At 43.5% G+C, this 144,179-nt stretch overlaps 6 protein-coding genes across 7 annotated transcripts; 4 read left to right on the top strand and 2 right to left on the bottom strand.

The window, feature by feature from the left end:
• Window positions 1–6,412: 6,412 nt before the first annotated feature.
• syce2 (synaptonemal complex central element protein 2) lies at window positions 6,413–16,148 on the bottom strand. Of its 2 annotated transcripts, none has more exons than XM_068020813.1 (4): window positions 16,052–16,148; window positions 14,554–14,666; window positions 10,714–10,933; window positions 6,413–6,490 (listed from the first exon to the last, which is right to left on the bottom strand). In XM_068020813.1, exons 2-4 carry the CDS (start codon window positions 14,658–14,660, stop codon window positions 6,461–6,463), a joined length of 357 nt encoding a protein of 118 aa, XP_067876914.1. In that variant the 5' UTR covers window positions 14,661–14,666; window positions 16,052–16,148; the 3' UTR covers window positions 6,413–6,460. The 2 variants fall into 2 exon arrangements, with proteins under 2 accessions (XP_067876914.1, XP_067876913.1); XM_068020812.1 differs by lacking the exon at window positions 6,413–6,490 and adding an exon at window positions 8,441–10,069.
• A 17,985-nt stretch (window positions 16,149–34,133) lies between these two features.
• LOC137355653 (neurofilament heavy polypeptide-like) lies at window positions 34,134–36,116 on the top strand. The gene has a single exon (XM_068021025.1). The coding sequence runs from the start codon at window positions 34,134–34,136 to the stop codon at window positions 36,114–36,116; it is 1,983 nt and encodes a 660-aa protein (XP_067877126.1).
• A 6,862-nt stretch (window positions 36,117–42,978) lies between these two features.
• Window positions 42,979–49,968, top strand: LOC137355704 (small integral membrane protein 44-like). Its single transcript, XM_068021150.1, has 2 exons — window positions 42,979–43,597; window positions 48,741–49,968. The coding sequence occupies exons 1-2, from the start codon at window positions 43,354–43,356 to the stop codon at window positions 48,887–48,889; spliced, it is 393 nt and encodes a 130-aa protein (XP_067877251.1). The 5' UTR covers window positions 42,979–43,353; the 3' UTR covers window positions 48,890–49,968.
• Window positions 49,969–51,269: 1,301 nt separating this feature from the next.
• On the bottom strand, window positions 51,270–78,787 carry farsa (phenylalanyl-tRNA synthetase subunit alpha). Its single transcript, XM_068021148.1, has 13 exons — window positions 78,617–78,787; window positions 76,863–77,000; window positions 76,586–76,684; window positions 71,040–71,158; window positions 68,293–68,385; window positions 67,299–67,427; window positions 65,427–65,542; window positions 62,783–62,867; window positions 61,526–61,625; window positions 59,935–60,103; window positions 58,959–59,036; window positions 57,347–57,461; window positions 51,270–52,110 (listed from the first exon to the last, which is right to left on the bottom strand). The coding sequence occupies exons 1-13, from the start codon at window positions 78,761–78,763 to the stop codon at window positions 52,005–52,007; spliced, it is 1,494 nt and encodes a 497-aa protein (XP_067877249.1). The 5' UTR covers window positions 78,764–78,787; the 3' UTR covers window positions 51,270–52,004.
• A 10,540-nt stretch (window positions 78,788–89,327) lies between these two features.
• On the top strand, window positions 89,328–106,599 carry LOC137355703 (calreticulin-like). The gene is made up of 9 exons (XM_068021149.1): window positions 89,328–89,566; window positions 95,701–95,802; window positions 97,807–98,010; window positions 100,098–100,192; window positions 101,007–101,216; window positions 101,317–101,430; window positions 102,590–102,733; window positions 103,770–103,862; window positions 105,227–106,599. Exons 1-9 carry the CDS (start codon window positions 89,479–89,481, stop codon window positions 105,419–105,421), a joined length of 1,245 nt encoding a protein of 414 aa, XP_067877250.1. The 5' UTR covers window positions 89,328–89,478; the 3' UTR covers window positions 105,422–106,599.
• A 3,578-nt stretch (window positions 106,600–110,177) lies between these two features.
• On the top strand, window positions 110,178–126,685 carry LOC137355701 (UV excision repair protein RAD23 homolog A-like). Its single transcript, XM_068021147.1, has 9 exons — window positions 110,178–110,404; window positions 114,398–114,556; window positions 115,338–115,477; window positions 116,635–116,792; window positions 117,396–117,523; window positions 118,031–118,115; window positions 119,810–119,940; window positions 121,688–121,843; window positions 125,775–126,685. Exons 1-9 carry the CDS (start codon window positions 110,339–110,341, stop codon window positions 125,886–125,888), a joined length of 1,137 nt encoding a protein of 378 aa, XP_067877248.1. The 5' UTR covers window positions 110,178–110,338; the 3' UTR covers window positions 125,889–126,685.
• The last annotated feature ends 17,494 nt before the right edge of the window (window positions 126,686–144,179 follow it).

The following is a 144,179-nucleotide window of genomic DNA, read 5'->3' as shown; positions in this document are numbered from 1 at the left end:
CAGCAGCTGCATGGGAACACCACCACCTGCAAGTTCCCCTCCAAGCCACACACCATCCCGACTTGGAACTATATCGCCGTTCCTTCACTGTCGCTGGGTCAAAATCCTGAAACTCCCTTCCTAACAGCACTGTTGATGTATCTACACGCCAAGGACTGCAGCAGTTCAAGAAGGCAGCTTACCACCACCTTCTCAAGGGCAATTAGTGACGGGCAATAAATGCTGGCCTAGCCAGTGACACCCACATCCCATGAATGAATTAAAAAAATGTACAAGGACGCAAAGTCCATTGAAGTTCAGCACTTCCCAGCCTTTCACCATTTAAGAAAGACTCTGTATTTTTATTTTTCCTACCAAAGTGGATAACCTCACATTTCTCCATATTGTATTCCATCTGCCAAATTATTACCCACTCGCTTAGCCTCTCTAAATCCCTTCGAAGCATCTATTCATCCTTCTCACAATTCACACTTCCACTTAGTTTTGTGTCAACTGCAAACTTGGAAATATTACATTTAATCCCCACATCCAAATCGTTGATATAGATTGTGAATAGCTGGGGCGCAAGCACTGATCCTTGTGGCACCCCGCTAGTCACAGCCTGCCAACCTGAAAATGTCCCATTTACTCCTACTCTTTGTTTTCTGTCCATTAACCAGTTCTCAATCCATGCCAGTATATTCCCCCTAATCCCATGTGCTCTAATTTTGTTTACTAACCTCTTGTGGGACCTAATCAAAAGCTTTCTGAAAATCTAAATATACCACATCCACCAGTTCCCCCTTTTCTATTCTGCTAGTTACATCCTCAAAAAACTCCAATACGTTAGTAAAACATGATTTCCCTTTCATAAATCCATGTTGACTCTGCCCAATCCTACTATTATTTTCTAAGTGTCCTGTAATCACAACCTTTATTATAGATTCTAGCATTTTCCCTATGACTGATATTAGACTAACAGGTCTGTAGTTCCCCGTTTTCTCTCTCCCTCCATGCTTAAATAGTGTGGTTACAATTGCCACCTTCCAATCTGCAGGAACCATTCCAGAGTCTACAGAATTGTGAAAGATGACCACCAATACATCTACTATCTCTACAGCCACCTCTTTCAACACTCTGGTATGTAGATCATCAGGTCCAGGGGATATCGACTTTAAGTTCCATTAATTTCTCTAGTACTTTTTTTTTACTAATAATATCTTGCAATTCCTCATTTCCACTAGTCCCTTAATTTTCCATTATTTCTGGCAGGTTTTTAGTATTTTCCTCCGTGAAGATAGAACAAAGTATTTTTTTTAGTTTGTCTGCCACTTACTTATTCCCCATTATAAATTGTTATCACTCAGCTTGCAATGGATCCAATTTTGATTTTGCTAATCTTTTCCTTTTTATATACCTATAGAAGCTTTTACAGTCCGTTTTTATGTTTGTCGCTAGTTTGCATTCATTTCTATTTTTCCTTTCTTAATCTTTATCTTGGTCCTCCTTTGCAGAATTCTAAAATGCTCACAATCCTCATGCTTACCATTTTTTAAGCAACGTTATACACCACTTCCTTAGATCTAATACAATCCTTGATTTCTTTCATTAGCCAAGGTTGGAATACTTTCCTTGCTGGATTTTTGTGCATTAAAGGAATGTATTTTTGTTGTGAATTATGTATTAGTTCTTTAAATATTAGCCACTGCCTGTCTACCGTCATACCTTTTAATGCAGTTCCTTGAACCACCATAGCCAATTTGCCCCTCATACCTTCTTAGTTTCCTTTGCTTAGATTCTGATTGAGCTATATCACGTCCAAACTTAATGTAAAATTCTATCATATTATGGTCACGCTTTCCTAAAGGCTCCGTTACAAGATTATTAATTATCCCGTTTTCATTGCACAATACTAGATCTAAAACAGCCCAATCTCTAGTTAGTTCCTCAATGTACTGCTCTAGAAAACCATCCCACATACATTCCAAGAATTCGTCCTCCACAGCATTAGCACTAAATTAGGTTTACCCAGTCTATATGTAGATTGAAATCCCCATGATTACTGTATTACACTTGTTACACACAGCCATAATTTCCTGATTTATGCTGTAATTTACATTATCACTGCTGTTTGGTGACCTATAAACAACTCCCACCAATGTTTTCTGCCCCTTGTGATTTCTTAGTTCTACCCAAACTGATTCTACATCTTGATCTTTAGAACTAAGATCATCTCTCACTATGCTAGGCTATGCTACCCCACCACCTTTTCCCAGCTTCCTGTCCTTCCTGAATGTCATGTACCCTTATGCCCAGCATTAGTTTCCTTGTAGTCATGTCTCTGTAATGGCTATTAGGTCATACATATGAATTTCTATTGGAGCTGACAATTCATCTGTTTTGTAAGCTCTGGCCCTATCTGCTGGCACACAGAGTTAAGTCTGCACTCAGTGTCCCTTCCTGCCATATTCTGATTGTCATTACTTTTATTGTTACCTTGATCTATTGCCTTATCATTTCCCTTTAATTTACTCAATCTTCCACTCTCTATTTAGTTTAAAGTCCTCTTTACTTCCCTAGTTATACAACTAGCTAGAACACTGGTCCCAACACGGTTCGGGTGCAGACCATCCCAACGGTACAGCCCCCACTTTCACCAGTACTGATGCCAGTGCCCCACGAACCAGAACTCACTTCTCCCACACCAGTCTTTAAGCCACGCATTCATCGCTCTAATCTTATTTATCCTATGCCAGTTTGCACATGGCTCAGGTAATAATAGAGATTACCATCTTTGAAGTTCTGCTTTTTAATTTAGTGCCTAGCTTCTCATATTCCCTATGCAGAACTTCTTTCCTAGTCCTATCAATGTCATTGGTACCTACATGGACCACGACAACTGGATCTTTTCCCTCTCACTGCAAGTTCCTCTCCAGCCCTGTGCAGATATCCTGAGCCCTGGCAACAGGCAGACAACACAGCCTTCCGGATTCATGTTCTCAGCTACAGAGAACAGTTCTATCCCCCTGACTATATTTTTGCCTACTACCACTACATTCCTTTTAACTTCCCCCACTTGAATGGCTTCCTGTACCATGGTCAAGTCTGCTCGTACACTACAACCCTCGCTCTTGTCCACACAAGCTGCAAGGACCTCAAAATTGTTGCTCAATTGCAAGGGTTGAGGCTCCTCCACTCCCACTTTCTCGATCCCCTTATCTGCCTGATTCGCATTCACACCCTCCTGTCCCTGACCACTGACCAAGTCAGACGACCCTATCCTAAGGGGTGTGACTGCCTTCTGGAACAAAGTGTCCAGAAAACCTCCCCCTCCACCCTCCCCAATGCATCGCAATGTCTGTAGCTCAGCCTCCAGCTCACTGACTCTGAGCCGAAGCTCCTCGAGCCACGGACACTTACTGCAGACGTGTTTGCCGTGGATCACACTGGCGTCCACCAGTTCCCACATACTGCAGCCACAACACATCACCTACCCTACCATCTTTATAATGTGTTAATTAATTTATTTTTCTTAATTAATTAATTTTTTTTAAATTTAGAGATACAGCACTGAAACAGGCCCTTTCGGCCCACTGAACCTGTGCGGACCATCAACCACCCATTTATACTAATCCTACATTAATCCCATATTTCCTACCACATCCCCACCATTCTCCTACCACCTACCTACACTAGGGGCAATTTACAATGTCCAATTTAACCCTTCAACCTGCAAGTCTTTGGCTGTGGGAGGAAACCGGAGCACCCGGCGGAAACCCATGCGGTCACAGGGAGAACTTGCAAACTCCGCACAGGCAGTACCCAGAACTGAACCCAGGTTGCTGGAGCTGTGAGGCTGCGGTGCTAACCACTGCGTCGCCCCAAAAATAACCCACACTACTACTAAGCCCCACTTCTAGTAAGCTTTACTATTGCTGGTAAACCTTACTACAATTAATAAAACCTTACTAATAAATCACCTGAGTCTCAGAAGATTCTTATGGTGAATATTCCAATTAATGTTCTACTAACCCAAATTAAAATTCCTTCATTTAGATAAGAGAAAACATTCGCCAACCACTTACCTTCCTTGCTGGCATGTCACACATCAATTCCTCTTTCCCCCTCGGTACCAAATTCCTACCTTCACACTCTGACTACGCCTCACTCCGGTGAAGGCTCCACACTCCGTGCACTACTCACTCTGTGCAGTTTGAAATTCTGACTGCTTTTATAGGGCCTCTGATGAGTCACTTGCTAGCTAGCTAGCCTGCTGCGGTAATTAGCACCTATTGTTTAACAAGGCTATTTAACTAACTTGAAGTTTGAAAGTTCTATGTCAAAGCCTGACTCTTAATCTAAATTGAACTTGAGAAAAACTCACCAGAACTTACCACATGAACTAAATTCCCACCTTCACACTCTGACTACGTCTCACTCCGGTGAAGTCTCCACTCTGTGCACCCCTCCCCCCAAAAAAGAGAAACAGTAATTATTGGTAATTTGTGGAGATCTGCAGAAGTGAATAATAAAGGTCCTCTTTGTAGCCATGTTGTGTTCACTTTAAGTTATTGGTATTATGTTTGACTGCTTTGTTCCCCCATCCCCCTACCCCCAGCCACTTTTGATCTGAAAATAACCTGTTACAATACTTCTCCTTCCATTTGTAAACAATGTGTGCAATTTGCAGTTGGGTGTCTCCCCCATTGGTAGCACGGATCAGAAATTCATGTGGACTGTTTGTCCAGGGAGGGTGCTGCTTCTGTGGGCCAGCGGTGATTGTTATAGTAAATGGGAGGAAAATATGTGGGCTGATGAACACAGAAGTGAAAGAACCCTGGTCTTCAAACCTAGAAATTGCTGTCAACTATAATTCTGACTGGTGATGTGAGCTCCCTGGGGAGCAGCAGCCACCCACATACATGGCACTGTGAAGGTCTACAAAAGACAATCATCCAAAAGTCCTACTGGTTATCAAGCAGTATATGAAATAACAGGATATTCTAACTCTTTACAGACTAATTCTGTTTTTATTTTCTAAATACTACATATTGTATCTTGTTGCATCTAACTGCTTCTGTTAATAAATCTATTTGTTTTAACCTGTACACATTGGTCCAATCGTATGGTACTTTCCACCTTTTGAAGGAAACAGGAGGATGTACTAGGCATGCTGTAAGTTCTCCATAGGTCAAGATTATAATTCGCGTGCAAATTAATAAGGGTGAAGCATTCAGTAGGAGACTCTGTCTGCCTATGATAACTATTTGTAATGAATAGAAAGCCTGAACAGCAACAGCCTCTCCTACTTATATGGTGAATCTGTGATTATATTGGAAAAACGGGAGTATCATCTGCCACCGATCCAAGCATGCAGCTCTGTAAAGGAGATGGCACCCATATGATAGAGTAATTTAGAAGTCTGGTTATTTCAGTGGAATATTCGTATGATTTAAGTAACGTGCATTGCAAGCTCCAAGGCACTGCATCGTGAGCTTAATTGTTACTTAGGTTGAAGTACTGGGATTATTTGCTATTGGCTGGTTATGATGAACTGTTCTCAGAGTATGTATCTTCTTGCACAAGTCAAGAATCAGTCATCACTAAATATCAAACTATAAGATGCAAAGATCCTGCTAAAATGGACCTCTCAAAACTGTTGAAGAAACTGGATAAATGTTTAGGAAGCTGCCCCTTCCTTATACAAAAGAGGTCTTACCCACTCTTGCGCAAGCAACAGGAGTATCTGGTTTTTAAGTGATCAGGACTTGGGTATAGAGGACACAATATCAAAATTCTGAGATGACATGAAACCAATCACTGTCATTGTCCAAAAGTGTCTCCACATTGCTTCCCTTTCCACTTGGGTAAAAAAAAACATTTCTATAGCACCTTTCATGACTTTAGGACATCCCCAGGTGCTTTACAACCAATGAAGCACTTTTGAAGTGTGGTCACTGTTATAGCATAGGAAACATGGGAGCCAATTTGAGCACAGCAAGCTCCCACAAACAGCAATGTGTTAATGACCAGATCATTTGCTTTTGTAATGTTGATTGAAGGTAAAATAAGGGCTTGGACACCAGGGAGAACTCCCCTACTATTCTTCTAAATAGTGCCATGGGATCTTTTACATCCACTTGACAGAGCAGATAGGGCCTTTGTTCATTATCTCATCTGAAAGATGGCACCTCCAACAGTGTAACGCTTCCTCAGTATTGCACTGGAGTGTCAGCCTAGATTTTGTGCTCTGGAGTGGAACTTGAACTCACAACCCGTGACTCAGAGGTGAGAGTGCTACCAACTGAGCCACAGCTGACACTGTGACTGTATACATACAGAAATGGCATAAACGGAATTCTTAAAAAAAACCCCAATAAACTTACCCATGAATTGCTCATGTATTGTCAGAAATGGTATCAAGAAGTTTTTTCCCCCACATAGGCCTGACAGGAGCCTGGGTTTTGATTGGAAATTTCCCCTAGGCCTTGGGTGTTGAGTTTTCCCATTCCTGTGGACAAAAATTGCGTTTTTGAAAGAGATGCGTCAATATCAGAGCTGTAGTTTTAATCTTGCTACTGTGGAACTACAGCACCCAAAGTGTCAACCCGTGAGACATACAGCCTAGGTTGGAAAGGACCAAAAGTAGATTCTGGGGAAAAAAGACTAAGGGCAAGGGGCGCAGTTGGGTCAAATTGGGGAAAGTAATGGGTTAAAAAGGGCTGCTTACCACTTTATACGTCTTTTCAAATCTGACATGGATGCCAACTATTACAATATGTTTTATCCTTTACCTGGATAAGACTGGTTTAATACATCTCAACTTTGCAACGTTGGTGATCCAACAGCAGGATTTTACATCTCAGATCAAAAAGCATAATAACTGGTGGTCTCAGATATGGATCTCTGGCAGGTCTTCCTTCTTCAACCATCAGTAACAGAATCTATGCAGCATGGCTAGTTTCCTAGGTCATGTGTGGCTCAGGGAAAAATACATAATAGAATCATTATTACATGTTGCGTTGTATCTGATCTGAAGCTGAGACCAGCTGATTGAAAGTATTACTGAATTTATTAAAGTGGTTTTGTTTTTAAAAGAACATTGCACATATTCCAAGTGATAGATCCATGAGAGTTTGCAACATGATTCTGACTCTTCGCTTGTTATTTCATGAAGAAAGAAATCATTTCATAACTGTAATTGCTTAATACAACAGACCTCTATTTCCTCCTTAGTCTGTGTGGGTCTTGCATTTCTTTCAGGCAAGGTGATGGAAAGACCATATGCTGTTGGGTCTCTGCCAATGCCACACCGAGCAAGCTTTTGTTCTGTGCCCCCATATTAATACAAGTAATAGTAGCTCAATGGTGGGAGGAATAGGGCAGTGGGGAGTTCAACGTTGCTACTGTGCTCAATACTGCAAACCACAGATCCATCCTATAGGGAGTCAGCAAGAAATGAGCTGGAGTAATCATGTCAGGAGGTGACAATGGTGTGGATACGTGTCTCAGTGGCAGCCGAGTGAGGTACAGCAGACTTCATGATAGCAAGGCTGTGGGATTTGAAAGTCAGCTGAGTCAAATGAGACACTGAGCTTGTGCAGTATTGGGCTCATTCTGAGGGAGCTACCAGATGCGGAAGGAATCATTTGCTAGGCTCTGGAGTCTTAGAGGGGGAGCTGACAGGATGGTTTTGCTGTCAGTGATATACCTGCCACTTACCTGACAAAATTATCGCACTAGTTCTCCCTCCAAGTAACTCACTAAAATCTCTTTACCAAAATTAGAGTGTATCATTATCAATATCTCATTCAATAATCAGACTGTAAGGAAGAATACCAAACACTTTCTAAACGTGGAGGGAATTCTGTTTCTACTTAAAAATAACCATTTTTATTTTTGCGGTGGATACCGAAGATACGGATCAGGTGCATAGCAGTAAGGGCTGACTTGGAAAAATAACTGAAGCTGATAATTCAAGAACATTAAATTAACTTCTGCAGAGTTACAGTTATTAACTTGGCATGTTTCTGCACTTTAAACTATGCAAATTCACACCGACCTGTCCTCGTCATTTATATAGATAGAAAACAGAAACAAACCATTAACTTGGACAGGGAACCCACTGCCTGTGGAACTGTACTAGCAATGGTGTTAGCACCTTCAGGAGAGAGTGAGAAAACAGTCAAGGACGAAAGATGAACATTACATCTGCATACATTGCTGCGTGACCACGCATAGGTACAACCTAAAGGGAAATATGGTTGTGCATTGCCTTTTCATTGCACTGTGTGAGGGAACATTGGAAAACACTCCTCTAAATCTCTTAATCTACATGCAGTCAGGCTTTGAAACACTGACTGAGTGTTGTGGCCTGTGTGCAAATTTTGACTTAACTTCAACACAAGGGCAGCTCTTAATTTTCACTTCTGCCAAAGTTGATGTATTACTGTGGATTGTTTAATATGGGATTAGATGAAAGAGGGTGGGAGGAGGCTTGTGTGGAGCATAAACACTGTACAGTAAATTCTATATAATATGCTGCCAAATACCAGTTTACTTCTGTAGTACCTAACCATTGCCACTGGATGATGCTAGCAGGTTTATAGAGTGCACACAATGATGTTCATCATTACAATGCAACAGTAAATCGGTCACGCAGTTTGCATCTGTCCTTCTGTCATATGCACAGCTAAACTGCTAGAGAACAGAATGTGACTAAATGAAAATGAAAGAGGAAAAGGTAACGTGTTAATTTGGTCTCCCATTTTATATAAGAGAGGGTATTGTTATAGAGGTCTGATGTTTTTTGCATCAAATATCTCACCTGCATGGAGACTGAACCACCAGGGTCAGATCTTGCACAATGGGTAACTCTGGTATGATACCAATAGCTAGATTCCTGAACTGATTCCATTGCTAGCACTGGGGAACAGCTGATCAAAAGTCACCCAAACCTCAGAAGCCATGCTACTGGCTGGGGGTGCAAAAATCAGTTATTTACTTCCCTTTCAGTGATCCCAGTTATGTTACTCATTACAGCACTCTGATTTCTCAGCAATAAAGAGTTCCTAACAGGACTGATTGTGAGTGTGAATGCCCAATAATCAGTCCTTTGCATAGTGTTAAAACTTGTAATATTCTAAAACATGGTTGTTTCTTTTTAATACAACCACCTTTAATATAAAGCAAACTACGCACCAAAATTTACAATCATTAGCATATACTATACAATATGTAACTTCCTTTATAATTCCCAAGTTACCACAGTGCCAGCAACTTATGGTGTGTGCGTGTGAGTGAGTGAGCGGGGTAGCTGCCACACATTTATCTACAACTCCTTGACAACATGGTTGAGGTTGGGATCAGGCTGTGCGAGAAGCGTGGCTGTGAACGTGCATTAACCATTCAACTGCACACAATGTTAACTCAACAATGCAACACCCCCTGCTTTCACATTTCACTTTTTTAATGCAACAACCTCTAACCTAAAGCAGTTTTCAAATGAGAATTTATTTTACAATTGTTAGTACAGGAAAATCTGCCAAGAAAAAACTACTGTATAATTCCACATTGAGTGCTAATTAAATATATTTGCTAGATCCAGACATCGGGGGCCTGATTTTAACTCTGTGCAAGTGGATGGGTTTTGAATGGGTTAAAATCAGGCCCTGGATCTTTGCCGATTGCATGTTCGTTTATTTTTGTGGTCCAAAGCATAACTCTACTGGATTGCAAAATAAAATCCATTAATTCATCGCAAGCCAACTGGCCACCAAGAAACCTAGAGGCAATTGTTTCTTCTTCTACCTACTACACTGAACTCTAAAAAAGGAAAAAAAAGAAAAGATGTGAATACTTATTCTGCAGAGCCCATTATGTCATAAGCTGTTACTTATACTTCTGGCTGGGTACACATGTCCTTGTAGACTGTGGCCATGGCACTGCAGGTCTGTTTAAGTTCGGACTCTAAACATCTGATCCTATCCAGGATGTTCAGCAGCTCTTGCAGCGTGTCCTCAATCAATTTGTTCTCATTGTTGTAGATTTCAAACAATCCTTCTTCTATCTTCTTAGAGAATTCTGTAACCTTAAAAATTACAAGGGTTATATCTCCTTTCCCCAATTTTCTCACCGGTTCTCACAGCCAACCCTAAAGCCTCGGGTATAGTTTCACTGGCACCAGCAGCTCTCTGGTGCCTCTCACTAACCTGGCAAGTCATCACGTGTGAATCTTGATGATGAGTAAGTGGACATCATCAAGGCCAACGCCAATTCAGATTTCATCCAAAGATCACAGGGGAACTTTCCAACACGGAAACAATAGACAATGATCTGGAGACAGAACTGGCTGATCTTTCCCCTCCCTCACCTAGGGATACCAAGGCCAACTGTAGCACCTAAGATGAGCAAACTCAGCACTGACCTGGAACTGAGCAGAGATTGTTCTACACATGTCCTAAACACAATCCCATATATAGGTAAATAATAGTGCATGGGACTCCCTTTGTTCTGCATCACAAAATTTACTGCACATGACACCCACGTGAAACAGCTGGCGAGTAATCTAGGCTGTTCTTCACAGGAGCTACAGAACTTTATGAAGAGCAAAGTCCTGTGAAAGAAATAATTATCTTGACACACAAACACATAACGTTCTTCACGCAAAAAGCTGCCTTACATAAATTATAGCTTTTCAATGTTTGGTTGGCTTCAGAAAGGATATATAATTACCTTCAAAATAAGAGTGTCTTTAAAGTTGCTCATCAACTTGTGGTCCTTTATCCTACTTTTGTTTATTTCGTTAACCAGCTGTTTTGTTCGTTCACATAGCCCATCAACACTGGAATCTGATGTTGCAAAACAGTTCGAGGGCTTGACACTGAAATCAAGTGTAGAATCCTCAACATCTGAGTTTTCCGTTACTTCATCAACTAAACCAGAGGATTCTGCTCTGTTACAGGAGAAAATATAATTACAATCATAGATCGGTAAGTGACTATATCTAAATGCACCTATATATGTAAGTCATTCATAAAATGAACTAAACCTTCCGAAACCAAATGTCCTAAACCTCCCAACCAGAGTATAAAATATGGTGGCAGCATCTGACCCTTTTAGAGGAAGGTATACGATCTTCCCTTCCAGGATTATATAAAGGTACCTCAAGCCAGACATCTTTAGTTCCTGTTCTCTGAGAGTGCAATTACAAGAAGTTTTCAAGTAACCCATGAGGCTCCCCATAAAAATAAAGGGAGAACAATTTAAGAACAGACAGTAAACCAAATAAAGAGGGACTTGCCTTGGACTGGGAGGATTGGATCATCAACCAAACTATAAACTCCAACCTATTTATGTGGTTTGACATGGTAGCCAAAATATTCAGCCAACGTGTTACGAAGAGAGAATCCTAACATCACTGGTCAAGAATCACGGGCAGAGGGAAAGGTTATAGGAGCTCAACCAACATGACTTGTTCATTACTGAGCATCTTCTATTAATGGCAATTCTCCTAGTATACCTAGTGTATGAGAGCGCGCGGCATAAATCATTGTGTTGCCGAGTTCAGGATCATCACTGCTATCATCTGCTGGTAGGATGGTCTTCTCTGGATGATTGAAATTTGAATTTTCCCTTTTTCATAGTAAAGTCCAGCTGAATGCAAACCTGAACCTCACACGGCGTCAATTTAGCACAAGCCAGTTGCAGATGCAAGGGTACATACATGATGTGACATCTGTAGCCTTAGGTCTTCACAGTGCAAGGAGGGGAAGAACTCTCTCCTGATAGAATTCTGGGTTGCCCTGTAGAAATATAGGTCACATAGAATTTGCAAACAGGCCAATCAGCCAAACGGGCCCATGCCAGTGTTTATGCTCCACATTAGCGTTCTCCCACCCTACTTCATCTAATTCTATCTGCATATCCTTCCATTCCTTTCCCACTCATGTACTTATCTAGCTTCTCCTTAAATGCAAGGTTAACACCTCCATTAAAGTACACCTATACTCTCAAGGCATATTTCCAGGCTGTATTTTGGTTATTTATCCAACCACTGAGTTAAGAAAAGGTACAGTGCATATCAAAAATGATGAATTATTATACATCAATCACCTGGTTCCTACGCACTATCATCTCAGTATTCCTGGCATTCTATTTAAACCTATAAAGAACTCCATACTCCAAATGATCAAGGGTGGGGGAGGGGTTGGGGTGCATGGGGGAATAGTAGAAGCATATAGCACATATGCAAACTTTACTTAATGTACAGCACAGCACCTGAAATAACAAACATCTTTGCAATAGGTTATGGAATATATTTTCCTCTTTATCTGAAAAATGGATTCAATGCCTCCTTATTTTACCATATTTAATGGTTGAGATCCAAAACAATGGCTGCACATTTTCTGATACACAATTTTGTTGGCAGAAATGACAGAAAGCCAGCTAATCGTGGCACGCATGTGCGAATGTCCTGGCTAACATTCCTGACGATCAAAGGAATCTGTAAGGAGATATTGATAAAATGGATAAGGTGGAGGAAAACAAAGGGATAAATGGAACCAATGCCAGTAAATGTGATGGAACAAGTCATGCTCGCTTGCCCTCTCTCCCTAGCTCTTGACCACTGATGCTTGTGATTGCCACAGTTATAGATGTGACAATTAATATATATTTTAAGTCACCTGTCATCATGAAGGTGACATGAATCATAGAATCATCATGGCTCAGAAGGATGCCATTTGGCCCATTGAGGAGTTCCTCTTTCTAAGTGGCTGAACAAGCAGCTGCCAGCGATGGAGCAGAGGGAGTAAACGGTGAGCAAATAATCCAGTGTTGGAGGAAAGGAGGGTGTATGTGGGAACGGAAAGCAATGGCAGGATGCAGCAAAGCCATGGGGAGGTTTGAAAACAAGGATGAGGATTTTGAAAATTGACACTCTGGGGTACGGAAAACCCATATTGCCAGGAAAGGACAGCGGTGATAGTGCAAGACTTAGTGCGAGTCAGGTCAGGGGTGACTGTAGTGTGGGTGAGAATGGTGGGCTGAGTGGAGGCTTGAAGCAGAGAGGGTAGCTCGGGCAGTGTTAGAAAAGTCCTATGTAGATATGGACTAGAGTTTCAACAGGGCAAAAGGAAAGATACAGGCAGAGAGGGGCAAAGTTGAAGAGGTGGGAGAAAGTCAAATTCAGGTTTGAGCAGGACAGGTATCCACTAGGCACAAGACTTTTATATTTTTTATTCGCAAATGTCTCATAATTGCTCAGTTGGAGGTTACACTGTTGCAAGGCAGATGGTGAGGTGTACATCTTTGCTGAAAGGATTTGAAAAGCATCTTGTCAAAAATATGCTCAATGAACTAAGTGTTTTTGATTGTTTCCTGGAAAATAGTGTGTTCCGAACCCACTGCCGACAGAGAAATAAGCATGTTCTCCTTCCAAAGTACAGTTACAAATAATTTGTGTATTTAACATGGAGGAACAGCTGTAAGATATCTAAGAGGCAAATATTTGTTTAATATGTGGGGGCCTTTATAGCACTATATCAGATTTATACCTGGATTATTTTTAATCAATATGGGTAGACCTCCTGCAGCTTTGTCCAAGGCAAGTCAGGCAAAATGAATTACCAAGTGTGTTAGAGAGCCTGTAGATAAAGATGCAGGCTTATGAAGCTTGTGGTAGGAGCTTGCATTTGCATATGCTTGTGTGTGTCAGAGAATGGTGATGCCCAAATAAGGAGTGTGAAACATACTTAGAAAATGTTATAAATTATAGATTTAAGCACTAGCTGTACCCAACCTTTAAAATTTTACCAAAGTAACACCAGTGTTTAATGCAAGAGCAGAACTTGCGTCTGGTTTATATCCCCTGCTCCAGGAACTTCCGCAAACCTCTCTCATAGGAATCAAATCTGGACCATGTCAATAACACACAGTGTTTGCTAACTGGGCCATCAGAACACACATGTGGGGTAGGGTTATGCAACCTTTTTCAAAAACGGTAGCATTCCAATTTAAGGTACAGTTAAGTTTCCAGTGCATTGTAAACGTCAGGGAATAAGCAGAGACTTACCTGAAACGGGTGTTTTAAAATGTCACTGATTTTCATTAACCTTTAACCCGTATTGCCAATCTTAAACAGATCCACCAAAAACAGGGAGCATGAGAGAAAAAAATCTCCTCAGGGGAAATTCACTGCCTCTGCGCTGCCTTCTAAAGAATATTTTTTTTAAAAGTAGTTAAGTTTAAAATTGGATCCCAAGCAGAGGCAATTGATCAATCACAGATTGACTGCACAATTTATGGTTACTTAAATTTTAAAAGACCCCTCTGCCGCTCATAGTTACACTGAACATCATGCATTCCTGGCATCTAGGGTTGCTTTTGTGTAAATGATGTAAAGTATGTCAGGTGTAACTCAAGCAGAAAAACTAGGCCGTGTGGCCCACAAAACTGCATAGAACCCACCCAAACAATCACTGATAGCAAAAGTTTGGATTCTCCAGCACACTGTGGGTCAGTTTAACTTTTGCTCTCTTACAAAAACAGAATAACAACTCCAGCTCTGCTCACCTTAAATCTACTTCAGCGTAGAGATTCTTCCTGCAGCCACTAATTTGTGGTGTGCTTTCATTAATGCTTCCCATCTTTTGCTCACTGTCATAATCCTTGTCAGCCATCCTGATCTAAAATAATCAGAGTTTTAACAGCTTGCTTCGGATATAATCAAAACAGACTGCTGATTCAAAAATGTTTTTTTTTTCTTCTAATTTTTCTCTCCTCAGGGCTGCAAATCCATAAGGGCCATCTACCATTTGGTGCTTCGCCAAGTCCTATTCTCAACTCTCCTGATGAAATGCCATCAACCTGAAACATTGTCCCTGTTCCTCTCTCCACAGATGCTCCTGGATCTGCTGAGTATTTCCAGTATTTTCTGTTTTTATTTCAGATTTCCAGCATCCTCAGAATTTTACCTTAGCCCTACTCTCAGCCGACATCCATACAGATCAGCAGAGGTCCATTAATCACACTCCAGCAGGAAAAGCAATCAAAGCCCAACACCTCAGATCTGAATTAGCAAGTCTGTCACAGTTTCAGGATGTAAAATTTTATATCACAGCTATGGAGAAAGGATAGGTGAGTGGGACGAATTGGATAGCTCCTTCAAAGAGCCGGCACAGGAACAATGGACCAAATGGTCTCCTTCTGCGTTGCATGATTCTATGGGACAGTGTGAGAGGAAGCACTCATAATTTGCATCTGTTTGCTTTGCAGCTCAGTTGGGCCAGTAGAAGTTTGGAACCAAGCCAGCCCTCTGTGTCTAACTCAATTTTCCTATAACTGAGCTGCTAGTTCAAGAACAAAATTAGGAAACACCTCTACACACAAAGGGTGGTAGAAATTTGGAACTCTCTTCCATAAATGGCAATTGATGCTAAATCAATTGTTAATTTTAAATCTGAGATTGATAGGTTTTTGTGAACCAGAAGTATTAAAGGACATGGGACAAAGGCAAGAAGAGATATGGGACAAAGGTGGATATATGGAGGGAGCCGTGATCTCGCTGAATTGCAGAACGGTCCAGAGGGGCTAAGTGGCCTCCTCCTCTGGAACTCTAGGCATTCCAGAGTCTGACTGATGTTTGACCAGGCCGTCTTAATGAGACCTGCAGAGGTAGAACTATCCAGGAGAGCTGGATTTTCTTCCTACCTCAGCTCCATAACTGGTAAGGTGATGCAGGCTGGGTGAGCAACCCACACTAGGAGCAGAACATAGTGCTGGGTTACCCTTGAAACAGCCTCCACCACTGGTGCAACTAGAGGAGGAAATTGGGGAGATGCATTCTCCTGCTTGGAACAGTCTAGTGGTGTGCATTGGCTGGTTTGGGCCATTTGCGCCTGCACTGACTCTCCTGACCCTTGCAAGGCAGAGCCCAGGCCCCTCTGCACTAACCCATCCTGAAGATCCATGTCATTACATTAAATCTTGATCTAAAGTTGGACATACTTTTATTCAATGCATTTATCTATAGATAACTGCCATTGCCTGACACTAAACCTTGCAGCCTTACCTTTTTAAAAAATTATATAATCTGTGCGTGCATAAGAATTTAAGAGTTTATTAGGCTGCTGCCTCCTCCCTCCGCCTGCCCAGGCCCGTTGCTAAGGGCCGCACCCGCCCGGCGACAGCCTCGGCTGCGCCAACACGCCCCGCCCCCTCACGTGACCTCGAGCACGCGCTCTCTATGACGTCAAACGCCATGCCTCCCCAGACGCGACTCATTTAAGACAGGTGCCTTTCCCGCGCTTTCTCCCCCACGTGGGTTGAGCCAAGTGGAACCCAGACCTGGAATGCAATGCCAAGTGCTATGCGATGTAAATATGGGATCCTCCCTTAATTTTTTTGCCCACTCAACCCACCTTGCAAAAAAAATTGGATGGCATCACCTGAACTCTGCAATTTGAAAAAAAAAGACTTGCATTTATATAGAGCTTGTCACTAACACAGGGCCTCCCAAAGTGCTTCACAGCCAATGAAGTATTTTTGTGGTCACTGTTGTAATACAGCAGTCAATTTTCACACAACAAGCTCCCAGCAACAGCAATGTGATCATAGCCAGATAATCTCCTTTTGTGATGTTGATTGAGGGATAAATATTGGCCAGGACACTGGGGAGAACTTCCCTGCTCTTCTTCAAAATAGTGCCACGGAATTTTTCACGTTCATCTGGGACAGCAGGCAGGTCCTCGGTCTAATGTCTCAATCAAAAGATGGTGCTTCTGATAAAGCAGAACTCCCTCAGGAATGCATTGGAGCTTCAGCCTTGATTTATGTGCTCTCGTCCTGAAGTGAGACCTTCTGATTCAGATCAAGCTACCAACCAAGCTACGGATGACATACTTTTGAAAGACTTTGTGACTCACTTGACCTATTGTGATTTCTACTTCCCACTCATTTTGCAAGGTCTGGGGTAAAACTAGTTGTAAGGAGTCACCAAGCCTCAGCCACAGGTTCTTCAATACTGCTGCTTTGCTAAAAAGCCCCGAGAAGTGCCTTTACTGCACACTGTGTCGCATCTCAACCCTTAATTTCTGGTTGCAGCTCCATCACATCTTTCCGTTGTAAATACAATTATATTTAAAAAAACATCAAACAACCTCTGATGGATCAGTGAATGAAGGTAGAATTTGGTGTGGAACCAAACCATGAAGATCAGGGAAGTTTCCACTTTGAGCCCCGCCACTTGAGACACCATTGAGGATGGGGATGTTTGTGGAGCCTCCTCCTCCTGTCAGTTGTTTAATTGTCCACCACCACTCATGACTGGATGTGGCAGGACTGCAGAGCTTAGATCCGATCCGTCAGTTGTGGGATCACTTATTCCTGTCTATTGCATGCTGCTTCTGCTCATCATCACCTTCTCAAGGGCAATTAGGGATGGGCAATAAATGCTGGCTCGTTAGTGGCACCCAAATCCTGTGAATGCATAAATCAAAAAAAGAGGATTCCACTGCACATGTCAACCTGGGACCATTTGTATTGGGGAAAATGTCAACAGTGAGGGTACTGGGGTAGCTAACAGGAAAGCGAAAGGAAATACATCTATCAGATAAAAACATGGCAATATTAGGAACTGACTGTCTCCACAACGTGGAGATGCACAGATGTGGCTCTATGAGTAATGCATCACCTTTCATAATTTACAAAGCTTCGGTTGAGTTCCACTTCAGAAAAACAGTTTCCATCCCTTCATTATGATCTGATCACTTTTTCACACTTACAGTATTAGATGCACTACAGAAATAAAAGGTGTATGATTTTTTCTCTCTCTCTCTCTCTGCCAATCGATAGTCTGTGAAGATCTTGTATCACATTGCTGGACGGAAGCTTCCAGAACAATTCTGCCTAATTGGATGTGCTGAATTCTGGAAGTGGCTGAAACTGCAGCATCGAGCCACTGGGGGAAGGAGCTATCCAGCAACAAGCACACCATCGGCAGTGAGCTGCTGTACACTCATCGCAGCAACCTGCGCCCCTTTACAGATCTAATTCAGATTGTTTTAAAAAAGAAAGACAGAAAGACATGCATTTGTATAGCGTCTTTCACAGCCTCAGGACTTCCCAAAGCACTTTACAGCCAATAAGGTTTTTTTTTTAAAAAGCGTGGTCACTGTTGTCATGTGGGAAACATGGCAGCCAATTTGCGCACAGCAAGCTCCCACAACCAGCATGTGATGTTGGTTGAGGGATAAATATTGGCCAGGACACTGGGGAGAACTCCCCTGCCCTTTTTCAAAATAGTGCCATGGGGACTTTTACATCCACCTGAGAGAGCAGACGGGGCCTCAGTTTAACGTTTCATCCAAAGGATAGCAAGTCCAATAGTGTCTTCTTCTTAGGCAGTCCTTCAGGATCGAGGATGACTTGCTTTGACTTTGGTTCACTGGGTTCTGAGATGGCTGATAAGTCCAATGTGTGATCTTCAGACTCTGCCACATGAGGGGCGAGGGGCAGGTGGTGCTAGAAGGGTCAGGTAGCTGAGTAGCTTGGAAGTTTGTGAGCTCCCTCTGATGTCTCGACTCCACCACTGCATTTTCCTGATGAACTCCCTCCAGGTTGCAATGCCATCGCGATAGAGTTTTCTCCATCTAGGACAGTCACAAACCAGGGACTCCCATGTGTCAACAGGGATGTTTGATCTCTTCAGGGGTGCTTTGAGAACATCTCTAAAGCATTTCCATTGTCCTCCTGGGAGTCTACTGCTGCGACCAAGTTCTGAGTAGAACACCTGCTTCGGCAGTCTGTGTCAGGCATGTGATCAACATGTCCCGCCCAGCGGAGGGAGTTTTGGGCGATTAGCGACCCAATGCTGGGCACATTGGCTTGGGAGAGGATGCCACTGTTGGACCGCCTTCTTGCCACCAGATTTGGAGGATCTTGTGCAGGCACCTCTGGTGGTACCTCTCCAGTGCTTTGAGGTGCCTGCTGTAGGCTGTCCAAGTCTCCGAAGCACAGGGATCACTGCTTCCCAATAAACCATGATCTTAGTCTCTGGTTTGAGATCCTGTAGCACTCCCTCAGCGCTGCACGGGAGTATCTTCCTAGAGTTTTTTTGTTCAAATCTCTGAAGTGGGACTCCTACTGCAGGTACATTTCCAAGGAAGACAGCAGACACCCACGATCGCACCCAAGTGCCCATTCTCTCCCCACGAGCTGGCACTGTAGGTTTTGACCAGCTGTTTGACCACCAAGCTCAATTCCCTCCTTACACGACCTCTACATTTCCCACTCGCCAGCAATGGATAGTGGAAATAATAGCTGATTTTACCCTCCCTAGTACATAAGGTGAAAGGCCAAACGTAACCCCCTCCAGATGCTGCCCTAGCTGACTCAGTGCAAACTCAGACCCTCTGATCCATCAAACTCAGGACCAACATTTATCCATGGATCCAAGGGGCAGTAGACCTGACTCCTTTCAATTGTTATTGGGTTTTAATCTTCTTTTAGAGTGCAGAATATAACCACTAATTCACAAACGAATTACAGCACACAATTTGGAGTGGCTTGCAAAGCAATAATACCTGGGAGGGTTACGTCATAAACTCAACAGTTTATAAGCACCATCTCCACCCTTGTCTGTGTCACTGGCTTATTGCACATAATACAAGACAATTTTATTTTGCCATTTATCTCCTAGGTATCTCCTACCCAAGCCCCTCCCCCACCCCCAAAGATGCTGACTTATAGCTGTGGTCTACTTCAATGGCCATTGATCCTCCTCCAGTGCCCCACCCCCAGCTGTTCACAAAGCCGTAAGAGGATATTTACTTCAGCATAACAGCATCTAGAAGGAAATACTGCAGATGCTGGAAATCTGAAATAAAAGCAGAAGATGTGCAAATACTCTGCTGGTCGAGCACCGTCTGGGAGAGAGAAACAGAGTTAACATTTCAGGCCGATGAGCTTTTGTCAGAGCCAGAAGAAGTTAGAGACTTAACAGTTGTTAAGAAAGTGCAGAGCCAGAATAAAAGGGGAGAAAGCAGGAAGAACAAAAGGAAAGGTTTATTTACAGGGTGAAGGGCAGGAGTGATTGAATGACAAAAGGGGTGTTGAAAGAAGGTGACAATGGGACAAGTAAATAAACAAGAAAAGTGGCTCCAGGGAAGGTGGACCATTACCAGCATCTACTGTCTGAGAAAATGGGAGCAGTGGTTATAATCTAAAGTTGTTGAAGTCAATGTTGAGGCCGGAAGACTGTAAAGTGCCTCATTGACAGGTGAAGCTCTGTTCCTCATGCTTGCATTGATCAGTCTCGAGAAAGAGAAACAGAAAAGGCTGAAAATACTCAGCAGGTCAGGCAACATCTGTGGAGAGACAGAAACAAAATTAACATTGCAGGTTAATGATCTTTCATGACTTTGCCTAACAAAATCTTTCAATCTCAATTTTCAATTGACCCTTAGCCTCAATAGATTTTGTTGGGGGAGAGAGGTCTATATTTCCACTGCCCTTTGTGTGAAGAAATGCTTCCTGTTATCACCCCTTAATAGACTATTTCTAATTCTAATCTTAAAGTTATGCCCCCTTGTTCTGGACTCTCCTACCAGAGGAAATGGTTTCCCTCTATCTGCCCCACCCACAATCTGTCAGTTTATGAATGAAATGATAGGATTGTTTGTGAGTGGCAATGGGAAAAGGCAGTGTGCAGGCATCAAGTTTCTTCCTGGCTCCAATTGAAGTTAAAGGTATGGGCTATCGATGTGAAGCTGGTTTAAAGCCAGGTAACTTAACCCCATAAAGTTTGGAATCAATTTTTCTATCTGCAGGGCTCCATTCCTGGAGCTCTTCTCCACCACAACAGAAGACAACTTCACAGAATCACAGAATTGTTACAGCACAGAAGGAGGCCATTCAGCCCATTGTGTCTGCACTGGCAGTCCGAATGAGCAATTCACTTAGTGCCAATCCCCTGCCTTCTCCCCGTAACACTGAACATTCTTCCTTTTTAGATAACTATCTAATTCCCTTTTAAATGCCTCGATTGAACCTGCTTGCACCACACTCACTGGCAGTGTATTCCGGATCCTAACCAGTCGCTGTGAGAAAAAGTTTTTCCTCATGTCACCATTGCTTCTTTTGCCAATGACCTTACATCTGTGCCCTCTCGTTCTCAATCCTTTCACGAGTGGGAACAATTTCTCCCTATCTACATTGGGAAGACCAAACGCAGATTGGGTGACTGCTTTGCTGAACACCAACGCTCAGTCCGAAAGCAAAACCCAGAGCTTCCGGTTGCTTGCCATTTCAACACTCCCCCCTGCTCTCATGCCAACATTTCTGTCTTTGACATATTGTTTGCCTTTGCTCCGTGACCTTTTGGTCAGCTATGTGGCCTGGTCCAATCTACACCTTCTCCTTTGTTATCTCTTGCCCCACCCCCACCTCACTTGCTTATAATCTGTGACTTTTCTTATATTTGTCAGTTCCGAAGAAGGGTCACTGACCCGAAACGTTAACTCTGCTTCTCTTTCCACAGATGCTGCCAGACCTGCTGAGTGATTCCAGCATTTCTTGTTTTTATTTCAGATTTCCAGCATCCGCAGTATTTTGCTTTTATTTTAGTGTTTAATTCACTGCCACTTCTCTTCCAGGGATGCCTACCTTGAAGAAGTTCTGCTCTTCTCTCCGACGGGATTTTCGTTTGTCTCTTTTACCTTGTTCACCTTCATTGTTTTCTATTTCCCTCCTGGTGTTTGATAAGGTATCTACCAAAACTCGTTTCCACAGCCACATCTCCTTCCTCAGTGACTGTCTCCGGCTCCGACTTATTCCACGTGGATTCCAACTGCAGTTTCACCCATCATGCTTTGATACCACCCAGGATCACAGGTATCTCCGAGAAATACAACGTTCCTCGGACTGCTAGTCTCGCCGCATCCTGAGATCCACACTCAGTGCTATGTGCCGCCACATGCACACACTGGACCTCTCTCTCCAGCAGCAGCGTCTCACCTTATCTCAAAGCTGTTCTACTCCGCAGTTTCATCTCATCTTACGTCTCATCCGACGCATTAACAAAAAACTTTTTTTCTTCCTTTCAGGTGTTAAGGAACGCAAGCTCCAGCAGCTGATGGGGACTAATGCCCCTCCAGATCCTCCTTCCGCTTCACTTCCCTCTGACCCCACCCCTTCTGATCTGACCCCTTGCCGTGTATTCACTATACCCTCTGACCTCCCCCTCTCTGATGATGAGCGTTCTGTACTCAGCAAAGGTCTCAGTTTTATCCCCTTACGCCCCCACCTCAATGAATTTCGCGCTCGGCATGACGTTGAGCTCTTCTTCCGTCGCCTCCGCCTCCGGGCTCACTTCTTCGACCAGGAGTCCTCCCCCCGACCAGCAGACCCATTCACCCGCCTCCAGCATTCTCCCTCTACCTGGACCCCTCCCCCTGGCCTCTTACCCGCTCTTGATCTCTTCATTGAAAACTGTCGGCGAGACATTGGTCGTCTCAATTTCTCTGTCCCCCTCACTCACTCTAACCTGTCCCCCTCTGAACTTGAGGCACTCTGTTCTCTCAGGTCTAACCCCGACATGGTCATCAAACCTGCAGACAAGGGTGGTGCTGTTGTTGTATGGCATACTGACCTCTACCTTGCAGAAGCTCAATGCCAACTCACAGACACCTCTTCCTACCTCCCTCTGGACCATGACCCCACCACCGAACATCAAGCCACCGTCCAAAGGACTGTCACTGACCTCATCTCCTCTGGAGATATTCCCTCTACAGCTTCCAACCTCATAGTCCCACAACCCCGGACAGCCCGCTTCTACCTCCTTCCCAAAATCCACAAACGGGACTGTCCCGACAGACCCATTGTGTCAGCCTGCTCCTACCCCACTGAACTTATTTCTTCCTATCTAGACTCTATCTTTTCTCCGCTGGTCCAGTCTCTTCCCACCTACATCCGTGACTCTTCTGACACCCTACGTCATTTTGACAATTTCCAGTTTCCTGGTCCCAACTGCCTCCTCTTCACTATGGACGTCCAATCGCTCTACACCTCCATCCCCCACCAGGATGGTTTGAGGGCTCTCCGCTTCTTCCTGGAACAGAGGCCCAACCAGTCTCCATCCACCATCACCTGGCTGAACTTGTTCTCACATTGAACAACTTCTCCTTCAACTCCACTCACTTCCTTCAAGTAAAAGGTGTCACTATGGGTACCCGCATGGGTCCTAGTTATGCCTGTCTTTTTGTGGGATATGTCGAGCATTCTTTGTTCCAGTCCTACTCAGGCCCCCTCCCCCAACTCTTTTTCTGGTACATTGATGACTGTATCGGTGCCGTTTCCTGCTCCCGCCCCGAGCTAGAAAGCTTTATCAACTTTGCTTCCAATTTCCACCCTTTTCTCACCTTTACATGGTCCATCTCTGACACTTCCCTTCCCTTCCTCGACTTCTCTATCTCCATCTCTGGGGATAGGTTGTCTACCAATATCCATTATAAGCCCACCGACTCCCACAGCTACCACGACTACACTTCTTCACACCCTACCTCCTGTAAGGACTCCATTCCATTCTCCCAGTTTCTCCGTCTCCGACGCATCTGCTCTGATGATGCTACCTTCCATGACGGTGCTTCTGATATGACCTCCTTTTTCCTCAACCGAGGATTTCCCCCCACTGTGGTTGACAGGGCCCTCAACTGTGTCCGACCCATTCCCCGCACCTCTGCCCTCACCCCTTCCCCTCCCTCCCAGAACCGTGACAGGGTTCCCCTTGTCCTCACTTTTCATCCCACCAGCCTCCATATCCAAAGGATCATCCTCCGCCATTTTCGCCACCTCCAGCGTGATGCCACTACCAGTCGCATCTTCCCCTCCCTTCCCCTGTCAGCATTCCGAAGGGATCATTCCCTCCGCGACACCCTGGTCCACTCCTCCATTACCCCCACCACCTCGTCCCCGTCCCAGGGCACCTTCCCCTGCAATCGCAGGAGGTGTAATACCTGCCCATTTACCTCCTCTTTCCTCACTATCCCAGGCCCCAAACACTCCTTTCAGGTGAAGCAGTGATTTACTTGTACTTCTTTCAATGTAGTATACTGTATTCGCTGCTCACAGTGTGGTCTCCTCTACATTGGGGAGACCAAGCGCAGACTGGGTGACCGCTTTGCGGAACATCTCCGCTCAGTCCGCAAGCAGGACCCTGAGCTTCCGGTTGCTTGCCATTTCAACACTCCCGCCTGCTCTCATGCTCACATCTCCGTCCTGGGATTGCTGCAGTGTTCCAGTGAACATCAACGCAAGCTCGAGGAACAGCATCTCATCTACCGATTAGGCACACTACAGCCTGCCGGACTGAACATTGAGTTCAATAATTTCAGAGCATGACAGCCCCCCATTTTACTTTCATTTTTAGTTATTTTTTCTTCCTTTTTTCTACATTCTTTTTTTACAATCTTTTTTTGCATTTATTTCATTTCATCTTAGTTTGTTCAGTTTGCTTACCCACTGTTTTTTTCAGGTTTGCACTTGCTGCTGTTCAATATTCAGTGTATTTACACCTAATCTGTACTAATGCTTTGTCTTTCAACACACCATTAACATATTGTTTGCCTTTGCTCCGTGACCTTTTGGTCAGCTATGTGGCCTGGTCCAATCTGCACCTTCTCCTTTGTTATCTTTTGCCCCACCCCCACCTCACTTGCTTATAATCTGTGACTTTTCTAATATTTGTCAGTTCCAATGAAGGGTCACTGACCCGAAACGTTAACTCTGCTTCTCTTTCCACAGATGCTGCCAGTCCTGCTGAGTGATTCCAGCATTTCTTGTTTTTATTTCTGTCTTTGGCCTCCTCCAGTGTTCCAGTGAACATCAACGCAAGCTCAAGGAGCAGCACCTGATCTTTCAATTAGGCACTTTACAGCCTTGAGGACTAAACGTTGAGTTCAACAACTTCAGAGCATGACTGGCTTTTTAAATATTTTATTTTTTAACCAAATGCCTGCTTTTCATGTAGTCAGAGTCACTCATTATTCCGCTATTAACAGTCTCTCTGGACTAATGCTTTGTCTTTCACCACAAGCATTAACACACTCTTTGCCTTTGTCCCAGGACAGCTTTGTTATTTATTCTCCCTCTGCCCTATCAAACACTTTCCCCTTTGTTCTCTTCCCCACCCTCCTCCCCTTCATATGCTTTAAACCTAATTATTTTCTAACCTTTGCCAGTTCTGATGAAAGGTCACAGATCTAGGGAGCTAGGGTGGAAGCTTAGAGCGAGAATAAACAGAGTTGTTATCTCTGGGTTGTTGCCCGTGCCATGTGATAGCGAAGCGAGGAATAGGGAGAGAGGAGTTGAACACGTGGCTGCAGGGATGGTGTAGGAGGGAGGGTTTTGGTTTCCTGGATAATTGGGGCTCTTTCTGGGGTAGGTGGGACCTCAACAAACAGGATGGTCTTCACCTGAACCAGAGGGGTACCAATATCCTGGGGGGGGGGGGGGGGGGGGAGATTTGCTAGTGCTCTTCAGGGGGGTTTAAACTAATTCAGCAGGGGAATGGGAACCTAAATTGTAGTTCCAGTGTACAGGATGTTGAGAGTAGTGAGGTCAGGGATAAGGTTACAAGGACGCAAGAGGGCACTGGCAAGCAAGAACTTGGTTTAAAGTGTGTCTACTTCAACGCCAGGAGCATCCGGAATAAGGTGGGTGAGCTTGCAGCATGGGTTGGTATCTGGGATCTCGATGTTGTGGCCATTTCGGAGACATGGGTAGAGCAGGGGCAGGAATGGATGTTGCAGGTTCCGGAATTTAGATGTTTCAGTAAGAACAGAAAAGATGGTAAAAGAGGAGGGGGGGTGGCATTGTTAATCAAGGAGAGTATTACAGCGGCAGAAAGGACGTTTGAGGACTCGTCTACTGAGGTAGTATGGGCCGAGGTTAGAAACAGGAGAGGAGTGGTCACCCTGTTGGGAGTCTTCTATAGACCTCCGAATAGTTCCAGAGATGTAGAGGAAAGGATAGCGAAGATGATTCTCGACAGGGGCGAGAGTAACAGGGTAGTTGTTATGGGGGACTTTAACTTTCCAAATATTGACTGGAAATATTATAGTTCGAGTACTTTAGATGGGTCAGTTTTTGTCCAGTGTGTGCAGGAGGGTTTTCTGACACAGTATGTAGACAGGCCAACCAGGGGCGATGCCACATTGGATTTGGTACTGGGTAATGAACCCGGCCAGGTGTTAGATTTAGATGTAGGTGAGCACTTTGATGATAGTGATCACAATTCAGTTAGGTTTACCTTAGCGATGGGCAGGGACAGGTATATACCGCAGGGCAAGAATTATAGCTGGGGGAAAGGAAATTATGACGCGATTAGGCAAGATTTAGGATGCGTAGGATGGGGAAGGAAACTGCAGGGGATGGGCACAATCGAAATGTGGAGCTTATTCAAGGAGCAGCTACTGCGTGTCCTTGATAAGTATGTACCTGTCAGGCAGGGAGGAAGTTGTCGAGCGAGGGAGCCGTGGTTTACTAAAGAAGTTGAAGCGCTTGTCAAAAGGAAGAAGAAGGCTTATGTTGGGATGAGACGTGAAGGCTCAGTTAGGGCGCTTGAGAGTTACAAGCTAGCCAGGAAGGATCTAAAGGGAGAGCTAAGAAGAGCAAGGAGAGGACACGAGAAGTCATTGGCGGATAGGATCAAGGAAAACCCTAAGGCTTTCTATAGGTATATCAGGAATAAAAGAATGACTAGAGTTAGATTCGGGCCAATCAAGGATAGTAGTGGGAAGTTGTGTGTGGAATCAGAGGAGATAGGGGAAGCGTTAAATGAATATTTTTCGTCAGTATTTACAGTAGAGAAAGAAAATGTTGTCGAGGAGAATACTGAGATTCAGACTACTAGGCTAGATGGGATTGAGGTTCACAAGGAGAAGGTGTTAGCAATTTTGGAAAGTGTGAAAATAGATAAGTCCCCTGGGCCAGATGGGATTTATCCTAGGATTCTCTGGGAAGCCAGGGAGGAGATTGCAGAGCCTTTGTCCTTGATCTTTATGTCGTCATTGTCGACAGGAATAGTGCCAGAAGACTGGAGGATAGCAAATGTTGTCCCCATGTTCAAGAAGGGGAGTAGAGACAGCCCTGGTAATTATAGACCTGTGAGCCTTACTTCGGTTGTGGGTAAAATGTTGGAAAAGGTTATAAGAGACAGGATTTATAATCATCTTGAAAAGAATAAATTCATTAGTCAGCACGGTTTTGTGAAGGGTAGGTCGTGCCTCACAAACCTTATTGAGTTTTTCGACAAGGTGACCAAACAGGTGGATGAGGGTAAAGCAGTGGATGTGGTGTATATGGATTTCAATAAGGCATTTGATAAGGTTCCCCACGGTAGGCTATTGCAGAAAATACGGAAGTATGGGGTTGAAGGTGATTTAGAGCTTTGGATCAGAAATTGGCTAGCTGAAAGAAGACAGAGGGTGGTGGTTGATGGCAAATGTTCATCCTGGAGTTTAGTTACTAGTGGTATACCGCAAGGATCTGTTTTGGGGCCACTGCTGTTTGTCATTTTTATAAATGACCTGGAAGAGGGTGTAGAAGGGTGGGTTAGTAAATTTGCGGATGACACTAAGGTCGGTGGAGTTGTGGATAGTGCCGAAGGATGTTGTAGGGTACAGAGGGACATAGATAGGCTGCAGAGCTGGCAAATGGAGTTTAATGCGGAGAAGTGTGAGGTGATTCACTTTGGAAGGAGTAACAGGAATGCAGAGTACTGGGCTAATGGGAAGATTCTTGGTAGTGTAGATGAACAGAGAGATCTTGGTGTCCAGGTACATAAATCCCTGAAAGTTGCTACCCAGGTTAATAGGGCTGTTAAGAAGGCATATGGTGTGTTAGCTTTTATTAGTAGGGGGTTCGAGTTTCGGAGCCACGAGGTCATGCTGCAGCTGTACAAAACTCTGGCGAGACCGCACCTGGAGTATTGCGTGCAGTTCTGGTCACCGCATTATAGGAAGGATGTGGAAGCTTTGGAAAGGGTGCAGAGGAGATTTACTAGGATGTTGCCTGGTATGGAGGGAAGGTCTTACGAGGAAAGGCTGAGGGACTTGAGGTTGTTTTCGTTGGAGAGAAGGAGGAGGAGAGGTGACTTAATAGAGACATATAAAGATAATCAGAGGGTTAGATAGGGTGGATAGTGAGAGTCTTTTTCCTCGGATGGTGATGGCAAACACGAGGGGGACATAGCTTTAAGTTGAGGGGTGATAGATATAGGACAGATGTGAGAGGTAGTTTCTTTACTCAGAGAGTAGTAGGGGCGTGAAACGCCCTGCCTGCAACAGTAGTAGACGCGCCAACTTTAAGGGCATTTAACTGGTCATTGGATAGACATATGGATGAAAATGGAATAGTGTAGGTCAGATGGTTTCACAGGTCAGCGCAACATCGAGGGCCGAAGGGCCTGTACTGCGCTGTAATGTTCTAATTCTAATCTGAAACATTAACTTTGCTTCTCTCTCCACAGATGCTGCCAGACCTGCTGAGTATTTCCAAGACTTTTTGTTTTTTTCAGATTTCCAGCATCTGCAGTATTTTATTCTCCCTATCTACTCTGTCCAGACCCCTCATGATTTTGAATACCTCTATCAAATCTCCTCTCAGCCTTCTCTTCTCCAAGGAAAAAAGCCCCAATTTCTCCAATCTATCTTCATAATTGAAGTTCCTCATCCCTGGAACCATTCTCGTCATTTCTGTACTCTTTCCAATACCATCACATCTTTCCTAAATTGCAGTGCCCAGAACTGGATGCAATACTCCAGCTAAAGCTGAACCTGTGTTTTATACAAATTCAACATAATCTCCTTGCTCTTGTACTCTATGCTCCTATTAATAAAGCCCAGGATACTGTATGCTTTATTAACCACTCTTTCAACCTGTCCTGCAACTTCAATGATTTATGCACATATACAACAGGTCCCTTTGCTTCTGCACCCACTTTAGAGCTGTACCCTTTATTTTATATTGTCTCTCTGTGTTCTTCCTACCAAAATGAATCACTTCACTGCACTGAACATCATCTGCCACTTGTCCGCCCATTCCACCAACTTGTCTATGTCCTTTTGAAGTTCTACACTATCCTCCTCACAGTTCACAATGCTTTCAAGTTTTGTATCATCTGCAAATTTTGAAATTGTGTCCTGTACACCAAGATCTAGGTCATTAATATATATCAGGAAGAGAAAGGTTCCCAACACTCACCCCTGGGGAACTCCATTACAAACCTTCCTCCAGCCCGCAAAACATCCATTAGCCATCACTCTCTGTTTCTATCACTCAGCTAATTTCGTATTCCTATTGCTACTGTCTCTTTTATTCCATGAGCTATAACTTTGCTCACAAGTCTGTTGTATGGCACTGATGCAAATGCCTCTTGACCTTTCGTAGATCCAACTACCAAGGCTCCTGTAGAGTAGAATGCCATCCTATTTTATTGTAAAGAAACCAAAATGAAATATGACAGCCCATAGTTTAATACACCACCAAAGTTGAAAAAGGTAGCAGAGCTAAAACAAAGTAAAATAAAAGCTATTGTTATGTAGCACCATATCATTACAGTCCTAGGCATTTTATGTCCATTAATTTTTGAAGTGCCAGGGATCGGACACCACTTATGAGAAGAGACCAGAGAAGCTTGGATTCCTCTTGTTAGAGCAGAGAAGGTTAAGGTTTTCAAAATGATTCAGGGTTCTGATTGTGTAGAGATGCAGAAACTGTTTCCACTTGCAGAAGGGGCAGTAACTAGGGGGCACAGAATTAAGATAATTGGCAAAAGAACCAGAGATGAGGACGATTTTTATGTAGTCAGTTGTTGTGATATGGAATGCGCTGCCTGAAAGGGCAGTGGAAGTGGATTCAATAATAACTTTCAAAAGGGAATTAGATATATACTTGAAAAAGAAAAATTTTCAGGGCTATGGGGAAAGAGTGGTGGAATGATACTAATTGGATAGCTGTTTCAAAGAGATAGCATAGGTACAATGGGCCAAATGGCCTCCTTCTGTGCTGTAAGATTCTTTGATTCTATAATGTGCAAAATAATAACTTCCTTAAAGAAATTTTCTTCAGATCTCCATAGCCACAAAAACTGTACAAAATGAACTGTACATTGTGTAAATAAATGCCTTTGATAAGCCCAATAGAAGCTGAATTTCTACCACTTTCCAGTTCAGTGTTAGCTCCGTGACCTGTAATATTATCAGATGGAACTGTCCTCATCTAGCTGGAGTTACACTAATGGTGCAAATTACAAGTTAAAAGAAAAGTCTCTTCCTTTGAATTTCCAAAGTCCTGAATGTAATAAAAGCAGCTTCTTTATTGAGTTTCTTGATTTGCTGGTGCTATCAGGTCCCTTAGTTGTGTATCATCCACTCCTCTTACCACTGGCGTACCCTGGCTGCAGTGTGTGTTATCCACAGGATACCACTGCAGCAACTCAGCAAGTCTTCTTCAACAGCACTTCCCAAACCCACAACCTCCACCACCAAGGACCAGGGCAGCAGGTGCCTGGGAATATGATCACCTTCAAGTTCCCCTCCAAGACACACACCCTGACTTGGCTGCTCCTTCATTGTTGCGGGCAGAATCCTGTATCTCACAACCTATCAGTGCTGTGGGAGCATCTTTGCCAGAGGGACTGCAGCGGTTCAAGAAAGTGGCTCACCACCACTTTTTCAAGGGCAGTTAGGAATGGCCCTTGCTGGGGAGACTCACAACCCCAAGAATCTTTTTGTTAATCTTCAATTGAGTTGACAATGGCCCCAAAGTAACGTTATATTTTCCAAGGCCAGTAGCCAGGAAGACCCAGTAAGAAACGAGGAGAGGAAAACAGGGCTAAGAAGAATAGTGAAGTCACATAAAGGCTTAAAGCGTCTGCCAAGATGCAAAGGATGAACACTCACTTTCACCATGACCCTTGTTCAACCTCTACTTCAAGCTCCAAAAAAAAATTAATATTTGGATGGAGAAGCTTTACTGTGAACTAGATGGAGTGTGATGGAATATTCGTCTGTGGAACTGAACGTAGAGGTGAATTATTGTATCAGAGGCTTATAAAGAATCTATCTTGCCACTGCAGCAGAAAATAAAAACCTATTCTTCATAAATTACTGACATGTGGGTGACAAAGCAAGGGAGCATAAAAGCCAATTAGAAGTGGCACTAATGGGATTTTCCTTTTCCATGTTCTGTCTATTTTTCCCTTCCTTTCCTCAAACAGCTGCATTGTCTGCCTTGCCTCACGCAAGTGGCCATCCTTCAATTGCGAACCTCAATTATAATTAATATTAATAATACCACAGAAATATGTAACAATATAGCACCTTTAATGTCGTAAAATATCTCAAGGCACTTCACAGGAGTGTAACTCGGACAAAATTTGACACAGAGCTATAGACGGAGGTGTTAGGACAGGTGTCTAAAAGCCTAGGTTTTAAACAGCATCTGAAAGGAGACATGGTTCACCCAATACCCCCGTTCTGACCTACCTTAGCTCCCGGTCAAGCAATGCCTTGAACTTAAAATTCACATCTTTGTTTTCAAGTCTGTCCATGGCCTCACCCCTCCCTATCTCTGTAATCTCCTCTAGCCTCACAACCCTCTGAGATATCTGCGCTCATCTAATTCTGGCCTCTTCAGCACCTCCAATTTTAATTGCTCTATCATTGGTGGCTGCAGGCCCTAAGATCTGGAATTCTCTCCCCAAATCTCTCCGCCTCTGTACCTCTTTTTCCACCTTTAAGACACTCCCTAAAACCTACATCTTTGACCAAGCTTTTTACCTTCCACCCTAATAATGCCTTACATGGCTCAGTCTAGTTTTGCTTCATAATACATATGTGAAACACCTTGGGGCACTGAATTACATTAAAGGCATTGCAGAAATACAAGTTGTTGTTGCTGTTGTTGAGGGAGACAATGCAATGTTCTTGCAGGGTAAAAAGAAAAACTTGCATTGATAAGCGCCTTTCACAACCACTGGACATCTCAAAGTGCTTTACAGCCAGTGAAGTGTAGTCACTGTTATAAAGCAGGGTAGTAAGGATGGAATATAGGAGTTAGAACTTGGAGACAACCCAACCCTCTACTTGAACGAGTAGTCCTAATCTTATCCATCCCATTCCCATATCCCTTCAACCACATTTCCTTCATCCACTTATCCAATCTAATTGTGAATGTTGACACATTTGCTGCCTCAATCACTAAAGAAAGCCTTAAAGAAATACTTGCATTTCTATAGCGCCTTTCACAACCTCATGACTTCCCAAAGTGCTTTACAGCCAAATGAAGTACTTGTGAAGTGTAGTCACTGTTGTAATGGAGCAATGCAGCAGCCAATTTGCACACAGCAAGCTCCCACAAACAGCAATATGATAATGACCAGAGAATCTGTTTTTGTGATGTTGACTGAGGGATAAATATTGGCCAGGACACCGGGGAGAACTCCCCTGCTCTTCTTGAAAATAGTGCCATAGGATCTTTAAGTCCACCTGAGAGAGCAGACAGGGTCTCAGTTTAATGTCTCATTCAAAAGATGGCACCTCTGACAGTGCAGCATTCCCCCTGTACTGCGCTGGAGTGTCAGCATGATTTTTTTTTTGCTCAAGTCTCTGGAGTGGGACTTGAACCCACAACCTTCCGACTCAGAGGCAAGAGTGTGACCCATTGAATCATGGCTGACCAGGAAGTGAATTCTACAACTGTATGTGTGTGAAGAAATTTCTCCTGTCCTCTGTTCGACTACCGGAAACAGTCTGCTTCTATCTGGCCTGTTCCATCCTTTTATAATTTTAAACATTTCTATCATATGGCCCTGTAACCTGTGTTGTTCTAATGAAAAAAAAAAACAACTTTTCAAGTCTTTTTAGTTATATTTTCTTCTACCAGATAGCATCCTGGTGAGTCTACATTGTGTCCTTCCTAAAGCCTCAATATCCTTCCTATAGTATGGAGCCCAATTCAACACACAGTATTCTAACTGAGGCCTTATTAAGGTTTTATGCAGGTTATTAACTCTTGGCTTTTATATTTTATGCATCAACATTACAATCATACAGCAGCTGAAATAGATTGAGCACATTTATAAATAGAATTAATGTGTCCCTATATAGTTATAACGTTTAGAATCCTAGATTCTAGAACAGAAGGAGGCCAATCTGCCCATCATGTTGTGCAGCTCTTTGAAAGAACTATCCAGTTAGTTCTCCCGCTATTTCCCCACAGCCTGCTAAATTTTCCCTGTTCAAGTATTTATCCAATTCCCTTCAGAAAGTCACTGTTGAATCTGCTTTCACTGCCCTTCCAGGCTGTGCATACCAGATAACCACAACGCACTGTGTTGTAACAAATTCCCCTCATCTCACCCCAATTACCTTAAATCTGTGAGCTCTGGTTACTGACTCTTCTGCGACTGGAAACAGTTTCTCCTTATTTACTTTATCAAAACAGTTCATGATTTTGAACACCCCTATTGCATCTCTCCTTAACCTTCTCTGCTATATACATACACAATATATCTATACAGATATCCAAGATACACGATATCTCAGAGCAACATGAAACAACCATTAACTTCTTATTGATTATTTTCCTTCTATTAAGCAGGACAACGGGCTATTTTGGAACTATGTAGGTCAGAAGAAAAGACAATTGCTAAAGTCATATGAAAGTCAGTGTCATTGATCTGTAAACATATCTTGGAATCAGAGTGCCAAGAGAGAAGGTTGCTAAGGAACCAGCAACATAGCTGTGTATGATGCTACTATCATCCAATAAGCATCAGTTAGTGAGCTCAGGGGGGTTCCATTTTTGGGCCCTTACTTTGTGCTCTTGACTACTCTGAGCTGGGATGGCAGGAAGAGCCACTTAAACTGGCCTCAGCATCCATAAATTGGAGGAGTTGTGACAATTTCTCCCCTCCCCCCTGCCCCCCTTCAAGCCTGTGACTCCCTGCTGCAGTCAGAACAAGGTGTATATCAGGTGACAAAAGGGCTAAGCTTCATTGTGATGCCCCACGGTCCATCAAGTTGCCAGCACTCACTGCCCATGTTCACAAATGAAGACCTGTGTCAGCTGTAAGCCAACCAGCTCCTGTGGAAATGGAAAACAAGCAGCAGTCAACACCTGCGGAAGCCCAGGACCAGGAAGGGGCAGCACCTGCAGAAGCCCAGGACCAGGAAGGGGCAGCACCTGCAGAAGCCCAGGACCAGGAAGGGAAAGCACCTGCTGAAGCCAAGGACCAGGAGGAGGCACCATCTGCGGAAGCCCAGGACCAGAAGGAGGCACCACCTGCGGAAGCCAAGGAACAGGAGGAGGCACCACCTGCTGAAGCCAAGGACCAGGAGGAGGCACCACCTGCGGAAGCCAAGGACCAGAAAGAGGCACCACCTGCGGAAGCCAAGGACCAGAAAGAGGCACCACCTGCGGAAGCCAAGGACCAGGAGGAGGCACCACCTGCGGAAGCCAAGGACCAGGAGGAGGCACCACCTGCGGAAGCCAAGGACCAGGAGGAGGCACCACCTGCGGAAGCCAAGGACCAGGAAGAGGCAGCACCTGCGGAAGCCCAGGAGGCAGCACCTGCGGAAGCCAAGGAGGAGGCAGCACCTGCGGAAGACAAGGAGGAGGCAGCACCTGCGGAGGCCAAGGAGGAGGCAGCACCTGCGGAGGCCAAGGAGGAGGCACCTGCGGCGGCCAAGGAGGAGGCAGCACCTGCGGCGGCCAAGGAGGAGGCAGCACCTGCGGAGGCCAAGGAGGAGGCACCTGCGGCGGCCAAGGAGGAGGCAGCACCTGCGGCGGCCAAGGAGGAGGCAGCACCTGCGGCGGCCAAGGAGGAGGCAGCACCTGCGGAGGCCAAGGAGGAGGCAGCACCTGCGGAGGCCAAGGAGGAGGCAGCACCTGCGGAGGCCAAGGAGGAGGCACCTGCGGCGGCCAAGGAGGAGACCAAGGAGGAGGCACCTGCGGAGACCAAGAAGAAGGCACCTGCGGAGGAACCTGCGGAGGCCCAGGAGAAGCATGAGGCAGAAAGCAGCGAGAAACCTAAACCAGCAGAGGATAGCACTGGTGAAAAAGAAAAGCCTGCAGAAGAGGAAAAAGCAAAACCAGAAGACAGCACCTGCGCTAAACCAAAATCAGAAGAGGAAAAAGCAAAACCAGCAGAAGAGGAAAAAGCAAAACCAGCAGAAGACAGCACCTGTGCTAAACCAAAATCAGAAGAGGAAAAAGCAAAACCAGAAGAGGAAAAAGCAAAACCAGCAGAAGACAGCACCTGCGCTAAACCAAAATCAGAAGAGGAAAAAGCAAAACCAGCAGAAGAGGAAAAAGCAAAACCAGCAAAAGACAGCACCTGCGCTAAACCAAAATCAGAAGAGGAAAAAGCAAAACCAGCAGAAGACAGCACCTGCGCTAAACCAAAATCAGAAGAGGAAAAAGCAAAACCAGCAGAAGACAGCACTGGGGAACACACAAAACCACTAGACGACAACACCTGTGCCAAACCAAAATCAGAAGAAGGAAAAGCAAAACCAGCAGAAGAGCAGAAAGCAAAACCAGCACAAGATGGTGTCTGTAAAGCGACAGGAGGCAGCACCGATGGAAAAGCCAAACCAACAGATGTTAACCCCTGTGAGAAACAAAAAGCAGCAGAACACAGAACCAGTGAAGAGCCAAAACCAGCAGGTGTCTGTATATGCAATGACACAGCAGAAGTTGGCACCGATAGACACGCCCAACCCAAACCAGCAGATGTCGGTGGATGTAAATGGAAAGCAGCAGCAGCAGGTAGTACCAATGAAAATGCAAGATCAACAGAGGTTAACCCCCGTGAGAAAAAAAAGGCTGAAGACAGAACCAGTGAAAAGCCAAAACCAGCAGGTGGCTGCAAATGGAAAGAACCAACAGATAGAAATACAAAATCAACAGGTTCCAACCACTGTGGGAAGGCAAAGCAATCATCATTCTGCAACTGTGGAAGACCAAAACAGCCTGGATCCAAAACCTGTGCGGGCGCACAGCCAACAGAAATCTGCAGCTGTGGCAAACACAAAATGACGGGAGGCAAATCCTCTGGAAGTTCGAACCAGTAGGCAGGAGGAATGTCCGACATGGAATGGGTTTGGGATAGTCTCCACATAGCTTCTTTTAGGGAATGGGCCTGCAGCGCAGAACAACCCTTAATTTGACAATATTATTCAGAGACTTAGCTTCAATTAATGATGAATCACTGCTATGAAAAATGAAAAAGTGGGACACCGATGTGATATGGGGTTTGGTTTTAGCAGCGAACGCTACTTTGCCTCTAACTAGGTTGACACCAATACTGAGTCACTGAAATGTTCCTTGATGAGCAGAAAGAAATTCTCGCCGAACCCACCACTCACACACACCCCTAATTCAATGAAGATTAATGGCAGAGAGAGGGGAATGTGAATACTTTAAAATGGAGTCTTTAAGTTAACAATGCAAGTGACAAGATCCACAACTTAGTACCTGGACACCTGTGTTACCATCTCACGGTATGTGCAATCCAGTGATGCTATATACTGTAACAGGAGAGTGCGAAGTAGACACCACAACACGCAGTACTGCTATCAATCTCATCACCAGGACTGCCGAAATATATCTCCTTTTATCAGATTCCACACCATGTGACAATCCACTTGAACATGTCAGCCTCTTCCCTTGTCAGTCACACAAATATGCCCTGATGTTTCAGCAAAAATGCGGCCGGGATCTTTCTACTGTGCAGACTGAAAGAGAATCTGTCCTGCACTTGCTGCTGTTACAGATCAGCATCTCACTGGGAGCATCGGAGCATGAAGACAAAGTTAACTGATATATAAGATGGTCCCATCAGAGGATACTAAAAATGGAAGGAAATGGCCTGTGGGTAAACACTTAGCCATCAATTCCTGGCTGAGAAGCTGGCATCATAGATCCCTTATATTCTTCATTTACTGTGCTTTCTTGTTTTCTTTGTGTGAATTCTCTGTTCATATATCAGTGTTGGAACTATTGACATCTCCCCATTCTAGAGACAAAGTGTTGGCACCAAGTATTCATTGTCAGATATGGTGCATGTAGATGCAAAGGAATATGGGAACATAGAAACAAGAGTAGGTCATTCAGCCCCTTGATCTTGGTTCCGCCATTCAATGAGATCATGTCTGATCTGTATCCCAACTCTATCCAGCTGCCTTGGCTCCATATCCCTTTAAGAGCAAAACTTCCTCTTCTGCCAACTTTCCTTAATCCCAACTCCCAAAGTATCATCTCCTCTCCCCTTCTCCATCTGTCCCAAACTTATGTGACATCTATCTCACATCAGTCATCATTATGGAGTGGATAGTCTAGAGTGCATCGAGGCCATGTTGAGGGCAGTTAGATGTAAAGCTCCCTCTACTCTGCATTAAAGAAAGTATCTATTCAAGATAGTGTTACGACCGAGGCAATGAATGATGAAGAACCTTGTTCAACCCATTTGATCACATTCTTACAGAATACCAAACATACCATCTTCTCATCATAGCATCTAATTACTTCTTAAATTAGCCCCAATGTCCCAGCCTCAACAAACTTCAACCTCACATGAACAGTCCCTACTGCATCAGTGTCACTTTTCTGTCCTCAGTGGCAGGTATCATAGTGGACAGACACCCTGGAGTAACACAAGAGATTCCTCTTAGAGCACGTGCGACTTGAGCATCAGCAGAATCTGCTTTGAGGTCCATTCTGAGACTAGACTACTTTCTATGCTTCTGGGATTTATTTCACCTCTTGGAGATGTCAGAATCATGGATAAGTACAAGACCATCACTGCTAACTGTGAATATGATAGAAAATGTATGACTATCGACCCTGGTGTATGATAATACTGACCTCATGAGAAGTCATTCACAACACAGTGCTGAATAAGCTAATCTGAATTATGTTGGCAATAAAGAAATGTGTATTGGCTCAGGCTGAGGTTACATGTCTCTGTGTATTTTTGGGGCACTTAACATGTCAACATGCTGCAATCAAAGAAATATGAATGACAAACTACAGTGCTAAATTGGTAGAGCTTAGGTCTGTAGAGAAAAACCTCTGCAATGCTCTAGACAGATCACATCTTGAGCACAGCAGGGCATCTTCCACATGTATTAATCTCAGCCAGGGGGAGGCACACTGTGAGGCCAGCTATATGGTCAAAGGAGGATTGGAAGAGGCTTGCATATGGATGCCTGTCCATCCAGAGCCAGACCTTTCAGGAGTGAAATTGGGGAACATTTCTACACGCAACGAGTGGTAGAAATTTGGAACTCTCTTCCGCAAATGGCAATTGATGCTAGATCAATTTTTACTTTTAAAACTCAGATTTATAGTTTTTTGTTCACCAAAGGCATAAAGGGAAATAGGGAAAAGGCAGGTACATGGATCAAGATCACAGATCAGCCATGATCTTATTTAACGGTGGAATAGACTGAATGGTCTCCTCCTGTTCTTATGTTTCACTCCATTCCACTCAGTCGTGTTTCAGTGATGAAATGCAAATATCGAGCCCTAGAGGCGGTTCAGGCATGCTCATCTCCAGTGACAAAGAATTTAGGTGTGAGATAAGACAGTGGGAGAGCAACCTTAGAAAGGTAGATAAGATAGCAAATGGTATGGATGAGGTAAATCTGGAACAGGACTGCAAGTTAAATCAAGAAAGCAGGACAAATGGGGCACAGATTCAAACCGGTGAAGCCAAATGTAAGATGAACAGCAGGAAGAATTTCTTCACACCAAGTGTGATCAACACTTAGAATTGGCTTTGGCAGTGGAGGCAGGAGGCATAGACATATTCAGAAGCCAGTGGAGGGGCTGACTGCAGGTTTTCCTGACTAGATAGATGAGCAACTTGGCTGACTAGCCTTCCTCTCCTCCATATGTTGTACTCAACTAGGTGAGGGACACCAAAGGAATGGACTGTGTTTGACTTTTAGTATGCAGTTCCAGCACCAAGAACTCACAGGTTAGGCACAGCAAAGTTTTTTAACCCTGTCCAAACCACGTGTCTTAACCCCAAGCGTTTAGAAATGCAACAAAGTGGCATTTTACCCACTCCTCAGAACTCAAAAGCAGCAAGGTTATGTTAAGCTTGTACAGGATCGTGGTCAGGCTGCATTTACAGAGTACTATGCACAGTTCTGGTCTCCATGCTATAAAAACAGGCATAGAAGCAATGAAGAAAGTGCAAAAAAGATTCACAAGGATGGTACCAAAAAATGAGTAATTAGAGCTATCGGAAAAGATTGAAGAGGTTGGGTCATTTTCCTTCAGAAAAGAGACTTAGAGGTGACCGCGTAGAAGTCTTTAAAATTATGAAGCGGTTCAATCGGGTAGATGTAAAGATGATATTTCCACTTGCAGGGGTGTCCAAAACTAGGGGCCATAAATAGAAGATAATCACCAATAAACCCAATAGGGAATTCAGAAGAAATTTCTTTCCCCAGAGAGTGGTGAGAATGTGGAACTCGCTACTATGAGTAGTTGAGGCGAATAGCAGAGAGGCATTTTAGGGGAAGTTAGGTAAGTACATGGGGGAGAAAGGAATAGAAGGATATGCTGATAGAGGTAGATGAAATCGAATGGCAGGAAGATTGTATGGAGCATGAAGCTTTGGGGTCAAATGGCCTGTTTCTGTGTTGTTAATTGTATGTAATATGGAAGAATGTGATCCAGAATAAGAGGAAAGAAGAAAACTTGGATTGGAATAGCTTCTTAATTATTTCAGGCCGTCACTGGTTTAAAAAAAAAATCACCTGCTCACCCACCTCTGGGCATCCGGGTGGCACAGTGGCAAGCACCGCAACCTCATAGCTCCAGCGACCTGGGTTCGGTTCTGGCTACTGCCTGTGCGGAGTTTGCAAGTTCTCCCTGTGACCGTGTGGGTTTCCTCCCACAGCCTAAGACTTGCAGGTTGATAGGTAAATTGGCCATTGTAAATTGCCCCTAGTGTAGGTAGGTGATAGGAGAACTGCGGGGAGGTGGGAGTATGGGATTAATGAAGGATTAGTATAAAGGGGTGGCTGATGGTCAGCACAGACTCGGTGGGCCGAAGGGCCTGTTTCAGTGCTGTATGATTCTAAAACTTTCACAGGGCCTCATTACCTCAGGGATTCTCTGCCAGATTTCAGTCCCACTTTCTTTCCCTTGTGTTTCTTCATTTCACACTGACTCCTCACTCTGCACTCGTTTTCACCTGAGTGACAGCAACTTCGCACAGTGGGAATTGCATTGTGGCAAGCAAGCTCATTGCCATGGCAACCTTGTCACCAACCTGTCTTCTTCACACAGTGCTGGAACAGGCAGTGCCTGTGCCACTGATGGAATATTTGAGATTCTCTCGCTCGGCACGCTCCTTCTCTATTTGGTGAAGATTCAGTGGTCACCCAGGGGCAGGCAGTTAAGGTGAAACCCCGGTTAAGTACCGACTCACACGGAGGTAAAGAACTTAAACTTTTGTAGCACCTTTCACGATCTAGGTTGGTGTCACTCTCACTTCATAGAGCCATTCCAGTACCTGAGCACATAAGCTAGGCTGATACTTCAGTGTAGGGAGTGCTGCATTGTCAGAGATGCCAACTTTCAAGTGAGATGTTAAACTTAGAACTCATCTACCAGTTCAGCTGGATGGCAAAGATAACACGGCACTATAAAAAGAGGAGGGAGTTCTTCTGGTAGCCAGGCCAGAATTTCTCCCCTCAACCAACTCTGCTGTAAACAGATTAACTTGTCACTTATCTCATCGTTTGTGGGACCTTGCTGTGTATAAACTTATTAAACATTACAACAGTGACTGCACTTCAAAAATAATTCATTGGATGCGAAGCACTTTGGGATGTCCTGAGGATGTTATGTTCTAGATAAATGAATGCCCTTTCTTCTTTCAGTTTCAGAATCCTAGATCAAATCAGCAGTTTCCAGTTACCACGAGGATTCCTGTGCATAATGGAAAATGTGGGCTCAGTACAGGGCCAATTATTCCACCACAAAGTCAGATCTGCAAGTGGATGATAACATTCTGAAAAAAGGAAAAAAAGAACACACATTTATATAGTGCCTTTCACGACCTCAGGACATGCCAAAGCGCTTTTCATCTGTAGGACACGCGGCAGCCAATTTGCGCACAGCAAGCTCCCACAAACAGCAATGTGATAATAACCAGACAATCTGTTTTCGTGATGTTGGTTAAGAGATCAATATTGGCCAGGACACCAAGAATAACTCCCCTGTTCTGCTTCGAAAGAGTGCCACGGATCTTTTGCGTCCATCTGAGAGGGCAGATGGAGCCTGGGTTTAACATGCACTAGGAGTGTTAGCTTAGATTATACTTTGCAGACGACATGTGGCCTGGACAGATGGGGTTTTTCAGAACAAATTAACTGAATAATAATAAGCTATGAGACAGCTGGTATTTACTTATTTTATAACAAAGCAGCACCAGAATTGTAAAGTTTCTGCCTTTAAGAAGAAACTTACATTATTACAGCAGTTTTATCACATCCTAAAGAGCTTTCTTTATAAGCAATGTTATGTTTAGCTGCCAATGCTATTATGTAGTAGGCAAGGATCCAAACACAGCCATGAACTGTACGTTCAGGTAATCTGCCTTGGTTTGTAGGTTGAATAATAAATGCTGGCCAAATCACCAGTGGAACTCCCCTGCTCTTTGAATTCTGCCCTGGAATCTATTATCTCCGTCTTGAGCACACAGAGCCTCAGGGCAACATCTCATCAGAAAGATGGCAGCCGAACAATGCAGCACTCCCTTGGTACTGCACTGGAGTGCCAGCTGCAATGAGGCTGAGAACAAACAGCCCTCTGTATCAGAGGCAAGCGCACTACCTGCTGTGCCAAGCTGACACTCACAACTAGTATAAGGTTGCTTTCAGTTTTAACGGTTCCTTTAAAACACACATTTTAATGGAAACAAACACATCGGAAGCTGGGTGCCCTGCCATGTTCTATTAACCTGCTCGAGTGACTGAATAAAGAGAATCTATGCATCAATGAGACTTTGAACCGGATTCCAATGCTTGACGCGTGGACTTTTAAAAAATTATTATTTTGGTAAACATTATTGACGCCCATGCTTCCGTAAATGGTTCAATGGGCAGAAGCTGTACTAAGTTTTTATAAATCAGGAATGTCCCCAGATATAATCCCTGGCCATGACATTAGACGATCGGAGATAGAGCAGTGGTAGAAGTGCTACAATTAGCCTGTGTCCCTGGGCGTCCACTCATCATTATCTATCTGGTGGAGGGTTCAGACACGATGGGCCAAGTGGCCTCGTTCTGTGCCTTAAAACTTTCTATGATTGTGTGTGTGGATATTATTTAGGAATTGGATTGGGTGTGGGTCTTATGCCACCACAACCCCCCCCTCCCCTCCCCCACCCACCACCAAGTACTGCCTCTCTGGTCAGATATCCTGGTATCACTCCTCATCAGAGCTCACACATGAAGAATGGACACTTCAGGGAGGTACCACAGGCCAGCAGTTTCAGGAGAGGAGAGAAGCTGAAGGAGGACAGAAATAAATAACTTTCATTTGCTTATTTAGCTTCTTTCTACTGAGTTTTTAGTTCTTTCTCTGTCTCCCCATCTGCCAGTTTCTCTTTCTCTGCTTTCTATTTATGACATACAATTTTCCTCGTCTTTTCTCTAGCGTCACTTAATCTTTCATTTTCTGTTCAATGTGTCTTTTTATTTTCCAGTCTTATATCTTTCTTTCCTGTCTCCCTATCTATTTTTACCTTTTCCCCTCCTCCCCCTCCTTCTATACAATCCAAAGGATAAAGGGACCACTGTGATTTGCTGATAAACAGCCAATGGTAACCTCAGCAGGGGGACACACACAGCTTCAGCAAGCATTAATAGGCTTCTGAGCTTTTAAATCTCTTGCATTGGGAGCCAGGGAGGGACCTGGTGAAATAATCAGCTCTGGTTGAGGACAATCAATGAGTCATTACACAGTCTGCAATAGAAACAGTTAGATGAATATTCCCAAACAGTCCACTGCTCAGAACACAGACTCGTATTTGCAGAGACTTGGTGACCTGAACATGCCTAGACGAGGATCTTTAATTTTCATTTCTCTACAAGTACGAAACAAAGCAGGATTCAAGCAAACTGCATGTTGATCTTCACCTTGTAGAACGAGATCAACAGCACCCTGTGTCATCTGAATGGGATCATTTTCACTCCACGCCTCACTTGCAGCATTTTAACACTAAATACCCGTGACTTTTTTTGAAAAAAGAAATTCAATTGACGCCTGGACAAATTTTCAGCCATGGACCAAGAGTCGACGCTGCTGGCTGACAATGCAACCAACTTTACAGAGGCACTGGGCCACGCATTTCAGTATTCGATCTCCTCCAGTGATGTGCTCTACAGCGACTATAAACCCCCGCAGAGGGAGCTGATCCCTTTACCCAAAGCCGTGCTTTACCTACTCATGGCCGCCCTGGTGGTGGTGGCAGTGGCTTATGCCATCGTGGGGCATATCATTAAAGATCTTGCACATGACTTTGCAGGTGAGTTCAGTTCAACCTTTACTGTTTAAGACTGGGTGGGTGCAATGTTCTTTGCACTCAGAACTTTGTTATTGGGGGAAGAGGGTCAAGGAGACAAATGGTGAAAATGAATTTTCTTTTGTAAGTTTCTTTCAGCAGTTTAGAGTGTCATTAACTGAATATTATATGTTGAAACTCCTAATATCAACCAGGGAATTGAAGTCAGAGTCATCATCAGTCTGTTTAACTCTTTCCTTCCCCCGCTCTTCATGACTGATACACTGGTGCAGAACTGAGGGACTGCTGCATTGTCAGAGGCGTCATGAGATGTTAGATGATCCCATCTACCTGCACAGGTGGACCAAGAAAGATCTTATGTCACTGTTTGAAGAGCATGACGGTCTCCCTGGTGTCCCACCCAACATTATGCCCTCAAACACCGCCTGAAAAACCGATGAACCTGCCACTTATTTAATTACGCTTTGTGGATGCTTTTGGCACCCCCTCCAGCCCTGCAACCTCTACCACCTAGGACAAGGGCAGCAGATGCATGGGAACACCACCACCCACAAGCTCCCCTCCAAGTCACACATCATCCTGACTTGGAACTATATCGCCGTTCCTTCACTATCGCTGGGTCACAATCCTGGAACTCCCTACTGAACAGCACTGGTGGGTGTACCTACCCCACATGGACTGCAGCAGTTCAAGAAGGCAGATCACCACCACCTTCTCAAGGGCAATTAGGGATGGACAATAAATGCTGGTCTGGTCAGCGATGCCCACATTCCCCTGAACAGATAAAATCATTGCCATGTTTTTTTTTTATTCATTCATGAGATGTGGGCGTCGCTGGCTAGGCCAGCAAATGAAGCTAATATACTCCAAAAAGATAGTGTGTTGACACAAGGAGCTGTAAAAATCCAAGTACTTAACTGCTTGCAATCCAGCATGTCTGGCTTTGATTTCCTTGCTCTAAACCAAATCTGCTTTGTTGACTTATCAGCCTAGTCAATTAGGGTTGCTGATTTAACTTTGTGGTGCTCAGTGTGTTACTGATGTTAATAGAACTCCTTCAATCTGGTGATCTCAGGAACTCCACTGAGCTAGGTTCCCCATGGCGTCAAACGATGCTTTTTGAATGGCATAAAATTCTTTGGACGACAGATAATACATTGAGATGGGACTTGCAAAGAGTCAAGAGCAGGGCGACACTTTGGGAGTAAAAGGCAGAGAAAGCAAAGAGTGTCTGCTTAACCAAGATGCAGATATCACTTTCAGTTGCCTTTTTGTTACAGGGGACAGATCACTGGAGAATGACGTTAATATTTTGTTTCAATTGTCTCCTCTCCTGAAGGCTTGACTCTTGCTGAGGTACAGTTGCACAGAAGCTAGCCTCATCTAAACACCTAATCAGCAGGCTATTTGACCATGGGGACTATCATAATCAAGTCTGTTCCTGTTCTAACTTACTGCCCTGAATCAAACACAATCCATGTCCTTGCTCCAGGAGGCTGTAGCCAATGGTGCCATACTTATCACTATCTCGACAGACGTCAGCCAACTCAGCAGAGTCCAGAGATCAAACCCAAGAACCCTCCTTGCATGCACGAAATACATGGGGGGGGGGGGGAAGTTCATTTATCCATCCATCCCTGGCCGATATGGAGTTAGATCACTTTTTAAAAATTCTTTCATGGGATGTGGGTGTCCTTGGCTAGGCCAGCATTTATTGCCCATCCCTAATTACCTGAGAAGGTGGTTGTGAGCTGTCTTCTTGGACCCACAGTGCTTTTCGGAAGGGAGTTCTAGCATTTTGACCCAGTGACAGTGAAGGAACGGCAATATAGTTCCACGCTAGTATGATGTGTGGTTTGGAGGGCAACTTGCAGATGGTGTTGTCCCGTGTGTCTGCTGCCTTTGTCCTTCTAGGTAGTATAGTTCACAGGTTTAGAAGGTGCTGTTGAAGGAGCCTTGGTGCGTTGCTGCAGTGCATCTTGCAGATGGTACACTGCTGCCACTGTGCGCCAGTGGTGGAGGGAGTGAATGTTTAAGTCAGTGGATGGGGTGCCAATCAAGCGGGCTGCTTTGTCCTGGCTGGTGTCGTGCTTCGAATGTGGGCAAGTGGAGAGTAATCCTGACTTGTGCTCTGTAGATGTTGGACAGTCTTTGGGGAGTCAGGAGATGAGTTACTCACTGCAGAATTCCCAGCCTCCGATTTACTCTTGTAGTAACAGTATTTATATGGCCATTCCAGTTAAGTTTCTACTCAAAGGTAACCCCAAGGAAATTGATGGTGGGAGATTCAACGATGGTAATTTAAGACCACAGCAACCAATTAATGTCATGACCTCAAGCAGAGACTAATGGCTCTTGGTGCAGAGTAATGCCATGAGAGATTAGCAACGGATGTGGTCACCTAACTCAGTACTGACCAGGGGTCGAATCTGAGGCACGCCCGACCCCTGCCCTGCAACACACAGAGAGGGGGTTATTACTTTAAAAGAGTAATCTGTTGAGTTGAATTATTCAGTCTTATTCTGTTAAATGCTATTAACAGTGAGCAGCATGTTATTAAGTTGCTGGCTGACCTGTGCTTAACCAATGCTTATTTGAACTAAAAGCTCACAGTCTATTAGAAGTGACAGCTTAATCACCTCACCGTTGGGAGTCTGGTCTCATTTGATATTACGTGAGATCAAAAAAATGACACTCACTCTGCAAATGTATTGTTTGTACTGCACAGGGAGCACACTGAATGATTACGCACATGTGTAAACACACACTCCCACTTGCTAATCTCTCAGTATTGCTCGGAACTAAGAACATTTATTCCCTAATTGACCGTAGGATGTGCCTGCTTACATTAGTCAGATGTTATGGTCTTAAAGGAACAACCCAATAACACACAGCTCCACCTGAGCAGCAGAATAATACATCTGTGCATCACATGGTACAACACTCCAGGTGTGATGCAGTGATGCTTGAGCAATGCCACAGGAGTTCAGCTACATTGAATTATTTCATAAAACCTTCACTCCCAATGGCCAGACAGCAGCAAAATGGTTTTATACACTAACTGTGATGTATTTCAATTTGATGTGTTATTTTTGCTGTCATGTGCAATATGTAACGGGTAAATCTGAATCTTCAGAATTGAAAAAAAGCTGTATGCGGTCATTAATGTGATCAGAACTTGAATTATTCCTGATTGCCCGGAGGTGGTGGTGGTGGGATCTCTTGTATTACTGGCAGCAGAGATTTACTAGAACAGGACCAGCGATGAGGGACTTCAGTTTATGTGAAGAGAACAGAAAAACTGGATTGTTCCCAGGGCAAAGAAGGTTAATGTGTCCAAAATTATGAAAGGCTTGCATAAACAAGGAGAAACTGTTTTCACAGGCGAGGGGGCTGGATTTAAGATAATTAGCAAAAGAAATGGGGAAGGGAGTAGAGGGAGGAAGGATGAGAACACTTTCATGCAACAAATTGTGATTTCACAGAATCATTACAGCACAGAAGGAGACCATTCGGCCCATCATGTCTGCACCGGCTCTCCGAATGAGCAATTCACCTAGTGCAATGGAACGCACTGTCTAAAAAGAGCGGTGGAAGCAGATTCAATAGTAACTTTCAAAAGAAAATTAGATAAATACTTGAAAAGGCAAACAAATTGCAAGGCTGTGGGAAAACAACAGGGGAAAAAAATAGTAGATGGGCTGGGCTTTTAACAATCCAGCTGGTTACATTTCCTGGCGCTAGACTCCAAATACCCGAATATATTGAATTCAATAACTTGTCATGGTGAGATTTGAATACCCGAGCACTGGAATATTACCCAAGAATCATAACTATGGCAACTGTATCCTTTGAGGAACCAAATCACCCCAACATCACAAACTAGGGCATGATTACTCCAACAGACAACTAACCATCTATCTCTATGAAGGAAATAAACATGCAGGGCTACAGGGATCGAGCGGAGGAGTGGGACTGACTGGATAGCTCTGTGAAGCCAGCATCGACTCGATGGGCCAAATGGCCTCCTTCTGTGCCATAAATAGTCTCTATGACTCTATACCTTGTGTGTACTAATATAGTATTCCCACCAGACAATATCATCAGAAGGCAGTTACTACATTTCTACTAGTAAATCTTCAAAGTTTAAGTGGGTTGTAGTAACTGCAATCCCCCTATCCCGCACCACCTGATGATCTCTCCTTTAAGTTATTGCACCCACCAATCCGGAAATAAAATTGCCTGCTACATAATAACAGTGGCAAAACTTTTAAGCATAATTCATTAGTTGTAAAGCTCTTTGGGATGCGATAAAGTGCTGCATAAATCCAAGCTCCTGAAATAAAAATCATGCAGGGCTGAGTATCTTTCTCACGTTCTCTAGCCCAATGCTCAGTGGCCAAGGTACACTGATGCAGTTGGTGATGCTCATGGCTTTGAGGGGCTCTGGATTCAAATTCCAAACCAGCACAAAATCTAAGCTGACATTCCAGTGCAGTAGTGAGGGAATGTTACATTGATACTGGTGCCATCTTTTGGATGAGTTGTTAAACCAACCCCCACGGCACAGTTCAAGGATGAGCAAGGAGTTCTCCCAGTCTCCCGCCCACCATTTATCTCTCGAATGCACGCCCACAACAGAATAACTGATCATTTGTCTCATCGCTGTTTGCAAAGATGGTGCTTGCTGCAAATTGGCTACTGCATTTTCTTACACATTGAATAACTATTTTTAAAAAATGCGCTTTGGAAGATCTTGAGGACTTTAAAAGTTGCTATTTAAATGCAAGTTTGTCCTATCTCTTCAATCTTTCAAATAACCAGGGAGTAAATTTGGCAAATGAACCAGAGGAGAGATGAAATTTTTTTCTGTCAGCAAGTTCTGGAACACAAAGCCTGCAAGAGCGGCGGAAGCAGATTCAATAATAACTTTCGAAAGGAAATTGGATAAATATTTGAAGGGGAAAAATTTGCAGGGATGTGGGAAAAGGACAGGGGAAATAGGACTAATTGATGGCTCTACCAAAGCTGGCATAGGTATGACGGGCCGAGTGGTCTCCTGCGCTGGACCATTCTATAATTGCACATGATAGAAATCACATCCACTTTTAAGTGAATTGTCTTCCTTCAAATGTTTTCCCAATAGATTGCATATTTGGTCCAAGGCAGCAGGATAGCGAGACTGGCAATGACCTGAAATGCGTCACCCGTGAAACACCCTCGTACCCTCTCCAGAATCAGGAGGAAATCCAAATCCCAGAAGAGGAGACTCTGCATCTACCACAAGAGACGTGACTTCAGAGACAGGAATACGGGGATGGATTCACCAAAGAGGAGTTGTACAGCAAAATCCTCATTCCATCAGTTAACACCGACCGAACTCATTCTAATGGCATCAGCTGCCATCACCACTGAGCGGTTTTATTGTAACTGATAATGTTGACAAATCGGTCAAGATTACTTGTGACATTTTCGCTCCATGAAATATATAAATCTTAATGTATTTCCTAATGTAGCAGAAGCCAAAATAAATAATTACATATATGCATGTTCGGCCGACACATTTGTGAATATGACAAGAAATTAAGGTCAAGGAACGGCCACTCGACAACTTGCATTTTTATAGCGTCTTTAACATAGTAAAACATCCCAAGCTGGTTCACAGGAGCGTTATCAGACAAATTTATACTCTGAAACTCATCTAACTCTGCCAGACTAGAATCTAATTGTGTTTTGAATGCTCTTACAGCTTGTCTCTTAATTCCCTGGTCAGACTATTCCAGATATTTACTACTCTTTGTATGAAGGTGTTCTTTCTGCATTTATTTTGCACTAGTTTATATTCAAGACCATTGGTTCTAATATTCTGCCTTATTTAAAAGTTATAGTTTGTATTTATCTTATTGAATATTTTATACATTTCAGCTAGGTTCCCCTCTGATTGTCTTCACTCTCGGATGCCGCAAGCAGCATTAATCTTGCCTCTCAGCTCGTCCCTTTCACACTTGGAATAATTTCTTGCTGCTGTACACTGCATCCACCCTTAACACTTGCACACCCATGGTGAACATCTGACAAATTCTGTTTACTTCATGCCAATGTTCTAGGTTTTAATGCTTGAAATTTGAGCAGTTTCCACGCACATTATCAGCAAGTCTCAACTGGCGGCCAAGATGACAGCAATCATCGTTGCATGAAAAAGGCAGTGATTTGTCACGGGATTAAAAAGACTGGCTGGTAAAGCAAACCTGCACTTAAAAACTGTTAAAACCCCTTGTTAATTTGGATGAGTGATTTAGTATGCCACAACAACCTGCAAGTTTCTACTTACCACGTGCTCTTCCCAACTGTTGTGATTGTGTATGGACATCCTGGAGACATCTTCAAAGAAGCACTTGCTCTCATTCCCAGCGATATCCTTTATTAAACATTCTTGATCTGCAATACTTGCACTGTATCAGTCTGTATAGATTCAATATTTTATTAAGAAACTATACATTTACATAGATACTCAGTTCTGAACAGTCCCGGTTTGTGAAACGTTCTAGTCCTTGATTTCAGGTAACCAATGTTATTCTGACTGCAGTGCAGCTGCACCACCTCTTCCTACTGGGTGCTCTCACCCCAGCTGGCATGGGTGGACGATTGCCAACTGTCCCAACCCAACGGGAAAGTTCATATGTAGATGGGAGCGTGGAATTCGAAACACAAACAGATCAGCCACTATCTAATTGAATGGCAGAGCAGATTTGAGGGGCTGAATGGCCTACTTCTGCTCCTAATTTGTATGTTCATTCGATGTTGGGCCTGCAGATGGCAAGTTGGCTGCTTTTTATAGCTCCTGTGTCTATACATAAGAAAGCTACACAATTAACTTTATCACTGTGGTAAATGGTATTCCAAGCCATCTACATCACACCTTCGATCCTGCCCTCTGGGGTTCCCTAGAATGGATAGCAATTCCTCCCCACAGAGGAGGCAACCAATGAGCCACATGCTTGCTGTGGACAGAACATCAACCTTTAGCAAATGTTTGAGAACTGGTGCCTCTGTGCAAGGGGCAGGCTTGATTGAATTTGCCAACACACAAGACTGGTCACGTGTGCATTTAACTGCAGGAATCTCAGACTTTGAAAGTTGGCAAATTAATACTGATTCGGTGAACACGCCAATGGCTTAAATGGGCAAAAGTTGGTGCTGAGCCACACAGACTAGATTGAACCCTGGTCAATGTTGAGTTAGCAGACCTCAGTCAAGGTGATGGTAGGATGCTATAATTGACTTCAGCAACACTGTGGTTACTGAGTAGGTATTGATCCCTTCTGGAATGTGTATGCGTGGGTGCACATGCACAGCATCAGGTTCAAGGGTGATGCCCTCCACAGTCTGCCAGCAATGACTAGGTTTGCATGTAAATGGCCACTCGGACTTTATGTAAGCTTCCCTCTTCCTTCAGCGTCACACATCATTTCTCCCACCCACTCCCAAACTAACAGAATGTCAGATTTCTGATAAGCCTAGGATACGAGTAATAATCTCCCTGTGGATATTACAGCCTCTTGAGTGGCGTTGAGAGCTCGCAATAAATCAACTTGGACTTATTCCAATCACTCAACAAAAAAAAAAAGCATAAAAAGGGGTGATTGGCCGAGAGGAGAAACACCATAGAATACACTTCAGTTTTGATCCATTTATTGCTTTACATTTACAGTTCCCATTTCATTCTTTGCTATAAGATGACTATTATAAACATACTCCTCAGGAATCAAGACATTTTAAGCATATGATAATGAGGTATGTGCCACAGCGACAGCTTTTCAAAATGCCACTGTATGAAACACAAGAAAGGGAAAGAGCCAGGACCACATTAATTATAAAAAGGACGACACAATGACCAAAACCACTTCTTCCTTTCCTTCTACTTGGTTTCATCAGTTCATACTGGGTTTTATTTGCTGATAATTAGGCAGGGAGGAACTGATGGTTCCAGTATATGACCTCTTCATCAGAATAGTTCAGGTAGCATCCCAAAGATTAAAAAAGGTAACTTTTACTCCAATTAATCTGCAGCTCAATTCCAGCTTCCACTACTATTTTAAGTTGATGGCTCACAACTTTCTACAATAACCATGCGTAAACTTGCCAGGTCCCTGCAACATCTTGAAAGATCAACTTAAAATACGAAGTGGAGCACGTACACAATTTTGCATAAGGGGTGCCAGAGGCAGTGAAAATGGCATGGCTAAGTGACAGCAAACCACTTTCCGGGGCTATAAAGCCTAAAATATTGTTTTAATTTTCCTCTCCCCGACCCCCAAACTTAAATACAGCGAAACATTTTCCCAGTCTAAAGAAGTGTCAAACACACGCTTCGGTAAGAGTCCGTATGCGCTGCGTCAACACCTAAATGCTAAGAGTCCAGGCGACAGACTGGGCTATCGTACACCATCTGTAGGTTCACCTTGTGCCCCACCAGCTCACGGATGTTATTGATTCCGTACTTGATCATGGTTGGTCTGGAAAGCAAGTAGTAAAGAAAAAGGCAAAATTAAAGCAGATAGTGGATTTTTGTTTCCCGATTGTTTTGGATTGAGACTGGGGCCAGGGCAAGGGATATCAGAATTCCAGCCCTCTTCCCTTCCTATCAAGCAGAATATGTGAACTTGACTACATGTAGCCCTGAGGTCAGCTTCAGATTGATGAACACACAACAATGACATTCACACTTGGGAATCCTTCAGTGTGAATAGCAAGAGGTTTATCACATCAGAAGTTTCCAAACTAAACATAATGTACTTGTGCTGTTTATGGAAACTATATTCTGGAGCAGGGGAGCTGTGTTGATAAAGAAAATTTGTATTAATTTAGTGTCGCTGAAGGCTATTCAGTGAATGTGTCATATTGTGCATGAATAGAGTGTCTCTGGAATCATATAGAACCATACAACATAAAGGACGAGAAATTTCTTTACGCAGAGCGTTGTGAATCTTTGGAATTGTCTACCCCAGTGGGTTGTGGATGCTCTACCTTCGGGTATAGTTAAGGCTGAGACAGACAGATATTTGTTCTCAGGGAATCAAGGGATATGGGGAGCGGGCGGCAAAGTGGAGTTAAGACAGAAGATCAGCCATTAACATATTTAACGGCAAAGCAGGCTCGAGGGGCCATTATGGTCCACTTCATCTCCTATTTGTTATGTTCTTATGAGGCCCTTTGCGCCAACTCTTGGAAGACCTATCCAATTAGTTTCACTCCCCTGCAAGTATATATCCAATTTCCTTTTGAAAGTTACAACTTCCACCACCCTTTTAGGCAGCGCAAAACAACTTGCTGCATTAAAAAAATTCTCATCTTCCCTTTGGCTCTTTTGCCTAGTACCTATACTGGCGCTGTGGCTAATTTAACTCAGACCATGGACAGAGCCCAGCAGCTTCCTCGTTTGCTAAATGCATCAGATGGGAGCATTTGTTAGTTATACTTTTTTTTTTTTTTTATTTTTTTATTTAGAGATACAGCACTGAAACAGGCCCTTCGGCCCACCGAGTCTATGCCGACCAAGAACCACCCATTTATACTAACCCTACAGTAATCCCTTATTCCCTATCACCTACCTACACTAGGGGAAATTTACAATGGCTAATTTACCTATCACCTGCAAGTCTTTGGCGGCGGGAGGAAACCGGAGCACCCGGCGTAAACCCACACGGTCACAGGGAGAACTTGCAAACTCCGCAGAGGCAGTACCCAGAATTGAACCCGGGTCCCTGGAGCTGTGAGGCTGCGGTGCTAACCACTGCGCTGCCCACTTGTTTGGACATTGCACCAGAGTCAGCAAAGGGTCAAAAAGGCAAAGCATCCAAAGTGGTATTTATGAATCTCCTAAGGACTGGCTCTTTGGGAACAGCTCATCTGTCCACCTAACCACCCAGAGTCATAGAGTTATACAGCACAGAAACAGGCCCATCATGTCTGTGCCGGCCATCAAGCCTATCTATTCTAATCCCATTTCCCAACACTTGGCCCGAAGCTATCTATGCTATGGCATTTCAAGTGCTCATCTAAATACTTCTTAAATGTTGTGAGGGTTCCTGCCTCTACCATCCCTTCAGGCAGTACGTTCCAGATTCCAACCACCCTCTGGGTGAATAAGTTTTTCCTCAAATCCCCTCTAAACCTTCTGTCACTTACCTTAAATCTATGCCCCCTGGTTATTGACTGCTCCGCTAAGGGAAAATGTTTCTTCCTATCTACCCTATCTATGCCCCTCATAATTTTGTACACCTCAATCAGGATCCCCCCTCAGCCTTCTCTGCTCTAGTCTATCCAGTCTCTCTTCATAGCTGAAATGCTCCAGCCCAAGCACCATCCTGGTGAATCTCCTCTGCACCCTCTCCAGTGCAATCACATCCTTCCTATAGTGTGGTGCCCAGAACCCCAGCTGTGGCCTAACTAGCGTTTTATACAGCTCCATCATAACCTCCCTGCTCTTATACTCTATGCCTCGGCTAATAAAGGCAAATATCCCAAATGCCTTCCTAACCACCTTATCTACCTGTGCTGCTGCCTTCAGTGATCTATGGACAAGTACACCAAGGTCCCTCTGACACTCTGTACTTCCTATGGTCCTGCCATCCATTGTATATTCCTTGCCTTGTTAGACCTTCCAAAATACATCACCTCACACTCCTCAGGATTAAAAATTCCATTTGCCATTGCTCTGCCCATCTTACCAGCCTATCTGTAACGTTCTGTAATCTAAGGCTTTCCTCCTCACTATTTACGACACCACCAATTTTTGTCTGCAAGCTTACTGATCATACCTCCTATATTCACATATAAATCATTAATGTACACTACAAACAGCAAAAGGTCCCAGCATCAATCCCTGTGGTACACCACTGGTCGCAGGCTTCCAATCGCAAAAACAACCCTCAACCATCGCCTCCTGCCACTAAGCCAATTTTGGATCCAATTTGCCAAATTGCCCTGGATCCCATGGACTCTTACCTTCTTGACCAATCTCCCATGCGGGACCTTATCAAAAGCCTTACTGAAGTCCATGTAGACGACATCAACTGCTGTACCCTCATCTGCACACCCAGTCACCTCCTCGAAAAATTCAATCAAATTTGTAGAGAATAGTGTGAAGATCAAGAAAGCCAAAGAGATGGGATAAAATACTTTATTTAAAAATAGAAAAGCACAAATCGAGTTTTGATTTTAGACTACTTTACAGCATTTCAGTTGGGCATTCATTTTTGTTTGAAGGAGAGGGAGACTGGCAACTGCAAAGAAGTTAAGGACAAACTGCATTTAATTCACTGTCCAAGTAAATCCTCCTGATCAGGTGATGGGAGATAATTGATTCTGGCCCATATTTGAAGCTGTCAGCACTTATAAAGTTACAGGACAAAGCTGCGGTTTCCTGCCCCATAGGAAACGCAATCAGGTGAATGTGTCTGTGCTATTTATAAATGGAACCGAAGGGGCACTGATATGTGTTTGAAGTTGTACAGAGGATGTTATTTAGATTTGGACCTTGTACCCAGCGACTGCATGTAATCCCCAAGCTCCTGCTCACCCTTGGCCATTTCCTAATGTTCCGCCCTCATGGCGCCAGCTCTATTCAGGAATTGGTAATTAGTTAAAGCCAGACAGGCACTACTGACATCTTACTGAACAAATGGAATAGCAGCGATACAGGAGACAGATTGAAAAAAATAATTCCCAGGCTTGTCACTCAAGGTGGTTAGTCTTGGTCCTTGACTTGAGGTCATTGCCCGAGCAAAAAAAGTTTCCCGAAAAGAAAATTACACTATAGCAAAGAGTTTGACTTATGTGGGATTATGACCAAGATTCATTTGCTTGCAGTTATCTCTGTTTTTAGAAAAGTTTTCCCCTAACTCTTCTCCACCCCCCAAATTAAGTCTTGCATACCAGTATGCCATCAAGTGGCCAATCTATGAGCAAAGTTGGGAGGGAGGGCACACGAAGACTTCTAACCCACTAGTTTCCCTTACTGATGTGAAGATATTTGATATCTCCTCAGCACTACTTTGTTTCCCAAAATGTCCCAAAAAGCATATCTTTCATCAGTTTTCTTGATAAACCTTAACAGGCAAGTGTCAACTGTGGCTCTGCGGGCAGCACTCTCGTCCCAGAGTTAGGTCATGCGTTCCCACTCCCGAGAGCTGAGCACATAATCTAGGCCAACACTCCCAACGCTGTACTGCCTTTCATATAGGGGGGCAGAACTGCCACTAATAGCCATCATACTCACTTTCAGAGAAACCCTTTATGGTTGTGCTCTGCTTGCCTGCAGTGTAGGATATGTTCTGTAACAAAATACTCAAAAGTGCAAGCCACTCAATTCCTCCACAGCAGGTAAGGTAACGCCCGTTTTCAGAGCATCTCAGTGTGCCTGGGACCAGTTTATCGACCCAGGGAATTTTATGCATCTCAAAAGGAAACTTGGAAAAGGTGAGGGTGGGTGTGGCCTGAAAGTTCTACATCACTGAAAAAGCAAAGACAAATGAGATTACATGTCCAGGGACTGATTCTTAATTAATGCTCCATCAGTAAATCTCTGGGATTTAGTTGATAAATAGCTTTTAAGCTCTCTGCTACACAGTGGAATTTAGCTGGGGGCAACTCAGTAAGAGGATTAGTGGAGTGCTGAAGGTTTGCAGTGCAGGCTACGTGCTTGTTTAATAGATGATGAAAACCTCATCCAATCACATTTTCCACAGAGGTGAATGGATGAAGAGCTGTTGCGTTGAGTGGATTTTATTCTCAAGGCTAAGACCAGCTAAGTAACATGCCGTGCAAAACTGTGACTATCTGACTGAGGAGTGCAAATGAAAGCTGTGTACATCAACTGCTCCTGTGGGGAGTGTTAGGTGAATGGGAATTGAAAAGCTCCAAACTGTGTCGATCAAGTAATAGAAACAGAAATACATTCATTTACATAGGGTAATTTGAAATTTGAGAGAGGCTAGTGCTGGGAATGGAATATTTCCCTGTTTTAGACATCCAGTGTCAATATCAAACACTCCCTACTCAGGTGCAGCGTGCGTCCGGTGCTGGAAAGCCAGAGTCTGCCCGCACAAGAACTCGCTAATCAGGGGTCAAAATCATGATTGGGAACTCAGACGGATTTCCCCCTCCCCCAATCCCAGGATGTGTAGAGATTAACTGTGTGCCCCCAACCACCACCCCAGTTATGATTAGCTAACTGGGAACAGATCTTGTCTGTAGAATTCAGTTGCTCACTGCCTTAAACAGCTGGACCATCAGCAGAGTGCTGTAGCTAACAGTCAGCACTCACAGGTGTGAAAGTGCATGTGAAAGAATAACAGCTCGGTTGACTTCAACAACTTTGCTCCAAGTGCTAATTTGTGTCGGTTTTCAAACAGTTCTGCTCAGTACTGAAATAGAACTGCTAAATCCCATCAGCTGTTTCAACCTGTTACACCACCCCCACCCCGAATCCCTCATTACCACTAATTTCTACATTGTAACGTGGACAACACTTCAAAAGTATTTAATTGGCTGTAAAGTGCTTTGGAACACCTGAGGTCATGAAATGCTACATAATACAAGTTCCTACTATGCTTTTTGAAAAAAATCTGCCACCTACTATCTGGACAAATTTGTTGAGGCAGTGCAGGAGGTGCTTTGAAGGCTGTGAACACATTCTCATTAAAGTCTACAATCATCCTTCAACTTGTATCAGGCCAGGTTGGCACTTACCGCTCGAGAGAGAGGCCCCATGCAATCACGGTCACATTTTCCGGCAGACCCATTGGCAGCAGCATCTCAGGGCGGAAAACACCAGAATTTCCAACCTCTACCCACTTCTTTAATCCTGGAGAAAACAGAACATTTCTCTAAATGCAGCACGAGATCCTTGGAGCGGAGACCATTCCATGCATGTGAACAGCTCCAAGTGTCCGTAGCCGCCAATAATACAAAAAGGTCAAACTAAGATGGACGCTACTTAAATCATCATGTCTATTAGTTGTGGGATTTAGTACAATCCCCAAAGCAGTCTGGAATGTTTCTGCAAGTATCGCAGCTTTTAAAAAAGTGCAATCTGCTTTCAGCTTGGGTTTTGTGACCAACTAAGATGATATGGAGCTCATGTACATGGACCATACATGGCCATTGAATAGGTCATGCAAGTTTGGATTAAAATAAAAAGTTACTGAATAAGTTAAATAACATTAAAATCATTGATCTTTTGAGTGCAGCAGCATTTCTAAGCATCATCTTCCTGTCGACAACACGCTCACCTCCTGAGTCAGAAGACTGTACATTCAAGCCCCATTATAGACTTGAGCAAGTAATCTAGGCTGACACCAAGGCCTCTTCTGCCTGCTGAGGCGAATGCAAGAAGTGCCATGGGATCTTTTGAAGAGTGGGGAGCTCTCCCAGTGGTCTGGCCACTATTCTTCCCTCAACCATCAAAAACAGATTAAGGGTTGTTCATTCATTAATACAAAAGCAAAATACTGCAGATGCTGGAAATCTGAAACAAAAACAAAGTGCTGGAAATACTCGGCAGGTCAGGCAGCATCTGTGGAGAGAGAGAAAGAGAGTTAATTTTTGCCGCCTGACCTGCTGAGTATTTCCAGCATTTTCTGTTTTTGTTCATTCATTTTCTATTTATGGGTTCTTGCTGTGCGCAAAATGGTTGCCAAGCAACAGTGGCAGCACACCAAAAATATTTGATCGGTTGTGAAGTGTTTTGAAATGCCCTATTAAGTCACTACATAAATGCAAATTCTTTTTTCCTTTCAATCGATCATGTAAATTTTGTGCTTATGCTGAGGGATGTTACTGCATGAAACATAAAGCATTCATTCCACTGTCTTCTCCCCCAAGGATCTCAGTTGAAGCAGCACTAGGGGTGCTACATTGGGTTCTGTGTTCCTGAGATAGGGGTATGCTTCTTATTGTTCAGTGACTACTCCTGCAAGACAGCGAAATGCGAGAGGGAGAGCATGAGGGAAGTCAGCCTTAGTGGTGACGCCCCCATGGCATACAACCTGCCTACACATGGATCCCACATGAGGAATCGGAGTTCGGTGCTGACGGGGGACTGCCACTCGTGAAACCTGACCTCAGCAAAAGTGACTGCCTTAAGAAGGGAGACCAAAAAAAAAATGTTAATTCAAGCTGGGCAAGCTTCATATAGACTATAATAAATTTACACTAAAGCAGGGGCTCTTGTTTGACACATAAAAGGGTTATCAAAGAAAATGAGTACACCCAGGTTAGACGAGGCATTACCACCGCATGAACCTTGAACCACTCGCAATGTACATCAGGCCTTAACAACTATTCCTCATTTCAATCATACCTTCATGATAGCTGAAGATCTCCATACTTGGCTCGGTGTAGGGGTTGAAGGCAGGTTTATAACGCAGTTTGGTTATACCTATCAACAGGAGAAAGACTCTGAAATACTTCACATTTTAAAAAAAATTAAAAACCTAATGCACACTTTTTAATCAATAAACCTGAAGTTTTGACAGGAGGCCTAGAAAAAGTAGGACAGAAGACAAGATATAGTATCGTGGTTATGTTACTGGACCTAGCAATCCAGAGGCCTGGACCACTAATCCAGAGAACGTGAGTTCAAATCCCACCTTTGCATTTTGAAAATTTAAATTCAGCTTTTAAAAAAAAATCTGTAAGGGGTGGGGGGGGGGGGGGATCATGTGACACGCTGGGTCATCAATGTTCTTTAGAGAAAGAAACTTCGCTGTCCTTAGTCAGTATATATGACTTCAGTCCCACACCAATGTAGTCAACTCAACTACCTGCTGAAGTGGTCCAGCAAGCCATTCACAGTTGCATCAAACTGTTATCAGCGGTTTAAGGAGGCAGCCCGTGACCACCTTCCAACTAGGGAATTGTGCAATATATTCCAACCTTACCAGCACATCCAGAGAATGAATACCTTTTTTAAAATAATGAAAAGAATCAGCAGAGACACAACACTTGGATTGGATTATAGAAGTGAGGGAGATGAGTTACACAATATTGGCATTATTGAGTTGAATGGCATGAGAGTTGAATTAACATGGCCAGTTGAAGCATCCAACAACAATGTATTTCTACTGATGCTAAAATTTAACTTCTTCACTTCAGTCTGTATAGTTATCCACCCAAGCTTCCTTCCAAAAAGGATTTTAAGCACTGGAACAGCAGTGAAGACAAAAACAGATAAGTAAAAAAAAAAAATTCATTACCTTGGGCAGGAGCAATTATTTTCCTAACTGAAGTCAGCACAGGAGGGAAGAGAGAAGAACCGCTCATGGATAAGGTCTCACCTAGCTTATTAAAGAACTGCTGGAGAACACCCATCAAGTCGCCCAGGGTCAGATCGTAATCTGCTACCACCCCTTCAATCTGGTGAAATTCTGCCAAGTGAGTGGCGTCCAGTGTTTCATTACGGAAGACTCGGTCAATGGAGAAATATTTCACAGGTGTGAAGACTTCCTGTACAGAAAATGTTATTGTACTGAGTAGTTTGGCCAGGAAAGGAAAGAGAGTGTCAAGCAAAGCATAAAGTTGTACCTCGTAACTTTTTTTTTGTGCTTCATCTTTCTCGTCCCCCACCTTAAAACCATGGCTGACCTCCAGAAAGACCCATTTAACCTGGTCCTCTCTCAGGGCCTACCCAAGTGCACATAGCAAGTTAACGTTAGGGTTATCAGCAGTTGAGTGGAGGCCACAACACTCCACTACCTCAGTAGCTAAGAGGGAGATCCACATGTCCAAGAATCCAGTTCCCCACAAAAATCAGCAGCCATGAGACCCCCAGGTCAGAGGCCAGTGACACCCATGCCCCACTACACTCCATATGAAAGAATCCTTATATCTCCACTTTTACTGTTTGTTGAGTGCCCTCACCTTATCAAATCTCTCAACACAAATCTAACAGGCATTTGGAAGGTAGTGAACAGAGCTCTGTTATATACAGACTGACCAATGTATTGGTCACAATCTTACTCGGGCAGGGAGCGCTGCAGATGCATAGCTGGCATCTTCACACCAGATTTTACAGCCCAGTATGTGAACAAAGACTTGAGGTTACACCACGACAGCACCTATAGTCCAACTGCCCTCATATTTTCTTCATTAAACACATGCGGGAGATTATGCAGCTGCTTCTAATTGCCCACTTTACTGGTGGAAGGATTATCTCTTACTTAGCTACAGGGCAATAACCTAAAAGGTCAGTCAACACTTAGAGCTTCCAATACTCACAATTTTGTATTGTATATTGCACTGGGGAGGAAAAAGCAAAAGGCAAGAGACAACAGACTTCACATCATTTTATGGAGACAACATTCAGCCATTTTAGTTTAGAAAATGTGCTCCATTTTAAGATATTGCACACTTACACCACAAATGATTCCTAAATGATCACTCAACCATAAATATCCCTTAATATGAGCTGCCCCCTTTCCATCCTCAATTAGAACTTTTAAAAAATCCATTTAACATGTGGTAGAAACATTAATACTTTCGTTATGAACACTACCAAGATTAAGGGATACTGTGTGTTCTTTGACTGCTGCAACAAACATACCAACATATTAAAGGCTTGTGCAGATGTCGTCCTGATAATTTAGCTGGATAAAGTACGGAGTAGCTGAACTGCACATACCATGGGTTTGAACTCGACCTGTGCTGCATTTGCCATGAGGAATATTCAGTTTAGCACTCTGGGGACTGGGAGGGAAAATCAAGTGGGTCTAGGATTCTCCATCCTGATTACGACCATCAATTGCATGCACAGAGGGATGGGTGGAGGACTTACACGTGAAGAGTAGCCACTTGGATGAAGCACTAGATACTGTTACCACCTGTGAAATTATTCCCGAACAGGGGGAGGGGGGGAGGAAATCAACTCACCTTTTGGGCAAGTTTGTATAGCATCCGTGCACTGACAGCTGTTGTGTGTGTTCGCAAGATATTCTTCTGTGCTTCTTCAATCTTCCAGTCATATTTGTACCTGAATACATATACACACATACAGTTACTGATGCCACAAGGAACTGAAAAGAGTGCAACTCTTGCACAACTTTATATTTGGCACGCCTCTTCAACTTGAAAAAGAAACCCTTTTAAAAAGATCCAGTCATTATCTGTCCCTCCACCACCAGTGCACAGTGGCTGCAGTGTGTACCATCTACAAGATGCACTCCAGCAACTTGCCAAGGCTCCTTCGACAGCACCTTGCAAACCCGCAACCTCTACCACCTAGAAGAACGAGGGCAGCAGACGCATGGGAACACCACCATCAGCAAATTCCCCTCAAGTCACACACCATCCTGACTTGGAAGTATATCGCTATTCCTTCAATCTCGCTGGGTCAAAATGTTGGAACTTCCTCCAGTTATAGTGCCTACACCACATGGATTGCAGCAGTTCAAGGTGGCGGCTGACCACCACCTTTTCATGGTCGATTAGGTATGGGCAATAAATGCTGGCCTTGTCACAATGCCCACATCCCATTAAAAAAAATTCTTCCCTCCCTTCCAATTCTCCCTCTCCCTCCCATCCCCGCTGCCCCCACAAAAGCAACGCAAGTATCAGCCAACTGAGAGGCTGATTTAAGGTGCACTTGCCAGCAAATGGTAGAAGCAGAAGAACGGTGCCCCAAGTCTAACTTGCTACAACACCATTATAATTGGTGCGCTCTCCAGGGAATTGTTAAGTCTGGTGCATGAGTTGCACTATTCCTTGAAGTTAAAGCAAAATAGTGCAGACTTCAGAAATCCGAAGCTAAAACAGAACATGCTGAACACACACATCAGGTCAGTCTGATCTGTGGAAAGAACAAACAAGTCAACATTCGGTTCCGTAAAAGGGCTGCTCCTGAAATGCAAATGCACTTCTCCACAGACGCTGACTGACTCAGGTCATTCAGAAGTGTTTATTTGACAATAAAGCACTTTTGAAGTGTAGTCACCATTGCAATTTGCACACAGCAAGCTCCCTCAAAACAGTAATGTGATGACGACCAGCTAATTGGTTTTCAGTGGTGTTGGTTGACAATTATACAAATCCAGATGTAAAAGCTCTTCATATTGTTGCTCCACAATATTGTACAAAGTCAAATAAAATATACAACTCTTAACTTAACACAAGTAATTAGTGCAGACTTACCCCTGGGACCCATATCCTCCCTCTGAATGGACTCTCTTTACTCTTTCAAGGTAATCCATTGGAAAGGTTGTTGCAATGGCTGGCTCTGGAAGTAGTTAAAAAGGAAATTAAGGGGATAATTAATAAGCAAAATTTCAAAAAGGGAACTTTTCATTATTGCCTATCCCATAGAAGACAACTTGGCACCATCTAATGACTCCTGTGCAGTAGTAGTTCATATCACTCCTCCATTAAACCACTGCAGATTGGCTAACTGGGGTAGGGGCATGCTATATAGAGGGCGGCAAAATATGGGGTTGGAACAAGCAATTAAAGGAGACTTACATTTATCCAGCATACTACTGCATGTCTCAAACTTCTCAAAGTGTCGCATATGGTAGCAAAAGTGCAACTATTTCCACATGCACATGTAGAACTAGTTCCACACAGAGCAATAAGATGAATAACTAGAAAATCTGTTCTTTAGCTGGAGGAATGTTGACACACATATGGCAAGGTTGTGGGGTTACAAATTTAGAAGGGGTTTCCCTTCTAGAAGACCTAGGGTACCACCAGGAGAGATGTGCGCACCGATGCACTACAGCAAACAAGTACCGGGACCAGCAGTTTCAAAAAAGTGAAACCCCAGGCCACTTGTCTGCCTCCTAGCTGTAAATTAGTGGAAAAAGGCTTGGGAACAGGTTGCCAGTCATCCCTTTGGCAAGAGGTAGGGGTGGGGGGGCGAGGGTGACATGCATGGGAGGATGCGAAATAAAAATAAATCAACCGACTAACCATAGCTACCAAAAATACTTTCCCCCTTGAACCCTATTCTAATTTTGCTCCTTTGCTCTTCTTAGCCGAAGCCTTGGTTTCACTAGTGCAGAAAGGTCAAAACTCATAAGAAATAGGAGCAGGAGTAGGCCATTCGGCCCCTCAAGCCTGCTCCATCATTCAATAAGATCATGGCTGATCTGATTGTGGCCTTAACTCCACTTTCTTGCACCCACCACGCGCGCCCCCCGCCCCCCCACAACTAATAACCCTTCACTCCCTTGTAGATCAAAAATCTGTCTAACTCAGCTTTGAATATATTCAATGACCCAGTGCTCTCTGCGGTAGAGAATTCCAAAGGTTAACAACGCTCTGAGAGAAGAAATTCCTCCTCATCTCCATCTTAAAAGGGAAACCCCTTATTTTGAAACTGTGTCCCCTAGTTCTAGACTCCCCCAACAGGGGAAACATCCTCTCAGCAACTATCCTGTCAAGCCCCCTCAGGATCTTATACGTTTCAATAAGATCACCTCTCATTCTTCTAAACTCCAATGAGTACAGGCCCAACCTGCTCAACCTTTCACCATAAGACAACCAGAGAATCAACCTAGTGAACCTTCTTTGAACAGCTTCCAATGCAAGTATAACCCTCCTTAAGTAAGGTGACAAAATTATACATAGTACTCTTAGGTGCAGTCTTGCCAATGCCCTCTACGGTTGTAACAAGACATCCTTACTTTGATACTCCGTCCCCCTTGTAATAAATGCAGACATTCCATTTTCCTTCTTAATTACTTGCTGTACCTGCATGCTAACTTTTTGTGATTCCTGTACAAGGACACCCAGATCCCTATGTACCGCAGCATTCTGCAGTCTCTCTCCATGTAAATAATATTCTGCTTTTCTATTCTTCCTGCCATGTGGACAACCTCACACTTTCCCACATTATACTCCAACTGCCAAACGTTTGGCCACTCACTTAACCTATCTTTATCTCTTTGCAGCCACTTTGTGTCCTCCTCACAACTTGCTTTCCTACCTAGCTTTGTATCATCCGCAAATTTGGCTACAATACACTCAGGCCCTTCGTCCAAGTCATTAATGTAGATCGTAAATAGTTGAGGGCCAGCACTGACCCCTGTGGCACTCCACTAGTTACAGCTTGCCAACTTGAAAATGCCCCATTAATCCCAACTCTCTATTTTCTGTTAGTTAGCCAATCCTCTATCCATGCGAATATATTACCCCCAACACCAGGAGCTCTTATCGTGTGTCGTAACTATTTATGTGGCACCTCATCGAATGCCTTTTGGAAATCCAAATACACCACATCTACTGGTTCCCCTTTATACACCCTGCTCCTTAAATCCTCAAAAGATCTCTAATAAATGATTTCCCTTTCATAAAACCATGTTGACTCTGCCTGATTCCATTATTTTCTAAACGTTCTGCTATTACTTCCTTAATAATGGATTCTAACATTTTCCCAATGACAGATGTTAGGCTAACTGGCCTACAGTTTCCTGCTTTCTGTCTCCCTCCTTTCTTGAATATTACCAACATGTGAGCAGAGCCAATGATTATCAACAGACTATTTGACCATGGAGATAACAGTTGAGCCCAATCCCATCCTCACCCCAGTCGCATGCACTTTCCAGTTGAAAGCAACCAGTAGAGAATCCTTGGCTGTTGTTTCCCATCCCTGGGTCACTGGCACCAAGCAGTGCCACCTGGGGAGACCAATGAACTGATCACAGAGCTGAGAACCAATACGTTTGTCACAGTATTGTATCATGCAACCCAGTGAGCCATCAGGTTTAAAAGATGGCATTTTAACACTCTCTACTACCATCCCACACCCAACCCACCCAAAGCGAGAAAGGTTTCATACCAGACAGGAAAAATGTGTCATGTTGGTCTCGTGCTGGGTGTTGCTGCGGTTGGAAGAGGGAGTCAAAGTTCCAGAACGAACTCTCAATGAAGTTATTGGTTGGCATCTCTGTGAAACTTAAGATTTAAAAGTGTTTATAAACCTCACCTCAAGGGACAGCAGGAAGTTTTCTTCCACATCACTGTGCTCTGTCAAAAGAGACATTCTAATAAAAACACAGGGACACCCTGTATTGGTATTCACAAAACTGAAACTGCGATCGGAGATTCAACAACACGATACACTGTTTTACTCCTCAAAAGAGTGAACCAGCAAGGGCTGCATGTCTTGCATTCAACTGGCCGGAAATGTTTCCAAAATAAAATACTGGATGGAAACGGCAGGTTAATATTTCAGGTGCTCACACTTTTTCAGTTCTGATCGCCTGAGCCCTTAAAACAGATGGAGTACTCCATTGCTTTTGGGGTAGATGTTAATGTGATGCCCCATCTGCCCGCTCAGGTGAACCGAAAGATCCCGAAGCATTACAGGAATAGTAGAAAGGAGGTTGGCCACAGTGCTTGGAATATGGAACTTATACCACATCTCTGCATTTGGTGCTTCAGTCTAATACAACTAGTCATGACTTTTCACCCTTTCTGCCAACTACCAGTATGTAGATGGGGACTTTCTAAAGCCTTTGTCAAGTTTCCTGGATGGGTCAGTTCACTGTGGGCTTAAAGTAAGCCAGTAAGTAGGTGCTTTCATCAAAGGTGCATGCACAATTTAATGGAGAGGGGAGGGATGCCATACGTACAAGTGCACCATTGCAGAGGGAACTGGATAGGTTTGAAGATTGGGGGAAGATGTAGTTTAATGTGGAGAAATGCAACATCACAAAGGTGGAAGAGTGAAAGACAACAAAAGCAAAAAAGACACAGGGAGATCTGGGATGTTTAGCAGAAAGCATCTTTAAACAGTCAACAAAATGTGCACTGGTGGTGCAAAAGACAAAAGTCCCAGCCTGGGAGTGAGTACAAAGAAGGGCAACTAAGTTCCATGTTGAAGGGTGTGCAGGAACACCCAGGGGTATATGTACACAAATCTCTGAAGGTGGCAGGACAAGCTCTGAAGGCTGTTTAAAAACAAAGCATATGGGGACCTTGGCTTTATAATGAGACATAATGTACAAAAGCAAGGACGTTATGCCAAACCTTTATAAATTACTGGTTAAGCCCAAAATGGAAAGATTGTGTCCAATTCTGGGGACACCACACTTCAGGAAGCATGTCAAGGCCTTCGAGAGGCTGCAGAGGAGGAGATTTACTGGAATGGTACCAGGGATGCAGGACTTCAGTTATGTGAACAGACTTAAGAAGCTGGAGTTATTCTCCTTAGCACAAAGAAGGTTAAGGGGAGATTTATCAGAGGTCAAATCATGAAGGATTTTGATAGAGTAAATAAGGAGAAACAGTTCCAAGTGGTAGAAGAGTTGGTAACCAGAGGACACAGATTTAAGACAAAAGAACCAGCGACAAGCTGAGGAGAATATTTTTTGCTTAAATGCAGTGAGTTATGATCTGGAATGCACCGACTGAAAACACAATGGAAGCAGATTCAATGATAACTTTCAAAAGGGAATTGGATAAATATTTGAAAAGGAAACATTTACAGGATTATGGGGAAGAGCAAGACTCATTGGATAGCTTTTTCAAATGGAACAAATGAGCTACTCCGTGCTGTATCATTCTACCATCACTGTAACACCGACCATGAGTATAAACTTCCTTCATACTTCATTACAATTGAATAACTAGTGCACTTGGAATGCAATCAGAGAAGGTGGTTAATCGTGGATCAATTCAGATGTTTAATAAAATAAATGTCACTTACCCCATTTCCAGGAATATCTGTCGGAATTGCGTTCGGACTTTCATCAAGGGATGCAGGTGGCCACACTCTGGAACTATGCCCATGGCGTCAAAGTTGTACGGCTTGAACTTCTTCTCTCGCCACGAGCCACTGTGAACAAATTTCACATGGATGCATCTTAGAGACCTCAGTGCTGCTTTCAGCAACAGTCACCCACAGAGAGCTGATCAGGAGGGTAGGCTCAACTTCATTAAGGGCAAGTCATCATGACTTGTAAATTCAGCTGCTATTTCTAAGTGTTCCATGTGGTGTAGTACAGAGTCATTCAGAGCAGGACAGCTCCAGCTCAAATGCCCATTTTGTGATGCTGGGTGATCTCCTTGGATTATCAGATGGAGTATTATAATTGGATTCAGCACTAAGAGGAGGGGAACAAATAAAAAAAAACAAGGTTTCTGCTCCCCAATTACCATCCGGTGACTCTGCTATGAGCAGTGTGCATGACTGGAGATTGAGCACAAACAATACTGGGCTCAACTGTGAGATCTTTTTGTTCTCGAATGGCATGCTGACACTCACCACCCAGTGAACAGCCACTTTGATCATGTACTGAAGACCCAACAAACCCCCGTGGAGCAGTTTCCTGCAAGGGTCAGTACAGTGCCTTCCTCGGGAAAGGATGAAAGAAAAACTAAACAGAACACTCTTACTTAAGCTCAAACTAATGGTCCAGTGCTGGTCATAAGTGCAAGTTGCGTAACTGCTTAGTTTAGGTCTCCTGTTCATTAACCGCCGGGCTGGTAAGGGAATGCTCTGTGCCACAGTTTTCCACAGCATGGTCCATCACTGCCCTACCCATCAAGGCTACCATATTCATGATATGTGAGCCCGTGGCACAGGCCCATCACAAGCTGAAAGTGTTCAATAGGGTAGGTTTCTGTTTAAGCCACAATGCCTCGGACACTTATTTACTGTAAAGTCCTTCTGTCGGTTTTGACCAGTTCCAAAATCTTACTTGGCTATCATCTCTGGGGTAAGCTCAGTATCCTGTTTAACCACTGTGGTGCTGAACGAGCTTCCTTTGGTGATCCAGTAGGTCTTCACAGTCCTACAGAAAAGCAGAGTGAAATAGTCACATGAATACAGGTGACTTTCATTTACTCTTATTCTCCCTGACCCTCACCCTTCCTTCAGTTACTCCACCATAGCATGAGCTAAGCCGAGAGGCAGGCAAAGGACCTTTTGACCTCTGCTCAATGCCATTCTGCAAGCTACCTCCCGAAGCAGTGTGAAGAACAAATGGACTTGCATTTATATAATGCGTTTCACGACTTCAGGACATCTCGGCGCTCTACGGCCAATGAAGTACTTTTGAAGTGCAGGCAATGCAGGAAATACAACAGCTAGTTTATGCACAGCAAGCTCCCACAAACAGCAATGTGATAATGACCAGATAATCTACTCTTTTAGTGATGTTGATTGAAGGATTAATATTGGCCAGGATAGCAGGGAAAACTCACACGCTCTGCAAAAAAACAAAGTGCTGTGTGATATTTAACCTCCACCCAAGAGGGTGCTCATCCGAAAGACAGCACCTCCAAGACTCCAAGTGTCAGTCTAAAGTTTGTGCTCAAGTCACTGGAGTGGGACTTGAACCCACAACCTTGTGACTCAGAGGCAAAAGTGCTACCACTAAAGCAGTCCAGTCTGACTGGCATCTCTGCTTTCCTTCCGAGTCTTGGGATGTCTCTGGCTGCTGCTTGCCACATATCACCATACACGACTGAGCAAAAGTTCTCACTGTGCATGTATGGGAACTATAGAAACAAATGCAGTCACTAGTACAGCTGGGGCTCTACTTTTTAATGAGTTGCAGTGATGCCCAACTGTTTGACACAAAACATCTTTACTCATATGTTTGCGTTGCTTCTAAGGCCAGCAATAATTAAAAATTAATCACAGAAGACTGCTTCACTGTGTGATGCTCTTCATTCATAACCTCAAATAGCTTTCAGCACTAGTGACAGAACTGTTTAAAAAGGTATATAATGTTGAACACATGTCCCAAAAACCAGCAAATGTGACTCTTCACAGATGAACAAATTAAAAGGATAGAGGAAAATCAGCACGTACAAATCCTTCAGAGAGAAAGGACGAGGGATTCACTAGGATGAATACAAGAAAGTGTAGAAATATGATAAAGAAATGGTGAGAGGGGCAGAGAGACTGGGAACGAAGGATATTAGCTAAGCGCATCAGTACAAAATTCTCAGTACCACGTTGATTAGGGCAGCCCGAAAAGAGGGGAAAGCCATACAAGATTCAAACAGGCTTGAAACAGAGGATTGGCACAAAAAACAGTAAAATATTCTGAAAGAACACTTCCAACAAATATTCACCTGAGGAGACATGAGCAACATGACCTGTTAATCTGTTAATTGTGTGTCAATGGTTTGATTATATGCAGGTGAAGGGTGTTAATTGGGGTCTTATTTGAGCACTTATAAGCAGATACTCACTAAGACTGGTGGAGGGTTTTGAGTGAAGAGCTACATGTTTGTAATCCTCTTAGTCTGCATAATAAGTGTGAAACTGAGTAAACATATGCTCCATAACAAGCTTTCTGGAATTTAACATGACCCCTGCACACAAAGATACCCAAAGTAAAATTGATGGATGACTATGTTTTAAATAAGACAGAGGTCCCGGCGAAGTTAAAGAACTCACCTCAGTGTCACTGGCACTGAGAAACAGCAAGGGAGCTCAAATGTGAGAGGGTGTGTGTAGAGCTCCATTCCCCCCAGCAGCAGGTCAGTGGTAATATGGAGAGGGAGGGTGCTAAAGCTGTATACTTTCACAAAACCCATATGAAGCTTTGAAAGTTCACAGGTAATTGAAGAGGCCATTTAAACCTGTAGGCACTGTGGGCTCAGACCAGTGCATGAAGGCTGCCTGGAAGCAGCCTCACTGCACTTGGCTTCAGCGTGGTTAGACATTGGGTCTGCTGCTTTGTTTCAATGAGCACCCAAAACCTCTGTGCTCTGATACAGGGCAGTCGAATAAATGTACTGGTGGATATTTTCCTCCCCTACAGTATAACATTTCACTGCATCATAGAATCTTACAGCACAGAAGGAGGTCATCCAGCTCATCACACCTACATCCATCTCTTTGAAAGAGATTTTCCGCCTGCAATGCATTGTCTAGTCTTTTATTTAAAAAAAACAGAAGAAATGTTAGTTCATGCAAAGCAACTACTGAGAGACTGCATGTGCCATCTGCTGCTCAGATGTTGGTACAACACAGCAAAACTACACAATACCTACTGACACCCACAGAAAAGAACTTGAAATTGCAGCTTCTTTCACTATTGCGAGCCCCTCAATTTTTTTCATTAGTTCCTCTGGCCTCAGAGCAGCACATCACTGCAACTAAGCTACTCTAACACGTCCCTCACCACCACTCCTCCGTACAGCTTCCGCACCCTCCCTCCCAACTTTACCCTTACCTGCTTGGGGCAGGGGGAAAAAAAAAATGGAGCTCTACATAGGTCCGCCCCCAACTGTGACAAGCTCTGTTGTTGCTGCTTCTCGGTGCTGGACAGACTGAGAATCATTTGCTCACATCATGGTCAAATAGCTTGTTGGTATTTTAAACAAAAAAGTTGGGGGAGGTGGGGGTAGGGGTGAGAGATCGAACACAATACTGGAAGGACATGAATAGAATAAAGACAGAAGGAGGCAAAGCTCTTGGAAGACTTACACCTCACTGAGCAGCTTCCTCTTTTTCATTTCATTCTTCTCCTTCTCGTCCAGGCTGCTCTCCTTCTTCTGCTGGACCAGCAGCAACTTGTTTTTGACAGCATCTTCAATACAATCAGTCTATCAGAAGACGACAAATTATACCCAAGTGTTAGATCTTAGGAAAACAGGCAACAATAAAAAACAAATCATTTAATTTGTTTCATCTCATAAGAATACAAAGTTCAAAAGATCAAAGCAATCATACCACAGAGGTACTCAATACTAGAACAGGGTATTAGAGAAAACGAAGTTACCATCATGTCAATTAACATCTCTGAAAAGAAACTGGATGAACAGCAGATGTGAAATGGAGTCATTACTAGATTGAACAGATTCATATATGGCTTAAAAAGTAAATATGCAGATCTGTTGGGCGCAAGGGGAAAGAAGCCCTGACTGAGGTAATTGTGTATAGACTGCAGGACGAGTTCGTTTGATAGTTAAATAATCTTTTTTCTTTCATTCCAAGCTGCAATGCAGAAAAACTGGTTTTGCTGGACTGAAGCTGTTCCTTCACTGTCGCTGGGTCAGAAACCTGGAACTCCCTTCCTAATAGCACTGTGGGCATACCTACATCAGAAGAACTGCAGTGCTTCAAGGGCAGGCAGCTCAACACCACCTTCTCAAGGGCAATTATGGATGGGCAACAAATGCTGGCCTTGCCAGCGATGCTCACATCCCATGCAAGAATTTTTAAAAAGCCCCTTCACCTATCTGTTTTTGAACTTGTGTGTTACTCCTTGGCCCTACTCAAGATGGTAAATAAATGACTGGCTGCCAGGCTCACGATTAAACTACTTGCTAAGAAGACTCAGAGGTCCAGGAATTGCCAGCCACTGACTGCACCCTCCCCCCCCCCCACCTGATGGAGAAAATGTCTGCCCTCCACTCAATTCCACTCCAGAGGGCACAGGTAGTGAGCAAGTTGGGGAATTCACCATCTTGGGAATCCAAAGTGCAGATCTCACATCTCATCAGCTTTGCTTCAGGTTTAAGCACAGTTTACCAAGCTAGGTGCTGAAGGCAAGAAATCATCCAATGCATTTCTCTACATTCATCCTGTCTAGAGGATTAAAGGTGTTGAAATGACACGGTGAATATTAGCATACGAACACTTAACACATTCATGTGCAATTCCTCTAATGTAGGAATTAACCTATTTTAACCTATTAAAATACTGGACAAAGGAATTGCATAAAGGCTCATGCTTTTATTATTTGCACACTGCAATTCCAGACTAACCTTTCCAGATGCAGGAATTCTCCATTTGAAATATAATAAATACAATTACACATACAGGGAAATGCACGACAGAAATGTGGAGGTTGTTTAGGGAGCACTTGCTGCGACTGCTGGATAGGTTTGTCCCGATGAGGCAAGGAAGGGATGGGAGGGTGAAGGAACCTTGGATGACAAGAGATGTGGAACAGCTAGTCAAGGGGAAGAAGGAAGCTTACTTAAGGTTGAGGAAGCAAGGATCAGACAGGGCTCTAGAGGGTTACAAGGTAGCCAGGAAGGAACTGAAGAATGGACTTAGGAGAGCTAGAAGGGGACATGAAAAAGTCTTGGCGGGTAGGATTAAGGAAAATCCCAAGGCGTTCTACACTTATGTGAGGAATAAGAAGATGGCCAGAGTGAGGGTAGGGCCGATCAGGGATAGTGGAGGGAACTTGTGCCTGGAGTCGGAGGAGGTAGGGGAGGTCCTAAATGAATACTTTGCTTCAGTATTCACTAGTGAGAGGGACCTGGTCGTTTGTGAGGACAGCGTGGAACAGGCTGATATGCTCGAACAGGTTGAGGTCAAGAGGGAGGATGTGCTGGAAATTTTGAATGATGTGAGGACAGATAAGTCCCCGGGGCCAGACGGGATATACCCAAGGATATTACGGGAAGCGAGGGAAGAGATTGCTGCGCCTTTGGCGATGATCTTTGCGTCCTCACTGTCCAGTGGAGTAGTACCGGATGATTGGAGGTTGGCAAATGTTGTTCCCTTGTTCAAGAAAGGGAATAGGGATAGCCCTGGGAATTATAGACCAATCAGTCTTATGTCGGTAGTGGGCAAATTATTGGAGAGGATTCTGAGAGACAGGATTTATGATTATTTGGAAAAGCATGGTTTGATTAGAGACAGTCAGCATGGCTTTGTGAGGGGCAGGTCATGCCTCACAAGCCTTATTGAATTCTTTGAAGATGTGACAAAACACATTGATGAAGGAAGAGCAGTGGATGTGGTGCATATGGATTTTAGCAAGGCGTTTGATAAGGTTCCCCATGGTAGGCTCATTCAGAAAGTGAGGAGGCATGGGATACAGGGGAAGTTGGCTGTCTGGATACAAAATTGGCTGGCCCATAGAAGACAGAGGGTGGTAGTAGATGGAAAGTATTCAGCATGGAGCTCGGTGACCAGTGGTGTTCTGTTCTGGGACCTCTGCTCTTTGTGATTTTTACAAATGACTTGGATGAGGAAGTGGAAGGCTGGGTTAGCAAGTTTGCCGATGACACGAAGGTTGCTGGAGTTGTGGATAGTGTGGAAGGCTGTTGTAGGTTGCAACGGGACATTGACAGGATGCAGAGCTGGGCTGAGAAGTGGCAGATGGAGTTCAACCTGGAAAAGTGTGGAGTGATTCATTTTGGAAGGTCGAATTTGAATGCAGAATACAGGCTTAAAGACAGGATTCTTGGTAGTGTGGAGGAACAGAGGGATCTTGGGGTCCATGTCCATAGATCACTCAAAGTTGCCACCCAAGTTGATAGGGTTGTTAAGAAGGCTTTCATTAACAGGGGGATTGAGTTTAAGAGCCGCGAGGTTATGCTGCAGCTCTATAAGGCCCTGGTTCGACCACACTTGGAATATTGTGTTCAGTGCTGGTTGCCTCATTATAGGAAGGATGTGGAAGCTTTAGAGAGAGGGTGCAGAGGAGATTTACCAGGATGCTGCCTGGACTGGAGGGCATGTCTTACGAAGATAGATTGAGGGAGCTAGGGCTTTTCTCATTGGAGCGAAGAAGGATGAGAGGTGACTTGATAGAAGGGTACAAGATGATGAGAGGCATAGATAGAGTGGATAGCCAGAGACTTTTTCCCAGGGTGGAAAGGGCTATCACCAGGGGGCATAATTTTAAGGTGATTGGAGGAAGGTTTCGGGGAGATGTCAGAGGTAGGTTCTTTACACAGAGAGTGGTGGGTGCGTGGAATGCGGTGCCAGCGGTGGTAGTAGAAGCAGATACATTAGGGACATTTAAGCGACTCTTGGATAGGTATATGGATGATAGTAGAATGAAGGGTAGGTAGTTAGTTTGATCTTAGAGTAGGTTAAAGGTTCGGCACAACATCGTGGGCCGAAGGGCCTGTACTGCGCTGTACTGTTCTATGTTCTATACTTATATTTGTCATTCTGTGATCTAACACTGTTAAAATCAGACAAGGGGGTGGATTTGAGCCAGACTGCAAATAACACATCAGCAATAATCAACTTGTTAAGTGCACTGGATGCGAACAATCAAATTGTTAAGAGCCCTGGTTCAATCATGCATCTGTGCTGAATTAGCTGATCGTAAGGTGGCAATAGGGCCACTACAATTGGACTCAGCACCCCAGGTTAAGGGAAGAGAAATAAAAGCTAGTCAGGGCTCCTACTTGTGATCACTTATCCAGTGACACCTGCAGACATGTGACTGTATGAAGACTTCAGGTGGGAGCGAGAGAGCATGAGAGTGAGAACAAGGGAGGCAGAGAGGATAAGCTATCAGCATTCAGGATTGCAATGAAAAACAGTTTAAAAAGAGAAAACATATTTCTGGAACAATCACTACTTATGGCCCTATCGTTTATTATCTGCTGCCTGGTAAGCACACCGTGGCAGGATTCAGGCTTGCATAATAACATTTGCCAAGCTTGGCACTGGTGGAACAGGATCCTGATCTCAGCTGTGCCATTGGGGGAAGGCACTGAACTAAGGCTTGATGCTTCTCTCAAGATAGGTAGAGCAGTGCCAGCAAAGGAACTGGCCTGCTCAGCAGGACATGGTGTTGAAGAGCTGTGGCGGTGTCAATGAAACACGAATCAAAAGAGACACAGCATTAAAAAGGAGCTGACAATTAGAATTAGGACAAAAATAAACATGTACGTTAATCAGGCAAGTTATTTGGTTCAGTTATCTGTGTTGCAACTGATCTGCAGTTACATGATGCAGCACCAACATAAGCATCACTGATATTTTAGAGTACCTATTTCTCTGTGTATGTAATGCTTTTCAAAACACTTAAGTTATTGTAAATTGATTTAGGATTTTAGGTTTGGATGAAGAAATGTGATGCCTTCTTTTCAGAATACACACACACAGTCTTCCTAAAAAGGCATATAGGACCTTGGGGTTCAACATTTCATCCAAAGAATGGTCACTCTGACAAAACTGCATTCCCGCAGTAATGCACTGGAGAGTCAGCTCACATTCTGCACTCAAGTCCTGTGCAAGGTTCCAACACATAACTGCCTGACCCAGAGGCGGGCGCAACACCAATGAAAGAGAGTTGAACCATGTGAAATAAGGAACTGCTCGGGGGCCATTAGGTTAAACAATCACAACGCTTACGCTCAGTTCTTCAGTGCAAACCCAAAACATTTTTATCAGTTCTCTCCATCAATGCTGCCTGACCTGCTGAGTGTTTCCAGAACTTTGCTGTTTCAGACTTCCAGCACCTGCAGCATTTTACTTTATCTATAACATCTAAACTCAAAAATCCTCCCCTTTGCTTGTCAGTGGCTGTCAAGGGCATGTCCAAAGACATCAATAGGCGAATCCTATGCCTTTATACAATGCAGTCTCCTGCAAAAGAGTTCACTTGACGAAAATTTATAATGAATGCTGAAGTGATAAATATGTGCGCAAGCACATACGAACAATTCAAAAAAAAAATAGCTTCAGCACTCCTGGTAATTTTCAATCTCACCCTTCAATATCCCCTGAAATCTGGGAGGATGATGTGCATAAGAGAAAAGTATTCTATAAATGTGGTTTGAAAACAATGATATACCAACAAATGAAAAGATTCTCTGTATGAATATTTTGTGCGGAGAATCTTTTCATTCACTGAACATAAAAGACAAGAAAAACTGCAACTGCCGAGAATTTGAAAGAGAACAGAAACTGGTGGAAACACAGAGCAGGCCAGACAGCACTTGAGGTATTTTGGAGGTGGGAAAGATAAAACAGAGACAGGTCATTGTCAGGTAGACACCTCAGAAACACCTCCACCTAAAACCAAACCATTCACCTGTCTGGTCTATTTTCTCTTGCTGATGGACCTGCTGAACATTGCTAACAATTTTTGATTTTAACCCTCAAAGAGTACAGTCCTTGAGTTTGGGGGGTTGGTGGGGGGGGGGGGGGAAATCCAATTTTCAAAAGGACTTTAGCTGATTAAATCTGATAGCTCTGCACACGGTATATGGCAAAAAGTTAGTTATAGAGACACCAGGGAGTTAGGGATCAACCCATCTACCTACAGCCTTGTAGATCCGAGGTCCCCCTTCAGCACTCTTGTCTAGGCGGATCCACTTATTAGACATGGCCTTATTGAATCCCACTTTTCCACTTGGGAGTTTCTGTGCAAAAGAAAAAATGGTTAGTTTTTGAAAGCAGCATTTAATCTCATGCAAATAATACCTTTAAATTGCATTTGCTACTGATTTAAGTTCAACAATGGAAACAGCTTGACCAGATGTCACACAAGAGAGGCCCAAGACTTCTTAAACTGCACAGTAACTTTTGCAACATGCTCACCATCAGCTCACTCTGAGTAATTCCGTTCGGTGGAATGGCATCGTAGATTCGTGCTTCATGACTACCTTGTTCCACAATCTCTTTCCCTTCGTCAGTCAACTCCCAGTGCTTGCTGGATCGCAGCTCTGCCTCAATCACCTGCAGCAAGAAGAAATCAGAACACGAGCTTTGCTCAGCAGGAAAATGCTAATGAGTAGGATAGCACAGTGGTTATGTGACTGGACTAGTAATCCAGAGGCCTGGATATATGAGCTGGAGATACGAGATCAAATCCCACCACGGCAGGGTCCCTGCCCTTCATCACTAACCTGTTGCGGAGTATGCATGTGTGCAGTTTGTGGAAGATCACAGTTGGCTGTGCTGTGATGCCCTCTGTAGTTGAATAACCCAATATGAATTCAGCCTATGAGTTATCCAGAGAAAGTGGAACGCCCCATAGCAAGGAATATTTGAGGCAAATAGCATGACCGCATTTAAGGGGGAGCTAGAAAATAAAATTATGCTGATAGGATTAGATAAAGAGGGATGGGAGGAGCCTTATATGGAGCATAAACACCAGCACAGATCAGAAGGGATGAAGGGACTGTTTCTATGCTGTGCATGTAATTAAGGAAGTGGAGAAAATCTCCAGTGGTTCACCTTGGAGTAACTACAACACTTATTCCATCAGTAAGGTGTAACTGCAGCATGACACGCTTATTCTGGCAATTTCCAGTATCACTTAATTAACAAAAATGATGACAGGAAGGCATGCAGATATAAAAATATAACATAGGCAGATACATAAACAATGGCATGAAATTTCCTGCACACCTGCACCATTATAATGCATCTATGTCGCAGGGCCCCATTTACAGCGCAAAAATCCCAAGAAATTATGGTGCAAGTGACCTAAGCTTTATAGCTTGTAAAAGATTCATAATATACACTTTGTTCTACTCCTTTCTTAGCATTTAGATAACTGTGATGATAGGATCACGTTATTGTGAGCTAATACTCTGGTCTAGAACAGTAGCAGTGAGTGTTTCATCCAAAAGTGCACATGCAGAATGCACTACAGCAACTCAACAAGGTTTCTTCAACAGCACAACCCAAACCCACGGACTCCACCACCAGGAAGAACATGGGCAGTGGGTGCATGGAACACAACCACCTGCAATTCACCTATAAATTACAAATACAATCCCAATCTGGACCTATGAACAGGCATTCCTTCATCATAGGACATAGGAAGATAGGAACAGAAGTAGGCCATTCAGCCCCTCGAGCCTGTCCCACCATTCAATGAGATCATGGCAGATCCGCTGATCATCTCTGGGTCAAAAATCTGGAAAGATCTACTCAACCGCACTGATGGCACCTTCGCCACAGACTCCCGCAGTTCACCACCGCATTCTCAAAGCGGACAAATGGAGGACAGGTAATAAATACCAGATTCACCCACAGCCTGAATTGAATTAAAATAAGGCCCGATTCGCCTCCTTGTATTTCCAGTACAGAATTATACTATCAAACACTAGATAGGGGAGGCCCCCATATGCTTGTCTGGGTTGGGCTACTATCTGTCAGCCAGTCGGGATGGGCCGGCCCGCTGTCTGTCTGGATGGATGGATGGGTCGGCTGCGGCCGCAGTCCGTCTGTCTGGATCGACGGGCCGGGCCGCCGTCTGTCTGGATGGGCTGGGTAATGATAAGCTGCGCTCCCCTGCACCCTTAATTATTTATTTATTTCCCCCTTCGAGCCGCCACACTTACGTCGCCCAGTGTCTGCAGGCTCTTGACGGCCCCCACCACCAGCTGGTGATCGAGGCCCAGGCGGGTGGCCAGCTCACCGCTGTCGGCACCTCTCTCCGCCTCCTGCAACCACAGCAGTAACTCCTCGAGCAGCGCCGGCTCCGCCATCTTGCGGCGTTAAATTGACCCCTGACCCCGTGCCCCCTCACCCGGCCTACAAACCCCTTCATCATAAAAAAATCAACAACCGGAAAATAAACACTGCTCACGGCGCCTCCATACTCACAGTTCAAATCATTGTAAATTTTCACGTCGTTTAAAATATCTGAATTTTTATGGGGGGGGGGGGGGTAAACGAGATCACGTGTCACAGGGTCGCCTGCACAAAGGCAAAATGCTGCAGCTGCTGGAAATCTGAAATAAAAGTAGAGAATGCTGGAAACACTCAGCAGTATGTGGAGGTAAGAGGAACAGAGTTAACATTTCAGATTTGCGTGATATTTGATCAGAACTATTAAAAGTTAGAAATGTAATAGGTTTTCAGCAAGTGGGGACGGAGGGGAGCAAGAACAAAGGGGAAGGTTTGTGATATGGTGGAGGGGAGGACAAATTAAATGGCAAAAGTTTTCATGTTACAAAGCCAAAGGGAGTGGTAATAGGACAAGTAAGAAAATGGCGTGGTGGTTAGCACTGCAGCCTCATAGCTTCAGCGACCCGGGTTCAGTTCTGGGTACTGCCTGTGTGGAGTTTGCAATATCTGCCTGTAACCATGTGGGTTTCTGCCGCATGCTCTGGTTTCCTCCCACAGCCAAAGACTTGCAGGTTGATAGGTAAATTGGCCATTGTAAATTGCCCCTCGTGTAGATAAGTGGTAGGGGAATTGAGGGGATGTGGTAGGAATATGGGATTAATGTAGAATTAGTATAAATGGGTGGTTGATGGTCGACACGGACTCGGTGGGCCTAACGGCCTGTTTCAGTGCCAAATCTCTAAATAAATAAAAGATGTATCTGGATGTGGTGCAAATACAAAGTAACTAAGAACCATTGAGGGGGAAATAAAGCAGCAAATAAAAACATGAGAAAAGAAAAAAATGGGGGCATAAGTTATAATCTAGAATTTTGTAACTCGATGTTGAGTCCTGAAGGCTGTAAAGTGTCCAGTCGAAAGGTGAGATGCTGTTTCTCACGCTTGCGTTGAGCCTCATTGGAACACTGTAGCAGGCCAAGGACAGAGAGGTCAGAGTGGGAGCAAGGTGGAGAATTGAAATGGCATGTGACGGGAAGCTCGGGGTCGCGCTTGCAGACTGAGTGGAAGTGTTGTGCAAAGTGGTCATCCAGTCCATGTTTAGTCTCTCCAATGCATGGGAGACCACATTGTGAGCAGTGAATGCAGTATATTAAATTGAAAGAACTACAAGTAGATTGCTTTTTCACGGAAGGAGTGTTTGGGGCCCTGGATAGTGAGAAGGGAGAAAGTAAAAGGGCAGCTGCTGTATTTTCTGCGCTTGCATGGAAAGGTGCCATTGCCACTCCCTTTGGCTTTGTACTATGAAATCTTTTGTCATTTAATCTCCCTGCCCTCCACCCTTTCACACCCTTTGTTGTTCTTCCCTCCTTTTTCCCCCCTCCCCTTTCACTTGCTCAAAGCCTATTGCATTTCTAACCTTTGCCAGTTCTGATGAAAGGTCACAAACCTGAAACGTTAACTCTGTTCCTCTCTCCACAGATGCTGCCTGACCTGCTGTGTATTTCCAGCATTTACCGCTTTTATTCAAATTTCTAGCATCGCAACATTTTGCTTACATTTAACAGATTGTTTTACAGGGTTCCATAAAGGCGGGGCTAAAGCGTGGCGAGTCGAAGAGACTTAGCAGTTGGCAGGAAAAAAAGTTAGAAGCGCAAGGAGAGAGCCAACTGCGTAACAGCCCTGTCAACCAGTTTTATCTGCAGCACCTGTGGAAGAGTCTGCCACTCTAGAATTGGCCTTTATAGCCACTCCAGGCGCTGCTTCACAAACCACTGACCACCTCCAGGCGCTTACCCATTGTCTCTCAAGACAAGGAGGCCAAAGAAAGACTCCTAGTGAACATGGGTCAGGAAATTGGGGCTTGCTACCATTGCGGTACTGTGGTGGGACTGGAACATTGCAAGATTACTCCTTCAATGTAAGACCTTTTTTTAATCATTCTTATCCCCTGCATTTTTTTAAATTCTGTTTTTATTGCTATGACCTCAATTGAGACTGTTAACTTTAAAGCAAGAGATATGAATTCCCCAGAACAGTAAAAGATTTCACATTTTAAGACGTTCTATGACAACTAGACTAAAAATCAATATCAGCGAAACAGAACTTAGTAGGTAGGTTATACAATAAATTACAGAAAAAGGTATTTCCCATGAACTTATTAACACACTTGAAGCCCCACTATACATTACAGAGTATTCTCATCGAAAAGGTATCCTTGCAGTTAAAAGTCCCAAACTCTTCCCAGTCTCTCTCCATGGAAATAATCTGCTTTTCTATTCTTCCTGGTACATTATTCCTTCCCGCATTATACCACAACTGCCAAATTTTTGCCCACTCACTTACTTAACCTATCTATATCTCTTTGCAGACGATTTGTGTCCTCCTCACAACTTGCTTTCCTACCAATCTTTGTATCCTCCGCAAATTTGGCTACAATGCACTCTGTCCCCTTGCCCAAGTCATAAATATAGATGTAAATAGTTGCGACCCCAGCACTAATCTCTGGCACTCCACTAGTTACTAATCTGAAAATTCCCCATTTATCCCAACTCTGTTTCCTGCTAGTTATCCAATTCTCTATCCATGCTAATATATTCCCCCCAACACCTTGAGGTCTTGTGTATTAACCATTTATGTGGCACCTCATTGAATGCCTTTTGGAAATCCAAATACCCCACATCTACTGGTTCCCCTTTATCCACCCTACTCCTTAAATCCTCAAAGTAAAGGCCGGCTCAGGTCTGCAAATGAAACCCGACCCGAGCCTGACAAAACCACATCCGACGCGAGCCCTTTCAATTTTTTCCCACACCTGACCCGACTCAGCCATCAGTTAACCTACCTTCTGTTTTTCACTTTGTTATTTATTTATTGATACAGCACTGAAACAGGCCCTTCAGCCCACCAAGTCTGTGCTGACCAACAACAACCCATTTATACTAATCCTATATTAATCCCATATTCCCTACTACATCCCCACCATTCTCCTACCAGCTACCTACACTAGGAGCAATTTACAATGGCCAATTTGCTTATCACCTGCAAGTCTTTGGCTGTGGGAGGAAACCGGAGCACCCGACGAAAACCCATGCGGTCACAGGGAGAACTTGCAAACTCCACACAGGCAGTACCCAGAACTGAACCCGGATCGCTGGAGCTGTGAGGCTGCGGTGCTAACCACTGCACCACTGTGTCACTTATCTGCACAAGCTTAAAAAAAACTGTAACTAAACAACCTTTCTAGTCCAAAAAGTACATTAACAGTGGAGCCACTTACCAGAGATGGTGATAGTGTGTCCGATCCGAGCCGAGCCCGAATGCCAGACCTGAAAGAGCGACCCAACCCGAACCCGACACATGTCCTTGGGTCCCGTCAGGTTCGGCTCGGGTAGCCATGCTCTACCTCAAAGAACTCTAATAGAGTTGTCAAACACTATTTCCCTTTTCCATCTTCACTCTGCATTATTGCGTTATGATCTCCTTAATAGCCTGCTACTATTTCCTTAATAATGGATTCTAGCACTTTCCCAATGACACATGTTAGGCTAACCGGAGCGCAAATGTTGAAAATCTGATCCGGCAGGTATATGTTGTTGGGAATGATTGCAGGTGCTTCAGAGTTGCGTCGGCAAGTTCAGGATACCTGGACCATACGTGCAGCCAAATGTCCGTCAAAATTCCTGGTGAAACCATTGGAGAGAAGGCCGGACTCCTCGCTAGGTGATACCATACAATCCAACTGGCTATAATGCGTATGTTAATTGAAACTATAAATATTGCGCTGCTTTTTCGCTATTAAATGTAATAACTCTATGTGCATTTTTTGTTGAATTAATAATTTAGATGTTTATGCCAGAAACAAAAGCAGAGATTTCATATTGCAAACATTAATATTTGTTTATGTTGATTTGAAACATTCCAATATGTTATACAATCTTCACAATAACCTTTTGAGAAACTAACACTTACCTTACATCTATATGAATCAAACAAAATCAATAGTAAGATAAATCTTGCTTATAAAACTACGTTGGAGTTGCTCGCGTTTATGACGATTTGTGCCGCACATGCAGGAGCTGGTCAGGTTGTGTTCTGGCCTTGGCCGTCACGTTGCACCGTCAGTGACTTGCATTTTGGACCAGCCTGTGGTCCGACCACACTCAGAGAGCCACCGCTTTAAAATAATTATCCAATTAGTTCCACGATCTTTCCCCACAATCCTGCAAATGTTTCCCCCTGGAGTACTTATCCAACTCCCTTTTTAAAATTACGATTGGATCTGTTCTCACCACCCTTTCAGATAGTGCATCCCAGATCATAGCAACTTGCTGCGTAAAAAATGTTTTCCTCATGTCACTTCTTGGTTCTTTTGCCAATTACCTTCTGGTTACTGAGCCTTCTGCGACTGGAAACAGTTTCTCCTTATTTACTCTATCAAAATGCTTCATGACTTTGAACACTTCTCTATCAAATCTCCCCTTAACTTATTCTGCACAAAGGAGAACAACTTCAATCTCTTTATGTAACTATAGTCTTTAATCCCTGATACCAGACTAGCAAATCTCTGCACCCTCTCTAAGGCCTTGACGTCCTTTTTACAGTGTAGTAGCCAAAATTGGCAATAATATTCCCACTGGGGCCTAATTATTACTCTTGCCAGCATCCTAAATCCAGCCCCAATAGGACAGGTTAAACAACATTTCATTGGCTAGTGAGTCATGTAGGTGCATAATTAGTTTGTTCCATCAATTGCGTGCCAGTCTCATTTTAAGGCTCTCAATTACACACTTGTCTCCGAGGTGAACAAACCTTCGTGTATTTGCATTTTGTATTTCAAGTTTTGTGCATAGCAATTTAACATATCAACCAGCTCGTTACCACATGCAAAATGCTCTGTGATGGTGTTTCAATAAAAGCACACTGCACTTTGACGTTTATTAAAACGTTAATTGTGACAAAGAAGGGTAATTTAATATTGTTGGAATGATCTGCAAACTCAGAATAAAGTGTCACATATTTAATTACGCACTTGGATGCTGTCTACGTCTACAAGCTGATAGCTAATCACCCCTTCATATTCCATTCCTCTGTTTATTCTCCCCTCATGTCCTTTCTCTTCATTCTCTTCAGCCCTATCTCTCATTTTTCTGTTTTCTTCCCATATAATTGTTCTGTTATTCCATCTCTTAAGGCAGCCCTCAACCACCAACAACTTGCATTTATATAGCGCCTTCGCATAATAAAATGTGCCAAAACACTTTGCAGGAGCATTATAAAGCCAAATTTGACATTTGAGTCAAGGGGATATTAGGGCAGGTGGCCAAAATCTTGGTCAAAGAGGTAGTTTTTAAAGAATGTTGTAAGGGAAGAAAGCGAGGCAGAGAGTTTTGGGGGGGAATTCCGGAGCTTACGTCCAAGGACGCATGGTGGTATTTGAAATCATGGCCATCAATGGCGGAGCAATGAAAATCGGGGATGCACAACTGGCCAGAGTTAGATGAGTGCAGATATCTTGGAGGGTTGTGGGGATGGAGGAGATTACAGTGGTAGGGAGGGCAAGGCCATTGGACGGATTTGAAAACAACAATGAGAATTTTTAAATTATGGCGTTGCTTAACCGGAAGCCAATCTAAGCCAGTGAGCACAAGGCTGGCGAGTGAATGGGACTTGGTGCGAGTTAGGACATGGGATGCAGAGTTTTGTTTCACCTCAACTCTATTGAGGATAGAATGTGGGAGGCTGGCTAGTCAAGTCTATAGATAATAAAGGCATGGACGAGGGTTTCAGCAGCAGAATATCTGAGACATGGATGGAATGGGGCAATGCTATAGAGGTGATTTTAGTGATGGCGTGATGGATACATATTATATCTGAGTCTATTATTGCCAGTCTATTTATTACCTCTTAACAAAAACAGCAAAATACCATCAATATAGAGCCTTTAACATAGTAAAAAGTCCCAAGACGCTTCACAGGAGTATAATCGAACAAAAAGTTTGACACTGAGCCACATAAGATATTGGGACAGCTAATGAAAAGCTTGGTCAAAAATGTGGGTTTTAAGTTGCATCTTAAGGGAGGAGAGAGAGGTGGAGAGGTTTAGGGAGGGAATTTCAAAGCTTAAAGCCTCGACGAGCGAAGGCACAGTCATTAACGGTGAGGGCGGGGGAAGTCAGGGATGTAAAAGACACCAGAATTGAAGGAACACAGAGTTCTTAGCTACGGGCCAAGTGCTGGAATATGGAATTAGAATAGTTAGGTGCTGGATGGCTGACACAGACACGATGGGCCGAAGGGCCTGTTTCTGTGCTGTATAACTCTATGATAGGGAGGAGCGAGGCCATAGAGGGATTTGAATAAAAGGATGAGAAATTTAAATTTCTGGTGTTGACAATGTAGTTCAGTGAGCACAGGGATATTAGGTGAACAGGACTTTATCATAAACATATCATATGAGCAGTTTGTATCTCTGTTGGCTCTGTCTATAGGGTGGAAAGAGAATCTCATCAGAGAAGTGCAACGTTCTTCTTTTTATTTGGTGGCATAATTACAACCATCTGATCCCTGCTGTGTGCAGAGAGTAGGTTTAAAAGATTCTGATGGATCACCAATGGATAAGTCTCAGGTTTCCCATAGCCCATTGGTCCAGTTATATGATCTGCAAGCTTTTTAAAGCTGCCTGCTCATTATACCTGAGGCACTCAGCAAACCTAGTGCTCCATGTGCTTCTAGACAAAATTGTGACATTTGATATTTACCCCTTCATGAGTAAAAGACCTCCATTAGAGCATATTCTTTTCGAGAAAAAGAAGCCCCAGCCTGTCAGGTCTCTCCTCAAGTTCTGGTATCATCTTTTTTGCACCTTCTTCAGTGCCTCTACATTGTAACATGGAGAGCAGAAGTATGCACAGTACGCTAAATATGGTCTAACCACGGTTCTATAATCTCTCTGCTTTTCCATTCTACTCATATAGAAATGAGCCTCAGGGTTATATTTTCTATTTTCATAGCAGTAAAGAGCCTGTGACAGGTCTCCTGAAACAAGAAAGCTATTCAATAAGAAAGCTTCTCAAAAATCCACTGATAAGGTCGGGCAAAGTTTCAATGCAATGTCTCCTCAATTATATTGTAAGTGCAATGCAAAATAGAACAAATAGCCTAGCGTGTAAAATTTGCAAGTTGAAGTGATAAGCCTGGCAATTAGTCTTTTGCCTGTATTTGTGTAGAGTTTAAATGCTGGTTAGGAAATTGCCAATGATGATTCCAGATCCTGAAATGCAATATCTCAGCAAAGTTCAAATATCATCGGAACAGGAGGAGGCCATTCAGCCCCTCGAGCCTGTTCCACCATTCAGTTAGATCATGGCTGATCTGCAATCAAATTCCATATACAGCCTTTGTCCCATATCCCTTAATACCTTTGGTTAACAAAGATCTATCAATCTCAGATTTAAAATGAACAATTGATCTAGCATCAACTGCTGTTTGTGGAAGAGAGTTCCAAACTCCTACCACCCTCTGTGTGTAGAAGTGTTTGCTAATTTCACCTCCCTAGTCCTAGACTCCCCAACCAGTGGAAATAGTTCCTCTCTATCTGTCTATCCCCTATCTGTTCCCCTTAATATCTTGAAAGCTTTGATCAAATCACCCCTTAAACTTCTAAATTCCAAGTTTCAGATGTCACACGAGTCTATCCACTGTGAGCAACATGGGACTAAGAAAAAAGTCTTGCATTTCTATATTGCCTTTCATGACTAGTTAATCTGTTACGACAATATTAGTTGAGTGCTAAACTCCCCAACACTTCTTCGAATAGTGTCTTGGGATTCTTTTATATCCATCCTTTGGGCTGCTTCTAGCACTTCTCTGCTTGCTATCCCCTAATGGGAAACGAATGACTGCTTTGAAACGACCTTCCATTTTGGGATCATTCCTTCTCTGCTGTCCCAGGACACATACGTTGAACTGCGAATAATTATTTTGAGGCACTCTGTCATCAGTGAATTACACAATGCAAATATACTTCAACCTTTAGCTTATCACAGTCTCTAATTGTGGGTACACTGCCTGTGAAAGGAGTCATTATGGAAAGTTATGGAAGAGCTTCAGTCAGAAAAGTGGAAACGGTAAAAAGAGGGATCAAAATGTGTCCAAATGTCTGATAACGCTCCTGTGGAGTGCCTTGGGAAACCTCACTATGTTAAAGGCGCTATATAATTGTAAGTTGTTGTTATATCTGACATCTCATTCAAAAGACCACAATCCTAACCTTTAAGCGGTGAAAAGCTAGGATCAGAAGAGGTCCAAAGATGTTTAGGGGTCCTTGCACAAAGACCACTAAATTGTAGTAAAAATAGAAAGTACTGGAAATACTCAGCAGGCCAGGCAGCATCTGTGGAGAGCTAATGTTTCAGGTCTGTGACCTTTCATCAGAATTTGCGCGCAGCACAGATTCACCAGAATGTTACCAGGGCTCCAATGGTTAGATTATGAGGAGAGATTACATGGACAAGGCTTGCAGGTTAAGGGGAGATTTGATTGAGTTTTGTAGGATTTTGAAAGTAATTGATAGGGCGGATAGAAACTTTATCTGCTGATAGGGGTATCTAAAACAAGGGGGTACATAACATTAAAATGAGAGCCAGGCCATTCAAGAGAGAGGTTAGGAAACCCTTCTTCACACAATGGGTGGTAAAAGTGTAAGGACGTATCACCCACTAAATGTGGCAGGTGCTAGATCGAATGGTAATTTAAAATATTGCCTTAGAGGGGTGCAATGAGGGTTTGCTAGATTGATTTCTTGGATGCAAGAGTTGTCCTTTGAGAAGAGATTGAATAGAAAGAGTTTATGTTTCTGGAGTTTAGAAGAATGAGAAGTGATCACATTGAAACATATAAAATTCTTACAGCTTGACAGGGTCGATGCTGAGAGTCTGTTTCCACGGCTGCAAGTCTAGAACTTGAGGTCATAGAATAAGAGGTTGGTTATTAAGGAGAAATGTCTTCACTCAGATGGGCTGTGGATGCTCAGTCGTTGAGTACATTCAAGACTAAGATTGATAAACAGTTGGACACTAAGGGAATCAAGTGATATTAGGATAGGGTGGGTGAGTGGAGTTGATGCAGAAGATCAGTCGGGGGCGGCACAGTGGCGCAGTGGTTAGCATTGCAGCCTCACAGCTCCAGCGACCCGGGTTCGATTCTGGGTACTGCCAGTGCGGAGTTTGCAAGTTCTCCCTGTGACTGTGTGGGTTTTTGCCAGGTGCTCAGGTTTCCTCCCACAGCCAAAGACTTGCAAGTTGATCGGTAAATTGGCCATTGTAAATTGCCCCTAGTCTGTATGGGGATGTGGTAGGAATATGGGATTAATGTAGGATTAGTATAAATGGGTGGTTGATGGTTGGCACAGACTCGGTGGGCCGAAGGGCCTGTTTCAGTGCTGTATCTCTAAAATAAAAGAAATGATCTCATTGATTAGAACAGACTTCAAGTCCTGCTCCTATTTCTTAGGTTCTTATGAGTTCAATAGAATTTTGCTAGACACGGGTATAAAAGAAGGTGGAGCCAAGGCAGGTGGCTGGAGTTAAGATGCAGATCAGTCATATCATTGAATAGCAGCAGAACAGGCTCGAGGGGCTGAATGGCCTACTCCTGTTCCTATGTAACAATGCAGAACTCCTTCAGTACTGAAGTGTTAGCCTCACATTCACTGCTACCTTTTACTGTCTAGGCTGAACCTTTGAGAATGAGACTGCCCTGAAGAGGTAGCGGCCGGTGACCATTTAATTGTACCTCAACATCAATCAGCACCTTTCGGAATATTGGGGGAAAAAAAGCAGTATCCTGTTAAATTGCATACTAATATGCTGGAAAAATGCCTCTCAAAGATTGGCCTTCACAACCATCAGCAAAGGTGCACCAAGAGAAGACACCCTACCTAAATGGATTATTTATAATATATATAATATAAATTGATTGATTATAAACAGATGATTGTCCATCATCTTTCATTGACGGAAGGATGCCAACCAACCATATGCTGGAAAATGTACAAAAATTACTTTGCTGGGCTTTCCAGCTTGTTTAATATTATATGTATATTGTATCTTGCATTAAAGGTGCTTTGCAAATTACAGCAAGTTTAAAAAAAAAAGCCCTTTGTGAGTTAACCTGATTGACAGGCACACTGACCAATCAGGTGCGAACGCCTGGAAAAGAGGCGGGTCTGCCGGCCCTGCCACCGTCTGAACATGTGGTCGTTGCCCATTGGCCAGAGCCCGTCGCCATGACGTTTCACCCAGCCAATAACCTTCAGCCATCTGGGCAGCCATGCAACCTAGCGTGCTGGCCGAACGGGGCGTTTGAGCGGCGGCGGCGGGGACCAGTCAGAAAAGGGGAAATCACCCGCAGTGCCAGGCGCGGCCAATCAGCACGCAGAGCGGAGGGGGCGGGATCTAGCGGGGGTTCAGGTTTGACTGACGTGCGTTTATAAAGCATCAGTGGGAGCTACTTCATTCCTGGTGCTTTCAGTTGTGTCAAACGTGCTTCAGTCGGTGTATTTTTCCTACAATTAACAAAAAAAGTCAGCGAAGTCATTTAGGAAGGCAAAGTAATAATTTACACCCAAGTAAAAGATGAAAATTAGGTTGTTGCTTTGCCTGCTCGTTGCCTTGGCAGCTGCAGATCCCACAGTTTATTTTAAGGAGGAATTTTCTGATGGAGGTGAGTTGAGGTTGGGGGGAAGGAAGCAGGAGGCCTTCCCTGCTTTAAAAATCCCCAAAGAGTATATCTTAATCGTTACATTTGCAGCTTTTGATTTTAAAAACAGTAGTTTTAATATGTGTGTGTACCTGAAATTGCAAATGATTATTATTCAGCATTTCTGGATCAATCCAGATTTAATTTAAGTGTGGGGGGGTTGGGGAGGGAATAGTGAAGCTATTAAGGGGGGAAAAAGTGGTTTTTAACTTTTTGTAAAAATTGTACTTTTGGTGTAAATGCTCCCATTGAAACTAAAATGGTGGAGGTAAGTAAACTTTCTTTGTTTCACTTTCTTTTTATTTAAAATAATTTTAAACTCCAATAAAATGTAATTTTGAAAATTCGCTTTTTAATTCTTCATATTAGCATTTAGTGGCTAGTGATGGACATTTTCCCCCCTCCTGATCTGTTTTTTTTTGTGTGTAGTTGCATTACATTTTTTTTAAACTAAAAATGTGCTTGCATCTTTAAAGGCTGTGAGCTTTTTATGAAAGGTAACCTTGAGATCTTTAGAACTGGAATTTTAAAACGTTTCCTATTTTACTAAATCTTAAATCTCCAACTGCATGGAGTGGAATCACTTCCTTACTAGCTATTTAGTACTTGAGATTCTCAGCCTTCAGGTGCGTATATGTCTATTTATCTATCCAATTAAAACTTCCTAATGGGTAAGTTTTGTATCTGAAGTTTTTTTTAAAGTCCAGAATGCAAAAAAAAAAATTAGTCACTTGTTTGCAAACAAACTTCTTTGTGTGGTTCTCATTTGCAATAACTGCTGTCACTGTATAATGTGCTGACTTGTACCAGTCTTCAGGCTTGTCAGAAGGAATTGCAAAGTGCTTAATAAATATGAGATATTTTATTGTCTTTCATGTATTTTACATCAATTTCAGTGACTAACAAAGCAAGTTCTTTCTTTCTGGGGATGGGGTGGTAGTTTCCACAATAGTTAAGTCATGAGTTACTAAATGAATGCATGTGTATGGGTGACAGATCGTTCAAAGTTTTCCAGCCCCTGTATATTAAACAGTTTATTTATTTATTTATTTATTTAGAGATACAGCACTGAAACTGGCACTTCGGCCCACCGAGTCTTTGCCGACCATCAACCACCCATTTATACTAATCCTACATTAATCCCATTACTCTCTTACATCCCCACCTTCCCTCAATTCCCTTACCACCTACCTATACTAGGGGCAATTTATAATGGCCAATTTACCTATCAACCTGCAAGTCTTTGGCTGTGGGAGGAAACTGGAGCACCCGGCGAATACCCACGCGGTCACAGGGAGAACTTGCAAACTCCGCAGAGGCAGTACCCAGAATCGAACCCGGGTCGCTGGTGCTGTGAGGCTGCGGTGCTAACCACTGCGCCACTGTGCTGCCCAAAGTTGTCAATGGAACATAGGACTTGAGAGCAGGAGTAGGCCACTTGGCCCTTCGAGCCTGCTTTGCCATTCAATAAGATCATGACTGATCTGGTTGTGGTCTCAAACCCACTTTCCTATCTGACCCCATAACCCTTGACTCCCTTGTCTATCGAAAATCTATCTAACTCGGCCTTGAATAAATTCAATGACTCAGCCTCCACTACTTCCTAGAGAAGAGAATTCCACAGACTAACGACCCTTTGAGAAGTAAGAACAACTCACTTGTTACAGTTGTTGCTCATCAGCTATCTGATCTGACTTGGTTATGGGGAAATAGAAACTTTCAAGTGTTTCTGATGTACCAGTCCTGAATGAGGTATGATACTGAGAAGGTCCCAGATCCAGGGCCTGATCTTTGCTGAATTAGCTAATCTCAGCTGGGTGACTGAGGAGTACTGGAATTGATCTTGGTCTCCTTGGCCTGAAGGAGGTGGAAAATCAGCCACTATTCAGAAACTCCTGCAAAGTGGATCAGATTTCAGGTAGGTTGTCCTATTCAACCTCCTCCCCCACCGCTTCCCCTGTCCAAAAGTTTGAAGACACGTAGTATATGAAGTTGCACAAGCAAACTGTCATGTTGTGAAATACAGGGTGGCTGTGGGACTTGAACTAAGTAGGGAACAGATCCCCTTGGCAGCAAGAAGGAACTGAATCCAGTTTCATGGATGGCTGTAACTCATTTTAGTTTTTGCTGAGCCTTGCCTCCAATTTCTGTGTAAACTACAAATCTTTTTTTGGGAATTTTGTAGTATTGGAATTCCTTGTGTTAATGCCCATGCTGCTTTCCTTGTTTTGGAGAATGAGTTTGTCTGCCTTTGGCTCAGTTGTCGGTGGGAGAATAGGGATAAGGTGAACTTGGGTCATCCACCTCTCCAATGCTGACAACCAGTTGTATTTATAAAACACCTTTATCGTAGTAAAAGATCCCAAGGCTTTTCACAGAAACATAATCTGCCAAATAATGATACTGAGTGAAAAATAGTGGCGTTAGGACAAGTGACCAAACTCTTGTCAGAGGGAACACCAGCACCCGGAAGTTCCTCACCGAGCCACGCACCATCCTGACTTGGAACTATATTGCCGTTCCTTCACGGTTGCTGGTTCAAAATCCCTTCCTAACAGCACTGTGGGTGTACCTAACCCACATGGACTCCACCTTCTCGGGCAATTAGGGATGGGCAATGGATGTTGTCCTAGCCAACGATGCCCACATCCCATGAATGAATAAATAAAAAGGTTTTAAGAGGCATCTTAAATGCGAAAAGATGGTGAGGTTTGTGGAGGAAGTTCCAGAGCTGGAGGCGAATACACCCTCCTGAGGGATAATTTAAGAGTGATCTATGAACTGTACTAAAAGTAGCATGGTTCAAGGGAAGCACCTTGGGAGGTGGGAAAGTGGGGGAATTACTTGGAGAATTTATTTGATGGTCTGGAATAACTTGATGTGAATGTGAAGCCAAAAATCTCAACTCAATCAGACGTACTATGAAATATCTGGTCATGATCATTAATTATATTGCATACATTAAGTGAACCAAGGTGTAGCTTGGGTGACCAGTTTGTTGAGGAACAGCATGAAGGATGTTTGTTTAAGGTGAGTCTGGAGTTTCTGAAGTAACAAAGTGCTGTTTACAAGGATAAAAACCACTTCAGGAAATGAATTCTTCAAATTCCAGTTCCCTGTAAGCTCTTTTTTTTTTTTTCTGTCTTTCTTAACCCTGCATTGCAGAACTGACGGGCAACCGGTTCCCCAGTCTCAACTGGGTACTCAAACTATCCTGGCGCTGGAGCTATCGCTCATGTCGGGACGAGCGAGTGAACTGATGCCTTTTCGTGTTCCTCTTCTGTCCAGGCAGGAATGTCTTACCTGAGTGTTCAGCAATGTCAGGCCAGAACTGAGACTCCTCCTTCCAATGAAAGATATGATCATAATCTATTTCACAGGCTAGTCAAGAAAGGGCAGTCATTTCCAGATATTTGTTTCTTCCACGGCACCGTTTAATGCTGATATTGCTGGATTTCCGACTTGTTCCAGGACCGACTAATGGACAGGCTATGGGTATAGTTGATCAATTAATACAGTTGTGTTTTGCTGTAGTGTAGCTTTGTCATAAGGGCAAGGAACAGTCTTGTGCTTAATCGTACAACAGCATATTTAAAAAATGGATTTAACTTTTATAGTAAAAAAAAATGTATTGATACAGCCAGCACTTGGGTATTCTTATGAAAGTGCAATTGAAAGGTGAGTTTGTGCACATTTTGGTGGCTAGATGTTAATTTAATGGACTGCAGATGTATGTGCTCTTGGAATTAAAGCTGCTTCAGTTACCTGCCTGTCTTTTCTTAGGTGCTGAAATACCCAAGTCTGCTCACCTTAAACAAAAGCTAAAAAGAAATACTACAGATGTTGAAAATCTGAAATTAAGAGCAGAAAATGCTCAAATACTCAGCAGGTCAGACAGCATCAGCGGACAGAGAAACATTTGATGTTTCAGGTTGATGACCTTTCTTCCAGTTCCGATGATGGGAAGCTGCCTGATCTCCTGAGTGTTTCCAGCATTTGCTGGTTTTGTTATTAAATGGCTGCTGTTGGACTTTTTTTTTTCTAATTTTGATTCTGCCAGCCCAGTGTCTTAAGCCGGCTCCTGATTCTTGCTTTCCCTGTGTGGGTAGCTGACTTATAGACCCAGTTTACCTGGATCTGTGAGTTGGCTATTAGACTACAAACATCATTTTAACCAGATAAACTGGAGTCCTGGGATCTGATCTGAAAGAACAGTATAAAATCAGTTTAAGAAAAAAAAAATAATAAAAGCTACAGTTTGTGAAGATGTTAGCTCCAACAGTTTGGGTTCTGGTTCTGTTATCAATCTTCTTGCTAACCTCTGGAGTATAATCCAGAAGTAAAGATCAGCGATCAAGTGCATAGATCACTTGCTGCTTAATGGCCACAGCAGACAGGCAGTGCCTTTTCAAAGGACTGAAATCCCTCAATTGTGTTCTGTTGTACATCAGGCCAAAATTACAATCTCTTCCACTTAAAGCATGTGCCAGGTTTACAGCAGATTTAGTTTATATAGCACCACCTCCCTGCCTTGCCTGGGTCTTTGAAGTGTTGCCAATTTTAAGTAGCCGCTTACTGTGTGCTTGCTGGTCCTGGTGAATACCAGCTTTTGAAGATCTTCCATCTGCTTTAATTTCTCAGTCAACAAATAGGACCAATGTAACAAAACATGATCCTATTATGTATTTTCTCCTATTTTAAATTTTTGGTTGCACTTGCTAACTGACTTTCTTGCATAAGACAGCAGGTGGCTTTAAGCAAGTACTGGAAACTTGCTGCTTGGATTCAAAGCTTTAAGATAGAGAACCAGGAACCATGTTTAACAGGTTCTGAGGAAAGGTGGCAGAGCTGAAATGTTAACTGTTTCTCTCCACCGATGCTACTTGACTTGCCGAGCATGTCCAGCATTTTGTTAAGTTTCAGAATTTGCTTTTTTATTTTAACTTCCATATACATGAATGGGGTAATATTATTCACCTAGGCTTCATACCCTGTTAACTGGGTTGCTAGAACTCCTTTCGAGTGTTCATCTTTCTATACAGAAGCAAAATTTTCTGTTTTATAATCTCTCTCAGACGCTAACTGTCCTGTGCATTTTCAGCACTTGTCTGTATGCTTTTTTTTAAGTTCACATTTCCTTTGTTCCAGTACAGAAAAAAAAAAAGCAATGATGTGGCTCCCCCTTGCCTCTGTTGCCTTTCCCTGCCTCTGCTCTTGAGGTTGTTGAATCCTTGTTGCACTGTTCCACAGGTGCTGGCCACCTTGTCGGAATCTTGCTCAAAGCAGCCACTATTCACCGGGGAGGCCCAGCAAACTCTTTAGTCACATGAGGTGTCACAGGTGAGCCTGCTTCTGTTCTGGTGTGAGATCCACTCCTGTGCCTCTTCAATAGCAGTCACTGGGTAATGATTGCAACAGGAGTTCAGGTGGATTTTTATGTCTCTAGCCCAGGGACGTGAGGGCCATTGTTGTAACTCTACCAGTATCCAGGCTGTGAGTCAGCAGCAAGCATTGGATCTTCCTTGTCTGTATGGGTCAAGTATTTAGATGAACTTTAGTAATTGAGGAATCTCTTGGCTATTTGAATCCCCACAATCAGCAGATAATTTTGCACTTAATTGAGGTTATACAGTTTATAGTTAATTCACACTGTTTTATTGTAATCGAGTTGCACAATTCTGTACTTTTTTTTATTTGTTTCTAATCTGGTCTAAATGTTCACTCAAATTGTTTAAATTATGGCACAAAGTAAATTTAACTTGGAATAGTTGCTGTAAAATAAAAGCTTGGTGCATTGGGTGTTGGTATATAGTGTCTCATTCCATTTACCCTCTTTTTTGTTTTAAGTATAAATGTGCAGTTGTAGGCTTGACTTAACTGTTTAGCTATATAATGGAAAAAAAAGTCCTATTGAGATGCCACCTAGAGGCCTGACAAAATGGTGGCAGACAATAGATTCAATCTGCATAACAACCCTTTTACTTGATTTTACTGTAGTGAGAAGCTATCAGAAATTCTTGTGCAGGGATCTTCTTTTGGCTTAGGGTCTCTTTTCTTTTACATTTTACAATGTAGATATATTTTCTATTGTGCAACAGATGCCTGGACACAGCGATGGATTGAATCGAAGCACAAATCCGACTATGGAAAGTTCAAGCTGACCTCTGGCAAATTTTACGGTGATGCTGAAAAAGATAAAGGTAAGGAAATTTCTCCCCTCTTTCCTTCCTCTTTTTTTTTTCCCCCCCCCCCCCCTTGGTTTAAACTCTGAATAATGGTGAATGTTGTGCTCTTTGCCATGACTTGTTTAGTTTAGTTTAGAGATACAGCACTGAAACAGGCCCTTCGGCCCACATAGTCTGTGCCGACCATCAACCACCCATTTATACTAATCCTACACTAATCCCATATATCCCATATTCCTACCACATTCCCACCTGTCCCTATATTTCCCCTACCACCTACCTATACTAGGGGCAATTTATAATGGCCAATTAACCCATCAACCTGCAAGTCTTTGGCATGTGGGAGGAAACCGGAGCACCTGGAGGAAACCCACGCAGACAGAGGGAGAACTTGCAAACTCCACACAGGCAGTACCCAGAATTGAACCCAGGTCGCTGGAGCTGTGAGGCTGCAGTGCTAACCACTGAGCCACTGCCAGTTGTGGTAAAAAGGGGGCTCCGTACATTATCACTGCATTTCTGCCATAAGTATTGCTGGATGTTTCCATCTAGTCTTTCTCTGTAGGAAGCCATATTGTCTCTTCCATCAGCCAAGCTTTTCTTTCTCAGCTCTAAGTAGGATGACTTTGGCCTGTTGACCTCTGCCACTGTCTAAATGTCCATTGGTCCTCCTCATTCTGGATCTTTTAATTTCTTAAGAGGAAAGTATTGAAATATCCAAAAAAAAAATCCAACTGTTCCCTGTGTTTAATTGGTCTGACTTCTAATAATAGTTTGGGACTAACAGCTTGCATGATCATGCAGAGAAGACTGAAAGGATAGTTCAGTTGCTGTGGGAAAAACTGACCATGGAAAAATTCTGCATTAAGTGTTAGGGTTGGAATACATTTCAAGACAGTATTGTATCAAAAGATTGAGATGGACTTGCACTACAAGACTGACTTGTGGCATATCAACCTTGATATTGCCTTGCAATGTGCTCTAGTGTGGTGTTCATAATGTCTGGAAGTATTGTGCCTTGGCTATTTTGTGACTCTGATATGTATACTGGTGCATAAAAGCATTTGCCTGAGCTGTATCTCCAGCCTGAAGGTTTTAAATGCCATGTGACTAGCCTGCCAGTAAGATCTGGATATGGTTGCTCTTGCTGCTAATTTCTGTAGAACTTCTGCCTTGCCTTAGTTTCTTTTCTCCATTCAAAGACTGTGAGCCCAAGTCTTCACTTATCCGCTTCTCACTGGCTAGCTGAGCAGGCAGTACAGTTGCTGTGGGGTGACGTAGTCTGTTTTTGGGATTTGGTTATTTACATCGGAAGGAATGCATCTTCCTAAGAGGTTTCCCACTGACTCAGAACTGATGATACTTCATCATTAGTTGCTGTCAGCTGAATACTGGACAGCCTCCGCATGATTTGAGCTCCTGACAGCAGTACTGTAACACATTGTAAAGTCAGTTGCTGATTCAGACCACCTGTAGTACACTTTGGGGAATCTTGAACGTCAGTGCGAAATTCAAGTTAGTCAGTCTAATCAGAATCCAATATCTTCCTTTCTCATGCATTGGAACTGGGACAATTGACATACTTCTGGGATTGTGGATGCTGTGCTCCTGTAATAAATGCATATAGTAATTACATAATAATCGATGACTGAAAGCCATTAAGTGCTTATGCTTAATAATGGCAAATGTGGTTCTCTGGGAATCCCATAAAATCTGCTCGAACTTGTTATTGTTCAGAGTAGCACAGGCTCTTTGTCATAGCTGGACTTGTTGCTTCCACTACTGCCTGCTTTCTGATTAACTGTTGGGTGGAAATAGGAATGTTGGAAGAGAAAAGTTGAGAGGTTCGTATAGCTGGTTCCCTGAAACCAGTACTGCAATATAAATGCACCTTGCATCTGTGTTGGAACTCTGTGATTGGTATTTATTGGCTGGTCACTGTGATGGTTTAAAATTTAGGTTTTACAGACCAATTGTGCCAACTACCTGATTTTTCTTCCGTTCTTTCCCCAATTCAAGGACTTCAGACGAGTGAGGATGCCAGATTCTATGCAATGTCTGCAAAGTTTGAATCCTTCAGCAATGAAGGAAAGACCCTTGTTGTCCAGTTCACAGTCAAGCATGAGCAGACCATCGACTGCGGAGGTGGATATGTGAAGATCTTTCCATCGACCCTTGATCAGTCTGATATGCACGGAGACTCCAACTACAATATTATGTTTGGTAAGTTTTTTTTTAAAAAAAGATAGAACCCTATATTTTCCTCCACCTCCCCTAGCCTAGGAACACGTGGTCTCTCCTCTGCCCACAGGAGTTCGGATGAGACTGGAAACACTGCACATGAAAGGCTGAAGGTGCTAACCCATCTTCCATTGTTCCATGGTGCAGTCATTGTTCTGTGTCACTTCCCCCCCCCCCCCCCCCCCCCCCCCCCCGCCCCCCATTGCATCTGTTCCTCATTTTGTGTATGAATAGAGCCCAAGAACTTCCAACCTAATGGAGGGAGAGTGATTATTGAATTGAACCCAACCACCACAGTCCTTTCGTAAATATGTGTACTTCATGCCTCAGTCTGCTATTTGTGTAAACCGTGGGATGTATAGTTTGTACCTTGAGTTAATTTGTGTAATTAATTGTATGCTCCTAAAGGATATGGTTGTTGGTGTTACACCTTCATGCTTATAACCTTCATGGTTGTCTGGACTTGTACTAGATCAATAAAGTTCCAATTTTACCCCAGTCCTGCAGTTGAGTAATTGTTTAAATAACCTACCTGTGTGTGTGTGTGTATGTGTGTATATATATATATATATAAAATTTTTTTTTTTCAAAAAGGAACCAAATAAAAATCACTGCAACAACTCCCAGTGCCTGAGGGAGCCATTATGTAATAAAAACAAAATACTGTGGATGCTGGAAATCTGAAACAAAAACGAGAATTGCTGGAATCACTCAGCAGGACTGGCAGCATCTGTGGAAAGAGAAGCAGAGTTAATGTTTCGGGTCAGTGACCCTTCTTCGGAACTGACAAATATTAGAAAAGTCACAGATTATAAACAAGTGAGGTGGGGGTGGGGCAAGAGATAACAAAGGAGAAGGTGCAGATTGGACCAGGCCACATAGCTGACCAAAAGGTCATGGAGCAAAGGCAAACAATATGTTAATGGTGTGTTGAAAGACAAAGCATTAGTACAGATTAGGTGTTAATACACTGAATATTGAACAGCAGCAAGTGCAAACCTGAAAAAAACAGTGGGTAAGCAAATTGAACAAACTAAGATGAAATGAAATAAATGCAAAAAAAGATTGTAAAAAATGTAAAATAAGAATGTAAAAAAAAAAGGGAAGAAAAAAATAACTAAAAATGAAAGTAAAATGGGGGGCTGTCATGCTCTGAAATTATTGAACTCAATGTTCAGTCCGGCAGGCTGTAGTGTGCCTAATCGGTAGATGAGATGCTGTTCCTCGAGCTTGCGTTGATGTTCACTGGAACACTGCAGCAATCCCAGGACAGAGATGAGAGCAGGGGGGAGTGTTGAAATGGCAAGCAACCGGAAGCTCAGGGTCACCCTGAGCTTCCGGTTGCTTGCCATTTCAACACTCCCCCCTGCTCTCATGCTCACATCTCTGTCCTGGGATTGCTGCAGTGTTCCAGTGAACATCAACGCAAGCTCGAGGAACAGCACCTCATCTACCGATTAGGCACACTACAGCCTGCCGGACTGAACATTGAGTTCAATAATTTCAGAGCATGACAGCCCCCCATTTTACTTTCATTTTTAGTTATTTTTTCTTCCCTTTTTTTTTTTACATTCTTATTTTACATTTTTTACAATCTTTTTTTGCATTTATTTCATTTCATCTTAGTTTGTTCAATTTGCTTACCCACTGTTTTTTTTTCAGGTTTGCACTTGCTGCTGTTCAATATTCAGTGTATTAACACCTAATCTGTACTAATGCTTTGTCTTTCAACACACCATTAACATTGTTTGCCTTTGCTCTATGACCTTTTGGTCAGCTATGTGGCCTGGTCCAATCTGCACCTTCTCCATTGTTATCTCTTGCCCCACCCCCACCTCACTTGCTTATAATCTGTGACTTTTCTAATATTTGTCAGTTCCGAAGAAGGGTCACTGACCCGAAACGTTAACTCTGCTTCTCTTTCCACAGATGCTGCCAGACCTGCTGAGTGACTCCAGCAATTCTTGTTTTTGAGCCATTATGTAACTCTGCTTTGTCAAACATTGTAGGATATTGGGAAATGATGTGGTGAGTGAGGATGACTCTATTTGCTGTTCTTATAATTCCAGGTCCTGACATTTGTGGCCCAGGAACCAAGAAAGTCCATGTCATTTTCAATTACAAAGGGAAGAATCACTTGATTTCCAAGGATATTCGTTGCAAAGTGAGTAACTGCTTTGCCTTTTGGTATTGGGAGCCACAGCTGCCATTTTGACTAAACCATATCCTAAAAGCAGATGCTGAAAGATGCAGAGCAGTCTGCTAGCATCTGGCGGGGGTGGGGGGAAACTTTGGTTAATGTTGTGGTGTTGATCCCTCGTCAGAATTGAGAAAAGTTAAAGCTGGGATTCATTGTGTTGCAGTAACATTTAAGATACAGTAATGAATGTATAGATATTGTACATGCTGTCTGGTAAGTCCATTCCTGCACTTGAGTCCATGCTGCTTCAACTTCAATGACTCTTGCTTCTCTTATGGAGCTGCTTTCAAGAGTCAGTAGATGGAGTGAACTCCTTTTGTTCAGGGACTATTTCTGATTTGATTTTTTTTTTTGTTTGAATAGTGTACGTTAATTGATCTCCTGTGGGATCACTTGTGGCCAAAACTATTGGTTTGGACACTTGCTTAATGAACGGGCAAGTAAATTGTATAGTAAATGGCTACGTTGCAGTGGCATTGGTGATGGAATCAAGATTAATCATGGTATACATTTTATCTTTGTGCACTCCGTTTCCCTATTAACAGTGACACCTACCCAGTACCATTGACCTGCTTGTCTCTGTTGCGAAGGCACTGTCAATAATGCTTCATTGTCTTTTCTCATCACATCTGGGTGGTGAGGTTTGTCTTCAGAAGAATGGATGAAGGGAGTCTAAATGCTTGAGGCAGAGTAAGGCTTTTGGAAATCTAACAGCGCCAACCATTTGGCCAACTTGGTTGAAGCAGCTCTAAACATATTTTTTTCTTTTTTAAACCAGGATGATGAATTTACACATCTCTACACCCTCATCGTCCATCCAGACAACACTTATGAGGTGAAAATTGACAACCAAAAAGTTGAATCAGGAAGTTTGGAAGAAGACTGGGACTTCCTTCCACCAAAGAAAATCAAAGATCCAGAAGCTAAGAAACCAGAAGACTGGGATGAACGTGCAAAGATCGATGATCCAGAGGATAAAAAACCTGACGTAAGTGAAGTTTTACTGAAATGGAAATGCTGCAAAGTTAGATAAAGTTTCCATGCTGTCTCGCTTGCTTAACTGCAGATCTGATTTACTTTCCCATCAGGACTGGGAGAAACCTGAGCACATCCCTGACCCTGACGCCAAGAAACCCGAAGACTGGGATGATGAGATGGATGGTGAATGGGAGCCACCTATGATTCAGAATAGTGAATACAAAGTAATGGTTGAGTCTTTTTATAGATAATCTATGCACAAATATTAAGTGATATTGTCACAATTCCTGACCCAGAGCAAGATTATATCTGTTAACCTCAATGAACCTGATGTGCTACTCTGGTATCGATTGTTCTGAGTTGCAGTGTAATCCATTGCTGCATTGCATTTTCATAAGGGACACGTGGAAATCTATTACGCGCTGAAATCTGTTTTTTGTCAGGGTAGGTGAGGGTTTTCCAAAAACTTTGAGGCTGGTTTCACTTGCAGCACAGGTGAAAACGGGCAAAAGCAAATCAGCTGCCTGTTGTACACTCTGCCAATATTTCCTTTAACATTGGATGACCCACAAATGCAATTTTTTTTAACATGCTTACAGTGTAAATGACTGTACCTGTTGGACAATCCTTTTAATACCCAATTTTTGATAGCTTTTAAGATCACTGAGCTTCTCTTCTGAAGGGGCTATTTTTCACACTACTTGCTTTAATCTAATCTTAATGTGTAGTGTCGAGTGCTCTGATATTCACACTGGTGTGACAACTGCCTGTTTATCAAATCTGCTTTAGTAACTGCTTGCCACAAAATTCTTCAAGGCACTGAAGTCATGAGGTGCTGTGCTATCTTGTATTTGAAGTACATTCTACCAGTTTTTTTTTTTTGGGTTGACCTTGGTCCTTATAACCTCAACTTTGAAATGAAGTAACTGTGGCTTCACTGAGCAGCACTTGCTTGATCACCTTTGTCTGTTTTTTAATTGGTACTGCTGTGTATAAATACCACGGTAGTCTCCATGTTCCTCTGCACAAGACTGGGGATCACCAAAAGTCAGTGATGGATATTTTGTCATTGGCCTTCTCAATTTGAATTCTGCAGGCCCAGTGGCAGATCAAAGCTGGCTTAGTACTTGTTTTTATTCATTCATGGGATGTGGGCATCGCTGGCTATGCCAGCATTTATTGCCCATCCCTAATTGCCCTTAAGGGCAATTGAAAATGTTGAATAAAGTTGTCATTCTATGTCTCTTATTTTGTATTGTTTAGACTCATTATATTTTTCTGAACCTCAAAAATAGGGAAGATGGTACAATGTCAGTATCCCTGTCAAGATTGTCAGACCATAGAATTAATAATTATTCTATCTAATGTATTTTTTTTCACTAGGGTGAATGGAAACCACGTCAAATTGATAATCCAGATTACAAGGGTAAATGGATTCACCCTGAAATTGATAATCCTGAGTACACACCAGATTCCAGCCTTTACAGTTACAAAGATATTGGTGTGATTGGTCTAGATCTGTGGCAGGTTAGTACAACTTTTCACTTTAGCAGAAAGCTTAAATGGGGGGTTTTGTGGTAATATTTCCTGTTCAAAACCTCTGTTCTTTAGGTTCTCAAACCACTAACTGAGTGTCTGTCTGTCTGCATCACTACTTACAATGCACTTCATGGCTGGCAAAGTCTTGTAACTGCGGTTTCTATCTTTTTTTTATTTCTGCCATTGTTCCATTTTATCTTGTTTTGAAGTCAGCAGCCTAGAGGCATGGAACTTCCCATTATTGGTCCTTCTCCCTCATTGGCGACAGTTTTTAAATATATCCATCTCGAGACATACTAATTAATGGAAATGTGAATTTTAATCTCTGACCTGCAGTGATTCACAGTAAGTACCCAAGTGACCCATAAAGGCAAGGTTTGGACACTCCTCGGCTGCAGTGAACTATTGGTCAGGCCACAGATGAAATAACCATTTGACTCTGCACACACGTGCTTTAATAGTTTTTTTTAAAAAAATAAGTTTGTGTTAATCCCTGTATACTCTGCAGTATCATTGGGGAAATTTCAACACAAATGAGATTGATTGATTATTTTTAAAAGTCTAGCATGGCCTTGTACATTTTGTCTGAACCATTTCTCCCATAGTTCGTTCACGCGCTAAACCATGTAAGCAGCAAAAAATCCTGTCTAAACAATAGAGGTGCTGAGATCATTAAGTATTTCTGATCGTTTCTCTTTATGTACATTGTTTTCACTGGCAGTAGGAGAAACAACTGTAGCCAATGTGAGCCAACTGTGTAATCTTCCCCCTCATCATGTAAGTTCCTTCTCCTTCCCTTTGGAAACCAGCATTGTAGGGGCTAGATGCACATAGAATTTTTATATCCTGCTCCAAAGACCTGAGAGTAAGTTAACCTATCTTGCAGTACGCCCTTCCTTTTAATTTTTTACTTTTTCCTCCCCCTGCAAAGCTTGTAATCTCTATGGAGCAGGTATCCTCCATTAGAATATTTTTGTACAGATGTGACCAAGTTTTTGAGTGGTAGTTTGCTTTAATTTTTCAGGTTAAATCTGGGACAATATTTGATAACTTCCTGATCTCAGATGATGAAAAATTTGCTGAAAATGTTGGAATGGAAACCTGGGGAGCAACTAAGGTAAGAGTGTAACACATCCTCCGCAGGAAGATGAATCATTTGTTTTATAAAAAAAAAGGCTGGCTGCAGAAGGCAGTATGGCAGCAGGATTATTAAAATTTGAAGTCTAATTTGAAACCTGTTTTCCAGCCCTTGAGCAATCATTAACATGCTGTTGACCTTTCCCTTCTGGGACTTGTGTTCCAATCTGACTGGGACTAGAATGAAAACCCATGCTATCCTGAGGGTGTAATGGTTGTATGGAGTTAATTTAGGGTTGTTGCAACCTGGCTCTTAGTAAATGCCAGTTCATGACACAACTGCCAAAAATTCAGTGAAAGGTGCACTGAAGTGACAGTCTTGTCTTACAGCCCATAAGAATAACTCTGTGCATTAAGCTAGGGATTTGGGAAAAGCTTGGCTTTTCCTATGCGGACATCACCAAAACTTTAGTGTACATGTTCTAAACTAACAAATTGGAAAGACTTTACATTCCTCTGCACATAAAACTTAGTGAGATTTGGCAATGTCATGACTGTAGGTAGGGCTGATGTCCCTTTTTAATGAAATAAAATTGGCCATTTGTAATTCCATCCTACTTTCTTCTTTGTCTCGAGACAATGGGTAAGTGCCTAGAGGTGGTCAGTGGTTTGTGGAGCAGCGCCTGGAGTGACTTTCAAGTCTAATTCTAGAGTGACAGACTCTTCCACAGGCGCTGCAGATAAAATTGTTTGTCGGGGCTGTTAGAGTTGGCTCTCTCCTTACACTTCTGTCTTCTCTTCCTGTCAACTGCTAAGTCTCTTCCACTTGCCACTTTAGCCCCGCCTTTATGGCTGTCTACCAGCTCTGGCAACTGACTCCCACAACTTGTGATCAATGTCACAGGACTTCATGTCGCGTTTGCAGATGTCTTTAAAGCGGAGACATGGACGGCCGGTGGGTCTGATAGCAGTGACAAGCTCGCTGTACAATGCGTCCTTGGGGATCCTGCCATCTTCCATGCGGCTCACATGGTGAAGCCATCTCGAGTGCTGCTGGCTCAGTAGGGTGTATATGCTGGCTGCTTTGAGGACTTCGGCGTTGGAAGTTAGTGTGTAGTTTCACTGCCACCATCACTGGTACTTCTCTCCCATTGCCCCCCCCCCCCCCCCCCCCCCACCCTCCCTCCATTATGTCGATCAAAATGGTCTAGACAAACTCCATTATTAGGGACAAAATTTGTAATTGGAATGCTTGGTGTTTTTCATCACATGGAGCATTTCAAATGATATTTATTTATGCTTCTCTGCAATTCTAGTGCCTATTTATTGAATGTGTTTGAGCAGTCCTTTTTTTTTTGTCACCCCCACCTCTAATGACTAAGTTGATTTATGGTCTTTGTTCAGGATCCAGAAAAGAAAATGAAGGAGCAACAGGATGAAGAAGAGCGAAAGAAGCGAGAGGAGGAAGAAAAGGATAAAGAGGATGATGCTGAAGGTGATGAAGAGGATGAGGATGAAGAGAAAGAAGAAAAAGAAGATGATGAGGAAGAGGAGGAGGAAGACGATGGAACAGATACTGCTCCAAAGGATGAGTTATAAAGATTGTAATAAATGTTGGGAGAATGAATGGCAGCAGGGCAACGTGCAGAGAAGAACCTTTTTACACAAAGCAATTGGGACCCCTTAATGGAATGTATTTTGTTGTTTCGAACAAAGATTAGAAAACTGCGGCTTAGGGTCTTTGGAGGCAGGGAGAAAGGGATGAAATTTAATTCCCATTGAAAATTCATCCACTGAGGAAGGGACTACTGAGATTCTAAACTTCAATTACTAAAATATATTCAGATCACTAAAGATATCACTTTCATAATATTGGGGAGGGAGGGATCTAACCTGATAGTGGAACTCAGACTGTTGTGTTCAGAGTGCAAAACACATCAACCTGACTGGATACAAGAAATAGCCACATTGATCCTGGAAATCACCTGGGCATTGTTCACAATGAACTGGCTTGTGTCAATTTCCCTTTTTTTTGCTGTTTTAACCGAGGCGTTGACTTCAAGTGGGTCAACCCCTCGGTTAAAATTTGGTACAACCCCATAAGCATTCATACAGTAATGCTTGCTGCCAGTAATTTCCAGGCTTGGGTTCCCATGCTGTTTAGGTTAGCTTGTTCTATGTGTCTACTTATCTAGATAAACATAATACCCTGAACAGTGTACTTAAGCGTGTCTGAGATTCTACAGTTGATGCCAGTTAATTTCCAGGGAGCACTGCTTTAGAAGGGTTTTTTGAGAACCACTAAATTCTGGTGATGGGATTTAATATAATGGGGATGATCTGATTTTTAAATTGACCAATTTCACTTCCATCTGGGGTTTTCCCATTAACAGGCTTCAACTGTAAGTGTAATTCTACAGCTGCCTTTATCCAATAGAGAACAATTAGGTCTAGCAGGACTGCACTGGTTATACACATGGATGTTTATTGACTCTTTCCAAATCCAGGGTCAACTTTTGCCTTTGTATTTTGCATTCTTTATATAGGGGTTTCAAGAGGAGGAGGGGGGAAATTATTCTTTATTTCCAACAAAATTCAAAAGGAGACTTAAAATTTCTGTACAGACCAAGTCTAAAGTTTGTCATTTTTAATCCGTTATTTAAATGTTGTAAATTGGTGATTTAATTGACCGTGTTTTTGGAAAACTTGAGTTCTCTGTGTGCAATACAGAAATAAGTTTGATCACATTTCTACAATAAATACCAATGGAAGTGAAATGAGTATGTGTAGATTTTTGTTTTCATGTTTGGTTTGGAACAGCTCATGGGACTGGGGGTAATAGCATGGATTCATTTGGATAGCTAACAAAATAGTAGGAGTAAACAGCTCATTTTCAGGTTGCCAGGCTGTAACTAGTGAGGTACTGCAGGGATCAGTGCTGGGGCCTCAGCTGTTTACAATCTATATCAATCAGATAAGTGGACAGAATATAATGTGTACAAGCTTACAGGCAATACAACATTGGGTGGGAAAGTAAGCTGTGAGGAGGATACAAAGACTGCAAAGTGATATAGACAGATTACCTCTGCCACATTCTTTCCCTCTTTAATGTAGGGTGAAGTATGCATTTTGGTACAAAATTTTTTTTAAAAATGCGTTTGCAAAATCATGGTATTCAGAGGGACCAAGGTGTCTTTGTACTCATGACACACAGGTGCAGTGAGCAATTTGGAAAGCAAATTGTATGTTGGCCTTTATTACAAAGAGATCAGTGTACAAGGGTAAGGAAGTTTTACTGCAATTATATAGGGCCTTGGTGAGGCCATACCTAGAGTATCGTGTGCAGTTTTGGTCTCTTTACCTAAGGAAGGATATACTTGCTTTGCAGGGGGTGCTAAGTTTCACTAGATTGACTTCTTGGTATAGGGGATTGTACTGTGGAGAGATTGAGTGGAATGAGCTGATATTCCCTAGCATTTAGAAGAATGAAAGGTGATCTCATTTGCAATGTGTAAAATTCTTAAGGGGCTTGACAGAGTAGGTGCTTGGGGTGGGGGGGGGGCAGAAGTGGGTTCTAAAAGTAGGGTTCATGGTCTTGGGATAAGGGGTCAGCCATTTAGGACTGAGATGAAATTCTTTGCTTAGTTGTGAATCTTTTTTGGAATTCTGTCCCAGAGGACTATGGATGCTCAAGTCAGCTAGTTTTAATTTTTTTATATTTGTTCTTGGGATGTGAGCGTCCCCTACAAGGTCAGCAATTACTGCTCACTCCTAATTTTGCTCTTGAGCAGGTGTTGGTGATCTGCTTTCTTGAACTGCTGCAGTCTGTGTGGCCTAGGTACATCCACAGTCCTGTTAGGGAGGGAGTTCCAGTATTTCAATCCAGTGACAGGAGGAATGGGGATTGTTTCCAAGTCAGGATGGGGTGTGAATATTTAAGACTTTTTGGGGGTGGGTTGGGAGCTGTGGAAGTGGGGATAGGGCAGGAATGTACAGTTGAATTAGATCAACCACTATTTTATCGAATAGCAGAGCAGGCTTGAGGGGAGCCAAATGGCTTACTCCTGCTCCTATTTCTTACGTTCGACAGCTGGGACATTTGAGAGTATAGAGTAAGGTCACAGAGCTCCGTGAAAGGTTCATGGCTAAGTTTTCTATACTTGCTGTGCTGCGCTTTTGGTCTTCTCTTCCTAGAGTTGACCCGATTGGGTATCTCTGCTGATAGATCATGCCCCCAATGCATTGTCTCACCTCTCTTAAAGGTGCTGAATTTTACAGCACAGAAGGGGACGAATTGGCTCTCGTAGTTAACCTGTTTGGTCCCATTACTATCCAAAATCTTTTTCAAATATTTTGAGTTTAGGTTCTGTTTCCACCACTGTTCTTAGTCAGGCATTCCCCTATGTCCTAACACTTTATTTAAAAAAAAACGCTTCATTTTTTTTGGTAGGTTTTTTTACGATTTATGTCTCCTAGTCACTGATTTACCAAACCAGCATTTTTTGTGTGTGACTTTCAGAATATATTGCTAAGTGGGAAATGAACTTTGACCATACTTTTGGAATGTTGAATCTAATTACCAGAAGTCAATAGCTTTTTCTACTAAAGATTTCTATTCTACACATTATTGATGCTTATTTACTGTTTTAAGACCTTTTCTAAGCTCTGGAGAATGCTGATGCACAGTCATTTGCTAAAAGAGCCATGCCTTGGGTAAGATGCTGGAGGGTGGCTGCAGTATTGTCAATCCCAACACAAGTCCTCCATAGTCCTGAGGGGCCTGACACATTGTGGATCCTCCAGGCTTCAGAAGGAGGAGATAAAATTGTGGATGCACAAACAAATGCAACTGATAACTGGAGTTAACATTGCCAGAGCCTGATTGCACAATGCAAAGTCAACACTCTGAATTGTAGCATATTGACACAGTAAAATGATTCTGTTCGTTGTGTCAATGTCAATTGGAACTTTTGAAGCGGAGAAGTTTTGCACATACTAAGGTTGGTGGTTGATTAAGAACAATGTCACATTTTGGTATTGGTGCTAGTTTACTCTGACCAATGGCTTTATTTGTGGATACTGGATATTTCATGCATACAAATTTTTGTTTGGAAAAGTGAGATGCAAAGGCATGAATGCAACCCAAGTGTTGCTTATTTAAGAGTGAAGTCACTCAGCTTGGTTTAAATGTATAACTAGTTTGATAGGTTATTCTTACAAATAAATGCATGTTCAAATGTGTTTGCAAAATACATCACTTTTATAATCAGAACTCACTCCTAACGCTTCTGCAGCCCTCAGCTTGGATTCAGATGGCAAAATCTGTTGGATTAGCAAATTTTCCTGGTGTCATGAACTCCAAAGCCTTCCATATCTCAATGAGTGGCTACCATTTTTATGAGCAGTTACCCTGAATTTTCTACTGATAAATGGATGGAGCAGACTGCTTCAATTCATATGTAGTTCATTGTGAAAGTGCTTTGGGATGTTATGTGATCAGGCACTTGGCAGAACTTGGCGTTTTCCACACTCAATGCTGGGGAGCTTCAGGAATATGTCGTCATTAAAAATAGAGAAAAAAAAAAGTTTGACTTGAACAGCACTGACTTGCACCATGAGACTTATTTCAGAGATGAATTAATACTTCATTGAACATTTGAAGACTTATATATGAGATTTGGTTGTCAACTTATGGTATCAGCTGTGCCTCAGTGGATGGCCCTATTGCCTCTGCGTTAGAAGTTTGTGGGGTTAAGTTCTGCTCCACAGCCTTGAGCACAAAAGTCCACACTGATGCTCCAGTGCGGTACAGAGGAAATGCTGCATTGTTGGAGGTATCATCTCTCAGATAAGGTGTTAAACTGGGACCCCTCTGCTGGCTGGGGTGGATGTGAAAGATTCCATGGCACTACTTCGAAGAAGAGCAGGGGCGTTAACCCTGGTGCCCTGGCCAATATTTTTCCCTCAATTAACATCACAAAAACAGATTATCGGGTCATTATCACAATGCTATGTGCGGGAGCTTGCTGTGCACAAATTAGCCGCCGCATTTCCTACATCACAGCAGTGACAAAAGTACGTCGTTGGTTGTGAAGCACTTTGGGATGCCCTGAGGTGAAAAGCGCTATATAAATGCAAGTCTTTCTTTTATGGTTGTACATTTTTAAAGTATAAATAAGTCAATTGGAAAGATAGTGAGGCCTGGAAAAATGAAAGATTTGTACAAAAGTACATCAGTTTGGTGAGGGAGCAGCGACTATTCACTTAGAAAAAGCTGCCAAGGCCTGGAGGGTAGGGCACACACACCACGTGACCACCCGAAGGGGGCAGGTGTCACGTGGCGCGGCGGTGACGCTTCGTGTCACGTGACGCGGCTCTGGCGTCAAGATGGCGGCGGTCTGAGGCTGTCCGGCCTGGTGGAAATTTCCAGCAAATTCCACAGGGCAGCGGGATTAGCCGGCGGCGAGGGATTGCCCCCGGGAGGGGTGGGATAGAGAGACGGCGACCCCCATCACCATGCTCATCACCGTGAAAACGCTGCAGCAGCAGACGTTCAAAATCGAGATCGACTCCGAGCTAACGGTGAGTTCCTCCTCCCCATCCCCGCCCGCCGGGGGAAGAGGGGATAAGGGACTGGCTCGGCACCAGCTGCTGGCTCCAGGACTTTAGAAGTCACAGGCCCCTGGGGGTGGTGAGGGAAGCTGCAGTTAGAAAAAGAAAATTGTATTTGTATAGCGCCTCTTCGCTCCCCCCCCCCCCTTTCCTGGCCTCAGGACGTCCCTTTATAGCCAATGGAGTAGCTTATATTAAACAAAATGAAGTGTTGCCACTGTTGAAATGTAGGAAACGTGATTTCCCATCGCGCACAGCAAGATCCCACCAACAGCAATGTGATAATGACCGGATCATTTTTTTTTTTGAGGGATGGATGATACCCCCACCCCATGACACTTGGGACAATTCTCCTTTCTCTTCAAAATAGTGGCAGTGGTTTTTTTTTCATGAGATAACAGACGCGGGCCCCGATTTAACGTCTCATCCGAGAGATGGTGCTTCCAACTGTGTAGCATTGGAATCTCAGCCTAGATTTTGTACTGGAGTCTCTGGAGTGTGATTCGAATCCACATCCTTCTGACTTGCAGGCGAGTCGACCTTACCAAGGGAAACCTGAGACTGTTTCGATTGGGGCAGAAGCCTTTAAAAGGATATATTTTTGATGGGAAATTACCTTTTTTTCTCAGTTTGGGGAGACAGCAATGAGGACTTATCAATTTCAAACGGTTTTGAGAGAGATTAGGAGAAATTTCTTTGCCCTGAGAATTGCTGAAGAGTAGAATGCTTCATCACAGGAATAGATGATGCAGAGACCATTGTATTCTCAGGGAGAATTGTAGTAGAGGAAGATATAGGATTGTGGAAGAGATTAGTTTCGGATTACTCTAGCAGGATCTACTGTTAATTTATCTATGTGGTTGCCCAGCGCTTGTCAAGCTGAGGAGTGACAGCCTCTGCACTTAGTGAATGGGTGTTTCTAACATGCAGTCAAGCCTCAATTGAGTGGCGTCCTTTTGTTATGGTGAAAAATTGGGTTTGTGGAGTAGCCCTGCCCGCACTTAACAAGCGGTATGGTCTTAGCTCAAAAATTACCAGTTTTCTATTATGCGCATCCTGGTTTTAGCTGGATAAATTCCAGAAGTCCCTTTGTGAATACCTAGAAGTCTAAAACTTGGTTGCTAATCTGAGTTTAGGTGAGTGGGAGGTGTCTTAAGTGTGCACACCCTATTAGATTAACGAAAATTCTACTAGGGTGGATTTCTATTGATGACATGAAGTTTTATTTGGTACTAAAAATTCAAATTATCTAAATTTAAGAGGAGTAGACTGTGACTTGCTTTGAAGATTCTTCAGTATGAGGATTAATGGAACCTGGATAGGACAGTGCCTGACTGGGGGCTTACCACTTACCACTTTGCAAAGTAATATCTTAATGGACAGTGTCCTAGCTGGGCTGTGGGACGTTTACTAGTGCCCAGTGCTGCTGATTTACTTGGATAAACTGCAGGACTGCCCATATGCACACTTTTAAATAGCCCTTGCTGACCTTTTGTCCTAAAATTTTTGAGCATAGATAAATGGGGTTTATCCCAGTGCACTTCATATGGGTCTAATAGACACTCTACTTATGTTCATTTTGCAGCAGTTTTGTTTGGAGGCTCTTAAGCAATGGTGATGGGGTTCTGCACCCATCAGGCCAGGCAAAAGAAAAAGCTGACGATAAACAGTGTTGGGGAGTGGAACACTTTTCTTGGTGTTAGCATCAAACACATTTCAGTCCGGTACATAATGATTAGATGCAGAATAAATCAGCCTCAACTCTGCCCAACCTCAAAAGAATGCCACTTTCTGCATCAACTGTGACATTTTTTCAATTTTTGTACAAGCCTGTCAAGTGAGATTGCCAATTTAGTACCATTATGACCCAAATTCATAGAACCTATTTTTATTTCATACAGGACTTCAGACAGCAGAGATCTTCTTCTCAACTGTCTGGTCTGCATCCAGCTCTGAGAATTGTTCAACTCCTTGCTCCCTTTACTGCCAAGTAATACCGGAAGTGATAACTACTAGTCTTTGTTGTATCAAAACCTGGAAGTATCTTATAGTCAGCAATTTGGAAGGATTAATGTCTGATGTCTGCTTTAGGGTCAGTAATAAATTGCTGGAAAATTGATTCCAGCTTGTGTGCTGTAGATTATTAATCTTTAGGAATATTAATACCATTGTCTGCTGTAAGGGCAGCTGTTCATAACCATAAAAGTTAATGTTTGGTCATTAACAATAACCAATAATCTGCAGAAATATGTACTTAAATAGGAATAATTAGGATAAATCTGCAGAAGAATTGATCCATGGCAACACCTCGTCCCCCTCTGTATAGAATATATTTTATTGGAGTAGTAACCTTTATCGCATAACAACAGTTGTTTAAGTGTTTTGGTGCCACTGCTGCCATTAGTGTGACTCAGCATTTGCACTCTGGCCTCAGAGTCAGAACATTGTGGGCTCAAGCTCCACTTGACCACATAATCTAGGTTGACACTTGGTTGTGATACTGAGTGCTGCGTTGCTCCGGAGAACTGCAGTCGCATGAAGCATTAAATTCAGGCCCTGTCTGCCTGTTCAGGTGGATATAAAAGATCCTTGACAATTTTTCAAGCAAGACTCGGATTTACCCAGCGATTTGGCCAGCATTTATCCTTTGGCGATTAACGACTCATCCACCTTTGATGTTTGTGGAATCTTGCTGTGCATAAATTGACTGCCACGATTTTCTACTTAACAGTGAATACACTTCAGAAGTAATACATTGCCTGTAATCTTTGGGAGTATTAATACTTTGCGGTAGGATGTGGTTTTGCAGCTATGAGGAAAGATTGGATAGGCTAGGGTTGTTTTCCTTAGTACAGAGGAGACTGAGGGGTGGCTTAATTGAGGTGTACAAAATTATGAGGGGCCTAGATAGAGGAGATAGGAAGGACCAGTTTCCCCTAGCGGAGAGGTCAATTACCAAGGGGCACAGGTTTAAGGTGATTGGTAGAAGGATTAGAGGGGACATGAGGAAAAACTTTTTCACTCAGAGGGTGGTGGGTGTCTGGAATTCGCTGCCAGAGGCAGAAACCCTCAATTCTTTTAAAAGGTACCTGGACATGCACCTGAGGTGCTGTAACCGGCACAACAGGCTGAATGGCCGCCTTCTGTGCCGTAATTTGTCTATGGTTCTATCCTTTCTACCTGTGTTTTTCATTGATGTGCAGGAGAATTCATATCTTGCATGTATCATTAGTTCTAATATATTGAATGTTAATAGGTGCGTTGTCACCTTGAACAGTGTTAACAATATATGCCAGCAGTGTTTAAAAATGTATTCTCTAAATTACTGTTTATAGACTAGCCAATAGTACAATTTGAACTCCCTGATGGCACCAACAATAATGTAATTGAAATTATATTTTAGATTATTTGTAATATAGATACTACAAATTTTGGCCAACTGTATTTTTCACTTTACTCTCTGGAAGCCACTGATTCCTGTTGTGCTATGGTTTCAGTGACATGAGCAACCCTGTTCTACTTGCCCATGAGCTAGCAGTCAGCACTAGAAACCCTGGCCTAGGTGTTTTGCTTCCCAGCCCATGGGCATGGAGGCCATTTGTAGAGCTCTCAAATTATTTCCTGAACTGGTGTTAGCTAACTCGGTAGAGACCAGGAGTTGAAGCTGGGAATATTTGACCTGTCTGGCTCTGTAGAACATTACACGGTGCTTAAAACCTGAAAATTAGAAGGAAACTGCTAAAAGTGTATCTTTTAAATGAAAAAGATTATCAAGTGGACAGTCAGGAGGTGTTAATTGCAAAGTTTATGGTGTTAAACTTTTAGGTTGAGCTCTTGATTGGAAGGGTCACTCTTCTCATTATTCTCAATGATACGTTGTCAGTGTCTGACTGGTTATTACTGTCTTTTACGTTGTCAGTGTCTGACTGGTTATTACTGTCTTTACAAAATTTTATTTGACAGGTGCAAGCACTGAAAGAATGTATTGAAGCAGAGAAGGGTACTGGTTTCCCTGTTGCTGGTCAGAAACTCATATATGCTGGAAAAATCCTAAACAATGATGTCCAGCTCAAGGAGTACAAGATCGATGAGAAGAATTTTGTTGTTGTTATGGTAACAAAGGTGTGCAATATTTTTGAGTTTCTAGCAGTGGAGCCCTTTTTCTGTACTGATGATTTATGGGTTACAACATTTCCTGGGGTGTTGAGCTGTTGCACAATTATCTTCCACTTTCAAGGATTCATTACATGGATGGTGGCATTGCCTTTCATATGAGCTATTTAAAATGAGTTGACATCCACTTCTTCATCTGGGCAATAAAGAGACCACGGAGGGGAGGTTGTGCTCGTGTCCTGGCTAGTTACCCCCCAACCCTCCTAGTCATCGGTTATTCCCAGAACCACTCAATGAAAGATGTATCATCATTTTCCCACCTCACCCCATAATGGCTCCCTATACAAGATGTTTGCATTTGTATTCTAGTTTGGGTGATGTTTGAATATCTGTAACGCATAAAGTAATTGAGATGTTGCTGTAAACATTTGCAGTTTGTGCTGTTTCCCACTGTGTTCTCACCCTCTGATGTGTCACTGCTTTGAAACCCACTCTAATCTGTCTTCTTTGTATTGTATATATGCAGATAGATGGAGTTTGAGAGTGGGGACTGAGAGTTTTATCTCTTACTAGGATTTGCATTTTGTTTATTTTTCCTCCAATTTTCATTCACGTCTCATCATGGACACATAGAGTCAATACAGCACAGAAGTCATCCCACCATCTCATTTCACTTTATGTTATAGGGGAATGATGTATTCTTTGTACTTTATAACAGGATGTCTATTTGTTAATTAACTCAGTGACTGAGTTAAGAATGTACCTTTTTCTTTTAAAAAAAAATCTGCAGCCTAAAGGCACCTCCACAGAAACAGGATCTGTATCTACAGTTGGGCCATCAGCCACACAGTCACAGCTAGAAGAAGAGAAGCAGAATGCGGATGATGGAAGCCAGATCCAGACAATTACCAGCTCTGTTTCAATATCCAGGTACAAGATGATAACACATGATCAAACCAGTGGCTCTCAGCTTCCTGTGAGGAGAAAGCAAATGTGCTGTGATGTGTTTTTTCCAAGGCGTAGAAAAGACTCTTTGGCTTGATGAAAGATGAAAGGGCACTTGTGGCTATGCTGTTAAGTGTCTCCGGGGAAGCTCCCCTTCTTGCTCAGTGGGGAAGTTCACTCCTTGATACATTGCTGAACCATGCAGACTAGGAGGCTGCTCGGTTAAGTTTGCAGCTGTGCCACCTTAGTTGATCTCAGACTGGTAGCAGTGGGGACTCTCAGTGCCCTAGACTAGGAAGGTGAACAATAAAGTAAGCTAAGCTTCTAGTTCCTGATCACCATTCTACAACCACTGCCAGAAAGTGCCAAATAAGGATAAAATTAACTTGAGCTGTGATGCCTTCCAAGGAAGAATAGCATTTTGATGCTCACAGTCTAGGCTTGAATGTAAGGAATGGCCTACTGGGTGAGGAACTGGAGGCAACCAGCAACTGTGAAACTCTGGCCAGCGTCAGTGAATGCCTTTAGAAGAGGAGGGAATAAGAGGGAGAGCTCCCTTATCCCAGCATCCAAATTGTAAACCCACAAATACCTGGCTCTGCGATTCTGCCATCAGGATAAGGGAGCCAGATTTTTAATGTTTTTAAATTCATTCATGGGATGTGGGTGTCGCTGGCCAGGCCAGCGTTTATTGCCCATCCCTGATTGCCCTCAAGAAGGTGGTGGTGAGCTGCAGTCCTTGGGATGAAGGGAGTTCCAGGATTTTGACCCAGTGATAGTGAAGGAACAGCAATATAGTTCCAAGTCAGGCTGGTGTGTGGTTTGCAGGGGAACTTGCAGATGGTGGTGTTCCCATGTATCTGCTACCCTTGTCCTTCTAGTTGGTAGAGGTTGAGGGTTTGGAAGGTGCTGTCAAAGGAGCCTTGGTGAGTTGCTGCAGTGCATCTTGCAAATTGTACACACTTCTGCCACTGTGCGTCGGTGGTGGGGAGAGTGATTGTTGAAGGTGGTGCCAATGGAGGGAGCCAACTAGTAGCCATTAGAATCTGAAGTAAGCGTGTACCAGTGCCATGGAGGCTTCAGAATGATGTCATGTAACTAATTTATTGGTTAAAAATGCCTCCTTAAATTTGTATTCACAGTTCAATGCCCTCTTCAGGGAGTGACATACTCTCTTCCCCATTGTCAGTCAGTGATCTGCACCCTGAACAAGTATCAATGATTGATTTAATCTCAGAACCAGGTGTGCAGAGTGACACGCCTGAGGACTTGCCCCATGATGGTGCTAACACTACACCAGGTCAGTAAATCCATAATTTTCCTTTTATTTTTAAATAAACATGAAGGATAGGACCAATAAAAAAAGTTAAGTCTACAAATATCTATTATTAAAAACTATATTGACAACTTATGATTTGCTAGTACCAAATCCTCCACAGTCGGAGTAAATGTAAACCAGTGGTGGACAGAGATGGTAGGATTCTACAATCATGGACTTTAATGAGGGAACTGTATATATTCACCACTGTTTGATCTTAGTGCCAGGCAATAAATTGTGTATCAAGTTATTTATAAGATGTCTAATCTATTAAAAGTCCTGTGCCATAGTTTGCACTTCCTGTTGCAGCTACTTTCGATAACTCACTCTCTGTTTGGTATCACCTCTATTCTTACTTGGGGACCATGAGCAACGCCATGGAAGTTCTGCTAGTGCATGTGTTTATTATATCTGTAATCTGAAGTTGACAAGTGTCACGTTGAACATTGATTGCTGTGTTGCCCTTTGTTAATAGTGGATGTTGATGACCCTATGGAAGGATGTAATTTTGCAAGTGATTATCAGTACTCCACACGAGTGTATTTATGTTATAATGCATTTAGTAGCTTTATTGCTTCTTTCCAGCAAGGAACATGGCTTATGAGACCATGCTGTCAGAAATCATATCGATGGGTTATGAGCGTGAGCAGGTGGTAGCAGCATTAAGGGCAAGCTTCAATAACCCGCACAGAGCTGTGGAGTACCTGCTGATGGTAAGGTGTGTGTGTGGATGGGGATGGGCACTGCTTACAGCATTTGCTGCAAGTTTATCTGACTGTTCCTGGCAAAGTAATAAGGAGGCATTGCCCTGAGCAAAAGATGTTAGTTAAAATGCCATCTTCTGAAAAAAGATGTGCACAGTTAGTCCATGCAAACAAGGCACTGAGTAAGAGACATGATGAAATGCAAAATACCACCTCCAAGCGATTTCTCTTTGGGTGTGTGTTATATTGACCTTGTCTAAGCTGTAATGTTTTGCTTGATAATGCGAGAGTGTATGCAGTTCTTCCTGCATTTGCAGTGCTTTTTATTAAACAATAGCCAGTATTTTTGTACAGACATTTTAGCAATGGTATGTGGGCTAGTGTAGTGAAATAACTGAAGGTAGGAGAGGGAATGATGGAAAATGCAGCATTTATGCCAGATCATACTGTTGTAAAATTAGTTTTTTTGATCTTGCTGGCAGAGCTGCATTGAACCTCTCTTTTTTTTGTTTACAGGGTATACCTGATAGTTCAGTGCAAGAGAGTGCAGTGTCCCAAGATAGTCTTGAATCTGGTCAAGTAACTAACCCAGAACCACTAGGTAAGGGACACTTTGCACTGTATTGCTTACAAGTAACTTCTGATGAAAAACTATCGACCTGAAACGTTAACTCTGTTTCTCTTTCCACAAATGCTGCCTGACATGCTGAGTATTTTCCTGCATTTTTTGTTTTTAAATGACAGAGTTTCTGTTTGTTTATCTTGGTTACATATAATGAAATATTTGTGGGTGTTTGCTGCAGTTGTCAGGACTTTTTGTTCTAACTTTTCCAGTTTTGTCCCCCATCCTTTCTTGATGCTGTGTCGCCTGCTAGAGTACAGTGCCATGGGTGCTGGGGTAAGTTGCCATAGTTGATGTGGACCCTTAGTATGATCATTATTTAAGCATGAGTTGAGATGTTGAGGGTCATGGGCTATTTGACTGCAGGGGCTGTTAGCTAAATCTGATATCCAGAAATGTACTTTTAGCAGGGTTTACTGGATAGTAATTGATGCTGGAATCCTGGAAAAGTCCCTGACGAATTCCACTTGTATCTTAGCTGAGATTTGTTTATTTGCTGCAGATGTTCCTTTCTTCCGTGATAGTGTTGATTCTGAGCTGGTGCCTCAGCAGTGAATATCAAGAGACTCTTTGGCCTCAGGGAGCATCACTGCTGAGTCGGCTCCTGTTCCCAAGTGGTGGATAGGGATCAGGAATGGGAACTCTAGCTTCTTTTCCCCTTCCCTAACTCAAGGGCACCAAAGCAAACATCACTAAAGCATAGTATTTGGTAATTTGATTCATTGCTGTTAGTGGGACCCTTGTGTGAAAATTGGCTGCTGCATTTCCTTATATTACAAAAATGACTACAATGAGAGTATGTAATTGGCTATAAAGTACTTTTAGATGTCCTGAGATCGTGAAAGGCACTGTATAAATGCAAGTTATTGCTTCCTATGTGAACATTATTCTTGATTTTATAAATACAACAGAGGATGATTTAATAAAACAGCTCTGACTGTAAAATATTTTTTGGTGCCCCTCTTGCAATGGTCCTGTGGTAAACGCACTGCCCACTATGGAACTGAGCTATACTGACAAACAGGTGCTCGGTGCAATCTCTCATTTGTAGTGAATTAGCCATTGGCTTCTGACCCCCTTGAGTTCAGGGGAGCAAAGATCAGATAGTATTCCCGCTCTGTTCTTCATTGTGATTGGAAATAGTCACTGGCTTGGTATGACATCTGTGCATTTCGGAATTAACCATGTAATTTGTTGCCCCAGTACCACAATATCGCAACATTTCTTGCTGCAGCAGGTCACCTTCCCTAATATCTAATGTGCCTCATCTATAACTTTACTGCAGGGCTGGAGTGGAATGGGAGTAAAATAAAATTTCCATTAAGAACTCTTGAGGATATTAATATGACAATTGAAAGAATTCAATCTCTTTATTTCTTCATTTCCTCCAAGTGCCATCAACACCCAAGATTGTGCTTGACCAGATTGTAAGCCTCTGCCAATTGAAAGCAGCCACCAAGAGGAGGTTAATTGTGTTTTGTTCTCTTCCTTCCTGCCCTCTCGTACTTAGTCTGTGCTTGGCAACTCCCCACAGTGACATGAGTTCAGGAACCTAGCAGTTTGGTGCAGACAACGTATTCACCATTCTGTGGGCCAGCAGGCTGGTTGTCTGGAAATGCTGCCTGACTTAAAAACTTTTTTAAAATCCTCTTTCTTCCCTCCGCTGAACTTAGTTGAGAATCCTCTGGAATTCCTCCGAGACCTGCCCCAGTTCCAGAACATGAGGCAAGTACTTCAGCAGAACCCATCAATGTTACCAGCCCTACTTCAGCAGCTGGGCAGAGAAAACCCACAGCTACTGCAGGTAAGGTTGAAAATCTTTCAGTCGCTTTAGGAAAAATGCATTGTTTACAACAACCTAACCTTAGAGGTACATAAAATTGTTAATGGTGCAGTAAAGGTGGACATACATCAAGTTAAACTGTGGCAGCAGGACAAGATATATGACCCACAAAAGAACTGAAGTGAAGAAATTCTACTCATAAATTTGCAGAATGGGTAGTGGAGGTATAAAACTTAACATAAGTGAAGAAGAATGGATGTCACTTGCTTCTGTGATTTGGTGTATGCAGTGGGTGGTAATGACCTGAAACTCGCTGCCTCCGAGGGTGGTGGAAGCAGAGACGATCAATGATTTTAAAAGGAAATTGAATGGGCTCTTGAGGGAAATAAACTTACAGGACTACGGGCTCGAGCAGGGGAATGGGACTGATTGGATTGCTCTACAGAGAGCTGGCATGGACTCAATGGGCCAAATTATGACACGATGACTATCTTTGATCAATGCCTACTTCTGACCAGCTTCTTGCTGAAAGTGAGTATTTATTGGATCTGGTTAAAGTTTAATTGACAGTTTTTGGCAGGTAAACCATTAATTTTAAGCAAGCTTTATTTTCGTAGCGTGTATGTGTTTTTAAATTTACGTGAGCGATATTAGAAAAGCAGCATTTGTTGCTGATCCCTACTTGCCCTGAGGTCATTAAGAGTCAACTGTTTAGCATCGTGCATGATCATTCACCCTGCAAACTGCTGCGTTTATTGAATTCCGTTTCACACTATGATGGAATTTGAACTCAACGCCTTAGGTTGTTAATCCATTGCCGTAACCGTAAGCCTACCGTACCTTGTGGTAGTCATTAAGTTTTGTAATGATGTTGCTTTGACATGCTGTGAAAAGAGGTGGGACTACAGAGCAAGGTCTGGTACCACTAAGGGAATGAGGTGGAGAAATGCAATTTGAAAACGTTTTATTTCCTTTCTCCTCCTCCAAAAAGATTCCAGCACTAATCTAGCAAATAATTTATAAAGGGTGGTCTCTATGTTGCATTGTGGTGCTGTGTTCTTGCCTTTTGTAGTATCACCTTAGCTTAGTTGGCAGCACTAGCACCTACCTGAGTCACATTGTGGGTTCAAACCTCAGTGCCTGCTTCAGCACATTATGCAACCTGGCACTTTACTGTCACTAGGGCAGTGGTGCATTGCCTGATGTAATGTCTTTCGGGTGAGACATTAAGCCAAGGCCCCATCTGCCTTAAGCGGATGTAAGAGATTTCATGGCACTATTTGAAGAAGAGGAGGGGCGTTCTCCTGGAATCCTGACCAACATTCCACCCTCAGCCGACACTGCCAAAAACTGGTCATTGATTCATTTGCTTTCTTTGGGGGCCTTTCTGTGAGCAAATTGGCTGCTGTGTTTGTCTACGTAACAGTGGCTACTCTTCAAAAGTGATGCATTGGTTGTGAAATGCCTTGGGACATTCTGACAATATGTACGGTGGTATATAAATACAAGAGCTTCATTTCCTTTCTTAATTTAGAGAGGGTAGCCTTGAATAGTGCATTTCTGCCCTTAATCAGGTATTTTCTGGCTTCAGGCCAATATTTTTTTTCGATAGTGTCACCAAAACTCAATTTAACTGTTTGCGTCATGCTTCTGTCCTGGATTGGCTGCATCAAAAGAATCATTCCATTTCAAAATGAATTCATTGTATTTGATGTAATAGGGTGCTATATAAATGAAAATATAAACATCGGTAATGATTTTCCTACAGCAAATCAGCCAGCATCAAGAACACTTCATCCAGATGTTAAACGAGCCTATGGAGGATGTTGTTGAGATTGAAGGGGAGTTGGGAGCGGTTGGAGAGGATTCATCGCAGGCGAGCTACGTTCAGGTTACACCCCTAGAGAAAGAAGCCATAGAGCGGGTCAGTGAAAACCATCAAAAGAAATGTAGCTAAACTAGAAGAGAGCTTTCCACAGAATTGAAAACAAATCCTTCCTACCTGCTATGGAGTTCTGCCTCTTCTAAACAGTTAGTGGGGTTTTCAGTAATGGGCTATTTAGAAGGTCACCCAACATCTCACATCAACTCTTCAGACACGATCAAGACGGACATTTCTCTAAAGTGATGTAATTTGTTCTTTATCTTTTCACCCCTCTTCATGAAGGTACTGACGTGTGCTGGTTATGGTTACATAAGGTACCAGACATTCTCCAGTTCCTTATCCCAGGGGCCATTCCTTATCAGTTCTGCAGGCTACTGTGCCTGACTGTTGTAGCCAAACCCCATCCTAACCTTGCCTAGTATTGACACATGTATATCACCAGCAGGGTCACAGGCAGTGTTCCCTGAAATGTCCCTTTGCTGTGCACGGCCTGTTTGTTGCACTGCGTGCTCTCTTTAAAATTGCCACACTGCCGTGCATGCACATATCTTAAAGGGACTGCTCTTGTGCATGGTCTGTTAGCCCCCTACGTCGCATATTCCCAATTGCTGAGCAGTCACACAGCTTGGAGCGAATGTTGCTCACAGGCAGGGGACTAGGAAGAGGAACCCTGGCTGATCTTTATAGCTTCCCTCACCTTAGGCTGCTGAGGCCAGTTGCAGCATCCCACATGCTGCCCTGGCTGAGACCAATACAACTCAACGCACAAACCTTGTGGGCGGTGCACTCCGTCATTTCAAACTGATTGATATCCACCAGGTCCATCAGTAGCGAGGAAAGATGTTTTGTTAAGAGCTGCATTTCACAGTGGCCTTGTAACTTTCTATCAAATCAAATCTCAAACTCCGTTCTCTTGTAATCCTATGAAGGTAGAAATGGTCCTTGCAGATACTTCTAAATTCTAATTTTTTTTTGTACCTGTGTGTGTGCGTGTGTTTCTTGACTGAAGATTGGAACTTTTTTTTGTCATTGTCCAATATTACTGTAATTAGCACTTAATGAGAGGTATTACTCTTCTATAGCTGCAGAAGGGCAACATATGGGCCCACTCTGGCTCAGGTGACTCAGACTAGATAAAGGGCACAGGACAGATGGCAGTATATTATGAGGCTGTAGCTAATCAGGTGATACATGTCATAAGAGTGAAGCCCGGTCAGTATGTTGTTTTTTTTTTCCTCATTTGTTCTTGGACGAAACAAAACAGAGGGCACTAAGAGTCAACCACAGAACCATAGAAAAATTACGGCACAGAAGGAGGCCATTCAACCCGTCATATCCTTGCTGCCCGGAAAAAAAACTAGCCGCCCAATCTAATCGCACCTTCCAGAACCTGGTCCATAGCCTTGCCGGTTACAGAACTTCAGGCGCATGTCCAGATACCTTTTAAAGGAATTGAGGGTTTCTGCCTCCGCTACCGATCCGGGCAGTGAATTCCAGACACCCACCACCCTCTGGGTGAAAAAGCTTGTCCTCATGTCCCCTCTAATCCTTCTACCAATCACTTTAAATCTGTGCCCCCTGGTAATTGACCTCTCCACTAGGGGAAACAGGTTCTTCCTTTCTACTCTATCTAGGCTCCTCATAATTCTGTACACTATAATGTTCGCATATTAACAAGATCAGATAAATACGGCAGATTCCCTTCCCTGTAGGAAATTTGTGAACCGCAATGAGTTTTTTTTTTTACAACAAGGCAGCAGTTTCCATGATCATGTTCTGTGCCAACCCACAATTTATTGAATTCAATCTCCCCACTGGCCACAATGGGATTTGAACTCGCGACCTCTGGATTACTAGTGCCATAAGCTATCATACCTATCTGATTGCTGACAATGGATTGCTGACAGCAGTTCTCTTTCACATGTTCAGTGTTGGGATGCAAGGAACCTTTTTCAATGCCTTCACAAAAGTGGATCCACTATCACCAACTTTAGATAATGTGGGCCAACTACAGTCGAGCTCTTCTGACAGTACAGTCGATATAGGAAACATTAGTTACTTTGATGGTAAAGTGGGGTCTGTGACCTGTGCACGATGGACGCCGATGTTTTTTTTTCGTCCTGCAGAGTCCTTCGTTCCTTAGCAAAATCAGCCTTGAGAGGGGATTAACTTAAATTATCACCAATGATGGTAATCATGGTCTTCGGGAGCTTATTTAATTTCTTTAGGAACTTGGACAGGAAATTCCCAGGCTTTTTTTTTTAATTGGCCAGTTTTTTTTTATTGCCTGCACCCGCTCTCTGGAATTATCATTACTAGTGACTGTGAGGCACTGATGTTGATTTTGCAGTTGGCAGGGTGAAACGATGGTTCCAGTGTTCTTCTCAACCCTATTATAAGGTGAACTCCAGAGGAATTTACCATCTGTATCACGTGAACAGTTCTGGCAGGCTATCCAGTTTGATGAAGTGGGTACTGACAAGGGTATAAAACTTCTGAGTGAGTTATTTTTCTCCATTCCTGTCCCCCAGGCACTGTCTTATGCTGGGTACTGTTGCACAGGTGCCAGTTTCCTACAAGTTCCCTCTTAAGTGACCAACTTACACAATTTTGTAGACAGACTGTTTAACTGCCGTTGCCTGACATCCCTGCACATCACTTCCTCTTGCTGATTTAGTGGATAGCAATTCGGAACAGCAATCCTACGTGGTTTTCAACGCTTCTCCACCTCGCAGCCGCCCCTGTTCCCCCTTTCTCTCCTTTGGATAATTGCATCTCCAACCACCCCCTTAGATGAAATCGGCTGAGTCAGCACAGACCAGCGATCAATCCTGTTTGCAAGTGTCCGTACAATACCTCTATTAAATTGGTAGCATTGAGATCTGATTATAGTCAGCAGATCATTACAAGCGATTAGTTACTCAGCCATAATTGAACATAATTAATTTTATCTCTTCATAATCATTAAAAATTACAGGGGAAGAAAGATGATTGGAGAGGCAGTTCAGTTAAAATATAATATTTAAATGCAACTTATAAAAAAAAATCTTTATTGTCCTCAGCATCTGCAAAGATGTCTTTAATTTCAGGTAAAAAGCCCTAATTCAGAAGTGATGAATAGTCCTAAATCTAAGCCTGCCTGATGGGCCTGTTTTGAGTTTGAAATATGTCATGTTTGTTATTCCAGGTTTCCTGCATTTGCAATTTGGTATTTCTTTTCATTTTCATCTCCATTTCATCTCCATTGGACGGCACAGTGGCGCAATGGTTAGCGACCTGGGTTCGGTTCTGGGTACTGCCTGTGCGGAGTTTGCAAGTTCTCCCTGTGACCGCGTGGGTTTCCGCCAGGTGCTCCGGTTTCCTCCCACAGCCAAAGACTTGCAGGTTGATGGGTAAATTGGCCATATTAAATTGCCTCTAATGTAGGTAGGTGGTAGTAGAATGGTGGGGATGTGGTAGGGAATATGGGATTAATGTAGGATTGGTATAAATGGGTGGTTGTTGGTCAGCACAGACTCGGTGGGCCGAAGGGCCTGTTTCAGTGCTGTATCTCTTTATGACTCATTATTAAATTTCTTGTCCTCATTTTCAAATCCCGCCATGGCCTCGCCCCTCCATACCTCTGTAACCATCTCCAGCCCTACAACCCTCCAAGATAACTGCACTCCAACAGTTCTGGTCTCTTAAGCATCCCTGATTTTCATCATTGCACCATTGCGGTCATGCCTTCAGCAGCCTCAGTCCTAAGCTCTGAAATCCCCTCCTAAACCTCTCTGCTTCTCTCTCTTTAAGGTGCTCCTCAAAACCTACCTCTTCACTCACCAGTCCTAATTTCTTATGTGGCTCGTTGTGAAACTTTGTTTGACAGCGCTCCTGTGAAGCACCTTGGGACATTCTGCTACATTAAAGACGCTATATAGATGCATGTTGTTGTACCTGTTTGTCATGTTGCTTTTTCTCTTTTGCACAGTTAAAAGCTTTGGGATTCCCCGAAGGCCTAGTCATTCAGGCTTATTTTGCCTGTGAGAAGAATGAAAATCTGGCTGCAAATTTCTTGCTGCAGCAGAACTTTGACGACGAATGAAGAACGGGGAAGAAACTCTTGGCATATCTTGGATGTCCGATAATCCAGTGCATAAACCAACTTTAATAGAAATGCTGTCATTCAGCTCTGTACGTGAATAATGATAGAAATGACTTAGAGACTGTACATTACAGTTTATGATGGGGGGCTAGAAACACAACTAATTTTAACCTGGAAGGCTGCAAGTTGAAGTGGGGGAAGTGGGTTTCTTCAATATTAAAGCAAAAGTGTAAATATAACTTGTTTACTGGGTTTAAAGAGATCTATTTGTTTTCACCTGATAGAATTCAAACTTAAACCCCCAAAAAAGGGTAGCATGGGGATGTGGGAGGATCTGTACTCAACTGCCTGAATAGTAAGAGCATTCCCCATCAGTTTGTGAATCCTGGAACACCAGTGCACTAACTGCCTGCTTTAATAGCAGACGCTTCTTAGCCGATGTGTACAGAACAAATCAGTACTTGACTGAACTTTGTTACTAGTTTTCCTTCCTTTTCTTAGTTACCACGTTCACTTTTTTTTTTTGTCTGTGTGTTTAGTGGAATGTTTGCATCAGGACCATTGCTCAGCAACAGTATGTAACCAGGACATTGCAATCACATTGCAAAGTGGTTTATTTCTTACACAACGGCTAAGGTTTCCAGGCCTGTGGGGTGTGTTTTTCTGCTATCTCACTAATATAAATTAAAACTGATGGGATAGAACCTTGTTTTCTTGATGGTGTCATTATTGCTTTGTCATGACAAAGACACCTGTCTTCAAGAGTTTCCGTGAAATTAAAAGTTATTTTTAATTAATTTGGGATCGAGGTGTGTTGACTTTTTGCCTGTGTGATGAAAGGATTACATATTGTGTGCCCATGATGTGGGATCGGACCAGTCAGGCTGTAAAGGCCCAGGTTTGTTCACTATTCTGAGCAGAGTTAAGTGATCTCAACTGAGGCAGTTGTTAGGGTGTTACAATTAGCTTAAGTGCCCACTCGGCTGGAATATGGTGCTCCCTTGTGTTAGACAGGTGACATTAAAATGGAGAATTCTGGAAATACTCTGGATCTGGCAGCATCAGTGGAGAGAGAAACAGAGTTAATGTTTTGGGTCAGATGATGAAAGATTTATTTCAGATTTCCAGCATCTGCAGTATTTTGCTCTTATATATGGGTGTTCGCTGTGTCACAATGGTAGCACTCTTGCTTCTGAGTCAGAAAGTCATGGGTTCAAGTCCCACTCCAGAAACTTGAGCACAAAACCCAGGCTGACACTTCAGATGTTAAACCCATGCCCTGTCTCCCCTCTTGGGTGGATGTGGAAGATCCCACGGCACTATTTGAAGAAGTGCAGCGGAGTTCTCCCAGGTGTGCTGGCCAATATTTATCCCTCAACTTTGCTAAAACATTATCTGGTCATTATCACATTGCTGGTTGTGGGAGCTTACTGTGCTTAAATTGGTTGCTGCGTTTCCTACATTATAACAGTGACCACACTTCAAATGCAAAGCACTTTGGAGCATCCTGAGCAGTGCTATACAGATGCAAGCCTTTCATTTTCTTTTCACTTTATCCACTTCAGAAAGATAGAAGGCTGTGTGAACTGTGCAAGCATTCAAATCCAAGATTTATTGTTTAGGTCCATGTTCACCCCACTGAGCAACTCCACTATCTTCAGAATAATTTCTCCAAGTTAGAAGAACCTATAGCAAAAGAAAGGAGAGGCTCACCAGTCAAATAAATGACTTAAATAATTTTGATGGACATTTTTTTACCCAGTAACAAATTTGTAATTGCCAAAAATGAGATTAAACTGAAGGGGAAAAAAATGCACTTTTCACAATAACATGGTTAAATCCACTATTGGAATTTGCTCATTATAAATCATAGAATGATACAGCACAGGGAAAAGGCCATTCAACCCATTGGGCTTGTGCCAGCTCTTTGGTAGAGCTATCCAATTAATCCCACACTCCCCTGCTCTTTTCCCATAGCCCTGTAATTTTTTTTTTCCCTTCAAGTTTCAATATCTCCATTAAAGATTTAACTCCAGGCCTCAGCATATCTCTAAATCCTGGGACTTTGGCTAATTGTTCCCCCACAACAGTCGAAGGAATTTGACAAGAGCCCTGCTGCAATCTGAACATGTGCAGTATGCACCATCTCCTGGCACACAACAGGTTTCCCATTCTCCGACGGCACTTCTGCCTCTTTTTTCCGAACCGACTTGAAAACCACCTGAAGAATTTTTAATGCTAATCTTACGCATTTAAACCGTTATCAAAAGCTTAATTTTTAATGAGGGAGAGAAACATGCACAAAGAGGGTGGATAGCTGTTGTGAAACAAAGCATAGACTTTGTTAGGGAATTGTGAAATCTGTATTCTCTGATTATGTTTGGCAGTTTCTTTTTTAACCTAAGATAAACTAAATTTTGAAACCTTATCTGTTTTCAACAAGTCAGGAGTATGTCGAAATACTCCCTCTTGCCTGGATGGGTGCAGCTCCAACAACACTCACAGTGGCGCAGTGGTCAGCACTGCAGCCTCACAGCTCCAGTGACCCGGGTTCAATTCTGGGTACTGCCTGTGTGGAGTTGGCAAGTTCTCCCTGTGTTTGCGTGGGTTTCCTCCCACATGCTAAAGACTTGCAGGTTGATAGGTAAATTGGCCATTAGCAATTGCCCCTAGTGTAGGTAGGTGGTAGGGAAATATAGGGACAGGTGGGGATGTGGTAGGTATATGGGATTAGTGTAGCATTAGTATGTGGTGGGTGGTTGATGGTCAGCAATGACTCGGTGGGCCGAAGGGCCTGTTTCAGTGCTGTATCTCTAAACTAAACTAAACTAACACTCGAAGCTCGACATCATCCAGGGTAAAACAGCCCACTTGATCGGCACCCCATCCACCAGCTTAAACATTCACTCCCTGCACCATCAGTGCACACTGGCAGCAGTGTGTACCATCTACAAGATGCACTGCAGCAACTTACCAAGGCTTCTTCAACATCACTTTCCAAACCCACAACCTTTACCACCTAGAAGGACAAGAGCAGCTGGTGCATGGGAACACCACCACCTGCAAGTTCCATTCCAAGTCTCACACCGTCCTGGCTTGGAAGTATATCGCCGTTCCTTCAGTGTTGCTGGTTCAAAATCTTGGAACTCCCTCCCTAACAGACCGTAACAGCACTTGTAGGTGTACCTACACCACACGGAATGCAGCAGTTCAAGACGATGGTTCACCACATTCTCAAGAGCAATTAAGGATGGGCAACAAATGCTGATCTTGCCAGCAAGACCCAGATCCCATGAATGAGTAAAAAAATTCTCCGAGCAGGCCAATTGCCAAGAATGAATTAGCCCTTGTGTTTGAGAAGCTGAATTCATCACCTGTGTTATGCCATTCTAATTCATTACAACTGTGTCCATTCGAATAATGCATAATCACCAGCAACAATATTAAGGGGCATTTTATATTGATTGGATATTAAACCATGATCTCCTGATTGTTTATGGCCTAATACTACCACAGCGTGCACTGCATTCACTCCAAAAACTGTCGAAAACTCCTCGTGCACTCTCCTAAATTATTGGTCTCGGAGAGAGGCGCCTCGGAGCAGGTTGAAGGTTCCCTAAGGCTAAGGGTTACTCATCACAGCATAAGATAAACAGTGGGAAAATCTTGCCCACAGAAAAATGTGTACGACTACTTTGAAAGACTTACCCTATGAATAAACAGGATTGTAGACGGTCATGGAATGGGCTTGCATTGCTGCCATTTCTGTAGGAGTTGCTCCCAATATTGAGATCTTTGTCCTCAGAACAGGTAAGTCAACTAACGTGCAACTTGATCCCAAGAAGCCATGAGGATGGAGAGAAAAAGTTTGGATGCAATCCAAATGTCAGGTAATATACATTTTATAATATGTTGACGCAGAGGGCAAAATGTATATCACAGCTGCATCTTGAGGTAGACACGTCATTTAGTTCACTTACCCAGTGATAGCCTCTTTAAGAGGCCTGCAGCACTATAGGTAACCAGAGAGAGCGCAAAGAAATGCAGCTACTCCAATAGGGTGCAATGCATCACATTGTATGGTAGAGTTGACCTGCTGATCTCTGCCAGGCAGAATGCAGTGGGATGATACTATTGACCTCACTGTGCCAAGCTGATGACCTCTGCTGACTCTTTTATAAAGAATAGTCTCTCGGCTGAGGTAGGATCATTTCTGGCATAAGTAACCATCTTGAGAGGCGCCGCAGCAAGAGTATAAGTAATCTGGAGTTGACTTTTGGGGTATGGAAATCTTTTGACAAAAGTGTCTGTTTTTCTCTGTAATTAATGACTTATTAATGGAATCCCATTCTCCGAATGGCATTTTCTAACCAGGTTGTTGCACTTTTTCATCACTGGTTCATTATCGAAAGAAGCAAGAAGAAAGAAAGGCAGAAGCCTTTCTTTAAAAGAAACAACCCATCATTGTACAGTGTGTTCCAGAATAGGTTTAATGGGGAGCTTGTAGAGTGGACCAACTCCTGCTGAAGAGATGCCAAGCATGAGATAATTGGAAGAAGGATAGTCCTTGCTCTCCCTCTTGTGGCCACTTTCAGAATGCAATGTCACATTCCTGTTTCCTTGACTGTTGATTTGTAGGTTGGGGAGATCAGGAAATGAGAATACTGGGGCAGAGTGAAAATACCAGGAAAAGAGTTGGCCTAGCTCACAAGCGAAAAAATGGATGCAACATTCCCTTTTGACAATCAGGTTGAGACTGGAAGTTTATCACAAGGGGCGGGGAAAAGTCCTGGGGGAAATATCACGGATTAAACACTAAACACTCTGGAAGTGGTTCAAGAGTTCACCTACCTAGGCTCAACTATCACCAGTAACCTGTCTCTCGATGCAGAAATCAACAAGCGCATGGGAAAGGCTTCCACTGCTATGTCCAGACTGGCCAAGAGAGTGTGGGAAGATGGCGCACTGACACAGAACACAAAAGTCCGAGTGTATCAAGCCTGTGTCCTCAGTACCTTGCTCTATGGCAGCGAGGCCTGGACAACGTATGCCAGCCAAGAGCGACGTCTCAATTCATTCCATCTTCGCTGCCTCCGGAGAATCCTTGGCATCAGGTGGCAGGACCGTATCTCCAACACAGAAGTCCTCGAGGCGGCCAACATCCCCAGCTTATACACACTACTGAGTCAGTGGCGCTTGAGATGGCTTGGCCATGTGAGCCGCATGGAAGATGGCAGGATCCCCAAGGACACATTGTACAGCGAGCTCGCCACTGGTATCAGACCCACCGGCCGTCCATGTCTCCACTTTAAAGACGTCTGCAAACGCGACATGAAGTCCTGTGACATTGATCACAAGTCGTGGGAGTCAGTTGCCAGCGTTCGCCAGAGCTGGCGGGCAGCCATAAAGGCGGGGCTAAAGTGTGGCGAGTCGAAGAGACTTAGTCGAAGAGAGGCAGGAAAAAAGACAGAAGCGCTAGGGGAGAGCCAACTGTGTAACAGCCCCGACAAACAATTTCTTCTGCAGCACCTGTGGAAGAGCCTGTCACTCTAGTATTGGCCTTTATAGCCACTCCAGGCGCTGCTCCACAAACCACTGACCACCTCCAGCTGCTTGCCCATTGTCTCTCGAGACTAGGAGGTCAAAGAAGAAGAAAACACTAAGTAAAGGGTATTCAGCAATGTACTTTTAACACCACTTTCTCATATTCTTTCTCATTTCTATCTGCAGCCATCCTTGTGACCATCTTTGAGCGAGACTAATTTCAGTACCAAATTACATCTTATGCCGAAATAAAAGCAGAAGGTGCTGGAAATACTCAGCAGGTCTGGCGGCATCTGTGGAGAGAGAAGCAGAGTTAACATTTCAGGTCTGTGACCTTTCATCAGAACGTCAGGTCTTATGCTATCGGTTCCTGCCCAGAATGATCAGGGTTCAAGACTCTCCAAGCTTAAGAAATGTCTTTTTAAGGCCTCTATCATACTTCTAAAGAAATAATGAGTTATTCCACTCAGTCATACTTTGCGGTTTAATCTGTCAACTGAAGTAAAACCGTGAACAGATTAAAACCGTGATAGGTTAATTTGTAAAAGAATATTAAATCAGGTGATGGGTTTTTGGTTTCAAGCCTCAGTCACTGCCTGTAATTAACAAGATCCTACTAGAAATCCTCAGTCAACCCTGGAGCCGTTTTTCTAAATGGATATTACCTGTCTATTGTTTTGGAAAAGATTGAAATATGCGAATGCTAGGAAGTGAGGTGGAACTGGACAAGAATGCAGCAAATTCCCCAGCCCAGGGAGTGCAGCGATTTATAAAGGCACATTTCCCTTGCTGGTAAAATAAATACAAGTTTTATTGAAGTGGAGCTGTGTCTCTTCCCCATACTGCTCTCTGCGGCTCTCTGCTGCTTACTCTCCCTGTGATAGCTGGTGTCATTTGGGAACACCTTTGTCTATGAGTCAGAAGGTAAGAGGGTCAAATGTCACTGCAGGATTTGAGAACATAATCTCTAAACTGACACGGTAGCACATGACTGAGGGAGTGTTACGTTTTACGTAGGAGTTCCTCCGGCCAGCATTAATCCCTCAATCAATCCCACTTTACAAGATTAGAAACAGATTAACTGGTCTTTTTCTCATTACTGTTTGTGGGTCCATGAGTGTTTCTTGACTGGTGCGTTTGCTTAGAAGCAACCGACACAACAGCAGCAATTTACATTTACATAGCACGTTTAATGTGGCAAAACATCCCGAGGTGCTTAACAAGAGTGACAGCAATAAAAACATTTTTGACACCGAGGCAGGGAAGGAGGAATCAGGACAGATGACCAGACATTTGATCAAAGAGGTGGGTTTTAATGAGCATCTTGAAAGAGGTGGAGAGGCTTGGGGAGCAAAATCCAGAGCTTAGGGCCTAAGCAGCTAAAAGCACGGCTGCCAATGGTGGAACGGTTAAAATTGTTGATGTGCAAGAGGCCAGAATTGGAGGAGTGCAGAGATCATAGAAACATAGAAAATAGGAGCAGGAGTAGGCCATTCGGCCCTTCGGGCCTGCTCCGCCATTCAAAAAAGATCATGGTTGATCGTTTAATTCAGTACCCTGTTCCCGCTTTCTCCCCATATCCCTTGATCCCTTTGGCATTAAGAAATATATCTATCTCCTTCTTGAATATATTTAATGGCTTGGCCTCCACTGCCTTCTGCGGTAGAGAATTCCACAGGTTCACCACCCTCTGAGTGAAGAAGTCTCTCCTCATCTCGGTTCTAAATGGTATACCCGTATCCTGAGACTGTGACCCCTGGTTCAGGACTCCCCAGCCATCGGGAACATCCTCCCTGCATCTAGCCTGTCTAGATTGATGGTGTAGTACTTTGCAGGGTCCTATATAAGCACAAATCTAGCTTCTGAGTCAAAAGATTGCAGGTTCAAGTCCCACTCCAGGAGCTTGGACATAAGATCTAGGCTGACACTCCCAGTGCAGTAACTAAGTGAGTGCTGCACTGTCAGAGGTGCCATCTTTCAGATGAGATGTTAAGCCCAGGGCCCATCTGCCCTCTCAGATGGATGTAAAAGATACCATGGAACTATTCTGAAGAACAGCAGGAGAGTCTTGGGCAGTATTTATCCTTCAACCAACATCACAAAAACAGTTTATCTGGTCATTAACACATAGCTGTTTGTGGGATCTTGCTGTGTGCAAGTGAGCTGCTGCGTTTCCTATACTACACTTCAAAACTGTGGGCTGTAAGGAGCTTAGGAATGTCCCATGTTTTTCTTTCTTTATGATTACCAGGAAACTGCGCAGAAAACTCACAATCAGTTGATTGCTCTAAATATCACAGGGTCAGTGCTGATAGAACAAGTGTTATGGGGTAGCTGTGGGTCTCTGACTGATGTGGGTTAGTGCTGTGTCTTATAAGGTGAATATTTGACTCCAATAAAATGAGAAGCAAGCTCTGGATTCCTTGGTGGGGTACAGTAGTCTTGTACTTAACAGGTCAGAAAGATTCCAGCTTTGTAACTGAACTTAGTTACATTCCAATTGACCTCAGTATTCCTGGGCAAGGGCAGGGCAAAATCAGCCAGGTGATCATCCTAATCACTGATTCCCGCTGGATACAGCTCCACCAGTTCCTTGCCCAAGTGGTGGCACCCCTTGCTGGAAAGTGCCATGGATATTTAATGATGACATGCTGAAGTTTGCATATTTCACATCACCTACCATCCCTCATCCCTTACAGTCTGCCAACACTCACTGTCATATACCATAAGTTCAATGACTTTACCAGGTCAGACAAGGTAACAAACTGGACACTCCCTTTTCTTCCTTGCCCAATCTGGGCACCAGCGCACTCAGCACTCTATTACAGGGGACACTTGAACTACTAACCCTCCCTTGCCCAGGAATACTGAGGTCAATTGGAATGTAACTAAGGAGGCCACTCAGGCAAGGAACTGGTTGTGTTGTATCCTGGTATGAGTCAGTCCAAGCAAGGGTAATAAACAAAGGCTGCCAAGTAAATGTTATCAAAGCTCGTAATGGTTTTCACAGTAACCGTTGCCATGTAAGTACCTGTAGAAATGAGGTTAATGAAAACTGAACTATATTGTTGGGGAGATGGTGGCATAATGGTAATGTCACTGGACTAGTAATCTAAAGGCCTAGGCTAATACCCTGGGGACATGGGTTCAAATCCCACAGTGGCAGCTGGTGGAATTTAAATTCAATTAATTAGTAAAAATCTGGGATTGAAACTTAGTCTCAGTAATGGGACTCTGAATCAATTGTTGTGGAAACCATCTGGTTCAGTAATGCCCTTTAGGGAAGGAAACCTTACCTGGTCTTGTGGCTACCGCGCCTATGGTGGTGCAGTGGTTAGCACCGCAGCCTCACAGCTCCAGCAATCTGAGTTCAATTCTGGGTACCGCCTGTGCGGAGTTTGCAAGTTCTCTCTGTGACCGCGTGGGTTTCCGCCGGGTGCTCTAGTTTCCTCCCACAGACAAAGACTTGCAGGTTGATCAGTAAATTGGCCATTGTAAATTGCCCCTAGTGTAGGTAGGTGGTGGGAGAATGGTGGGGATGTGGTAGGGAATGTAGGATTAGTATAAATGGGTGGTTGTTGGTGGGCCGAAGGGCCTGTTTCAGTGCTGTATGACTCTATGTGACTCCAGACCCACAGCAATGTGGTTGACTCTTAACTGTCCTCTGAAATGGCCTCGCAAGCCACTCAGTTCAAGGGCAATTAGGGATGGGCAACAAATGCTGGCCTAGCCAGTGACGCCTACATCCCATGAAAGAGTATATGTAGAAAAGGAACAGCAGCTCAACACTGACTCAAAAGAAAATGATCCTCCTTTTCAGAAGCAGGCTGAACAAATAACAGCTTTGACATGGGTGCAGCATAGTCTACAACCAGAGCACACCTCATGCTGAATTATTATTGATTCCCATGTTTGCCTGTCCTCAAGCAGTGTCAATCACTGTGTAAACATAGGAAATACCTTGATAAAAGGTGCTAAAATGAAATCATGAGACTCTTATAGTTGCATGTCATGCCGGCTGATGAGAGGAAGACTTCAGTGTGAACTCTGATGGCTGAATTGCAGACTGCCCCCCCCCCACAAAAAAAATAGGATAAGGGAACCAGCTTTTTCACAGAATGTATGGCACAGTAACAGACCATTGTTCCCAACTAATCTATCCCAGCTTCCTCTTAAATGCATCTATGCTTTTCGCCTCAACCACTCCCTATGGTAGCGAGTTCCACGTTCTCACCACTCTCTGGGTAAAGAAGTTTCTCAGCATCCTTCCTAAACACGGTGCTGAGAACTGGACACAATACTCCAGCTGAGCTTTACAAAGGTTTAGTGTAACGTCTATGCCTCTGTTGATAAAGCCAATATCCTGTATGCTTTTTTAACAGACTTATCAACTTGTCCTGTCATCTCCGAAGGTTTCTGTATGTACGTCTCAGGTGTCTCTGATCCTTTAAAAGTACACTGTTTAGAAAATATTTAAGAATGTCTAAACTCAAACCTTCTGCAGCAAGCACAAAACAAGACGGAGCCAAGGCACAGAGGAATCCAGAACTTTCCTGATTCTCCTGGTGATTCAATGAAGCACCAGCCCCTTTGTTTCCTTGCCAACAATCCTGCCTGGAATTGCATTTATGGCACCCAGGTGGAGATAGTACCGGTATCTCATCCCAGTGAGGCCGTCCCGGAATAAGCTCTAAAATGCAACCATTGGACGGCTCCCTGCTATGAGAGGCCACCTCAATCCAGTGACCCTTTTACCCAGCATTGAGCAACCAAGCATCCCTGGCAATACAAACTCTATGGGAAGCACTGGGATAAGTAAAAGAAAGGCACATGTGAATGCTCAGGTGACAGGAAAGAGTAGCTGGGTTTCTGTTCACATTGGCCTCTGTTCCAGCAACACCACAGTTTTAAAATTCTCATCCTTGTTTTCAAATCCCTCTGGGGCCTGGCCTCTCCCTGTCTTTGTTACCTCAATCAGCACTACAACCTTCTGCTATCTTGGTGCTCCTCCCATTCTGTTCTCTTGCGCATCCCTGATCTTCCTCGCTCGGTGGCCGTGCTTTCAGCTGCTGAGGCTCTAAGCTCTGGAATTCCCTCTCTAAATATCTCTTTCTCCACCTCTCCCTACTCCTTTAAGATGCTCTTTAACCTAACTCTTTGACCAAGCTTTTAGTCACCTGTCCCAATGTGTGACTCGGTGTCAAATTCTGCTCCTGTGAAGCACCTTGGGGCATTTTACTACATTAAAGGTGCTATATAAATGCAAATTGTTGTTGTTGTTGTTCAGTGTCGTTGTGCATTCACCCTTCAGAATTCAGCCCTCCCTGAACTTTTCAGGGAAGGAAATCATGTCACTGGATGGCTTGTGGAAGACAAAACCTAACTTGCTGCACCCATAGATATTGACCTCCAGTAAAAGTGGTCCAAAGGGCAGCAGATGAACACTGCAATATGACATGGGCCTCTATTATATTGTCCATTCGGAGGACTAATGGGGGCCCTGGATTGGATGTATATGCTCCAGATAGCGTGTCATAAATAATTGTAGACTACTGTGCTGCATACAACATTGCCATTCAAAAGAAGGGCTGGACTTTGATATTCTATGGTACTATGTGATAGACTGGGGAGTCCTCCCCTCAGCTAACACAACTAAGCAGTCATTCAATTCAGCGTTGTTTATAAGAGCTCACTGTCCAGAAAACTTCCACATACTAAGTCAGTTGGATGTAATTTTTGACTCTACTGCCTGGACAGTAACCTGGGGAGTTGATCGTTTGTCAATTGTAGAATGTCTCGATTTTCATTCCATTCAGTGCATTAGTCGTCTAAAGGTGGGTTACCCATTCCACTAGGTAACCTCCCTAGAGGGGAGGTTGAAAATGATCACCGCTGTCCCTTGAGATATTACTGAAACATGATAAACTGCTTCGTAATGTCTTATCTAGCCATAGATGGTAGTTTTATTTCTATCACACATTATTCTGGTGGTATAAGAAAAATCGTGCGTGATGCTGAGCCAGATAGACCTGGGAGACTTCCAGCTCTGTTGCTGCTCTGGCCTGAGTTAGTTAATCTCATCTTGGACGACAGCAGGGGTGCTGTAGTTGGTCCCAGTGTCCCTGAACTAGGAAGGCTGGAAATCACCCAGCGTCCCACTCCTGAACACTATCCCAGTGACTCCTGCTGGAAAGTGCGCATGTGTGGACATGGTGGGGGGGGGGGGGGTCAGGACAGTATTAAGCTCAGCTGTGATGCCTCATGCAGTCGAACAGTCTACTGGCATTCACACAAGGAGAACACCAGCTTGGGCAAGGGTGATTGGAGGGCAAGCAATGTCCAAATTGGAATAGGAAAAGAAATTAATAAACAGTGTCCATTTACATGTCTACCAGTGGAATAAGTTTCAGAATGAACTTTATTAACCTTGCACTGAAGGTAGTCAGACAAACAAATTTCTGTTTTCTCCCAGGAGTGTTTCAACACTGCATTCGTTCACTAAAGCAGTGATGTTTTCCCTAGAACCATTAGCGTAATTCTGCTGGTGACTTATCATACAGTGTATCCTAACTCACAACAAGTCCCACTCAACCACCACCTCTGGCTCGCCGTCGGGCAATTCCCCAATTTTAAAATTCTCATCTTTGCGTTCAAATCCCTCCAAGATCTCTCCCTTCCCTATCTCCATAACCTCTTCCAGCCTGGCTGCCTTCACTCCACCACTGGCGGCCGTGCCTTCAGCTGCCTGGGCCCAAAGCTCTGGAATTCTCTCCCTAAACCTTTCCATCTGCCTCTCTCCCCTCTTTAAGAAACTCTTTAAAATCTATCTCTTTGTTCAAACATTTTTGGTCCCCTGTCCCATAATCTCTTCATGTGGCTCGGTGTCAAATTTTGTAAGATAACACGCCTGTAAAGCGTCTTGGGACATTTTACTGCAATAAGCGCGCTGTATATATGCAAGTTGTTGTTGTTTTTAAAAAATCTTTTATTATAGATTATATGTTGATGGCTCCCCCTTCAATTTTGGAATAGGCGCTCTGTTCTTTTAAGGCAAACAATCTAATGCAAGACTAAGGGGTCTTTGTTGGGTTCAGTACTGGATGGGGGCATTATATTGGGCTCGCTCAACATGTTCGCAATGGAATTTTTTTTTGCCTACCTCTGTGTTGTGTATCCATAGAAACATAGAAAATAGGAGCAAGAGTAGGCCATTCGGCCCTTCGACTCTGCTCCGCCATTCATTATGGTCATGGCTGATCATCCAACTCAGTAAACTGTTCCCGCTTTCGCCCCACACCCTTTGATCCCTTTCGCCCCAAGTGCTATATCTAACTCCTTCTTGAAAACATACAATGTTTTGGCCTCGACTGCTTTCTGTGGTAGCGAATGCCACAGGCTCACCACTCTCTGGGTGAAGAAATTTCTACTCATCTCAGTCCTGAAAGGTTTACCCCATATCCTTAGACTATGACTCCCTGTGCAGCCACTGTGCAGCAAGACTTCCTTACTCTAATACTCCAACTCCCTTGCAGTAAAGGCCAACCTGCCTTTCTCAGAGGTCTTATTGAATCCATCATGTTTACACTGGGATTATCATCAGGGTGGCGCAGTGGTTAGCACCGCAGCCTCACAGCTCCAGCAACCCGGGTTGCGTTCTGGGTACTGCCTGTGTGGAGTTTGCAAGTTCTCCCTGTGACCGGGTGGGTTTCCGCCGGGTGCTCCAGTTTCCTCCCACAGCCAAAGACTTGTAGGTTGATAGGTAAATTGGCCATTGTAAATTGCCCCTAGTGTAGGTCGGTGGTAGGAGAATGGTGGGGATGTGGTAGGGAGTCGTGGCAGTCAGTTGCCAGCGTTCGCCAGAGCTGGCGGGCAGCCATAAAGGCGGGGCTAAAGTGTGGCGAGTCGAAGAGACTTAGCAGTTGGCAGGAAAAAAGACAGAGGTGCAAGGGGAGAGCCAACTGTGTAACAGCCCCGACAAACAAATTTTTCTGCAACACCTGTGGAAGAGCCTGTCACTCTAGAATTGGCCTATTTAGCCACTCCAGGCGCTGCTTCACAAACCACTGACCACCTCCAGGCGCTTACCCATTGTCTCTCGAGATAAGGAGGCCAAAGAAAGGTAGGGAATATGGGATTAATGTAGGATTAGTATAAATGGGTGGTTGTTGGTCGGCACAGACTCGGTGGGCCGAAGGGCCTGTTTCAGTGCTGTATCTCTCTATGACTCTAGTTGCACAAGACCCTCTTCCCCCTGTCTTGCCCCACTCACAGCAGATTTGGGTGGCCCACCACAACATCTCACACACTATCAAGGCTGTTTAAAGTTGGTGAGTGAGATCCAAAGAGCACTTGTCTATCCTTCAGATCAGTCATGCTTGTATTGAAAGATGTAACAGGTTAGAGGGGCTGAGTGGCCTGCTCCTTCCAGTAATTGGACCTAAATTCCTTTCTGGAACTTGGCAGATGTTAGAAGGAGGCCTGCTGTGACATGGTTCAGAAACAGCGAAAGAAGGGGATTCACAACACACTGTCGGCTTGAGCCCCACAAAAGTGATTGAGCTGGTTTTAATGTCATGTGCCCTTTGCTTAGTCTACTCCATTTGACCCTCTATAAAATAAAACTCATGATTCCCGAGATTTCTTTCTAAGGTCACTTTCTCATCAGAACCAGTTTTTCTGGTCTGGCAGCCTCACTCTCCCAAAAAGGAATTGCATCAGTCACTCAGTGCATATTCGGCTTGTAAGATTAACAAGATTAACCGATACAGGTCATACTGACATCAAAGTGGTGTAGAAATTCTACAGATTGTGTGGGTTGGTGCACAGTCTGTAATTTTTAAAAAAAGGCATTCTTGTTAATTGTCTCCCCTGTTCTCCAGACAGGTGTTAACTGATTGACAGCTTACAGTATCATGAGTGTTAGCAGCCCGCCCATGCTTCCCCAGAATGATGTGTGAGCTCGCCGGTGGACTATTGAACTGCAGGCGGCATCACCGCCAGGCTCGACCCTGCCCTCACCTGGAATTTTCATGCATGCAATTCCACCAGGGGTGAACCCCAGCAGGTCATCCCACTGGGGCTATTGAGAACCAATTTTAGCCCCACTACTTCTACCCACGCCAGGACCAGCTAACTCAGCACTGAACCTGGGATCTTCCTGCTCTTGATGGTGCAACAAAACTTGCATTTATATGGGGCCTTTAACATAGTAATATGGCCCCAGGCACTTCACAGGATGGTAAGTTAGACTGAAATTGAAACTGAGCCAAAGAGACATTAAGGCAGGTGACCTAAAGCATGGCTTTAAGGAGGGTCTTAAAGCAGGATAAGTAGAGAGGTGAAGAGATTTGGGGAGAGAATTTCAGAGCTTAGGGCTTAGATGGTTGCAGGCACAGCCACCGAAATGGAGTGAAGGAAGTGGGAGATGCTCAAGAAACCAGAATCGGAGGAATACAGAGATCTTAGGGGCGGGTGCCGGGGAAGGGAGGGGGTGTTGTAGAGTAGTGAGGCCATGGAGGGATTTGAACATGAGATCAGAATTCACTGATTTATTGGTGAAACTCCCCGAGGCGGCAGGAAAGCGAGGGCTTGTCTTTTTTCAAATTTGTTTGCCGATTTTATTTTTCCTCCCTGCCTCTGACTCTTGCTGGGTGTGGTTGCTAGGGAACACACAGCTCTTTGGTCTGTTGCACAAGTGCCCATTTCACATCTATGAGTCTCGGCAGCAGCAACAGCGACATAAATTAATACACTGCTTTTCACGTAGCAAAATGTCCCAAGGTGCTTCACGGGAGAAATTATCAAACAAAATCTGGCACCAAGACATGTAAGGAGGTATTAGGACAGGCAACCAAATGCTTGGCCAAAGAGGCAGGTTTTAAAAGGTCTTAAAAAAGGAGAGAGAAGCAGAGAGTTTTAGGGATGCAATTCCAGATCTCGGACCCAGGCAGCTGAAGGCACAGCCGCCAATGGTGGAACAAAGGAAATCGGGAATGCCAAAGTGGCCAGAATTGGAGGAGTGCAGAGATCTCAGACAGTTGCAGGGCTGGCGGAGGTTAGAGCGAGTTGGAACCTCCGGTGATTTTTGACCCTCCTTACTTTAGGGACACGGAGGCCATTTATAGTGACACCCCCACCCCACCAATCCCCCAATTCAGCAGAGAAAGACCAAAGCATCTTGAGACATCGTATTACATTAAAAGCACTATATAAATGCAAGTTTTTGTTGCTGCAGTTTTGAGTCTGGTACCCTTTCAGATGGGCATAAACGAACCCATGGTGCGATTTCGAAGAAGAGCAGTGTTGTTCGCCCTAGTCCCCTGGCCAATATCGACCCCCTCGACCAACATCACTAAAACGGATGAAATGATCATTATTACGTTGCTGTTTGTGGGATCTTGCTGTGTGTAAATTGGCTGCATCGTTTCCCACAGGGACATCACTGGGAGTTGTGGGGAGAGGTAAGGCTGGATTCTTCATGGTGAAATTGGCTCCGGTATTGCGAAAAAGAGCTGAGTGTGTAAGCCTCTCCATCAGCAAGCCCTATATAGTGCCTCCCCACAGCGACATACATAAACTGGGTACCCCGCAGTCCCAGGGTAAACTACAGGGGGCTCGGAGGAGGCCTGGCCCCCAGATGCATGGCATGCAGGCCCACCGAGGTGTGGTTCCGCCCTGGTGCCCGCAGCAGTGGGCAAATAGCTTCATTGCCTTGTGGGTGTCTCGGGAGAGAGGAAGGCAAAGGGAGTAAACCCCAACAGAAAATCCCGAGGGGAATCCTGCAGGCGGTTATCTGTCATTTATCAGACAGCTTTCTAGCAACTCCTGTCGCAGAGCTTGTGGCAAACGGTACTGTAATTTCATTTTCTTTGGACAATACTAGCAATGCCGAGGTGGGGAGGGAGTTGGGGGGGGGGGGGTGGGGAAGTCCTGATGCTTGGGAAACTCAGGGTCTTCAAACTACTTGTCCAGACCTGCGCCCTCTAGAGGACACTGCAGATTTTCTCAATCCAGAAGTGACACACACCCCGGGCACAGTCCATCATCTCCCGAGATGGACAGGTGCCATACAAATTGGCTCCCTGTAATGGGGGAATGGGAACTGTGTGTGTATTAGCCAACACAGACATGCAAGTACACCAGGGTATCACCGATGATGGTTGACCAGCGTGTATTCATCTTTGATATGACCGGGAGGGGTAGACCTGTTACTAGGGCTGGGATTCTTCCCACTTGGCTCCAGGTGACGCTTGTAAGCCAATGTCCTGATGGCAAGCAGGAGATGTTGGAAATGCTCAGCAGGTCTGGCAGCATCCGTGGAGAGAGAAACAGAGTTGATGTTTCAGGTCGATGACCTTTCATCAGAACTGGCAAAAGTTAGAAATACAATGAGCTTTAAGCAAGTGATGGGGGAGGGTGGAAAAGAGAACAAAAGGGAAGGTCTGTGATCGGGTGGTAGACAGGAGAGATTAACTAACAAGAGCGTTGGTGGTGCAAGGGCAAAGGGAGTGGTAATGGGACAAATAAACAAAAGGTGTGTCTGGAGGAGGTGTGAATGGCAGAATCATGAACAGCTGCCGACCGAAAGCAAAAACAAGGGAAAAAGACTAAACTTGTAACCAGAAAGAGCGAGGAAGCAAAATGGCAGCAGACGTTATGGTCTGCAATTGTTGAACTCAATGTTGAGTCTGTAAAGTGCCTAATCGAAAGACGAGGTGCCCTTCCTCGAGCTTAGGGGAGCTTAGCTTTGCCCTGTGCTGGCGAGTTTAGCCGGTAAAGCTTTAGCAAGTACCCCCGGGCAACTGCGGCAGTCCCTTACCTCTTACCAACATGTGCCAAAGCTCTCTGAATTTACCAAAGTGGTACGTGCTCCACATGGTAGAGTGTTCACACTCCAATATTGTCTTTCTCAATGGCTTGGTTTGGAGACTTTAGTGCTTGTCTTTGCTGACGATGCTGCATTAACATCTCACACTGAAGAGTGTCTGCAGAATCTCATCGACAGGATTGCGGCTGCCTGCAACGAATTTGGCCTAACCATCAGCCTCAAGGAAACGAACATCATGGGACAGGACGTCAGAAATGCTCCATCCATCAATATAGGCGATCGCACTCTGGAAGTGGTTCAAGAGTTCACCTACCTAGGCTCAACTATCACCAGTAACCTGTCTCTAGATGCAGAAATCAACAAGCACATGGGAAAGGCTTCCACTGCTATGTCCAGACAGGCCAAGAGAGTGTGGGAAAATGGCGCACTGACACGGAACACAAAAGTCCGAGTGTATCAAGCCTGTGTCCTCAGTACCTTGCTCTACGGCAGCGAGGCCTGGACAACGTATGTCAGCCAAGAGCGACATCTCAATTCATTCCATCTTCGCTGCCTCTGGAGAATCCTTGGCATCAGGTGGCAGGACCGTATCTCCAACACAGAAGTCCCTGAGGCGGCCAACATCCCCAGCATATACACACTACTGAGTCAGCGGCGCTTGAGATGGCTTGGCCATGTGAGCCGCATGGAAGATGGCAGGATCCCCAAGGACACATTGCACAGCGAGCTCGTCACTGGTATCAGACCCACCGGCCGTCCATGTCTCCGCTTTAAAGACGTCTGCAAACGCGACATGAAGTCCTGTGACATTGAGGCGGGGCTAAAGTGTGGCGAGTCGAAGAGACTTAGCAGTTGGCAGGAAAAAAGACAGAAGGGCAAGGGGAGAGCCAACTGTGCAACAGCCCCGACAACCAATTTTA

Source organism: Heterodontus francisci, chromosome 43 (assembly GCF_036365525.1).
Source record: "Heterodontus francisci isolate sHetFra1 chromosome 43, sHetFra1.hap1, whole genome shotgun sequence".
NCBI lineage: Eukaryota > Metazoa > Chordata > Chondrichthyes > Heterodontiformes > Heterodontidae > Heterodontus > Heterodontus francisci.
Note: the sequence above shows the minus strand (reverse complement) of the source record. Positions and strands in the feature narration are given on the sequence as shown.

Bases quoted from the DNA above. Each gene is read 5' to 3' on its own strand.
- syce2 (XM_068020812.1), bottom strand. From the start codon at position 14,660: ATGGCTGACAAGGATTATGACAGTGAGCAAAAGATGGGAAGCATTAAT. The intron at 10,934-14,553 runs GTGAGCAGAGCT...CTCCTGTAACAG, and splicing joins TACGCTGAAGTAGATTTAAG to AGCAGAATCCTCTGGTTTAG. The intron at 10,070-10,713 runs GTAATTATATAT...GTAATTTTTAAG, and splicing joins AAGACACTCTTATTTTGAAG to GTTACAGAATTCTCTAAGAA.
- LOC137355653 (XM_068021025.1), top strand. From the start codon at position 34,134: ATGGAAAACAAGCAGCAGTCAACACCTGCGGAAGCCCAGGACCAGGAA.
- LOC137355704 (XM_068021150.1), top strand. From the start codon at position 43,354: ATGGACCAAGAGTCGACGCTGCTGGCTGACAATGCAACCAACTTTACA. The intron at 43,598-48,740 runs GTGAGTTCAGTT...TTTTCCCAATAG, and splicing joins TCTTGCACATGACTTTGCAG to ATTGCATATTTGGTCCAAGG.
- farsa (XM_068021148.1), bottom strand. From the start codon at position 78,763: ATGGCGGAGCCGGCGCTGCTCGAGGAGTTACTGCTGTGGTTGCAGGAG. The intron at 71,159-76,585 runs GTAGGTAGATGG...GTCTTCTGATAG, and splicing joins GACCTCGGATCTACAAGGCT to ACTGATTGTATTGAAGATGC. The intron at 62,868-65,426 runs GTATGAAACCTT...AACTACTTCCAG, and splicing joins TGACACATTTTTCCTGTCTG to AGCCAGCCATTGCAACAACC.
- LOC137355703 (XM_068021149.1), top strand. From the start codon at position 89,479: ATGAAAATTAGGTTGTTGCTTTGCCTGCTCGTTGCCTTGGCAGCTGCA. The intron at 100,193-101,006 runs GTGAGTAACTGC...TTTTTAAACCAG, and splicing joins CCAAGGATATTCGTTGCAAA to GATGATGAATTTACACATCT. The intron at 101,431-102,589 runs GTAATGGTTGAG...TTTTTTCACTAG, and splicing joins TTCAGAATAGTGAATACAAA to GGTGAATGGAAACCACGTCA.
- LOC137355701 (XM_068021147.1), top strand. From the start codon at position 110,339: ATGCTCATCACCGTGAAAACGCTGCAGCAGCAGACGTTCAAAATCGAG. The intron at 110,405-114,397 runs GTGAGTTCCTCC...TTTATTTGACAG, and splicing joins AGATCGACTCCGAGCTAACG to GTGCAAGCACTGAAAGAATG. The intron at 115,478-116,634 runs GTACAAGATGAT...TTGTATTCACAG, and splicing joins AGCTCTGTTTCAATATCCAG to TTCAATGCCCTCTTCAGGGA.